General features: G+C 47.1%; 1 protein-coding gene across 2 annotated transcripts; it reads left to right on the forward strand.

The window, feature by feature from the left end:
* Positions 1-33,845: 33,845 nt before the first annotated feature.
* On the forward strand, positions 33,846-96,300 carry LOC142245264 (acyl-coenzyme A amino acid N-acyltransferase 1-like). Of its 2 annotated transcripts, XR_012724755.1 has the most exons (5): positions 33,846-33,888; positions 57,242-57,736; positions 86,110-86,312; positions 92,402-95,881; positions 95,939-96,300. XR_012724755.1 is itself a non-coding variant. In XM_075317850.1 (4 exons), the coding sequence occupies exons 2-4, from the start codon at positions 57,274-57,276 to the stop codon at positions 92,978-92,980; spliced, it is 1,245 nt and encodes a 414-aa protein (XP_075173965.1). In that variant the 5' UTR covers positions 33,846-33,888; positions 57,242-57,273; the 3' UTR covers positions 92,981-96,300. The 2 variants fall into 2 exon arrangements, 1 of the variants encoding a protein (XP_075173965.1); XM_075317850.1 differs by having other exon boundaries at positions 92,402-96,300.
* Positions 96,301-144,179: the final 47,879 nt, after the last annotated feature.

Below are 144,179 nucleotides of genomic sequence, written 5' to 3' on the forward strand. Positions count from 1 at the left end.
AAAGTGCAGGAGGAAGGGATATCTGCCTGATACAGAAAAATATTAAGAACACTGACCAGCAATATAGAATACATTATTACATTTTCACAAATTGCGATATTGCATATATAATAGTTTCAATTGTGAACCAGGACTATGTCAAAAAAGGGGGCATAAATCGTACAATATATTATGAAAACGAAAAAGAGAACAGACGATCAAAGCCCAATAAAGATAAAGATCAAAATTGTACAAATAGTAAGTTTTTATTGTCAAGTGTTGTCACAAGTGATTCAGTGGACACAAATTATGCATCATATATATCATATATATAACATATTTATACAGCGGGATTGTATGGTTGTAACCACCAATTACATAGCCTATTACAAAATACAGCCTCTATTCATACATATAGTCTCCCAAAAAGACACACATTTAGCCATGTATACTCGCCCATAACAGCGCACTATATATACACCTTTATTAAAGGAAGCTATATGTATAAGGTTATGTCTATATTAATGTGGTAGAGGATATATTACTCAATAATATCCAGCATATGTGTCTACAAGAGAAACTTAACAAACAGGTACATCTTATAATGGCTCGTTGCACATAATTAGATGCCGTATATCCTTAACATAAGGAGAGCCAGGGACTCGTATATATTAGGATCCTAAACGAAAAATAGATCCAATCGTATAGATGTAATTTTTACAAATAGACAGCAGAGGTCACTATATTACAGATTTTTCCTAAATTGTATGTTTTGTCATATATATGGTTTATATCTCTAATCAGTGGTGGTACGGTAATATAATTTTCATTTACCTCCTTTGTCGACATCTATGTGCCATAAATTGGATATGGGTATATATATATATATATCCCATATTTTCCTTTTCTCATGAGATGATGTTTTTCACATAACTAGTTTATATGTATAGCACAATTATCATGTTTTTGCACATATATAATTCATCTGATACCTGCACGCACGGCTGTCACTGGCGGCCGGCACTGACCAGCTTGCTGTGTCTATACTGGTTTTTCACTCCCGGGCTATAACATCCTGGGGCTGATGACTGGTGACGCGGTAGCTGGATCAGCGTTGGCAAGGCGTCATGACAACGCGCGCGTCACCTAAGGGGTTGATGGTGATTGGAGACAGGCAGTATTTAAAGTCTGCACTCCCGGGTGATTAGACACGCCCCCTGACGAAGGTTGAGAAACCGAAACACGTGTCGGGAGTTCCAGTATACAGCGGTAAATACACTTTGTATGCTTTGGTAACCACTGTGGCTTGGTGCCTGTAGCATGCCGTAACATGCGGTAGTTTTAGTCAGCCTTGGCCTCAATGTGGTATTGCCGATCAGAGGTCTTATGCTCATAATCTGGATGTCTAGCATATGATGCAGAGGTTTCTTTGGCTACATATTGGCCTTAGGAAAAATCTGTAATATAGTGACCTCTGCTGTCTATTTGTAAAAATTACATCTATACGATTGGATCTATTTTTCGTTTAGGATCCTAATATATACGAGTCCCTGGCTCTCCTTATGTTAAGGATATACGGCATCTAATTATGTGCAATGAGCCATTATAAGATGTACCTGTTTGTTAAGTTTCTCTTGTAGACACATATGCTGGATATTATTGAGTAATATATCCTCTACCACATTAATATAGACATAACCTTATACATATAGCTTCCTTTAATAAAGGTGTATATATAGTGCGCTGTTATGGGCGAGTATACATGGCTAAATGTGTGTCTTTTTGGGAGACTATATGTATGAATAGAGGCTGTATTTTGTAAAAGGCTATGTAATTGGTGGTTACAACCATACAATCCCGCTGTATAAATATGTTATATATATGATATATATGATGCATAATTTGTGTCCACTGAATCACTTGTAACAACACTTGACAATAAAAACTTACTATTTGTACAATTTTGATCTTTATCTTTATTGGGCTTTGATCGTCTGTTCTCTTTTTCGTTTTCATAATATATTGTACGATTTATGCCCCCTTTTTGACATAGTCCTGGTTCACAATTGAAACTATTATATATGCAATATCGCAATTTGTGAAAATGTAATAATGTATTCTATATTGCTGGTCAGTGTTCTTAATATTGTTCTTTCTACTGTGTTTAGCACAGATTTAGCACCAGTGATGGACTATAAAGCCATTGAAAACACATGGCTGAATCAAGTGGAGCAAGTGTTCGGTGGGCTAACAACCGGCACTATTAATGAAGAGGCACATGGCCTGGATGACATGTTTTCGGAAATACAACGGTTAATTATAAGATGCACGCGGTTATGGTGGAATAGGGCACTATTGGAACGATACATAGCTAAGAAGCTTATTCCTAGAGGCCTGCGTATAAGGGTTACTCCCTCCTTTGTGATTGATGAGGAATCCTTTATTGATAAATGGGAAGACACCTGCAATATATGTTCAAGTACACTTATGCAGTTGCTTATTGAACTTGACACCTCTTCTTTGAACAAATTAGATAAAATATTGGATCAAAAGCAAAGTGAATTTAGATCTATATGCCCAGAAGAGAGGCTGAAGGTTTTTGACGACACGCTAACGAAAAAACTTGAGCAGGTGGTTAAAAAGATACATTCCACTCAGGCCTCTAAATTGAAGAGAGACCAAGGCGATTTTCAAAAGAAATTGGTATATGCATGGAGGAGACCCAATGATGGTATCTCGGGACCTAGTAGGACATCGTCACAATCCTCTTTGACAACAACAAGTGACATTTCCGATAATTCTATGTCTGGAGTCACTACACGTTCTGGGGCGAGATTGGACGGAGGAAATCGATCAAACCGCAAATTCTTTAATTATAAAAATGGATCCGGATATCGTAAAGCAGATAATAAGGTAATCAATTTAAGTTCGTACCAACTATCCAGTACTGATTTGCAATTGTTGGAAAAAGGATTATCCTTTTCTCCTGCTGCAAATATTGATTTGTTCTCTGTCATCAAAGACCTGCATATATTCGCAAGGTCAATTATTTTTAAAAAACATTTTTTTGATGACACATTACATTCTTTATTTCCCACAGCAGAGGAACAAACCGCGATAAATATACTTCAGGAACTGGCTGAAGAACATGACACTGAGATTAGCGGTAAGATCCCTTCCTCCATCAAACCTCGTTCCAAAAAATTCCTTCCGTTGGCAACATGTGCCAATGTAGAACTCTTTGTTAAAGTAGTTACTAAGGAATTGGAGAAAATCTCTCCTACAATAAGGAAGGATAATCTATCAAGAGCTGAACGTCTGAGACTCCAGGAACTTAAGGAACTTCCAGGAGTGGTGCTGAAGCCAGCGGACAAGGGCGGCAACATCGTCATCTGGCCCACCAAAATGTATGAGAGAGAGGCATTTAAACAATTGAAAAATGAAATATGCTACAAAAAAATGACTTTCAATCCCCTCTCTTCATTTACATTACAACTTAAAAAAAATCATTGGTGAGGCAGCAGATGGCGGTGTTGTCGACAGGGGGCTGGCGTCGGCGCTACTGGTGGCAGAACCAACAATTGCCACTTTTTACCTACTGCCTAAAGTGCACAAAAATGCCTCCATACCCCCAGGAAGACCTATTATATCGGGGTGTGGCAACTTCCTTGAAAAAGTGAACCGTTAGATTGATTCCATTCTTCAGCCGATGGTTGAAAGTTTACCATCATACATCAAGGATACCGGTGACTTCCTTAGGAAGATTGACGGCTTATATGTAGGTAATGACACGATACTGGTGACAGGAGACGTCGAGTCACTATACACCAGTATCATCCATAAGGATGGCATTGAAGCTACCAAATTCTATTTTGATATGGCTGATATGCCCTTGGATTTTCGTGTGTTGGTGTTGCGTCTCCTCGAATTCTCCCTTACACATAATTTTTTTATTTTTATGGGTTCCTTCTATCTACAGCTCCAGCGCACTGCAATGGGGGTGGCTTTTGCCCCCTCATATGCTAATTTATTCCTGGGGCTGTGGGAGAGGGACCTCCTCCTGTCAGATCGGCAGCCGTTGATGGACCGCGTCCTCTTTTGGGCGCGGTACATCGACGATATCTTCATGATCTGGCAGGGGTCGGTTGAGGAACTTAATTTATTTATGCAGGGAATGGATTCGGGGGGACGCAATATCAACATCACGTTCAAGTGGTCTTTTGAACAGATTGAGTTCCTAGATGTATCGATAAAGAAGGATGATGACGGTTTCCTACAGTCCAATTTATATCGTAAACCAACTTCAACAAATATGCTCCTCCATGTATCTTCTGCTCATCCCCAATTCATAATCAGATCGGTACCGGTCGGGCAGTTTCTCCGGCTTAGTAGGATCTGCTCGACTGATGTGGATTTTGAACAACAGGCTCATAATCTCATGGCAAGATTTAGAGAGCTTGGGTACAGTGGGAGAGTTGTAAAAAAAGCATACCACAGAGCCAAATATTCATCTAGGAATTCACTATTATATTCCCAACCGAAATCTGAATCGAGTGACAAAATTCGCTTTGTGACTAATTATTGTGCACAGATTCCATCTATACGTGATTGCCTGGAGAAGGCATGGCCCATACTCCAAGCTGACCCCACCCTTAACAAAATTATCCCCGGGAAGATATCGATTACCATGCGCAGAAATAAAAACCTTCGGGATCATTTGATCCGTAGCCACTACGTGAGTAATAGGAGAGATCCAACATTTTTGGGAAATTTTAAACCCAATGTGAAATTGGGATGCTTCCCTTGTGGAGGGTGTGTCGCATGCCCCAATATATGCCGTGAGAGTACCTTCACTGACGCTAATAATCTTAAAACCTATCAAATATGGAAATATATAACATGCAACTCTAGGGCAGTTATATATTATGCGACATGTCCTTGTCCTAAGATCTATATTGGACTCACGACGCGTCAGCTGAAGGTACGTACTCGTGAGCATATATTGGGGATTGAAGCTGCGCGTAATGCGACTGACATTGAAGGCCTAAAAACCCTTCCAAGACATTTTTTTAAATTCCATTCTTGCAATAGTGGTCTACTAAGGGTGAAAGGTATCGATCAAATTGACTTGGGGATAAGGGGTGGTGAGATCAGCAGGAGATTGGCCCAACTTGAGGCCAGATGGATATACACACTGGGTACTGTGTGTCCATCTGGCCTCAATGAAAATATCAGTTTTGCGTCATTTTTATAGAGTATCATGCCGTTTTTGGCATGCATGGCCTGTAACGCCTTATATATATATTTTTTGTGCCGTATATGCATCTATTTTTATGGTGTTAATTAATTTTTGTCTAATTAACCCCCTTGTTTTATTATTTCTAGTTAATTGTGAATACCTTCTCATGAATGGTGATATACCTATTGATGGAAGAGAATAAATGGAAAGACTGAGGATTTGACATTTCATACTTTATGTATTAGCAGACACAATGGATATTGCCTAATGACATTGTTCGGTGGATATATGGAAAATGCTAAACAGCAACCATCATGGCTGCTGTAGTGATGGGGGACTATACCCATCCCCTTGCTTTATAATATATGAATAAATGTATAAATATGCTAGCCTATATACGATATTCCATAAATTGTATGTTTTGTCATATATATGGTTTATATCTCTAATCAGTGGTGGTACGGTAATATAATTTTCATTTACCTCCTTTGTCGACATCTATGTGCCATAAATTGGATATGGGTATATATATATATATCCCATATTTTCCTTTTCTCATGAGATGATGTTTTTCACATAACTAGTTTAAATGTATAGCACAATTATCATGTTTTTGCACATATATAATTCATCTGATACCTGCACGCACGGCTGTCACTGGCGGCCGGCACTGACCAGCTTGCTGTGTCTATACTGGTTTTTCACTCCCGGGCTATAACATCCTGGGGCTGATGACTGGTGACGCGGTAGCTGGATCAGCGTCGGCAAGGCGTCATGACAACGCGCGCGTCATCTAAGGGGTTGATGGTGATTGGAGACAGGCAGTATTTAAAGTCTGCACTCCCGGGTGATTAGACACGCCCCCTGACGAAGGTTGAGAAGCCGAAACACGTGTCGGGAGTTCCAGTATACAGCGGTAAATACACTTTGTATGCTTTGGTAACCACTGTGGCTTGGTGCCTGTAGCATGCCGTAACATGCGGTAGTTTTAGTCAGCCTTGGCCTCAATGTGGTATTGCCGATCAGAGGTCTTATGCTCATAATCTGGATGTCTAGCATATGATGCAGAGGTTTCTTTGGCTACATATTGGCCTTAGGAAAAATTTGTAATATAGTGACCTCTGCTGTCTATTTGTAAAAATTACATCTATACGATTGGATCTATTTTTCGTTTAGGATCCTAATATATACGAGTCCCTGGCTCTCCTTATGTTAAGGATATACGGCATCTAATTATGTGCAATGAGCCATTATAAGATGTACCTGTTTGTTAAGTTTCTCTTGTAGACACATATGCTGGATATTATTGAGTAATATATCCTCTACCACATTAATATAGACATAACCTTATACATATAGCTTCCTTTAATAAAGGTGTATATATAGTGCGCTGTTATGGGCGAGTATACATGGCTAAATGTGTGTCTTTTTGGGAGACTATATGTATGAATAGAGGCTGTATTTCGTAATAGGCTATGTAATTTGTGGTTACAACCATACAATCCCGCTGTATAAATATGTTATATATATGATATATATGATGCATAATTTGTGTCCACTGAATCACTTGTGACAACACTTGACAATAAAAACTTACTATTTGTACAATTTTGATCTTTATCTTTATTGGGCTTTGATCGTCTGTTCTCTTTTTCTGATACAGAAAAGACTAATTGGGTTAGGATAAGTGAATTTTTCGCAGATACAACAACTTCTGTCTTCAAGATTCCGAGATTACTGAATGTTCTTTTGCACAATCCGACTAATGAGATATTCTGGAAAACTAGTAACATTTACAGACTATTCAATGATGATCTCCAATTGACTAAATTACAGTATATGAAATCTTGGGAAAGAGATCTGGATTGCTCATTCTTGCTTAAACGATGGCAAAGTTCCTTGAAACACACATTTACGAATTGTGCTTGTGCTAATTTGCAGGAAACACACTATAAATTACTTAGTAGATGGTATTATACAGCTCAGAGATTGAATGTCATCTCATCCTCTAATTCAAGCCTTTGTTGGAGGGGTTGTGGCTGTACTGGCTCTTTTTTCCATATTTTTTGGAGTTGTCCTTTGTTGGGTACCCTATGGAAAGACACAGAATATCTTATATATACGGTGACCTCGGTTAGAATTCATTTGACCTCTGAGCTAGTTCTCCTATCTATTGGTTTGGAGGAGTTGAAAAAGCGGTGTAGACAAATTACTTGCCATATTCTTTTGGTCATTAAATCTTTACTAGCGTCCAAATGGAAGGAAATAGATGTCCCCTCAATACAAGAAGTTATAGATAGGGTTTCCTTACACAACATCAATGAGTACAACATAGCCCTGAAGGAAGGTAACTTTTCTAGATATGCTGAGAGGTGGTATCTGTGGTCTCTTAGATTTAACCCAACCCTTAAGATATACGACCTTTGATGTTATTCTCTTGTTTCTTTTTGTTTTGTTTTTTCTACATATATTAATTGTTTAAATTTTCTTACTGTTTGCAAAATTTGTCTTATATTTGCAGTATGTTTCTTTGGCATAGTAATAGTTGCTAGGAATCCTGGCGTTGTATATTTATTTTTTTTAATTTTTTTTTTTTTAATTTTACCTTTCAAATTATATCTAAAGCCTATTGTTTGTTAAAAAATGTCAAAGGTTGTAAAATAAGTAATTTCAATGCTTGAAGTTGCTACACCTCATTTTGTGTTTCCCCTTTCCCTTTTCCCTGTTATAAATAAAGACAGTATACAAAAGAGGAGGAAACACAAAGTGCAGGAGGAAGGGATATCTATTCATCAATCTGGGTGCGGGACCCGAATGCACCCTCCAAGGGCAGCCGGCCACTGGCAACTTGGTTTACTACTGGTCTTGTGTGACATTATTGAACTATTAGTACACCACTGTCCACCGGTCCGGTCCAGCGCGCCACCTCCAGCAGCCATCACTCCAGTGTTCGACCCTGGGGCCCCGGGACTACACCTCCCCTACCCGTGGAGGGGATCCCATCTTGCTGCCCCCCCTGCTCCATCGGCCCCGGGCACCCCATCAACAGGCAGCGGCGGTGCCAACAGCCCTCACTGCAACCCAAGGGTGGCGTCACAGACAATCTCCCTTGTAAATATCCCCTTTCCGACGGTTGTAAGGATGGGCGGCCGTGGGAGCCCTGGTCCGGTCACCACTTGAGCCGTAGCAGTAACCAGGATCCGAGCAGGCCCACCGAGAGAGAGGGAAGTGGCGGCCCCGCCCGCAACACATGTATATACCAGGAAATTGTTTACAACCAGTGTAAAGTTAAAGTGTTAAGTGCAAACCCAAGGTACTATGTAATGCAACAATGTATACAGAAATATATGTGTATATGAAACAGAATTTCTCCATGTATCTGTAGTGGATTATATCTGCCAGTATATATCTAAAGTGTTCAGTGCCAAAGAAATTATTAAAGTTATGTAACAAAAACCTGTATTATGAGTCCGTTGGTAGCATGTACATGTATTAACCAGGCTTGATTATAGCATGTTTTGTGCAAAGCTGGGGTGCAAAAATCAAGCCAGATGGTCTAACTATGCCCAATCCTGGATAGAAATAGGTAGAAAAAGTAGAACCAGGGCCGGCCCCAGGTTTTCCGTGGGCCTCTGGCGAAAAAGTCTCAGTGGGCCTCATGCACACAGACACGTACATACATAGAGCGTAGACATACAGGAATACATACATACTTAAAGACAAATGCTCAAACACACTTTTTTTTATATATATATATATATATATATATATATATATATACAAACGCACACAGTCATATACATTGACATACATAGGTACACATCATACATGCACACACAGACACATTACAGATATTTCTAAAATGGGGAAGCTGGCAGCTCCACTCCGTCCAGCTCCTCCCGGGCATGTGGCTGTGCAGGCTGTGCTGCATGATGGACGTCAATTTAACAGACATGGCCGAGCACACTGACACTGCTGTATATACATCACAAGAGGGGCTAGAAGCTACAGTAAATACATCACAGGATGGGCTGGGGGTTACAGTATATACATGACAGGAGAGGCTGAGGGCTACAATATATACATCACAAGAGAGAGAGGCTGGGAGCTACTATATATACACATGACAGGAGGGGCTGGGGGCTACAGTATATACATCACAGTGGAGGCTGGGGACTACAGTATATACATCACAGGGGAGGCTGAAGGCTATAGTATATGCATCACAGAAGGGGCTGGGGCACAGACATTACTGGGGGGCATACACGTTGCTGAGGGGCATAAACATTACTGGGGGCATACACATTACTGGGAGGCATACACATTACTGGGGGGATTGGGAGGCTTAGATGTTACTGGGAGGCATATTGCTCTGGGGGGTGGCTCATACCGGTCTGGGGGCCTATACCGCTCTGGGGGTGGCTCATACAGGTCTGGGGCCAATACTGCTGTAGGGGGTGGCTCATACAGGTTTGGGGCCCATACGTCTCTAGGAGTGGCTCATACAGGTCTGGGGGCCATACTGCTCTGGGGGGTAGCTCATATAGGTCTGGTTGGCCTATACTGCTCTGGGAGTGTGGCTCATACACAGGTATAGTGTGACCCCCTGGCAAAACCAGGTTGTCACAGAGCCTGCACAAATCCACCAAAGTGCAGGCCATTCTCCTCCTTGGCACCAACACAGTCCCCACACAGGTATACTCCAGCCAATCAGGCCCTAGCCCCCCCCCAGGATAGTGGGAAGGACCGAGGAGAAGAGCTCAGGAAGGGACAGGGAAGAGTTTCAGTTAGAGCTGTAGTCAGTGGAGAGCTGACAGGAGGGAGTTGGAGCTCCCTGGAGAGGGCAGTAGATAGGGTTGGAGCCCCAGACCACTGAACTAGCTACGCAGACTAGGTGGCAGTGAGGGCCACAGGCAACGGAGATCCGGTCGCGGGGAACCTGAGGTAGACCGGGGCAGGGTTGTAGCCCGCCGGTACCGAGAGCGTGGATCCGGTCCGGAGGCCGTTTCAAGCGGACTAGTCCAGACAAGAGAGGCAGACAGAAAGTGCAGAAGAAAGGGCCCCTGGCTATATATCTGTGTGGGGGACCCGAATGCAACCGCTGGAGGCTACTGGTCACTGGCAACTTGGTTTAGAGTACAGACTCTGTGTGGTTACTGACCCTCCAAATCATCAGCAGCTCATCCAGCACCACGACAACCAAACTGTGAGTTTCCTGCTCCCTGCAATCCCTCCCCATCCTCTGGGCCCCGGGACTACACCTCCCCTACCTGTGGAGGGGATCCCACCTTGCTGCCCCGCTCCATCAGCCCCAGGCAACCACAAACAAGGCAGCGGCAGTGTCACCATCCCTCACCGCAACCCACAGGTGGCGTAACTGACAAAGACTCTATCCTCTGTAAATAACCCCTTTTCACTCGTGGGCGACGGACGGCTGCGCGAGCCCCGAATCCGGCTGCCACTCGAGCCACCGCCCAGATCCGAGCGCCTCGAGCGGCCCCCCTGTTGTGGTCTGTCCCCTGCCCGCGACAATAGGAGCCCATACTGCTCTGGAAGCAGGCAAATACAGTTCTAGGGGCCTGTGCCGCCCCCGTGCCATCAGCCGGGCTGCTCGGATTCGGATCCGCGGTGGCTCGAGGGGTCTCCGGACCCGGGGGTCGTGTGGCCACTCGGTGAAAGGGGGACCATATACAGGGGGATTGGAAAGTTCGTGACGCCACCCACGGTGCTTGGTAATGTGAGGGACCACCGCTGCCGTTGGGGAGCCCGGTGATGATGGTGTGGCAGCCTGATGTTTAACCCCTCTGTTGGTAGGGGGTTTGTGTCCCGGGGCCCGTTGATGATGGGATGGTATTTGGGTGCCGTTGGGTATAGGAACAAGGGTTTTCAATGTACTCACTCAGTCCTGGAATAACTACACTGACCGCTTGTAAACCAGAATTCTGAGCACCACTGTAGCTTGTAGGGAGCACGCTTGGATCCGTGCCCTTGGTGTTGCTGTTAGCCTGTGGCCCTGTCCTTGGCACCTTCGTCTGCCACCTAGTACAAAGGAGCTCTCCACCGTGGCCTCTCCTCACAAGAGCCACTTCACCTGCTCTCCTTTCACTCTCCACTACTCAACTCCACTGTCTCAGCTCAACTATCGCTTTCCTCACTTTCCCCTCACCAACCTCCCATGTGGGTGGCCCTATTCCCTTCAGGCCCCCCAATGGTGTGTCTGGTAGGTTATAGTGGGAAGTGTTCCTAGGATTTTGATTGGCTAAGCTGTTAGCAATACCAAAGGACCAGGATCCGTAACCAAGGAGGGTGGATACTGTGCAGAAGGGCAGATTGCACAATACCCTGTGACGACCTGATAGGCCAGTGCGTCACAGGCCCATTCTGCTCAGGAGGGTGGCTCATTCAGGTATGGGGACCCATACTGCTCTGGGGGGTGGCTCATACAGGTCTGGAGGCCCATACTGCTCTGGGTACCCATACTGCTCTAGGGGTGACTCATACAGGTCTGGGGTGCTCATACTGCTCTGAGGGTGGCTCATACAGGTCTGAGGCCCATACTGCTTTAGTGGCCCATACTGCTCTGGGGGTGGCTCATACAGGTCTGGGGGATGGTTCATAAATTCTGGGGGCCCATACTCCTCTGGGGGTGGCTCATACAGGTCTGGGGGCTCATACTGCTCTAGGAGTGGCTCATACAGGTTTAAGGCCCATACTGCTCTGGGTGCCCATACTGCTCTGAGGGTGGCTCATTCAGGTCTGGGGTGCTCATACTGTTCTGAGGGTGGCTCATACAGGTCTGAGGCCCATACTGCTCTGGTGGCCCATACTGCTCTGGGGGTGGCTCATACAGGTCTGGGGGATGGTTCATAAATTCTAGGGGCCCATACTGCTCTGGGGGTTGCTCATACAGGTCTGGGGGCCTATACTGCTCTGGGGGGTGGCTCAAACAGGTCTGGGGAGCCCATACTGCTCTGCTCTGGGGGGTGGCTCATGCAGGTCTGGGGCCCATACTGTTCTGGGGGTGGTTCATACAAGCATACAGGTCTGAGGGCCCATACTGCTCTGGTAGGGTGGCTCATACAGGTCTGGGGGGCCCATACTGCTCTGGGAGGGTGGCCAATACAAGTCTGGGGCCCATACTGCTCTGGGGGTGGCTGATACAGGTCTGTGGGCCCAATCTGCTTCGTGGGGTGGCTCATACTAGTGATGTGTCGGTCGCGAACGATCTGACACAAAGATCCGACTCCCCGCTGTGACCGACAGGAGCCGGATCATGAATGAGAGCCACTAAAATATCTAAACGGCTCTTTTCGCCGCTTAAACCCCGCCCACCCGCGGCTTAACTCCGACTACTCAACAATCTGATTGGTCACTTGTAAGTGGGTGGGGTTTAGCCGTCGGGTTTTGGCGGCGTTACTATAATCTTAAATATGTGTTCCCCTGAGGTGAACACATATTTAATAAGGAGCCGAGAACGATCTGAAAGATCTGGCTCTTTTTAGTGAGCGGAGCCATGGGAACCGGATAATCCAAAAGACCCGGACTGCCCATCACTAGCTCATACAGATCTGGGGACCCATTCAGCTAGGGGGAAGCAGGGGGAGAGTGCGGTTGCACATACAGCTCTTGGCCTGCTTCCTGGTGATGCTGCACTGCGGTTCCTCTCTCTCTTCATCTGTGGGACAGGAGTGAACGGCATCAGCATGCTGGCTCCACCCACAGATGAACGTCTATGTGTACCGCCCCGCGGGCTCGGCTGCGACCACCGAGCCACTCGGATCCGTGCTCGTACTGCGGGTGGTGTCTTGAGCCTCTCACGGATCCGGGGGTCACGTCGCTCTGCAAGGGAGTTGGCGCTACACGCGGGGACTTGGGTGAGGAGCTCCACGGCCGGGGCCGCGGTTGTTTGGTTTGGATTGTAAGTTTGTGACGCCACCCACGGGTTGTGGTGATTGTAGACACCACCGCTGCGGTGAAGGTATGGGGGCTCCCGTGAGTGGTGTGATGGCGCAGCTAGGTGTTGACCCCTCCGTGGGTAGGGGATGTTGGTCCCGGGGCCCGGTTGGCGAGGGCCGCGGTGCAGGGTGAAGTGTTGCGGTGCGGTGTGGTGCGGTGCGGTGCCTGATGGCACTGGTGTACTCACTCTGACACAACACACTGGAGTCTCTGGTAAACCAAACGGAGCGATGAACGGGGCCCGCAGCTGACTGCAGCTTCTCCCAGATTAGGTTGGTGGTTTACACCTTTCTCCTGCACCTCTGTGTGTAAATTTTTGACTCCTATACCTAGACACCGGTAGTCTGCTCCCCGACTTGTATATGCCATAGGAACCCGTTTGCCCGCAGACGCTGGCCCCTTGGGTCTCTATGCCTTGGCGGTGGCTCTACCCTGTATGGTTGGACTGTTGTCTTCTAACAGGACTTGTGTGGGATAAGTCCAGTCCGCAATCAGTTGATTTGACTCGGCCCTGTCGGTTCAGGGCTTTGTACTGGGTCTGAGTACCCCTCCTGGTGCTCCGGTTTCCAATCGGTTCCCCGGTTCAGTACCGGCGGGCCACTGCCCGACCCCGGTCCCTACGGTTCCACCGGCTGTAATCCCAGCTCCTGCAGGCGGCCACTACCGTCTGCCTCCTTGCCAATGGTGACTGGACTCCGACCCAGCCACCAGGTAGTCTCTTGGCAGACCTGGACACAGGACTGCCCGTGAATTTGACTGCTTTCTACCTCCTCTAGACTACACTCCACTTGAACTAGACTCGTTCTCTGTGTTTTCCCGCCTCCAGGCCTGTGAACTCCTCGGTGGGCGGAGCCAACCGCCTGGCTTCGCCCCCTGGTGTGGACATCAAACCTGGAAGGTGGTGACAAGGTTTTTAGTTTGACTGATGTCACCTACTCGGGAGGGGGTGTGGTGTTGTGTGTGACTACCTGGGACGACCTGACTAGTCCAGGGCGTCACATTCCCCCTTGGTTTAATGCAGACCATCCGCGGGCTGCCCGTCCATCACCGGTTTATTTTTGTTTCTGGAAAATAGAAAACGGGAACATAATACAATTATACTAACATTGGTACAACTTTCAACACTTTTTGGTTTTTGGATCTTCCCTTACGGGAGGCACAAACTTAAACATTACGAACGTCAAACACTTTTATTAACACGGGAACCGGGTCCTCCAGTCACCCACCCAAACAATCTAGCCTTGATGCTGCCCCTAAGAAGTGGGCATCACCCCTTTTCTGAATTAGTTAGAAAAACCACAAAGAACTATATCAAAAAAAACACCAAAAAGGAGCCAAGACAAATGATATGTGCACACACAGAATGTGGTGAGCCTTCCTCATAAAGATGGCTGCAGCCGAGGTGCAAGATGCTGATGTCACAGCCACTCAACCTCCACACTAGGGGGGAGGGGCGGCTGCTTAGCATAAGACATGCACACTAATAAGGCTTGCACTGGGAGCCCATCATATAATGAGTGAAATGCACAGTGTCTGAACTGTGACCTATAAATGACGCCAGAAACCCAGGTCAGGCGGGCAAAACAGCACTATATAGGTGCATCTCGCACGGATACACGAGACGCACAGTGTCTGAATAATGGCCTATAAATGACGCACAACACCAGGTCCAGGCGGGTCAGTTAGCACTATGAGTACATAACACATGACAGGCTCACCATTTAACCACCTGAATTCAAAAGGTCCACACACATCCTGCAAAAATGGATAAAATGTGCCATACCTCAAATAGTGAGATATTAGTTTATATTTTGGCCCAAAATATGTAAGCTCGCAATCCGTTCGTCAAGGATTCTCACACTTGCGAGTCCCTACACTGAATTAGTTAGAAAAACCACAAAGAACTATATCAAGCTTACATATTTTGGGCCAAAATATAAACTAATATCTCACTGGGTTTCTGGCGTCATTTATAGGTCACAGTTCAGACACTGTGCATTTCACTCATTATATGATGGGCTCCCAGTGCAAGCCTTATTAGTGTGCATGTCTTAGTCTTATGCTAAGCAGCCGCCCCTCCCCCCTAGTGTGGAGGTTGAGTGGCTGTGACATCAGCATCTTGCACCTCGGCTGCAGCCATCTTTATGAGGAAGGCTCACCACATTCTGTGTGTGCACATATCATTTGTCTTGGCTCCTTTTTGGTGTTTTTTTGATATAGTTCTTTGTGGTTTTTCTAACTAATTCAGTGTAGGGACTCGCAAGTGTGAGAATCCTTGACGAACGGATTGCGAGCTTACATATTTTGGGCCAAAATATAAACTAATATCTCACTATTTGAGGTATGGCACATTTTATCCATTTTTGCAGGATGTGTGTGGACCTTTTGAATTCAGGTGGTTAAATGGTGAGCCTGTCATGTGTTATGTACTCATAGTGCTAACTGACCCGCCTGGACCTGGTGTTGTGCGTCATTTATAGGCCATTATTCAGACACTGTGCGTCTCGTGTATCCGTGCGAGATGCACCTATATAGTGCTGTTTTGCCCGCCTGACCTGGGTTTCTGGCGTCATTTATAGGTCACAGTTCAGACACTGTGCATTTCACTCATTATATGATGGGCTCCCAGTGCAAGCCTTATTAGTGTGCATGTCTTAGTCTTATGCTAAGCAGCCGCCCCTCCCCCCTAGTGTGGAGGTTGAGTGGCTGTGACATCAGCATCTTGCACCTCGGCTGCAGCCATCTTTATGAGGAAGGCTCACCACATTCTGTGTGTGCACATATCATTTGTCTTGGCTCCTTTTTGGTGTTTTTTTGATATAGTTCTTTGTGGTTTTTCTAACTAATTCAGTGTAGGGACTCGCAAGTGTGAGAATCCTTGACGAACGGATTGCGAGCTTACATATTTTGGGCCAAAATATAAACTAATATCTCACTATTTGAGGTATGGCACATTTTATCCATTTTTGCAGGATGTGTGTGGACCTTTTGAATTCAGGTGGTTAAATGGTGAGCCTGTCATGTGTTATGTACTCATAGTGCTAACTGACCCGCCTGGACCTGGTGTTGTGCGTCATTTATAGGCCATTATTCAGACACTGTGCGTCTCGTGTATCCGTGCGAGATGCACCTATATAGTGCTGTTTTGCCCGCCTGACCTGGGTTTCTGGCGTCATTTATAGGTCACAGTTCAGACACTGTGCATTTCACTCATTATATGATGGGCTCCCAGTGCAAGCCTTATTAGTGTGCATGTCTTATGCTAAGCAGCCGCCCCTCCCCCCTAGTGTGGAGGTTGAGTGGCTGTGACATCAGCATCTTGCACCTCGGCTGCAGCCATCTTTATGAGGAAGGCTCACCACATTCTGTGTGTGCACATATCATTTGTCTTGGCTCCTTTTTGGTGTTTTTTTCATCACCCCTTTTCCCCAGTCCAGGAACAGGCCCAGGTATGTTTTAACGGGACGGGTGCAGGTTTCACAGTCCTTTCAGAGGCCCCACGTCCAGGGGACCCCTGACTCGGAGGATGGCCACCGGTTGTAGTGGTGGCGGGCCTCGGCCAACAACTTCCCACAGGCCCATCCTTCAGTCTGCCTCTCCGGAGGCGGTGAAACCGGATGGCTGGTTAAGGGAGATATTATTTACAAGCCCAAAAGTTTTTGGGTGGCCTGCCAGTTCTCGGCCTTGTCTTTTGTAAAAACGGGGGCAACCAAAAGTCCCAACGGGGACGGGCAGCAAGGGTCCCAATGGGGACTGTGTCACTTTGGCAGCCGAGTTCCGCTGCCATTAACTTTTATGTAAATCAGGTGAAAGCCTCGGGTCATTAGTGCTCATTCATTCAGCTATCTACACAATCAACATATGGCACCCCTAAATGGCAGTCTCCCTGTACCTAAGTGGGGGCCTACCTAGGTTAGGGCGTGTGGACCTTCTGGGCCCAATGTTGTCAGTGAGAGGCCCTGGGACAGAGGGGACAACCAGTCCCTCTTCCCGTGTGTCAGGTGTGGCAGGTAGAGACCCTCGGGGGCTCAGTATATGTGCATCCCTGGACGCTTGGTCAGGTGGCTCGCTGGCGGGCGTTTGTCTCTCTCTCTTCCATGGGTTGTGGGAACATTATCACGGGAACAATTACCGCGCAATTCTACATAGGCCAGTCCGCTGGCAAGTCGCCCGTTACGGTATGAATCACCTCTTTCTTCTTTTCCCCGCTCGGCACGGGGACCGGAGCCTCATCCATCAGCCTCAAGGGATCTGGGCATCTCTTCAGGTGGTCCCTGGAAATGGTAGCTGTGGTTTTTCCCTGGTCGCGACTGATCAGATAGGTCTTCTCGTTCTCCCATCCAGTGGGCTGTATGACATACGGGGTCCTTTCCCATTTATCGTCGAGCTTATGCGTCCTTCTCTTGCGCTTCAGTACCACATCCCCGGGTTCAAAGGGGGTAGCCGGAGCCCGCTTGTTGAAGCGCTGTTCCTGCTTTTCTCGGCTCTGGCGCAGATTCCTCTCCACATACTCCTGGATCTGTCGGTACTGCATCTGCCGCTTGGTTTCCCAGTTGTTAGTGAAGGGAAGGGCTTCGGGTGCCTCTATATCCATTTCTAGATCCACGGGCAGCCGCCCCAGTCGGGCTCTCATCAAATATGCGGGCGCGCACTTGGTGGAACTGCAGGGGATGTTATTGTACATGTCCACAAGGTCAGGCAACTTCTCCGGCCACAAGTTCCGTTCCTCCAACAGTAGTGTCTTGAGGAGGTTCAGGACCAGGTGATTCATTTTCTCACACATCCCGTTAGTCTGGGCATGATATGGCGTAGTCCGGATCTTCTTACACCTGTACAATTGATAGAATTCTTGGAACACCTCCGCTTCAAAGGCTGAGCCCTGGTCTGTGAGCACCCTCTCCAGGTAGCCGTGCGGTCAGCAGAAGTAGGCCTGGAAGGCTCTAGCTGCAGTATGGCCCGTCAAATCTTTAACAGGGACAACCACCATGAACCTGGAGTAGTGGTCTACGATGGTCAGGGCATAGGTATACTTGCTTCAGCTGGGCATGAGCTTGACGTGGTCCAGGGCAACCAACTCCAATGGCTGGTGAGTGACGATCGGCTGTAGAGGGGCCTTCTGGCTGGCTTCGTCCCGTCTTCTCAGCGTGCAGGGACCACATTCTCGACACCAGGCCTCCACAGACTCCCACATCCCACTCCAATAGAACCTCTCTCTCAGTTTTTCCAACCGAAATGCCCGGTGCCATCATGGTAGGCCTGCAGGACCCTGGGCACACTGGCTTGGGGGATCACCACCTGGCAGACCTTCTCATGGGTCTTCGGATTGATCATTTCCCGATACAGCTTCCCCTGATGTAAGTACAGCCGGTTTCTCTCTTTCCATAGCCTTTGAACTTCTGAGGGGGCTGTGGGATCCATCCTGGAGGAGCCCTGCGCGATTATGGCTTTAACCAGCTGGACCGCAGGTTCCTGGTCCTGAGCTTCTAGCCACCCCTGGCCAGGCAGCGGGTCAAGGTTCACCTGCTGTTGGCTAACGCAGGGCTTCTCGTCTCGTGGCTGATGGAATGTGGGTATCTCGATTTCTTCAATGTCATCTTCTTCTGCCCCTTCATCGGGCAGGTGCGGCATTCGGGACAGCACATCCACATTGGTGTTCTTGCGGTCGGCCCTGTACTTGATAGTGAAATCGTAATTGGACAGTCGAGCCATCCACCGCTGCTTCAGGGCGCCCAACTTGGCCGTATCTAGGTGTGTCAACGGATTGTTGTCCGTGTAGGCAGTAAACTTCGCTGCTGCGAGGTAATGTTTGAACCTCTCGGTTATTGCCCACACGAGGGCTAAGAACTCAAGCTTGAAGGAGCTGTAATTCTCGGGGTTCCTTTCCGTCGGCCGGAGTTTCCTGCTAGCGTAGGCGATCACCTTTTCCTTCCCATCCTGTACCTGGGACAGGACCGCTCCCAAGCCCACATTGCTGGCATCAGTATAGAGGACGAACAGGAGGCCGTAATCCGGGTAAACTAGGATTTCTTCTCCCATCAGGGCTGACTTTAACTGGTGGAAAGACTCCTCATGTTTGTCGCTCCAGACAAATGGGGGGCCGGGGGCTCTCCCATTCTTGGTCTGTCCCACGAGGAGGTCTTGCATGGGCGCGGCCATCTTCGTGTACCCCTTGATGAAACGGCGGTAGTAGCCCACCAGGCCCAGGAACTGCCTCACTTCTCTCACCGTGGTTGGTCGTGGCCAGCTCTGGATGTCAGCAACCTTCTCCAGATCCGGGGCTACACCTTCGCGCTCACCACATGTCCAAGATATTGCACCTTGGGTTTCAGCAGATGGCACTTTGAGGGCTTCAGCTTCATCCCATATTTGGAAAGGGCTGCGAACACCTCTGCCAGGTGCTCCAGGTGGGCCTCATACATCTTGGAGTACACAATCACATCATCCAGATACAATAAAACAGTCTCGAAGTTGAGATGCCCCAAGCAGCACTCCATGAGCCGTTGGAAGGTCCCCGGGGCATTGCACAGCCCGAGCGGCATACTGTTAAACTCGCAGAGTCCCATGGGGATAGCAAATGCGGTCTTCTGGTGCAACCGCCACCTGCCAGTATCCACTGGTAAGGTCAAGGGTAGAGAAATAGTTAGCAGTTTTTAGTGCAGCCAGCGACTCTTCAATGCGGGGGAGAGGGTAAGCATCTTTGTGTGTTATCTGATTGATCTTCCGGTAATCCACACACATTCTCATGGTACCGTCTTTCTTCTTTACCAGCACCAATGGAGCTGCCCAGGGACTACAACTATCCCGGATGACCCCTGCCTCCTTCATGTTCCTCAACATGTTTTTGGCACATTGATAGTGTGCTGGTGGTATCGGCCTATACCTCTCCTTGATGGGTGGATGTGTGCCTGTGGGGATACGATGTTGAACCCCTTTAATCCTCCCGAAATCTAACGGGTGCTTGCTGAAAACCTGCCCATACTCCCGTACTACCCTGTATACCCGTCTTTGTGGTGTACCAGGGTAGATTCAGTGCCGACATGTAACTCCCGGCACCAGTCCTCTAGTGGTGTAGATGGGGTGTCACTGCTCATGTTGGGTGTACGGGTAGTGGGGGTGGTCTCATGGATGGCGTGGGGGTTGAAAGTAAACAGCTTAGCTATGGTGGCGTAGCGGTGGAGCCTAACCTCTTCCTCCCTGCAATTCAGCACTCTCACAGGCGCTCTCCCCTTTTTGACGTAAATCACCCCCTGGCTACCATCACTGTGGGCCAGTGCTCCGAAGGCGAAGGTTCCACCAACGCTGGGTAATCCCGTCCCTGGGGGCCCACTGCTGCCCTACACCAAATCATCATTTTGCTCCTTGGCGGGACCACCAAAGGGGCTGCATCCATCACCCGCACTCCACCAATCTCTCCACCCATCAGGTTCACTTGTTGCTGGTGCAGGAGGACCCGGATTTCACGCTATAGGGCCCTCTGCTGACCTCCTCCTGCAGTGGCAGACAGTTGCTGCAGCAAGCTCAACACCTCTCCCATACAGTGCTCAATCACATTGGTCCATAGGACCACTTTTGGGTTACGGTCACTGGACTCATTCAGCACCACAATCATCCCTTGGCATTCAGCTGGGTCCATCCCACGGTCAGGGTCACCTCCCTGAGTCCCACTTGGGTCATAGGGAGCCCATTGGCCGCAATAACGGTCCTGCTATCATCGGGAGCGGCAAGTTCCCTATCGGCCCAATATTGCTGGTACAATGAGTAAGGCATAGCGGTTACCTGCGATCCAGTGTCCAACAGGGCCATGCTCGGGACGCCGTCTACTGCCAGAGAGATGATGGAGCGGCCTCCTACAAACCGGTCTCTCCAAACAGCCGGGCCATGGGAGTCTACTCCTGAGGATTGGCCCTTGGCCTCAGGGGTTGCTCGTTTAACGGACATTGCCTAGAGTAATGGCCAGGCTTGTTGCACCTGTAGCACACAGGTGGCCCATAACGCGGGTCGGTGTTCTTCCTCCGCTGCATCAAAGGGACATCCTCCGGACTGTCGGCAAGCTGGATCATTGCCGGAGGCTTGACTCTTGGCGGGAGCTTGAGTGCGGCGATCACCCGGGCGAGGTCTCGCTTATGTGCTGTACTTTTTCGGCCAGCTCGTCTCTCGCCCCGGCGGGTTTTGCAGGGGCCAGCAGGGCCAGGAGCAGGGGCTCCACCGAGATGAGAGCCGATTCGGCCGGCCAAGGGGCCGCGTCAGGGGCACCAACGTCAAGGGGTTGCAGGACCTTTATGGCCCGTTCTTTCAGTACTGCAAAGTCCAACTCAGGGTGCTCCAGGGCCCACAACCGCAGCTGCTTGCGATCTTCAGCGGACCCCAGTCTCCGCAGAAACTGTTCCACTAACATCTTATTGCTGTCGGTCTCGTTGATGGTATCCACCCGCTTCAGGGTTTGGAGGGCCGTCTTCAGGCGCAGGGCATAGTCTCTGATACTGTCTGCGGGTCGCTGCCGACAGTGGTAGAACTGCATCCGTAGTTTGGCTTCGGTGCGGGTCTCAAAGACGGTCTGGAGCTTTTCAAAGATGGTGGTCACCGAGGCCTGGTCCGCGTCGGTCCAGGTCTCCGTCTCCTGCTCGGCCGCACCGGTCAGCTGCCCCAGCACTACCACTGCACGCTGTCTGACGGTCATGGCATACAGATCGAGAACCGAGCATATCTTTTTTTGGAACGCCTGTAACGTGTCAGGCTTCCCACCGTACCCGCGGCCTCCTCCGCTTGTGCGACCGGAGTGGGGGCTATCGCATTTCCGTCTTCGGGCGCCGCCACTCCTGCGGCTGATGCCCCTTCGCCATCTCCGGTAGGCACGGACATTTTCTTTCCGTCCCCCCCTTGGTATTTTCCAAGCACTTTACTTGCTTTTCTGCTCCGCTCCTCTCTCGGGGGTCGGGGCTTCACTTTCGCACCCTTTCTGTTCAGGGAAGACGGCTCGGGCGGGAACTATTCGCGCCCAAGATGGCAGGTTCTGCAATTTTTCAGTGGGACGCCACTGACTGGGACTTCAAGGCGCACTTCCACTGGTAAGTGGACGGTTCTATCCTGTTCGTGATGCCAGAAGAGTCGATGTGTACCGCCCCCCGGGCTCGGCTGCGACCACCGAGCCGCTCGGATCCGTGCTTGTACTGCAGGTGGTGGCTCGAGCCTCTCATGGACCCGGGGGTCACGTCGCTCTGCAAGAGAGTTGGAGCTACACGCGGGGACTTGGGTGAGGAGTTCCACGGCCAGTGCCGCGGTTGTTTGGTTTGGATTGTAAGTTCGTGACGCCACCCACGGGTTGTGGTGATTGTAGACACCACTGCTGCGGTGAAGGTATGGGGGCTCCCGGGAGCGGTGTGATGGCGCAGCTAGGTGTTGACCACTCCGTGGGTAGGGGATGTTGGTCCCGGGGTGCAGGGTGAAGTGTTGCGGTGCGATGTGGTGCGGTGCCTTATGGCACTGGTGTACTCACTCTGACACAACACACTGGAGTCTCTGGTAAACCAAACGGAGCGATGAACGGGGCCCGCAGCCGGCTGCAGCTTTTCCCAGAATAGGTTGGTGGTTTCCACCTTGCCGTGCTCAGTACCGGTCAGTCTTTTCACTTGCTGAGCCTGATCACCGACTCCACTGGCCCTGGGTCACCGCTTGCAACCCAACTCTGTCTGGCTCCCCGGGAGCTACAACTCCCACCCTCCTCTCACTTTGGGAGCTCTCTCTACACTGACTATAAGCTCTGGTCTCCACTTCCACCCTCCCACCAGTTTGCCTGACTCCTAGAAAGGTGGCCCTTTCCCACTAGACCATCCCACTGGTGTGCCTTACAGTCCTAGTGTGAGGTGCATGTTGGGATTTGTAGTGCAGATGGAATGACACCTGTTTCTAGTTCCTGGAACCATGGGAGAGTGGGCCCTGCACCCTTGTTAGGGAGGATGCAGTTCCCTGCAGCACCCTGATGTAGTCCGGGGCGCTACATTCCCCCTTGGTTAAACGTAGCTCGCTCACGAGCTACAGCACCCACAGAGTCTTTATTAAACTGTAAAGATAAAAGTAACACGTTAGGTATTCTTCCCACGCAGGGGAGGCACATTTCTTAAAACGTTGCAAACTTTAGAGTTCATCTTTTACCATGGAACGCTACCGGTTATGTTAGTAGCGGAGGCTCAACCTGCTCCGTTGCAGCCTCTTCCCGCGACAGTCCAGTCCCAACGTTCTGGCCTGACCCGCTGCATTCCTACTTGTGGGTCCATGACCAGGTTAAGGTCTCGAGTGTTGAAAAGCGACTCTGGTAAGCACAGGAGGTGCAACTATTTACATTGAGCACAAGCCGGTGCTGGCCGAACCAGTCCCGCAGCCATGGTCCATTTTTAATAATAAAGTGCAACTTGTAAATCAGGTGAGGTATTTGATCAATTGGTAGGCATATAATTCAGCATGAATCAGCATTGGCATATAAACATTAACATTAGCAGCATTATCAGCAGTGTAAACTTTAATTTTGTACATTAGAGTAGCCGGGTTCCGCTACCATCACTCTCTGAATCTCAGTGGGGGCTGACCAAAGTTTATACGGGCCGATCTCCTCAATTCTGGACCTTCTTCTAGCCCCTGTGGTGTGGCAATGTCTGCAACAGGTTCCTCACTACTGGTGACAGGTGTTGCTGGTGGGACCCTACATGTTCGTGGCAAGGGTATGGGTGCTACTCTAAGTGCGGGAATGGGTGCAGTGTCAATATGCCTTTCCTGTTCTGGTTCCTCCACCGGTTGTGCGAATGTTAAGACAAGGACAATCATTGCTCCATTGTGCATATGCCAATCTTCTGGAAAATCACCTAGGATAGTATGGATAATCTTCTTTCCTTTCTCAATGACTTGAGGTTGAGGTGGAACTTCATTTTGGACTCTTAAGGGTTCTGGGCACTTTTTCAAGTGATCTCTTGAAATGGCAGATGTAGTCCTTCCCTGATCCTTGCTGATAAGACAAGTTTTCTGATTGTCAAAGTTGGAGGGTTGCACTACATAGGGTTCCTTTTCCCATTGGTCATCCAACTTGTGTAGCTTTCTCCTTCTTTTTAGTACTACTTCACCTGGCGAGAAAGGAGTAGCCTTCGGTAGTCTGATGAAGTTCTTTTCTTGTTTTTCTCTACTCTGGTGCAAATTCTCTTCAACATACTCTTGAATCTGTTTGTACTGAATTTGGCATTTGGCATCCAAATCTGCATCTGGTGGGTAAGCTTCAGGTACTTCAACATCCATTTCCAAGTCCACTGGGAGTCTCCCAGGTCTGGCTCTCATCAGGTAAGCGGGTGCACACTTGGTGGAGCTCATGGGAATATTATTGTACATGTCAACAAGATCTGGCAATTTTTCGGGCCACTGGTTCCGCTCCTCAAGTGGTAGAGTCTTCAACAGGTTGATGACTAGATGGTTCATCTTCTCACACATCCAATTTGTTTGGGCATGGTAGGGGGTAGTGCGTATCTTCCTACATCTGTACAGGCTACAGAATTCCTTGAACATTTCAGCTTCAAACACGGGACCTTGGTTTGTGAGGACTTGGTCTGGGTACCCATGTGGCCTACAGAAGTGTGCTTGGAAGGCATTTGCCGCTGTGATCTTTGACAGGTACCACTACCAGGAATCTTGAATAGTGATCCACCATCGTGAGTACATAGGTGTAACCACTCCTACTTGGTGTGAGCTTGACATGGTCTAAGGCTACAATTTCCAGAGGCTGTTTGGTGACTATTGGTTGTAGTGGGGCTCACTGACTGGTGCTATATTTCCTCCTCAAGGCACAAGGACCGTTGTTTGTGCACCAGGCCTCTATGATGTCTCTTATCCCAATTGAATGGAAGTGACTTCTCAGCAGCATCTCTAACTTCTTCCAGCTGAAGTGTCCGGCTTTGTCATGATACGCTTCCAAGACCACCGGAACATGCGCTTTAGGTATCACTATCTGGCATACTCTCTCATGCGTTTTGGAATTAATGAGACTTCTGCACAACTTGCCTCGATGGAGATACAGTCGACTTCTGTTCTTCCACAACTTCTTAGCTTCCTCTGGAGCATCTGGTTCAAGGTGGGAATCAGCTTGGGATATCAATGTCTTGATTAATTTGATTGCAGGATCATTATCTTACGCTTCCTGCCAACCATGATGGGGCAATGGATTGAAGGTTGTTTCCTGTCGATTACTGTGAGATCGAGGCTGTGCCATATTAGCAGGGGGATGGAAAGCGGGCAATTCAATCTCCTCTAAGTCATCTTCATCCCTCACATCAACAGGTAAATGGGGCATTCTGGACAACTCATCTGCGTTGGCGTTCTTACGACCCGCTCTATACTTTATGATAAAATCATAGTTCACCAACCGTGCTACCCACAGCTGCTCCAGTGCTCCCAGCTTCGCCGTGTCCAGGTGGGGCAAAGGGTTGTTATCCATGGACACGGTGAATTTTGTAGAGGCCAAGTAGTGCTTGAATCTCTCTGTCACGGCCCAGACAAGTGCCAGGAACTCCAACTTGAAAGAACTGTAGTTCTCAGGATTCCTTTCTGTTGGACGGAGTTTCCTGCTGGCATATGCAATCACCTTCTCGTTGCCATTCTGCACCTGGGATAGGACAGCTCCCAATCCCACGTTGCTGGCATCAGTGTATAAAATGAAAGGAAGGTTGTAGTCGAGATATGCCAGGATCTCATCTCCTGTCAAGGCTGACTTCATCTGCCTGAAGGAATTTTCCTGTTCTTCACCCCATGTGAACGGTGGACCAGCAGTCTTGCCATGCAGGGTTTGGCCGACTAGGAGATCTTGCAAGGAGGCTGCCATCTTGGTGTAGCCTTTCACAAACCTTCTACAGTAGTTCATCAGGCCCAGAAACTGGCATACCTTCTTCACATTCTTAGGCCTTGGCCAGTGCTGGATAGCCGTGATCTTTTCAGGATCCAGAGCCACTCCCTCAGCGCTGACTACATGTCCCAGGTACTGGACCTTGGGTTTCAGTAGGTGACACTTAGATGGTTTGAGTTTCATCCCGTATCTGGAGATGGCTTCGAAGACTTCTGCCAGATGTTCCAGATGCGCTTCGTATGTTTTGGAATAGACAATCACATCATCTAGGTAAAGCAGGACAGTTTCGAAGGTACAGTGGCCCATCAGCATTCCATAAGCCTTTGAAAGGTTCCCAGTGCATTGCACAGCCCAAATGACATGCTGTTGAATTCACATAATCCCATCGGAGTGGCAATGGCAGTCTTCTCACGGTCTTCTTCAGCATCAGCCACCTGCCAGTATCCACTAGTAAGATCAAGGGTAGAGAAGTAATCGCAGATTTCAATGACTCTTCAATTCGGGGCAGTGGGTAGGCATCCTTATGTGTGATCTTATTGATTTGCTTGTAATCCACGCACATCCTCATAGTGCCGTCCTTCTTCCGAACCAGGACTAGTGGGGCTGCCCAGTGGCTGCAACTATCACGGATGACCCCAGCCTCCTTTATGTTTTTCAGCATATCCTTGGCGCATTGATAGTGGGCAGGTGGTATGGGCCTGTACCTTTCCTTTATGGGTGGATGAGCACCTGTGGGTATGTGGTGTTCTACCCCTTTCACCCTCCCAAAGTTTAATGGGTGTTTGCAAAAGAGTTGTCCGTACTCCTGTACTACCCTGTAGACCACTTTTTTCTGATGTAGTGGTGTGGAGTCAGTTCCTACATGTAACTCCTGACACCATTTCTCTGGCTGACCCTGGGAACTGTCACTGGCTGACTGGTCTGGTGTGGTTGAGCATTCTACTGCCTGGATGGAAGCTCCATTTACAGTGTACAATTTGGCAATAGTGGCGTACCTGGGCAATTTAACCTCCTCCTCCCGGCAATTCAATACTCGCACGGGCACCCTCTCCTTACGGACATCAACTACCCCTCTGGCCGTCAATACCGTGGGTCAGTGCTCTGAGGGCAGGGCCTCTACCACTGCCTGGTAATCTTGTCCACGGGAGCCTACAGCTGCCCTGCACCATATCATCATCTCACTTCATGGGGGCACTACAAGAGGAGCTGCATCCATCACCCGAACACCGACAATTTCCACCCCAGACAAATTTACCTGCTGCCGTTGCAGGAGGGCCCGGATTTCTCATTGCAGGACCCTCTGCCGTCCTGCTCCTGCAGTCTCAGAGAGCTGTTGGAGTAAAAACAACACTTCCCCCATACAGTTCTCAATAAAACTGGTTCCCAAAATCATTTTAGGGTTCCGGTCACTAGGGTCATTTTTCACTACTATGAGTCCTTGACGCTCTAACTCTACCCAGTCCACCTTAATGGTCACCTCCTTGGACCCGATTTGAGTCACTGGTAACCCATTGATGGCGTAGATGGTGATGCCGTTATCTGGTGGGGTGAGTTTATCATCTGACCAATACTTGTTATACAGTGCATGAGGTATAGTTGTTACCTGGGAGCCGGTATCAAGAAGTGCAGAGGTCGAGATCCCATCCAGAGTGATGGAAATAATGGGCCTTCCCCCCACGTACCATACTCGCCAGTCCACTGGGCCTTGTTGGTTTATTCCTGGGGATTGGCCCTTGGCCCCAGGGGTTGCCCGTTTAAAGGACAGTGACGGGCATAATGGCCAGTCTTGTTACAGGCTGTCTATACCGGTCTGTGTTCCTTCCTCTGTAAGTCGAGGTCCTCTCTCTCATCCAGGGGACATCTTCCAGGCAGTCGGCGAGCTGGATCTTCTCTGCCGGCTTGGTTTTTGGCTGGAGTTGCAGCGCCTCTGGGATCCTTGCGACGTCGCTGCTCAGCTGCTGCACCTGTGAAGACAAATCACTGGTACCGCCCTCAGGCATTGCCATGGTTTTTGGCTCTGGCAATGCTAGGGCAGGAGATGGCACATGTAGAGGGGAAGTGACAGCTTAGCTTTTCAGGACTGTGGCAGAGAGTCAGTAGCCTTTGGGGATTGCAGAGCTTTAATGGCCTGGTCCTTCAAAACGGCAAACTCCAGTGTAGGATGCTCCAGGGCCCACAGCCGTAGATGCTTGCGGTCCTCCACTGACCCCAGGCCTTGCAAAAACTGCTCGATAAGCATCTTATTCCCCTCCACGTCACTGATGGGATTAACCAGTTTTAGATTCCGCAGCGCTGATTGCAATATCAGGGCATAGTCTCTGATGCTGTCCTGGGAGCACTGTTTGCAATTATAGAATTTCATCCTGAGCTCTGCCTCGGAGCGGTTTTCAAAAGCAGCCCTCAGTTTTTCAAAGATGGCAGGTACCGAGGCCCGATCCTGGTCAGTCCAAGCCTCCACCTCCAGCTCGGCTGCGCCTGTCAACTGGCCGAATACCACAGACGCGCGCTGCCGGCCAGTCATCGCTTACATATCCAGGACTGTGCAGATCTTCCTCTTGAATCCCTGCAAGGCATCAGGTCGGCCATCGTACTGAGGCAGCCAGGTGGCACCCGGCACATAAGGTAAGGTGATCGGCATTATTGGTGAGGCCACCGCTACCTCTGGCACCATCGCTCCTGCGACCGGAGCGGCTCCTGCTTCGTCCGCGTCACCCTGATCTCGCAGGAGAAGCGCTACTGTGACGCCCTGGCTTATCAGGTCGTCACAGGGTATTGTGCAATCTGCCCTTCTGCACAGTATCCACCCTCTTTGGTTACGGATCCTGGTCCTTTGATGTTGCTAACAGCTTAGCCAATCAACATCCTAAGAACACTTCCCACTTTAACCTACCAGACACACCATTGGGGGGCCTGAAGGGAATAGGGCTGCCCACATGGGGGGTTGGTGACGGGAAAGGGAGGAAAAGGGACAGTTGAGCTTGAGGAGTTGAGCCATGGAGAGTGAAAGGAGAGGAGGTGAAGTGACTCTCTGAGAGGGAGAGGTCACGGAAAAGAGCTCCTGTGTACTAGGTGGCAGACGTTGGTCTGGGACTGGTAGGAGCTGGAACCCCGGTCGCAGGGGACAGTGTCAAGGGGCACGGACTGCCGAGGAGGGGCACGACGGGGTACGTGGACCCCAGGCCGGAAAGTAGCTTCACGCGTTCCGGTAATTTACCCGACGAGGGTGAAGACTTCAAGTGTCATCCCCAACTCGCTCCAAAATCGGGGTACTAGCGCACCGATGGGATAGGATTTTCCCACTACAGTCCAAAGAAATCCTACGCGTGAACCCTGAGAGCAAGCTCACTCCGATAGCCATACAGGTGAGCGGGACCCGAAGAGTTTTATGCCCATGGGTCCAAGAAATACAAAGGTGCCAAGGACAGGGCCACAGGCTAACAGCAACACCAAGGGCACAGACCCAAGCGTGCTCCCTACAAGCTGCAGTGGTGCTCAGAATTCTGGTTTACAAGCTGTCGGTGTTCTTATTCCGGGACTGAGTGAGTACATTGAAAACCCCTGTTCCTATCCCCAACGGCACACAAACACCATCCATCATCAACGGGCCCCGGTAAACAAATGCCCTACCCACGGAGGAGTCAAACATCAGGCTGCCACACCATCGTCCCCGGGCTCTCCAACGGCAGCGGTGGTCCCTCACATTACCACGCACCGTGGGTGGCGTCACGAAGTTTAAAAAAAAAACCCTGTACATATTCCCCCTTAATCGAGTGGCCGCGCGACCCCCGGGTCCGGAGACCCCTCGAGCCACCGCGGATCCGGATCCGAGCAGTAGCCCGGCTGCTGGCCCGGGGGTGGCACACTACTATGCTCCCATCATCCGGCGCCAACATCTTCCTGCTCCCCCTTAGTTTTCGTCACCAATCACTCTGAAGCAGGGGATCTCTGGGAACTTCCGGGTTCGGCTACTACCGTTTTCCGACCGCACTCTGAGGACGGGGCGGAGCTTCACTTTCGTGCTCTTTCAGCGGGGAAGATGGCGTCTTGTTCTTTTTAGGCGCCAAAGATAGCGGAAACTGGCGGCAATAAAGTTTTTAACACCACAGTCCAGTTTTACAAGGCGCACGTCACCCAGGTTAATGGGCCCAGTCCGATCCTGTTCATGACGCAAGAAATCGAGGTGTGCCACCCTGCAGCAGTCGGACTGTTCGGATCCAAGGGTTTTGCTGTGGCTCGAGGGTCCCCAGACCCAGGGCTCAGCGGCCACTTCGATGTAAAGGGGAATATTTACAAGGAGAGTTTGTGACGCCACCTGCTGGTTGCGGTAAAGGGGAGTACTGCCGCTGCTGGATGGAGAACCGGAGCAGATGGTGTGGAGCAGCTGGATGGCAAGTCCCTCCACAGGTAGGGAGGCCCCGGTGCTCGGGTGGAGTGGATGGGATGATAGGCTGGGTGCAGGGGCAGGTTTACTCACTGCGGTGTCCGTTGCACAATACGATATGGCGGAGTGAAGGAAACACATAAGTTGCTTACCCAAGTCTCTGTGAGTGTCTGCAACAGCGGGGAGCACGTCCAGGTTCTGTGTTCCAGGTGTCATTGGTGATCCAAAGCCTGCCTCCGTGCACAGTGTTGTCCGTTGGTGTCCCTGGAGTGTGAAACTGTCAGAACTGGCCTTCAGCCTTTGTTTTAATGAAGTCTTTGCTCTTGAGAGCAGGCACTTGGGACCTCCGTGGGTTGTGTATTTGGGAAACCCTGTCCCCCTCGGTATGCTAATGCTCCCAATCTCTGAGCGCATGGGAAGGTCCCTGGAGGCCCCCTTCCACCGCAGGTCAATTATTAGGTCACTTAAAGCTTCTCCCCAATCTAGGGTCCTGGCAACCTGCCATGCTCGGTACCGGTCAGTCTGGTCACTTGCTGAGCCCGGTCACAAACTCCTCTGGCCCTGGGTCACGGCTTGCAACCAACTCTGTCTGGCTCCCCGGGAGCTACAACTCCCACCCTCCTCTCACTTTGGGAGCTCTCTCTACACTGACTCTAAGCTCTGCTCTCCCCTTCCTCCCTCCCACCAGTCTGCCTGACTCCTAGGTGGGTGGCCCTTTTCCACTAGACCATCCCACTGGTGTGCCTGACAGTCCTAGTGTGAGGTGCATGTTGGGATTTGTAGTTCAGATGGAATGACACCTGTTTCTAGTTCCTGGAACCATGGGGGAATGGGCCCTGCACCCTTGTTAGGGAGGATGCAGTTCCCTGCAGCACCCTGATGTAGTCAGGGGCGCTACACATGTACCCCGACGTGCCTTCGGTCGCAGCTCGGCTATTGAACTGCGGCTGCTGGCTATCCTCCAAGACTAGCCAGGCACCCAGTCCCAATCTCCCGCGACCGGGTCTCCGACTCCTCTGGGTCCAGACCACCGTCTGCGACCCAGTCTGCTTTTCCCCTGGGAGCTGCAACTCCCAGCTCCCTCCGAGCTCCTCACAGCTCGAGGGCTACTTTTGTTCTGCCTGTCAGCTCTGCTCTGTTCTCCACTTCCTCACTCGCTGATTTCCCCCTTCGCACCAATCTGTCTGACCCCTATGTGGACTGCCCTATTCCAGCTTAAGCAGCCCACTGGTGTGCCTGACAGGGTGTGGTGCGAGGTGTAACTAGGATTTGTGGATGCTGGTGGAGGCAGTACCGCAGGATGGGGACCCAGAACCATGGGGGATTGAGTCCTGAACGGAGAGAGAAAGATTGGGCAGTACCCTGTGACGACCTGACTAGTCCAGGGGCGTCACACACACATCTCGCACAGCAGTATGCACCCTGAAGCGGCTGTTCAAGGTTCGTATACATGCAACAAGATGTACACTGGATTGCATTGCCAATAATGGAGCACATTATCCTAATGCGGATTACACAAGACAGAAATATCAATAAGTAAATAATCAAGTAATTACAAACAGCAATTCCGTACTAATTACTCCCTTCTAAGCTTCCTAAATCCAAAGTCACTCAACCACAAGTTACACACTTATGCCAAATCACACTTAGAAACAAATTATTCTCCCGCTCTTTCACACTTCCTATAGATGATTACTTAAATACAGTTTCTTTTCTATTAGCTGCAATGCAATCTGAAACTCACTGCAATCTCTCAACAAGAATTCCTTAAAGTGAACCTGTCAGGTGCAATATGCATCCAGAACCACGAGCAGTTCTGTGTACATTGCTAATCCCTGGTTAACTATCCCTGTATACACTAGCATAGATAAAGGGATCTTTAGAAAAAGGATTTCTAAAGATCTTTTAGCATATTGTCATGATTCATGCACGGCTCTACCGTTCCTGAGGCGGTGCATGTATCCTGCCTCTGGGAAGGGCCTGTTTGCTCTGGCCTCGTAGGTCACGCCGCCATATCTTGGTACTGCTGCCTCCGGGACGCCACCAGTGATATTTCCAGCTTGGCTACGTGCTCTTCTCCTGTGAGAAGTACTCTGTTTCGTGTCCTGCTACCAAGTACCGTTCATCCTGACCTCTGACCCTTCTACCCTGTCTGACTTCTATCACTCTCATCCTGCCTGACCTCTGTCCCTCCTGCCTGTTCTGACCAACCTTCCCTCTGTACCTCTGTGTACTCAGGATTCCGGTACTGCTCTGTGTTCTCCACCTGCTTCCAAATGTTCCCTTGTTCTCCTAGCATCTGACCTCAGCTTTGTTTCTTAACTTTGGCTTGTTTCCTCCCTGGTACAGATGTTACATCCTGGCATTGACCATTTCAGTTTGACTATCCCTACGCTGTGCTTGTGACCTCTAGTAGGCTTCTGAATTATTGGACTCAGGAGTAGTTTCAGACCTGAATCCCAGCGCCACCTAGTGGTAGCCTGACACATATGCTGATGAGAGCAGGGACTAGTCATGAGGGCGTTACTTCCCCGACTAGCTGCCCTCTTATTGTGTTAGGGATGTGCTAACATGCTATTCAATGCGGCGTCACCAGCGGTGATGCGCGTATCTGTGTCCCTGGTGAATGCGGAGATGAATGCCCTGCACTTCTGGTCATACGGACTAGACCTGTTTGAAGCCAGGACGTGTACACCTGGCTTCATAACCGGAAGTGCAAGGCATTCAGCTCAGCATTCACCATGGACACAGGTACACACAGCACTGCCGGTGATGCAGCATTGAATAGCATGTTAGCATGCCCCTCAGGGTGAATTTACATGATAAGAGGTCGGACTAGTCGGGGGAAGTAACGTCCTTACGACTAGTCCCTGTGCTCATTAGGATGTCATAGAGCATCTTTAGAATTACTTTTTCTAAAGATCTCTTAATCTATGCTAGTCTATACAAGGACAGTTAGGCAGGGATTAGCAAAATGCACCTAGCACTGCTCGTGGTTCTGGGAACATATTGCACCTGACAGGTTCCCTTTAACTTGATTTAATTTCCCCAACATTAATTGTATTATTCAATGTGGGACATTACAATCAGATGGCACGTTCTATATTACATATGTTTATTGCAGCTGTTTTTATAAAAAGATCTTAGTATTTCATCTTGTTTAGATAACATTTCATTTTGATAGATGCATGTCTTCCATCCACATAATTGAATATAATTGAAACAAGCATGAATCTGTTTTGAACAGAGGTTAATGTGTGATGTATCTATTTAAAAATTAACTTAGGCACTCATTTGCAACAAAAGCCAATGGTCCAACCTTTGTTCTGACCCTCCATAGACGTACATTATAAAAGTCACTTCCAGGTCACGTGGAGTGCAGCGTGACCTAGAGAGTCTGCAGAGCGGTGATGTCACTGACAGAAGAAGAAGAAGCTGCGCTGGACACCGGAGAGATCAGTGGTAGGTGAGTGTCAGGGCCGGACGGGACTAAAAGCCCTGGCATTTGGGGGTACACACAGGTCCACTTTTCGCATAGTGAATGTGTAATATCTTTCTGCACTTGTATATGTGAGTACTGTATGGCATTATGTGAGCACTGTATGGCACTATGTGACACTGTATGGCACTATGTGACACTGTATCACTCTATGTCACACTGTATGGTGCTATGTGACACTGTATGGCACTATGTGAGTATTGTATGGCACTATATGACACTGTATGGCACTATTTGACACTGTATCATTCTGTCACACTGTATGGCGCTATGTGACACTGCATGGCACTATGTGAGTACTGTATGGCATTATGTGAGTACTGTATGGCACTATGTGAGTACAGTATGGCACTATGTGACACTGTATGGCACTATGTGACACTGATTCACTCTGTCACACTGTATGGCGCTGTGTGACACTGTATGGCACTATGTGAGCACTGTATGGCATTATGTGACACTGTATGGTACTATGTGAGTACTGTATGGCATTATGTAAGTACTGTATGGCACTATGAGTACTGTATGGCATTATGTGACACTGTATGGCACTATGTGAGTACTGTATGGCACTATGTGAGTACTGTATGGCACTATGTGACACATTTTTCCAGTGTGTTGCAGACCTTGATGTATTTTCTGCTCTTTGCTTCCCTGATTTGTGGATTGTTCCGCCACATACCTGTGTCCTAATCACTCTACAAGTGCTGCAGTCACTACAGGGGATTGTGCCTGTGTGGACAGGTCCAGGACTAATATCACTGATATCACACTAATTAGGCCTCAATTAATGACTCCGCGACTCCTCTCCACACACACACAATACAATGCACCCCATTACCGATCCATACACACATATAATACAATGCACCCCTATTACCCCACACACACACACACACACACACAATATAATGCACCCACATTACCCTCACACACACACACACACACACACACACAATACAATGTACCCCCATTACCCCTCCCCCCACACACAATAGAATACACCCCCCATCACCCACTACACACCCACTACACACACACAATACAGTGCACCCCCCATTACCCCTACCCCCACACACAATACAATGCACCCTCCATTACCCCATCCCCAGACATAATATAATGCACCCCCTACACACACAAATTGCACTACCATCACTACACACTCCTGCTTCCCCACTCCCTCGGAATACAGTACTACCCCTCTGCCTGTCACAAAGCTGTGTTCCTTCACAAATGTTCCCTGTTATGTGTCCTCAGCCCCTCCCCACTCATCCGCATTAATTAAACCTCTCTTCGGCTCCTCCATGACGCGCTTACTGCTTCCTGATGTCTCCTGTGTGGCGCCCGCAGCACTGTGATGATGTCAGCAACTTGCTAATATCATCACGTTGCTGCACGTTGGGGGTGAGGCCCAGTCCCAGCGCACTGTTCAAATGTATTTACGTCTGAAAGACGCAAATACATTTGCATAGGAAGGAGGAAGCTGCGGTCCCCGGTACCGGCACCGCCGTGTTCCTCAGCAGTGTGTGCATGCCGGACTCAGCACAGCGCCGCCTCCTGATCCTTTTGCAGCTAGTGTGCCCGGCATGCACACACTGCAGAGGAGTGTGGCGGTGACTGCAGATACAGCGGCCCACTACAGGGACTGGCCCACCACAGGGACTGGCCCATCTGGCATTTGCCAGAATTGCCCTATGGTTAGTCCAGGCCTGGTGAGTGTAATACAATACATTACGTCCACATACACAATTAAGTCAATAAAAAAGTTAGACGGAGTGCTTCTTTCATGCTGATGACCTACCCCAAAAATAAGCCCTAGTAGTTTTTTTGGGGCTTTTTTGAGTATGCTTAAAATTTAAGCCCTACTCCAAAAATAAGCCCTAGTTGCGGTTCAATAAGGAGGTCTCCAAGCAGCAAAAAAAAGTTAAGGAATAGAGCAGGAATCTTAATAAAATAAATCAGATATCCCCAAAAAAAAGAAGACCCCCCCCCAAAAAAAAAATCCTACTCACCAGACCCCAAACAATTACAGTTGGTAAGTGCCAATGGTGGATGGGCTCACACAGAGATCTGCATCATTGTCAGGTCCCACACTGCTTCAGCTGCATTGCACTGCAGCTCTGACAAACAGATCGGGTACCAGAATCACTCCGCTTCTAGTCAGCAGGGGGAGCCAACCGCTGTGGAGTGCAGGGGGACCTGACAGCAACACAGATTTGTATGTGAGAGCTCATTCACTTGGCAACTCTAATTGTTTGGGGTCTACTAAGTGTGATTCTATTAGGGGGTGTCTGCTATCTTTTGTGGGTAAACTTAGCAGTACATCGCGAATAATACATTTAAGCAGGTAATTTCAACATTTGTAAATATGGTATGCACCCACCATTATAGGACGAGTTCTGCACTATGAGAATATTAGATCAGATAAGAAAATGTGCATCTGAGCCAGTAATAGGAGTAACACAAAATGTTGATGTTCCAGAATGTGATGGCATGGTTATATTTGAATAAATGTTGTTTTTTTTTTTTATTCAAGAATTGATGTGGATTATTGTTCATGGGAAAATATAAGACATTCCATGAAAATAGGCCCTAGCGCATCTTTCAGAACAAAAAATAATAAAAGATCCTGTCTTATTTTCGAGAAAACATGGTATGTGGGTTAATAGATATGCATCTGATATAGAAATAAGGAAATGGTATCTAAAAAAGGTTTTCCAAGTGGGCACCAAGAGAGGACGAGAATAAAATATGTCAGTCATATTCCTTTTAACTAAATTACTGAATAACTAACATAATGAAGATGTTTAGGTTCAGAATTAAATTTCATACCTAGTAATTTTATGTTGAATATGTGTATCTTGCTGGCGTACTAGCCTCGCCTACCAACACGTCACACACTGACGTGCTGGTTTGGGGCACCTTTTTTTTGTTTTAATTTTTAAAATGGTTGATTACACAAGAAGGAATCACTGTAATATACAATTGTTCTGACAAAGGGGTCAGTGCTGCCCTGAAACACAGGCATTTCAATTGATTTTTCTCCATCTACTGGAGTAGAATTAGCACAGCAACGGTCACCCTGATTTCCTCATATTGATTCATTAGCTAGAATTTAACATCCCTCAAAATCTGATAGACAAGAAGAAAATTGGTCTGTCGGGCAGCCAAAAGCTCTACAGCAACATTAAAGGCGCTGCATAAATTTCTTTAAGTATTGATTGAGCACTGTATGTGAGCAAACTCATGTAGTTTTCGTATATCTGGCCTATGAAGTGGGGTTGCAAGATGGAAGCATTTCCTACAAGAAAAACATCCAAGCCTGGCTATCAAGTCTGCTAAAAGCATGTGAGAATACGGCTTATAGTCTGATGAAACCAAAGTTGAAATTTTTACCATAATTTCAAAAGGTATTAAACATGTCATAGGCAACTGTGCGCATCAATAAAAGAATACCATATCCACAGTGAAACATGGTAGAGGCAGCATTATGCTTTGGGACTGTTTTTCAGCAGATGAAACTGGGGCTTTAGTCAAGGTAGTGGGAATTATGAACAAATCCAAATATCAGTCAAATTTGCAACAAAACCTTTCAGGCCTCTCCTAAAAAGCTAAAGATGAAGATGATTTTCACGTTTTAGTACAATAATGAACCTAAGTACAGTATATCACCAAATAAACAAAACAATGGCTTCGCCAGAAGATCAAAGTTTTAAAATGGCCCAACCAGAACCCGGACCTGAGTCCCATTGAAGCCAGTCTATGGCGGGCTTTGCACACTACGACATCGCAGCCCGATGCTGCGATGCCGAGTGCGATAGTGCCCGCCCCCGTCGCAGCAGCGATATGTGGTGATAGCTGGCGTAGCGAAAGTTATCGCTACGCCAGCTTCACACACACACTCACCTGCCGTGCGACGTCCCTGTGGCCGGCGACCCGCCTCCTTGTTAAGGGGGCGGGTCGTGCGGCGTCACTGCGACGTCACACGGCAGGCGGCCAATCAGAGCGGAGGGGCGGAGATGAGCAGGATGTAAACATCCTGCCCACCTCCTTCCTTCCGCATATCCTACGGAAGCCGCAGTGAGGCCGGTAGGAGACGTTCCTCGCTCCTGCGACTTCACACACAGCGATGTGTGCTGCCGCAGGAGCGAGGAACAACATCGGACCGTCGCGTCAGCGTAATTATGGATTACGCCGACGCTGCACCGATGATACGATTACGACGCTTTTGCGCTCGTTAATCGTATCATCCAGCCTTTACACACTGCGATGTCGCATGCGATGCCGGAAGTGCGTCATTTTCAATTTGACCCCCACCGACATCGCACCTGCGATGTCGCAGTGTGCAAAGTGCCCCTATGAGTAGACCAGCAGATGTCTTAGCAATCTGATAGATTTGGAGCACAACTAAAAGAAGAATGGGCAAAGATTGGAATTTCTAGATGTGCCATGCTGATAGACTGCTACCCAAAAGACTGAATGGTGTAATTAATTTAAAGGATACTTTAAGAAAGTATTAGTTCATGGAATGCATATTTATGTAACCATATTATTTAGATTTTATTTTTACTTATCCACTCGAAAAGATTTCAGTCTATTTTTCAATAGAATGGTACAAATTATGGATGACATTAAAGGTGGAAAATGTTCTGAAATGATTCTTCTTGGTATGTTTTATTTTACCTGCCAGAAACAGGGCATTTTAACAGAGGTGTGTCGACATTTTATATGTATTCCATGTATATAATATGTACAGGTCTGTGTAAAAATTTAAGGCTGATGTGAAATGCATACTGCACAGTAGGGGCTTATACAGACATCCGTATCAATTGGTTCAACCACAGTCTACTAAAGTACAGACTGGCCACGGCTCTCCCAACCTAAGCGAGCATGACTACTTTATATATTTCTAAAAGACCATGAAGAAAAAACGATCAAGCGCCTATATTTTTTAATAAATTGCAACATTTTTATTGTAATACAATGCACATGAAAAACGTGGAGCAAAATTAGTGCAGGAACTTTAAAAGCCCCAAAGAAAGGTCACAGATCCCTCATATTATAATACCTGCAATTGGTAGATTAACATTCACCCAGGTATATTCATAATAGATCCACTAGGTGTCACTCTACAACCAATGATATGACCATATATGCAACTAAAGATATTCATTGGTCAAAATACATCATGGGGAAAAAAAAGATCCATTATATATATTACCTATATAGATGCCAACAGGTCAATCAGTGGATGCCAGGAGAGGAGGGAGGGATTCTGTAACCCACCCGACGGCCGTTTCAGTATCTCAGGGTTACCTTCGTCAGGGGGTGTGTTTGTATGGGTCAGGAAGTCAGGTTTATAACAAACTATGTGTCCAATCACTGGGCGCGCCACCATGCCGCATGCAGCCATACAGCGAAACTCTGCCCCAGGCCGGCAACCGCGTCACCAACCACGCGACCACGGGTGTAAACACACGTGACCGCCTGCTCAGATCAGACACAGCTGATGGCCAGGCTGCACAGCGCACCCTTACCAGCGCACACAGAGACTGGAAGGACAGGAGAGCAGGTCTGTGGGTAAGTCATATGAGTGATTTAGCTCAGTGGTCATATCGCAATCAATCACCCACAAGGAGACCATGCTCACAGGATCGCGTCCCATTTGCACATGACAAATACAGCATACATATCTCCATCCATATTAATACATAGCATTTAGCTCATAAATATATCACTAGGCTATATAAAAACATGTATACAGATACATAAGCATACAGTGCTGGCCAAAAGTATTGGCACCCCTGCAATTCTGTCAGATAATACTCAGTTTCTTCTTGAAAATGATTACAATCACAAATTCTTTGGTATTATTATCTTCATTTAATTTGTCTTCAATGAAAAAAAAAAAATGTCATAAAGCCAAATTGGATATAATTCCACACCAAACATAAAAAAGGGGGTGGACAAAAGTATTGGCACTGTTTGAAAACTCATGTGATGCTTCTCTAATTTGTGTAATTAACAGCACCTGTAACTTACCTGTGGCACCTAACAGGTGTTGGCAATAACTAAATCACACTTGCAGCCAGTTGACATGGAATAAAGTTGACTCAACCTCTGTCCTGTGTCCTTGTGTGTACCACATTGAGCATGGAGAAAAGAAAGAAGACCAAAGAACTGTCTGAGGACTTGAGAATCCAAATTGTGAGGAAGCATGAGCAATCTCAAGGCTACAAGTCCATCTCCAAAGACCTGAAATTTCCTGTGTCTACGGTGCGCGGTGTCATCAAGAAGTTTAAAGCCCATGGCACTGTGGCTAACCTCCCTAGATGTGGAAGGAAAAGAAAAATTGACTAGAGATTTCAACGCAAGATTGTGCGGATGGTGGCTAAAGAACCTCGACTAACATCTAAACAAGTTCAAGCTGCCCTGCAGTCCGAGTGTACAACAGTGTCAACCCGTACTATCCGTCGGCATCTGAATGAAAAGGGACTGTATGGTAGGATACCCAGGAAGACCCCACTTCTTACTCCGAGACATAAAAAAGCCAGGCTGGAGTTTGCCAAACCTTACCTGAGAAAGCCTAAAACGGTTTGGAAGAATGTTCTCTGGTCAGATGAGACAAAAGTAGAGCTTTTTAGGAAAAGCCATCAACATAGAGTTTACAGGGAAAAAAAAGAGGCATTCAAAGAAAAGAACACGGTCCCTATGGTCAAACATGGCGGAGGTTCCCTGATGTTTTGGGGTTGCTTTGCTGCCTCTGGCACTGGACTGCTTGACCGTGTGCATGGCATTAGGAAGTCTGAAGACTACCAACAAATTTTGCAGCATAATGTAGGGCCCAGTGTGAGAAAGCTGGGTCTTCCTCTGAGGTCATGGGTCTTCCAGCAGGACAATGACCCAAAACACACTTCAAAAAGCACTAGAAAATGGTTTGATAGAAAGCACTGGAGACTACTAAAGTGGCCAGCAATGAGTCCAGACCTGAATCCCATAGAACACCTGTGGAGAGATCTCAAAATGGCAGTTTGGAGAAGGCACCCTTCAAATCTCAGGGACGTGGAGCAGTTTGCCAAAGAAGAATGGTCTAAAATTCCAGCAGAGCATTGTAAGAAACTAATTGATTGTTACCAGAAGCGGTTGTTCGCAGTTATTTTGGCTAAAGGTTGTGCAACCAAGTATTAGGTTACGGGTGCCAATACTTTTGTCTGGCCCATTTTTAGAGTTTTGTGTGAAATGATCAATGATTTGATTTTTGTTTCATTCTCTTTTGTGTTTTTTCATTGCAAGCAAAATAAATGAAGATAATAATACCAAAGAATGATGTTGAGATCAGGGCTCTGTGCGGCCATATCATCACTTCCACGATTCTTTGTTCTTTACACTGGAAAGGGTTCTTATTGTCATTGGTTGTATGTTTGAATTCGTTGTCCTGCTGCAAAATAAATTTGGAGCAAATCAGATGCTTCTCTGGTGGTATTGCATGATGGATCTGTATTTCTCATTATTGAGGACACTTTTCTGAAAGAAGCCGTCTTCTCAGTTCATTCCAGACATGATGAGGGGGTGTACTGGATTTAGATGCGCTACACAAGAAATTTCACTTCAGTCAGGGCATGAATTAGACATGCTGTGGTGCTCATGATACCCCATCACAGCTTTACCATTTTTTCAAATCTGGGAAAAATTGATGTTAAAAAGCTAAAAGTCTTAAAATTTAAGAACAACTCTGAGTTATGCCCAAATTTAGTAACTTTTCAAAGTTTGTACACCAGAGTTCTGGCATCAGAGCTTCTATAAATCAGGCCCTAAGTCTGCTTTTATCAGTTTCTACTGTCACTGGTTACATATCTCCTGGTGATCCCTTTTACCTGCCAAGCTGCTGACCCTATATTGACAACCCTCCGCTCACTTGATGATTAAACCTCCTGCTTCTGACCTTGGCAATTCATAACTACATCTTTGACTTCTGATTTCATCCATTAATTCATTCCTCTGTTATTCGCCCAGCTCGTCGACTACCTTTGACAATTTGATTCGTCAGCAACTACTCCGTGGAAGAAACCCAGGGAACCCTGTTGTATGTCTATATCCCTGTGTAGCAGTATATACAGAGCGAGAAACCTTTAAATCAACTGGAGCAAAGCAGAGAGAAGTCTATTGGGGCTCTGCCAGACTCTTCAGGTCTTTCCTTATAGAGTTCGGCCGGCTTTTCAAATTTTGCTTTCTCTGAAACACTGCTGCAGTTCAGAGTAAAACATACGTGGCTGATATCCCGCAGCCAGGTCCTGCTTCATGCTGCCTATTTTTCCACCAAAGAAGTAAAGGTGAAATACATGTTGGGGTGGGTAAACACAATTTGTGTGGTCAGGTATACATGTTTGGCATAATTGCAGGACTGTAAAGCATTTGGGAGAAGATCCTTCAGACATACATTGTACTGTTTATTGTTTGACATATGCTTCCTGTACCTGAACCATAATAACATTTATGTCGCGGGCGGAGGAGGGGACTGTTGTGAATGTTAGTTATGTTTTGGCTGCTGGGAGGCTCCCTCTGGTGGCCAGGAATGGCTTGGACAGAGACCAGGTGTGTTGTGCAGTGGGTGTTTCCTTTTCTAACTCTCTGCTTATTTAAGTCCTGGTCTGATTGCAGGCTGTTTCCGGATGTCAGTTGTTCTTTGTATTTTCAGCCTGCTTAATCCTGCTCTACACCACATCTACTCCAGATAAGTGCTTGCTTTTTATTTATTGTCTGGTTCTTTTGCTTATCTGGGTTTGTCATTTGTTGTGGTTGGTTTCAGTTTATTTCCTTCCAGGGATTTTCCCCCTCAGTGGATTGTTGAGGAACTCCCTGCAGTTCTGTGTGGAGTATAGCTCCTTTGGGTCCATGTGTTTGTGGCTTGTTGAATTTGTAATGATTCATGTTTTCTGTTCATTGGTATGACAAGGGCACCTGGTATAGGACGGAGTTCAGATCGAGCGATCTGAGGGCCTTTTTGTACTATCAGGAAGTTGGTATTTTGCAGGGTTTTTCTCTGGCCACCATCAGTCCCTTTCCTGTCCTTTCCTATTTTAGTCAGTGGGGGCCTCACCTTTTGCTAATCCTGTCATCTACCTGTGTATTGTGTTTTTCCTATATCACCACAGTCTTTGAATGTGGGGGGGCTTGCTATTTTTGTCTATTTTTTGAGGCAGAGAGTTATTCATCTTTCCTACCTTTAGGATAGTTAGTTCTCCGGCTGGGTTCGCGGTGCACAGGATGTTAGTTCACCCCTCGGCTACTTCTAGTTGTGATGGTTAGTAAGGGGATGGCGGCCAGATTAGTTGCCAATGCTCTTGTCACCTTTTTCCAATGATTTGTGGTGGTCTTCCATGGTTCCGGATCATAACAGGGGACGCTGCGCTCACCCACTGCTCGGGTCCGGCTGCTGCTGCTGCTGCTCGGTGGTGGCTCAAGCGGTGGGCCGGATCCCGGGGACTCGAGCGGCGCTCCTCGCCCGTGAGTGAAAGGGGGTGGTTTAGTTTAGGGATATTGTCCGTGGCGCCACCCACGGTTGTGGTGAGATTGGTGACACCACCGCTGCTCTGGACGGGGATCCCGGGAGCGGTGACAAGGAGCAGCTTGGATGTTGTTTTCTCCCTTCCGTGGGTAGGGGGGTTGGTTGTCACGGGGCCCCGGTGAGGGTTAGGGATGGATGGCAGGCGGGTTACGGGGCCTGGTAAGGTGCAGGGTCGCGGGGGCAGCGCTGTGCCGCACGGCACGGTGGTACTCACTCAGCCAATGATGAATGCAAAGTCTCCGGTAAAACAAACGGCTGGATGGACGGGTCCCACAGGTAGGTTGATGGTGGCTGCCTTTCCCTGCACCTGTGTTGTGTTTACGGTTCCAATGGCTTCCCACCGGTAACCCGCTCCCCAGCTTGGATGGATGCTGAAGGAGCCCCTTTTGCCCGCAGGCTCTGGCCCTGGGAACTGTAGCCTTGGCGGTGACTGTATTTCCCTGTACGGTGTGAGCTGTTGCCTTCAATCGGGTCTTGACTGCTGGGAAACCCCAGGAGGTTCCCTTCGCTAACGGATTTGACCAGTTTTACGGCGACTCTTAGCCTGGTCGGGGTCTGTAAGCCCTGCCGGATTGTGCTGGCTTCTCTTTGCTCTCCGATCCGGTACCGTCGGGCCACCGCCCGTCCATGGTCCTTACGGATCGCTCCAATCAGCCTCTCCTGCAGACGGTCACCACCGTCTGCCAACCTTGCTGTTTCGTCCAGGCCACACACCCGGACGCCTTCAGTCTCCTCTCCTACCACTTCACTCCTCAAACTTCAAAACTGAACTCCCACCTTTTCCCGCCTCAAGGACTGTGAACTCCTCGGTGGGTGGGACCAACCGCCTGGCCCACCCCCTGGTGTGGATATCAGCCCCTGGAGGAAGGCAACAAGGATTTGTGTTTGACTTCGGTGTGCCTAGCCAGGGTGTGGGGTGTGTTGGTGTAGTACCTGTGACGACCTGGCTTGTCCAGGGCGCCACATTTACATCGTATATGGAGATAACCTTTCCCATATCATTGTGTGCACATTCCATTTTTATGTTTATCTATTTTATTTTATTATTGTTTGTATTGTATATGAATAATGTAAATCCTGCAGGTAATTCCGCTGCTTCACATAAACATAACAGCTGTTCCTCTTCCAGCCTGCTTTGTCAATCGGGCATGACTGCTGCCATCATACTGATTGACAGCTGGCTCCTACCAGTTAGACAGTGTGGCGCCCCTGACCCAGTAAGGCACTACTGAGTACTGCACCCATGCTGGGTCAGTACAAACAGGTAATCCCAAAGGCTGACTAGGGTGTGTACGCACAGACACGAAGTACCCAGCACACACACACAGCTTAGAGCGGACTCCTGGGCAGACCCAGGAAGGGGGCGTAGCCCTCGCATCCCAGCTAGTGGTGGAGTAGTGGGACTGGAGACAGGAGTGTGCAGTGGTAGTCAAAGGAGTAGGAGTGGAACAGCCGAGTCTGAGGTGCAGACGCAAGTGAGCGGACACTAGTCAGACCCTGGCACCTGTAGTGGCTGCTGACGGGGGAGTTCAGTCACCAGAAGCTGGAAGGAAAGACGCTGGGGAAATCAGCTAGTCTGTAGGACACTGAGGGAACCATCTGGTCGTGTACGGAGGCATCTGGAGGGCTAGGCACGCAGGGGAAACAGGTTCCCGAAGTAGCCTCAAGTTTAACTACCTACTAAACCTGCCAGTGGGGTGGACAATAAGTCCCACACCAACCATCACAAAACCCGCAGCATCAACAGCAACGAGCGGGCCCATAAGGAGGATCGAGCCTGGAGCCATTTTATCCTTAGTCCACGCTGTCAACAAATGGGTCAGAAAGGGGAGGAAGGCAGCCGCGACTTCCCTGGATGAATCCCACGGTACTCTAACTCAGGGGTTGTCCGAAACAAGAAGTGCTAGGAAGGCGAGTCAGCAGTCACCCCTACGTCGGCCTGAAGGATACCTGGTTCCACCTGGTTCATCATAGCATCGCCCGGGTTGCCTTACTCTACCATCAGAAAGTGAGTAAAAACCCTGAAAGACATTACTGCCTGTGTGTGAGTTCTTCTGCAACCTGGAGTACTACACACTTACGCCTGAGCCTCTAGGGCCAGCCTCACTCTAGGGAGGCCATAACATCAGACTGCATTTACCATCAGTCCCAGACGCTCTCTAAACTGCAGTGGCGGTCACCCCCTGACCGCAATTACCGAGAGTGGCGTCACGATTCCTATTAAAGTTAACCTGACATACCTGTTGTCAGAAGATTTCCCAGCACGTGAAGACCCTGAGGCAACCTGCAGGTGAGGGGCTTCACAACAGCGAGGAGCCGGCTGTCACGCCTCATGACATTGACAGTCACGCTCCATCAATAGAGAAGAGCGGTCTGTGATCTCTCTGTGTTGACAGAGATATGTGTCGGGCAGAACAGGCAGTGGGGTAGAAACTACCTGCCTGTTAGTTCTTAGTCCCATAGTAAAATATATATAAACTAACATAGTCCTGAACAAGCCCTTTAAGCAGGAAAATTAAAACATTTTACATTGGTTAAACTGACCTATTAAATTTGGGCCATGCAGTAAAAAAAGCAAAATACATTGTCATAGCACATTTATGTATCAAAATCGCTTCATGACTGTGCCATTCAACCCTACAGTAAATATAGGAGAAAAGAATTTAATTTAAATCCAAAATATAGATCTATCAATCTTGCGCGCATGACAGCTGCATTCACAGATTGAGACTATATTTGCTATAATAACAACAGAACTGCAACATTTTTGGAAAATTACTATTGTAGATTGCGGCAAACAAAAAAAAAAGTGTGAACACAGCCTTAAGAATTGTTTCAGATTTATAAAGGTTTATTTGGAGGCCTAAGATCCTTGTAAAAGGGGATTATTGTACTATTTCTATATGTTCCTTTACATAGTTTCTTCATTTTTTGTGACTCGCCCACCCCAGGGCTATGGGACACCCGGTGCCGGGCCGGACTAGTCCGGGGGACGTCAGTGGTGGCGGGGCCCGACTCCGTGGCCCTGGTGGGTGTCAGTTTAATATGGCTGGTGACTTGGGAGCAATTAAAGTATTTGTTTCGTGACGCCACCTGTGGTCTGCGGCTATTAAGCCGCCGCTGCTGTGTGAGGCCTCCGGGGTGATGATACGGCAGCAATGGTGGTACTGCTCCCCACAGGTGGAGCGGAGCCCCGGGGACACTGTTAGTGCTCGTGAAAGTCTATGGTGTTGTGTGGCTAACACGGTGCAGGGCCGACAGGCAATGAAAGAACCAGGCACAAACAACAGTCTCTTTACCTTCTCCTCTATTACTTTAGGAACAGTCCAATCCTGGGAGACCGTCAGAGGTGGTGAAGGGGATCCGGTCGGCCTGGAAGTACTTGGGGTGATCTTTCTGGCCAGCTGAGTATGAGGCCTACTCCTGTTCCTTTCTTTACTACGATAGGACCCTGCTTCTCTGGATCCAGCAATGGCCCTCTTTGCTGCTGGGACCGGTGGTACGTCCCTTTCCCTCTGTGGTAGGCTGCGCAGGCCCTCTCTGGTGCTTCTCTGCTGGAGTCCACACCGGGCCATGATGCTGCAGCTGTACCTTCGGGCTGTTTATGGGCCAGGTGCTTGCAGCTCTCCTGCCCTTCGGATTCGGCTACCAGGGAGTATTTTAAGCCCTGGTGGCCACAGACTCCGATGTCCGAGTCTCTTCTCTGCCTCTCTGCTACTCCTGCTTCCCTGGGCCAAGCTGTTCCAGCTCTAGGCCCCAGATCCACAGGACAGCACACTCTGCGTCTGCTTCCTTTCACTTCTCTCTACAGACTGAACACTACTTCCTCCCTCAGGTCAGACTTAAGGAATGCTCCCTGGAATTCCAGGTTCAGAGCTCCCCCTGCTGGCCGGAGGGAGAACTGCGTTGGATGTTAAACTTGCTGGCCAATGGACCTCCCAATTACCTCCAGGCTCAGCATTAACCCTTTGGGAGGGCAATGCTGTTGTGGCGACCAGGTCCTGGGGCGCCACACTCCCCCTTAGTTAAATTCAGTACTCCCGGACTGTAGAAAACAAAACAAGACATACATGTTACAACCTTAAACAACTATAAGAGTCCAGTGTGGCTCCCTGCCGGGTGTCCATTACACTGCTCCATGGGGGACCCGCCGCGATAACACCCACAACGTAGGCTCTGGGCGTGCGTCAGAGCATTGCTGACTCCACTCTATGCACGCCGGACTGGTTTTTCTTCAGGGGTTTTGAGCACACTGGTGCTAACTATGTACAATTAGAGTGTTGGCCACTCATAGTCCAGTGACCCAATTGTCCATTTTCTCAATAAAAAAAACATTTTATACACAACATTACAGACATTTCACATAACTATTTACATTCTAATAAGTACTCTTTCTTTTTACTCTCTATACCTTGGAGGGGGCTGTCCCCGAGTGCTGCGTTGGGACCTGCGTAGCTCTGGTGTCTGCCCCTGACTACTTGGTGTGTCTTCTACCTCAGCACTACAGGTAGGCCTAACCCTGATAGGTATGCGTGATGAGCGCCTACGTGGTCTGAGAGTCGCCAAGGGTATGACAGGTTCACCACTGACAGGGGGTTGATTCTCCTGTTCCACTGCTGGCGTGTCATCTCGTGTTGGAGCGGACGGTTCTTTAGGTGGATCTGGAACCTCTTCTGTTTCTGGCTCGACCAACTGCGGGAACGTCAACACTGGTACCACTATGGCATTGTTTATTCGGGTCCAAGTTTTGGGGAATTTTCCAAGGATTGTTTGGATCATCTCTTCCTCTTTTTCTGGACTTTGGGGACTTTCTTGTACTTCTTCTACTTCTTTTTGGGTTCTGCACCGTTCGGGGCACGCTTTCAGGCGGTCTCGAGAAACTGCTTGATAGGTCTTGCCTTCATCTTTGCTTATGAGGCATACCTTACTATTGTCAAAGTTGGAGGGGATAATGGTGTAGGGTCCATTCTCCCACTGATCATCTAATTTATGCGCCCTCCGCTTTTTCTAGATGACCTGTTCTCCAGGTGCAAAGGAGTTGCTGGAGCTGTTTGATTGTAATGCTGCTCTTGTCTCGTTCTTGCTTGGGACAGGCTCCTTTCTACGCATTCCTGGACCTTGCGGTACTGCTGTTGTCGCTCTGTATCCCAATCTTCTATCTCCTGAACCGCTTCAGGTGACACAGTCCCCATCTCAAAGTCTACAGGTAACTTGCCAGGTCTTGCTCGCATCAGGTAAGCAGGGCTGCAGTTGGTCGAATTTACTGGGATATGGTTGTACAGGTCTACCAGATCTGGTAACTTCTCTGGCCATTGGTTTCTTTCTTCCAGAGGTAGAGTCTTGAGCATATCAATAACCACATGGTTCATCTTCTCGCACAATCCATTGGTTTGGGGGTGGTACGGTGTGGTTCTGATTTTCTTACAACCGTACATGTTACAGAACTCTTGGAACACTTCTGCCTCGAATGCAGGACCTTGATCAGTCAGTACTCTTTCAGGGTAACCGTGAGGTCGACAAAAGTATGCCTGAAATGCTCTAGCTGCTGTTCTGGCTGTCTGGTCCTTCACAGGCATTACTACCAGGAAACGAGAGTAATGGTCCACAATGGTGAGGGCGTACACATAGCTTGACCGGCTTGGTGTTAACTTCACGTGGTCCAGGGCCACCAACTCCAGGGGCTGCTTCGTGACAATTGGCTGTAGGGGAGACCTCTGGCTGGCATCATCTTTCCGCCTCAGGTTACATGGACCACAGTCTCGGCACCACTTCTCGACTGTCTTTCTCATGTGCACCCAGTAGAACCGATCACGGAGTAGGGTCTCCAACTTCTTCCACCCAAAGTGTCCTGCGTTATCATGGTAAGCTGCTAGGACCATTGGAGCATCCCTCTGTGGGACCACTATCTGCCAGACGAGTTCATTCGTTCGCCAGTTGACATATCTCTTGCAGAGCTTGCCTTGGTATGTGAACAGTCGTCCCCTCTCCTTCCACAGCTGCTGGGCTTCTTCTGGAGCATCTGGGCCAAGATGGGTCTCAGCTTGTGCTAGCTTTTCTTTGACAAATCGCACGGCCGGGTCACCGTTCTGTGTCTCTTCCCAATTATGGTGGAGTAATGGGTTGACCGAGACCTCGTGCTGGCTCGAGCGCTTCACTCCTACAGCATGCTCACACTGGGAAACACCTTGGTGATGGAAAGCCAGTAACTCTATCTCTTCGAGTTCATCCAGGTCTTCTCCAGACTCGGGTAAGTGAGGCATTCTGGACAGCGCATCAGCATTGTTATTCTTCTTGCCAGCTCGGTACTTGATGGTAAAGTCAAAGTTAGACAGCCGGGCCATCCATCGCTGTTCCAACGCACCTAACTTGGCTGTTGCCAGATGTGTCAACGGATTGTTGTCCGTGAAGATGGTGAACTTGGCCGATGCCAGATAGTGCTTGAAGCGTTCAGTCACTGCCCAAACAATAGCGAGGAACTCTAGCTTGAAGGAACTGTAGTTTTCTGGGTTCCTTTCTGTGGGCCGAAGCTTCCTACTGGCGTAAGCTATCACCTTCTCTCTGCCTCCCTGCACCTGGGACAGAACTGCTCCCAGGCCCATGTTGCTGGCGTCTGTGTACAGTACAAACGGCTGGCTGTAGTCAGGGTAGGCCAGAATTTCTTCTCCCGTGAGAGCCCCTTTCAGCCGGACAAAGGATGTTTCTATTTGGCTGCTCCATTCAAATGGAGGGCTCTGCTTCTTAGCCTGCTTTGGCTGGCCCACCAGGAGATCTTGAAGAGGCGCTGCTATCTTGGTGAAACCATCAATGAACCTTCGGTAGTAGCCCACCAGCCCAAGGAACTGCCGCACCTCCTTTACCGTGGAGGGTCTTGGCCAGTCCTTGATTACGGTGACTTTCTCCGGATCAGGTGCCACACCTTCTGCGCTGACCACATGACCCAGGTACTGTACCTTTGGCTTCAAGAGGTGACATTTGGACGGCTTTATCTTCAGGCCATATTCCGACAAGGACTCAAACACTTCTGCTAAGTGCCTCAGGTGGTCTTCATAAGTCTTGGAGTAGACTATGACGTCATCCAGGTACAACAGCACGGTTTCAAAGTTGTGGTGGCCCAAGCAGCACTCCATCAACCTTTGGAATGTCCCTGGGGCGTTGCAGAGCCCGAATGGCATACAGTTGAACTCGCAGAGGCCCATTGGCGTCGTGAATGCAGTCTTCTCCTTGTCCGCCTCTGCCACGGGAACCTGCCAATACCCACTGGTGAGATCCAAGGTGGAGAAATAGTTAGATGACTTTAAGGCTGTTAGTGACTCCTCTATTCTGGGTAGTGGATAAGCATCTTTATTAGTGATGAGCGAGCATGCTTGTTACTACTCGGTACTCGCACGAGTATCACTGTACTCGGGCTACTCGGCGGGTACCGAGTAATTTTGCAATACTCGTGCTTTACTCGTGGTCTTCATTTCTGCATGTTGGCGCTCTTTTGAGAGCCAGCCCTCATGCAGGGATTGGCTGGCAGACCACTGCAATGCCACAGCCCTGTTAGTTGTGGAATTGCAGTGATTGGCCGGCCTGCACAGCGTGACCGAGCCTTTATACCGGCCGGCGCGCTGTGCTCTGTACACAGCCATCTCATATTCCCTGCTTTCCACGCCCACAGGCGCCTATGATTGGTTGCAGTGAGACACGCCCCCACGCTGAGTGACAGGTGTCACACTGCACCCAATCACAGCAGCCGGTGGGCGGGTCTATACTGTGCAGTAAAATAAATAAATAAATAATTAAAAAAAACGGCGTGCGGTCCCCCCCAATTTTAATACCAGCCAGATAAAGCCATACAGCTGAAGGCTGGTATTCTCAGGATGGGGAGCTCCACGTTATGGGGAGCCCCCCACCCTAACAATATCAGTCAGCAGCTGCCCAGAATTGCCGCATACATTATATGCGACAGTTCTGGGGCTGTACCCGGCTCTTCCCGATTTACCCTAGTGCGTTGGCAAATCGGGGTAATAAGGAGTTAATGGCAGCCCATAGCTGCCACTAAATCCTAGATTAATCATGTCAGGCGTCTCCCCGAGATTCCTTCCATGATTAATCTGTAAATTACAGTTAAAAAACACACACACCCGAAAAATCCTTTATTAGAAATAAAAAACATTAACAAAGTCCCTCATTACCAATTTATTAACCCCGACAAACCCTCCATGTCCGGCGTACTCCATGGACTCCAGCGTCGCGTCCAGCTCTGCTGCATGGAAGTGACAGGAGCTGCAGAAGACACCGCCGCTCCGGTCACCTCCACGCAGCTAATGAAGGGAATAGCGCGATCAGCTGCTGTCAGTCAGGTAACTCCCGGCCACCGCTGGATCCAGCGGTGGCCGCGATTAACCTCAGTGACAGCAGCTGATCGCTATACTCACCTCAGTTGGTGCATGGAGCTGACTGGAGCGGCGGTGAGTAGCGCGATCAGCTGAGCTGTCACTGAGGTTACCCGCGGCCACCGCTGCATCCACCGCTGGATCCAGGTAACCTCAGTGACAGCTCAGCTGATCGCTATACTCATCTCATTAGCTGCGTGGAGGTGACCGGAGCGGCGGTGTATTCTGCAGCTCCTGTCACTTCCATGCAGCAGAGCTGGACGCGACGCTGGAGGACTGTGGAGTACGCCGGACATGGAGGGTTTGTCGGGGTTAATAAATTGGTAATGAGGGACTTTGTTAGTGTTTTTTATTTCTAATAAAGGATTTTTCGGGTGTGTGTGTTTTTTAACTGTAATTTACAGATTAATCATGGAGGGTGTCTCATAGACGCCTGACATGATTAATCTAGGATTTAGTGGCAGCTACGGGCTGCCATTAACTCCTTATTACCCCGATTTGCCAAAGCACCAGGGTAAATCGGGAAGAGCCGGGTACAGCCCCAGAACTGTCGCATCTAATGTATGCGGCAATTCTGGGCGGCTGCTGACTGATATTGTTAGGGTGGGGGGCTCCCCATAACGTGGAGCTCCCCATCCTGAGAATACCAGCCTTCAGCCGTATGGCTTTATCTGGCTGGTATTAAAATTGGGGGGACCGCACGCCGTTTTTTTTAATTATTTAATTATTTATTTCACTGCACAGTATACACACACCGGCTGCTGTGATTGGGTGCAGTGAGACAGCTGTCACTCAGTGTGGGAGCGTGTCTCACTGCAACCAATCATAGGCGCCGAAAAGCAGGACAGCAGGGAATAGGAGATTGATTAATGAGCGGCCGGCTTTTTCAAAAGAGGAAAAGCCACCGGAGTTTGAACAGCTGTGCAGCGCCGCGGCAGTGATCGGGGAACGGTAAGTAAGAGAGAGGGGGGGGAACTGACCGACAGACTGTGAGAGGGGGACAGACAAGACAGAGAGAGACAGACTGACGGACTGAGGGAGATAGAATAAAAAAAAAAAAATGACCGACATCGCTAGTAAAAAGCACAAAACGTGCGTTTTGGACATCGGAGTGCCACACAAGGTTTTCATGTAAAATCTTTCATGTAATAATCTCAAAAAGTAACATACACCAGCTCTATCTCACTATTGGGTATGTGCCCTTAACATTTCCGCCATGAAAATTCATTTTGGTGTCATTTTGGAAGGTTTTCTGGTGAGTCCGTAAAAATGGCGTAAAACTTGGACAAAATTGTTCACAGCTGTGACTTTTGAGTGATAAATGCTTCAAGGGGTCTTCCCCATGCTGATGCCATGTCATTTGAGCACTCTTCTGAGACTTTTGTGACATTTTTAGGGTTTCTACATGCTGCCGGGGGGTCATTTCACAAAAATACTCGGGTCTCCCATAGGATAACATTGGGCTCGGTGCTCGGGCCGAGTACACGAGTATCTTGGGAGGCTCGGCCCGAGCTTCGAGCACCCGAGCTTTTTAGTACTCGCTCATCACTAATCTTTATGTGTAATGCGGTTAATTTGTCTGTAATCTACGCACATTCTCATTGTACCATCTTTTTTCTTTACGAGCACTAGTGGAGCTGCCCAGGGGCTACAACTATCTCTGATAACCCCAGCCTCCTTCATTTCCCGTAACATTTCTTTGGCACGCTGATACTGTGCTGGGGGTACAGGGCGGTATCTCTCTTTAATGGGATGATGATCACCCGTGGGGATTTGATGTTTAACCCCTTTTACCTGCCCAAAATCTAGGGGGTGTTTGCTGAAGACCCGCTCGTACTCCTGTACCACCCGGTAAACCCCATGCTTTTGGTGTGAGGGGGTGGAGTCGGTGCCCACATGTAATTTTTGGCACCAGTCTTCCAGCTGCCCCTTGGAGCCATTGTCTTCCGCCTGGTCGGACGGGATCAAGGGTTCCACTGCTTTGATGGTATTGTTACTGACAGTGTACAGTTTTGCTACAGTGGCGTACCGGGGCAATTTGGCTTCCTCCTCCCCACAATTCAGGACACGGACGGGCACTCTCCCCTTGCGGACGTCTGCTACCCCTCTGGCTATCAGGACTCCAGGCCTACTGTCTGAGTACACCGGTTCTACCAAGGCATGGTAATCCTGACCCTTGAGGCCTATTGCTGCCCGACACCATATCAACATTTCACTTCTTGGGGGTATTGCAATGGGGAGGGGGTCACTTACCCTCACACTGCCAATTTCTCCTCCGGCCAGCTCTACCTGCTGCCTCCTCATCAGGGCTCTGATCTCCCTCTGTAGGGCACGCTGCTGCCCGGAGCTGGCAGTTTCAGACGCCTGTTGCAACAAAATTATCACTTCGGCAATACAATTTTCTATCACATTTGTACCAATGGTTAGCAGTGGGTCAGATTCTTTGCGATCAATATCTACAATTATCATCCCCTGACATGGCAATTCTACCCGCCCCACTTTAATGGTACTTCTTTATACCCAATTTGAGGTAAGGGCTGACCATTACTGGCCACAATTGTTAAATCATCATCTGGGCCATGGTCAATGTCTGAATCAGCCCAATATCTTTTGTACAGTTTATAAGGGATGGTTGTTACCTGGGACCCCGTATCCAGGAGAGCATTCAAAGGGATCCCATCCAGCACAATAGGAAGGACCGGGCGTCCTCCCACATACTTGCTGCGACTGGGGGTTGAGCCGGGCTTCCTTACACCTGGGGGTTGGCTCCTGGCCCCAGGCTCGGCCCATTTAAAGGACAGTGTCTTGCAATATGGCCCGCCTGACTGCAGCGGCGGCAGATCGGTTGTCCCGTTGAATCATACCGGTCTGTATCTTTTCCTCGGGTCGGCGGAATCCTCCTCTGTCGCATCCATGGGACGTCATCTGGGCTGGAGGCCAACTCGATTCTTGCAGGCGATGGGGTCACTTGTAGAGACTGCACGGTCTTGGCAAGGGCAGCTACAGTCTTGGTCAGCTCCTGGACCTGCTCTCTGAGCTCTGCAGTGGGATCCTTATCCAGGGACTGCGCCTCAGCCCCTGCAGCGGCTCGTGTTGCATGCACCACCCCTGGGTACGTGATAGCAAGAGGCCGGAGGGGTACTGTGTCATTCGGTGTAGATTCTCTCAGTACCCGGATGGCCTGGTCCTTAAACTTTGCAAAGTCCAGAGCAGGGTTCTGCAGGACCATGATACGCAGCTGGGTCCTGTGGGCATCTGACAGGAGCCCCTCTATGAACTGCTCAGTTAGGAGTTTGTCTTCTTCACGTACACTCTCTGGGTCCACCTGTTTAACTGCTTTCAGGGCCTCCTGCAAGTTTAAGGCATAGTCCCTTATGCTGTCTGTGGCCCGTTGTTTGCACCCAAAGAATCTCATCTTAATTTCTGCTGCGGTGCGGGTGTCAAAAGTACTCTTTAGCTTGGCCAGTATCTGGGTTGCTGTCCCTTTATCTGTATCAGGCCAGGACTTCACTTCACGCTGGGCCGCGCCGGCTAGCTGCCCCATTAATATGCCCACCTTCTGGCTCTCAGTCAGCGGATACACCCGGAACAAGCTGTGCAGCCTTTCTCTGAAGTCGCTCAAGGTATGGGACTCCCCGGAGTACTGCGGCAGCCATTCTGCTCCCAGGATGTACGGCATTGTGATCGGCATTACCGGCGCTACAGCGGGGGCTGGGGCGACGGCGACTGGGATTGCTTCGGCTGGTGCTGCGGCGTTTCGGGCTATGGCAGCCACCTGCCCTCCCTCCGAGTCGGACATCTTCCTCCCCCTTAGTGAACCTTACCAGGCTCCGTTCACTTTTCAAATTCCCTTCTGGGTCACGCGGGGTTAACGGCGCTCTGCTCTGATGGCGCGCTCCCTTTGCACTCTTTGTCAGGCACGCCCCCCTTCTTCCTGCACTCGGCGAGGCTAATGGCGGCGGCAGTTTGAAAACAGTAACACAGTCTTTTAAGCACAGTTTCTGCAGGCGCACAGTACCCGGTGGGACCGGGCACGAAATCCTGTTTGTGACGCCAAAAGTTGACTCGCCCACCCCAGGGCTATGGGACACACGGTGCCGGGCCGGACTAGTCCGGGGGACGTCAGTGGTGGCGGGGCCCGACTCCGTGGCCCTGGTGGGTGTCAGTTTAATATGGCTGGTGACTTGGGAGCAATTAAAGTATTTGTTTCGTGACGCCACCTGTGGTCTGCGGCTATTAAGCCGCCGCTGCTGTGTGAGGCCTTCGGGGTGATGATACGGCAGCAATGGTGGTACTGCTCCCCACAGGTGGAGCGGAGCCCCGGGGACACTGTTAGTGCTCGTGAAAGTCTATGGTGTTGTGTGGCTAACACGGTGCAGAGCCGACAGGCAATGAAAGAACCAGGCACAAACAACAGTCTCTTTACCTTCTCCTCTTTTACTTTAGGAACAGTCCAATCCTGGGAGACCGTCACAGGTGGTGAAGGGGATCCGGTCGGCCTGGAAGTACTTGGGGTGATCTTTCTGGCCAGCTGAGTATGAGGCCTACTCCTGTTCCTTTCTTTACTACGATAGGACCCTGCTTCTCTGGATCCAGCAATGGCCCTCTTTGCTGCTGGGACCGGTGGTACGTCCCTTTCCCTCTGTGGTAGGCTGCGCAGGCCCTCTCTGGTGCTTCTCTGTTGGAGTCCACACCGGGCCCTGATGCTGCAGCTGTACCTTCGGGCTGTTTATGGGCCAGGTGCTTGCAGCTCTCCTGCCCTTCGGATTCGGCTACCAGGGAGTATTTTAAGCCCTGGTGGCCACAGACTCCGATGTCCGAGTCTCTTCTCTGCCTCTCTGCTACTCCTGCTTCCCTGGGCCAAGCTGTTCCAGCTCTAGGCCCCAGATCCACAGGACAGCACACTCTGCGTCTGCTTCCTTTCACTTCTCTCTACAGACTGAACACTACTTCCTCCCTCAGGTCAGACTTAAGGAATGCTCCCTGGAATTCCAGGTTCAGAGCTCCCCCTGCTGGCCGGAGGGAGAACTGCGTTGGATGTTAAACTTGCTGGCCAATGGACCTCCCAATTACCTCCAGGCTCAGCATTAACCCTTTGGGAGGGCAATGCTGTTGTGGCGACCAGGTCCTGGGGCGCCACATTTGGAATTCTGATAAGGGTTCTTTCAGTAATAAACTTATCGAAAAGAGTCCCAATGTCTGTCCATCTACTGCAGGACTGGTCCTCCAGAATTAGAGATTATCTGTTTAACTTTTCTGCCAAAGAAATGATGATCCTCATCAGAAGATCCTTCTCTATTACCGTAAATCATTCTTTTATTGGCAGAAGTATTTTGGAAATATTTAACTTTTTGTGTCTTTCTCTTTAAGGTTTTATCCAGAATATTTTTTATCTTCCAAAAATGGTCAACCTTATTGTTCTTCCTGAGAAAGGTTTGACTGATGAGCCTATGCTAATTAAGGTGACTGGACTCCAACCTTCCCAAAAAGTGACAATTCGATTAACACTCAAGGATGACAAGGGTGAACTCTTCCAGTCACGGGCATTCTTTGAAGCTGACAATCTAGGAGAAGTCAGCTTAGATAGAACGGCTGCACTTGGAGGCACTTACCAAGGCATACATCTCATGGGTCTAGTGTGGTCCTTGAAACCTTTAAAACCATTTCAAAGTCCTATGAAAAAAGATGTGGAAAATTGCCCATTCCAATACACCGTGGATCTAATTGAAAATTTGGCATTAGGAATTGATGCTGATCCGCAGCCTACTCTATCCAAGACATGTACAAGATGGCATGTGGCTCCAGGAATACAAAGAACCGTTATCCAAGAAGGGAAGATTAGAGGCGCTTTATTTTACCCTACAGGTAATGAAATATACAGTAATTACAGTCCTTTCCAAGTTTCTTCCCATCACTTATATATCATGCTTAATAGCTTATGTTCTATGGTATAATACATAATGACCTATAAAATGCATGTGCTAAAGTTAATCTATTGGAAGGTTTTTCCTACCTCACCTGAATCCAGCATGATGTAGGCAGAGAGACTCGGAATACAATGATGTATCACTTAGTTTACTGGGTGCAGCAGTTGCAACACAATCAGGGTACGTGCACATAATAAGGCTTAATAGGCGTTCTGGACACAGTGATTTTTTGCTGCGTCCACTGCGTTTTCCTGCGCAAAAAACTTAAGCTTCTCCACAAGAGAAATTGACATGCTGCAGATAGGAAGCCCGCACCACAGGCCAGCTTACGCAGCATTAAAAGGCAGTAATGTGGGCAGGGATTTCTATAAATCCTTTCCACTGTGCTTGTACTGTACAAAGCAGCATTTTGGACACAGTGAAAACACTCTGCATTCAAAACGCTGCTAACATTAATCGTGGGCACAGAGTTTTTAGATTTAGCATGCATCAGAGATGAAAAAGCTAACCTAACAGAGAGCACACCAGGCTCTCTGCATACAATAAAGAAACAACAAAGAGCCAGCACCAATGTGCACTAAGGCATCAAATATTCCAAACTGCATTATAAAAATTTTTTTTTGAGATTTTTGGCAAAAAATTGCAATTTCTTGAGCTGCTTCGCCACGTCACGGCAAATCTCATTTGAAGCAGTCCTACACTAAAATATTTTTATAAAATGTGCCATGCGGCCTCACATATAAATAGCAGAACTGCTCTCAGCAGCACTCACCTGGTCTATTGCAGTCCCGTACCCATGACTGAGTCATGGCTGTGGGCGGGACAGGTCCAAGCAAATGCTGCATGAAGTATATATATAGCCTGTGGACAAAGCCTGATGACCCAATGTGAACAGTCACCAAACGCCAAAATCTATACAGATGGAATACATCCCAAATTGGGGTGCATAGCAAGGTGGAGGTCAACCACCGACCAATTCAACAAAGAAACAACAAAGAGCCAGCACCAATGTGCACTAAGGCATCAAATATTCCAAACTGCATTATAAAATTTTTTTTTGAGATTTTTGGCAAAAAATTGCAATTTGTTGAGCTGCTTCGCCACGTCACGGCAAATCTCATTTGAAGCAGTCCTACACTAAAATATTTTTATAAAATGTGCCATGCGGCCTCACATATAAATAGCAGAACTGCTCTCAGCAGCACTCACCTGGTCTATTGCAGTCCCGTACCCATGACTGAGTCATGGCTGTGGGCGGGACAGGTCCAAGCAAATGCTGCATGAAGTATATATATAGCCTGTGGACAAAGCCTGATGACCCAATGTGAACAGTCACCAAACGCCAAAATCTATACAGATGGAATACATCCCAAATTGGAGTGCATACCAAGGTGGAGGTCAACCACCGACCAATTCAACAAAGAAACAACAAAGAGCCAGCACCAATGTGCACTAAGGCATCAAATATTCCAAACTGCATTATAAAAATTTTTTTTGAGATTTTTGGCAAAAAATTGCAATTTGTTGAGCTGCTTCGCCACGTCACGGCAAATCTCATTTGAAGCAGTCCTACACTAAAATATTTTTATAAAATGTGCCATGCGGCCTCACATATAAATAGCAGAACTGCTCTCAGCAGCACTCACCTGGTCTATTGCAGTCCCGTACCCATGACTGAGTCATGGCTGTGGGCGGGACAGGTCCAAGCAAATGCTGCATGAAGTATATATATAGCCTGTGGACAAAGCCTGATGACCCAATGTGAACAGTCACCAAACGCCAAAATCTATACAGATGGAATACATCCCAAATTGGGGTGCATAGCAAGGTGGAGGTCAACCACCGACCAATTCAACAAAGAAACAACAAAGAGCCAGCACCAATGTGCACTAAGGCATCAAATATTCCAAACTGCATTATAAAAATTTTTTTTGAGATTTTTGGCAAAAAATTGCAATTTCTTGAGCTGCTTCGCCACGTCACGGCAAATCTCATTTGAAGCAGTCCTACACTAAAATATTTTTATAAAATGTGCCATGCGGCCTCACATATAAATAGCAGAACTGCTCTCAGCAGCACTCACCTGGTCTATTGCAGTCCCGTACCCATGACTGAGTCATGGCTGTGGGCGGGACAGGTCCAAGCAAATGCTGCATGAAGTATATATATAGCCTGTGGACAAAGCCTGATGACCCAATGTGAACAGTCACCAAACGCCAAAATCTATACAGATGGAATACATCCCAAATTGGGGTGCATAGCAAGGTGGAGGTCAACCACCGACCAATTCAACAAAGAAACAACAAAGAGCCAGCACCAATGTGCACTAAGGCATCAAATATTCCAAACTGCATTATAAAAATTTTTTTTGAGATTTTTGGCAAAAAATTGCAATTTCTTGAGCTGCTTCGCCACGTCACGGCAAATCTCATTTGAAGCAGTCCTACACTAAAATATTTTTATAAAATGTGCCATGCGGCCTCACATATAAATAGCAGAACTGCTCTCAGCAGCACTCACCTGGTCTATTGCAGTCCCGTACCCATGACTGAGTCATGGCTGTGGGCGGGACAGGTCCAAGCAAATGCTGCATGAAGTATATATATAGCCTGTGGACAAAGCCTGATGACCCAATGTGAACAGTCACCAAACGCCAAAATCTATACAGATGGAATACATCCCAAATTGGGGTGCATAGCAAGGTGGAGGTCAACCACCGACCAATTCAACAAAGAAACAACAAAGAGCCAGCACCAATGTGCACTAAGGCATCAAATATTCCAAACTGCATTATAAAAATTTTTTTTGAGATTTTTGGCAAAAAATTGCAATTTCTTGAGCTGCTTCGCCACGTCACGGCAAATCTCATTTGAAGCAGTCCTACACTAAAATATTTTTATAAAATGTGCCATGCGGCCTCACATATAAATAGCAGAACTGCTCTCAGCAGCACTCACCTGGTCTATTGCAGTCCCGTACCCATGACTGAGTCATGGCTGTGGGCGGGACAGGTCCAAGCAAATGCTGCATGAAGTATATATATAGCCTGTGGACAAAGCCTGATGACCCAATGTGAACAGTCACCAAACGCCAAAATCTATACAGATGGAATACATCCCAAATTGGGGTGCATAGCAAGGTGGAGGTCAACCACCGACCAATTCAACAAAGAAACAACAAAGAGCCAGCACCAATGTGCACTAAGGCATCAAATATTCCAAACTGCATTATAAAAATTTTTTTTGAGATTTTTGGCAAAAAATTGCAATTTCTTGAGCTGCTTCGCCACGTCACGGCAAATCTCATTTGAAGCAGTCCTACACTAAAATATTTTTATAAAATGTGCCATGCGGCCTCACATATAAATAGCAGAACTGCTCTCAGCAGCACTCACCTGGTCTATTGCAGTCCCGTACCCATGACTGAGTCATGGCTGTGGGCGGGACAGGTCCAAGCAAATGCTGCATGAAGTATATATATAGCCTGTGGACAAAGCCTGATAACCCAATGTGAACAGTCACCAAACGCCAAAATCTATACAGATGGAATACATCCCAAATTGGGGTGCATAGCAAGGTGGAGGTCAACCACCGACCAATTCAACAAAGAAACAACAAAGAGCCAGCACCAATGTGCACTAAGGCATCAAATATTCCAAACTGCATTATAAAAATTTTTTTTGAGATTTTTGGCAAAAAATTGCAATTTCTTGAGCTGCTTCGCCACGTCACGGCAAATCTCATTTGAAGCAGTCCTACACTAAAATATTTTTATAAAATGTGCCATGCGGCCTCACATATAAATAGCAGAACTGCTCTCAGCAGCACTCACCTGGTCTATTGCAGTCCCGTACCCATGACTGAGTCATGGCTGTGGGCGGGACAGGTCCAAGCAAATGCTGCATGAAGTATATATATAGCCTGTGGACAAAGCCTGATGACCCAATGTGAACAGTCACCAAACGCCAAAATCTATACAGATGGAATACATCCCAAATTGGGGTGCATAGCAAGGTGGAGGTCAACCACCGACCAATTCAACAAAGAAACAACAAAGAGCCAGCACCAATGTGCACTAAGGCATCAAATATTCCAAACTGCATTATAAAAATTTTTTTTGAGATTTTTGGCAAAAAATTGCAATTTCTTGAGCTGCTTCGCCACGTCACGGCAAATCTCATTTGAAGCAGTCCTACACTAAAATATTTTTATAAAATGTGCCATGCGGCCTCACATATAAATAGCAGAACTGCTCTCAGCAGCACTCACCTGGTCTATTGCAGTCCCGTACCCATGACTGAGTCATGGCTGTGGGCGGGACAGGTCCAAGCAAATGCTGCATGAAGTATATATATAGCCTGTGGACAAAGCCTGATGACCCAATGTGAACAGTCACCAAACGCCAAAATCTATACAGATGGAATACATCCCAAATTGGGGTGCATAGCAAGGTGGAGGTCAACCACCGACCAATTCAACAAAGAAACAACAAAGAGCCAGCACCAATGTGCACTAAGGCATCAAATATTCCAAACTGCATTATAAAAATTTTTTTTGAGATTTTTGGCAAAAAATTGCAATTTCTTGAGCTGCTTCGCCACGTCACGGCAAATCTCATTTGAAGCAGTCCTACACTAAAATATTTTTATAAAATGTGCCATGCGGCCTCACATATAAATAGCAGAACTGCTCTCAGCAGCACTCACCTGGTCTATTGCAGTCCCGTACCCATGACTGAGTCATGGCTGTGGGCGGGACAGGTCCAAGCAAATGCTGCATGAAGTATATATATAGCCTGTGGACAAAGCCTGATGACCCAATGTGAACAGTCACCAAACGCCAAAATCTATACAGATGGAATACATCCCAAATTGGGGTGCATAGCAAGGTGGAGGTCAACCACCGACCAATTCAACAAAGAAACAACAAAGAGCCAGCACCAATGTGCACTAAGGCATCAAATATTCCAAACTGCATTATAAAAATTTTTTTTGAGATTTTTGGCAAAAAATTGCAATTTCTTGAGCTGCTTCGCCACGTCACGGCAAATCTCATTTGAAGCAGTCCTACACTAAAATATTTTTATAAAATGTGCCATGCGGCCTCACATATAAATAGCAGAACTGCTCTCAGCAGCACTCACCTGGTCTATTGCAGTCCCGTACCCATGACTGAGTCATGGCTGTGGGCGGGACAGGTCCAAGCAAATGCTGCATGAAGTATATATATAGCCTGTGGACAAAGCCTGATGACCCAATGTGAACAGTCACCAAACGCCAAAATCTATACAGATGGAATACATCCCAAATTGGGGTGCATAGCAAGGTGGAGGTCAACCACCGACCAATTCAACAAAGAAACAACAAAGAGCCAGCACCAATGTGCACTAAGGCATCAAATATTCCAAACTGCATTATAAAAAATTTTTTTGAGATTTTTGGCAAAAAATTGCAATTTCTTGAGCTGCTTCGCCACGTCACGGCAAATCTCATTTGAAGCAGTCCTACACTAAAATATTTTTATAAAATGTGCCATGCGGCCTCACATATAAATAGCAGAACTGCTCTCAGCAGCACTCACCTGGTCTATTGCAGTCCCGTACCCATGACTGAGTCATGGCTGTGGGCGGGACAGGTCCAAGCAAATGCTGCATGAAGTATATATATAGCCTGTGGACAAAGCCTGATGACCCAATGTGAACAGTCACCAAACGCCAAAATCTATACAGATGGAATACATCCCAAATTGGGGTGCATAGCAAGGTGGAGGTCAACCACCGACCAATTCAACAAAGAAACAACAAAGAGCCAGCACCAATGTGCACTAAGGCATCAAATATTCCAAACTGCATTATAAAAATTTTTTTTGAGATTTTTGGCAAAAAATTGCAATTTCTTGAGCTGCTTCGCCACGTCACGGCAAATCTCATTTGAAGCAGTCCTACACTAAAATATTTTTATAAAATGTGCCATGCGGCCTCACATATAAATAGCAGAACTGCTCTCAGCAGCACTCACCTGGTCTATTGCAGTCCCGTACCCATGACTGAGTCATGGCTGTGGGCGGGACAGGTCCAAGCAAATGCTGCATGAAGTATATATATAGCCTGTGGACAAAGCCTGATGACCCAATGTGAACAGTCACCAAACGCCAAAATCTATACAGATGGAATACATCCCAAATTGGGGTGCATAGCAAGGTGGAGGTCAACCACCGACCAATTCAACAAAGAAACAACAAAGAGCCAGCACCAATGTGCACTAAGGCATCAAATATTCCAAACTGCATTATAAAAATTTTTTTTGAGATTTTTGGCAAAAAATTGCAATTTCTTGAGCTGCTTCGCCACGTCACGGCAAATCTCATTTGAAGCAGTCCTACACTAAAATATTTTTATAAAATGTGCCATGCGGCCTCACATATAAATAGCAGAACTGCTCTCAGCAGCACTCACCTGGTCTATTGCAGTCCCGTACCCATGACTGAGTCATGGCTGTGGGCGGGACAGGTCCATGCAAATGCTGCATGAAGTATATATATAGCCTGTGGACAAAGCCTGATGACCCAATGTGAACAGTCACCAAACGCCAAAATCTATACAGATGGAATACATCCCAAATTGGGGTGCATAGCAAGGTGGAGGTCAACCACCGACCAATTCAACAAAGAAACAACAAAGAGCCAGCACCAATGTGCACTAAGGCATCAAATATTCCAAACTGCATTATAAAAAATTTTTTTGAGATTTTTGGCAAAAAATTGCAATTTCTTGAGCTGCTTCGCCACGTCACGGCAAATCTCATTTGAAGCAGTCCTACACTAAAATATTTTTATAAAATGTGCCATGCGGCCTCACATATAAATAGCAGAACTGCTCTCAGCAGCACTCACCTGGTCTATTGCAGTCCCGTACCCATGACTGAGTCATGGCTGTGGGCGGGACAGGTCCAAGCAAATGCTGCATGAAGTATATATATAGCCTGTGGACAAAGCCTGATGACCCAATGTGAACAGTCACCAAACGCCAAAATCTATACAGATGGAATACATCCCAAATTGGGGTGCATAGCAAGGTGGAGGTCAACCACCGACCAATTCAACAAAGAAACAACAAAGAGCCAGCACCAATGTGCACTAAGGCATCAAATATTCCAAACTGCATTATAAAAATTTTTTTTGAGATTTTTGGCAAAAAATTGCAATTTCTTGAGCTGCTTTGCCACGTCACGGCAAATCTCATTTGAAGCAGTCCTACACTAAAATATTTTTATAAAATGTGCCATGCGGCCTCACATATAAATAGCAGAACTGCTCTCAGCAGCACTCACCTGGTCTATTGCAGTCCCGTACCCATGACTGAGTCATGGCTGTGGGCGGGACAGGTCCAAGCAAATGCTGCATGAAGTATATATATAGCCTGTGGACAAAGCCTGATGACCCAATGTGAACAGTCACCAAACGCCAAAATCTATACAGATGGAATACATCCCAAATTGGGGTGCATAGCAAGGTGGAGGTCAACCACCGACCAATTCAACAAAGAAACAACAAAGAGCCAGCACCAATGTGCACTAAGGCATCAAATATTCCAAACTGCATTATAAAAATTTTTTTTGAGATTTTTGGCAAAAAATTGCAATTTCTTGAGCTGCTTCGCCACGTCACGGCAAATCTCATTTGAAGCAGTCCTACACTTAAATTTTTTTTATAAAATGTGCCATGCGGCCTCACATATAAATAGCAGAACTGCTCTCAGCAGCACTCACCTGGTCTATTGCAGTCCCGTACCCATGACTGAGTCATGGCTGTGGGCGGGACAGGTCCAAGCAAATGCTGCATGAAGTATATATATAGCCTGTGGACAAAGCCTGATGACCCAATGTGAACAGTCACCAAACGCCAAAATCTATACAGATGGAATACATCCCAAATTGGGGTGCATAGCAAGGTGGAGGTCAACCACCGACCAATTCAACAAAGAAACAACAAAGAGCCAGCACCAATGTGCACTAAGGCATCAAATATTCCAAACTGCATTATAAAAATTTTTTTTGAGATTTTTGGCAAAAAATTGCAATTTCTTGAGCTGCTTCGCCACGTCACGGCAAATCTCATTTGAAGCAGTCCTACACTAAAATATTTTTATAAAATGTGCCATGCGGCCTCACATATAAATAGCAGAACTGCTCTCAGCAGCACTCACCTGGTCTATTGCAGTCCCGTACCCATGACTGAGTCATGGCTGTGGGCGGGACAGGTCCAAGCAAATGCTGCATGAAGTATATATATAGCCTGTGGACAAAGCCTGATGACCCAATGTGAACAGTCACCAAACGCCAAAATCTATACAGATGGAATACATCCCAAATTGGGGTGCATAGCAAGGTGGAGGTCAACCACCGACCAATTCAACAAAGAAACAACAAAGAGCCAGCACCAATGTGCACTAAGGCATCAAATATTCCAAACTGCATTATAAAAATTTTTTTTGAGATTTTTGGCAAAAAATTGCAATTTCTTGAGCTGCTTCGCCACGTCACGGCAAATCTCATTTGAAGCAGTCCTACACTAAAATATTTTTATAAAATGTGCCATGCGGCCTCACATATAAATAGCAGAACTGCTCTCAGCAGCACTCACCTGGTCTATTGCAGTCCCGTACCCATGACTGAGTCATGGCTGTGGGCGGGACAGGTCCAAGCAAATGCTGCATGAAGTATATATATAGCCTGTGGACAAAGCCTGATGACCCAATGTGAACAGTCACCAAACGCCAAAATCTATACAGATGGAATACATCCCAAATTGGGGTGCATAGCAAGGTGGAGGTCAACCACCGACCAATTCAACAAAGAAACAACAAAGAGCCAGCACCAATGTGCACTAAGGCATCAAATATTCCAAACTGCATTATAAAAATTTTTTTTGAGATTTTTGGCAAAAAATTGCAATTTCTTGAGCTGCTTCGCCACGTCACGGCAAATCTCATTTGAAGCAGTCCTACACTAAAATATTTTTATAAAATGTGCCATGCGGCCTCACATATAAATAGCAGAACTGCTCTCAGCAGCACTCACCTGGTCTATTGCAGTCCCGTACCCATGACTGAGTCATGGCTGTGGGCGGGACAGGTCCAAGCAAATGCTGCATGAAGTATATATATAGCCTGTGGACAAAGCCTGATGACCCAATGTGAACAGTCACCAAACGCCAAAATCTATACAGATGGAATACATCCCAAATTGGGGTGCATAGCAAGGTGGAGGTCAACCACCGACCAATTCAACAAAGAAACAACAAAGAGCCAGCACCAATGTGCACTAAGGCATCAAATATTCCAAACTGCATTATAAAAAATTTTTTTGAGATTTTTGGCAAAAAATTGCAATTTCTTGAGCTGCTTCGCCACGTCACGGCAAATCTCATTTGAAGCAGTCCTACACTAAAATATTTTTATAAAATGTGCCATGCGGCCTCACATATAAATAGCAGAACTGCTCTCAGCAGCACTCACCTGGTCTATTGCAGTCCCGTACCCATGACTGAGTCATGGCTGTGGGCGGGACAGGTCCATGCAAATGCTGCATGAAGTATATATATAGCCTGTGGACAAAGCCTGATGACCCAATGTGAACAGTCACCAAACGCCAAAATCTATACAGATGGAATACATCCCAAATTGGGGTGCATAGCAAGGTGGAGGTCAACCACCGACCAATTCAACAAAGAATATTTGATGCCTTAGTGCACATTGGTGCTGGCTCTTTGTTGTTTCTTTGTTGAATTGGTCGGTGGTTGACCTCCACCTTGCTATGCACCCCAATTTGGGATGTATTCCATCTGTATAGATTTTGGCGTTTGGTGACTGTTCACATTGGGTCATCAGGCTTTGTCCACAGGCTATATATATACTTCATGCAGCATTTGCTTGGACCTGTCCCGCCCACAGCCATGACTCAGTCATGGGTACGGGACTGCAATAGACCAGGTGAGTGCTGCTGAGAGCAGTTCTGCTATTTATATGTGAGGCCGCATGGCACATTTTATAAAAATATTTTAGTGTAGGACTGCTTCAAATGAGATTTGCCGTGACGTGGCGAAGCAGCTCAAGAAATTGCAATTTTTTGCCAAAAATCTCAAAAAAAATTTTATAATGCAGTTTGGAATATTTGATGCCTTAGTGCACATTGGTGCTGGCTCTTTGTTGTTTCTTTGTTGAATTGGTCGGTGGTTGACCTCCACCTTGCTATGCACCCCAATTTGGGATGTATTCCATCTGTATAGATTTTGGCGTTTGGTGACTGTTCACATTGGGTCATCAGGCTTTGTCCACAGGCTATATATATACTTCATGCAGCATTTGCTTGGACCTGTCCCGCCCACAGCCATGACTCAGTCATGGGTACGGGACTGCAATAGACCAGGTGAGTGCTGCTGAGAGCAGTTCTGCTATTTATATGTGAGGCCGCATGGCACATTTTATAAAAATATTTTAGTGTAGGACTGCTTCAAATGAGATTTGCCGTGACGTGGCGAAGCAGCTCAAGAAATTGCAATTTTTTGCCAAAAATCTCAAAAAAAATTTTATAATGCAGTTTGGAATATTTGATGCCTTAGTGCACATTGGTGCTGGCTCTTTGTTGTTTCTTTGTTGAATTGGTCGGTGGTTGACCTCCACCTTGCTATGCACCCCAATTTGGGATGTATTCCATCTGTATAGATTTTGGCGTTTGGTGACTGTTCACATTGGGTCATCAGGCTTTGTCCACAGGCTATATATATACTTCATGCAGCATTTGCTTGGACCTGTCCCGCCCACAGCCATGACTCAGTCATGGGTACGGGACTGCAATAGACCAGGTGAGTGCTGCTGAGAGCAGTTCTGCTATTTATATGTGAGGCCGCATGGCACATTTTATAAAAATATTTTAGTGTAGGACTGCTTCAAATGAGATTTGCCGTGACGTGGCGAAGCAGCTCAAGAAATTGCAATTTTTTGCCAAAAATCTCAAAAAAATTTTTATAATGCAGTTTGGAATATTTGATGCCTTAGTGCACATTGGTGCTGGCTCTTTGTTGTTTCTTTGTTGAATTGGTCGGTGGTTGACCTCCACCTTGCTATGCACCCCAATTTGGGATGTATTCCATCTGTATAGATTTTGGCGTTTGGTGACTGTTCACATTGGGTCATCAGGCTTTGTCCACAGGCTATATATATACTTCATGCAGCATTTGCTTGGACCTGTCCCGCCCACAGCCATGACTCAGTCATGGGTACGGGACTGCAATAGACCAGGTGAGTGCTGCTGAGAGCAGTTCTGCTATTTATATGTGAGGCCGCATGGCACATTTTATAAAAATATTTTAGTGTAGGACTGCTTCAAATGAGATTTGCCGTGACGTGGCGAAGCAGCTCAAGAAATTGCAATTTTTTGCCAAAAATCTCAAAAAAATGTTTATAATGCAGTTTGGAATATTTGATGCCTTAGTGCACATTGGTGCTGGCTCTTTGTTGTTTCTTTGTTGAATTGGTCGGTGGTTGACCTCCACCTTGCTATGCACCCCAATTTGGGATGTATTCCATCTGTATAGATTTTGGCGTTTGGTGACTGTTCACATTGGGTCATCAGGCTTTGTCCACAGGCTATATATATACTTCATGCAGCATTTGCTTGGACCTGTCCCGCCCACAGCCATGACTCAGTCATGGGTACGGGACTGCAATAGACCAGGTGAGTGCTGCTGAGAGCAGTTCTGCTATTTATATGTGAGGCCGCATGGCACATTTTATAAAAATATTTTAGTGTAGGACTGCTTCAAATGAGATTTGCCGTGACGTGGCGAAGCAGCTCAAGAAATTGCAATTTTTTGCCAAAAATCTCAAAAAAATTTTTATAATGCAGTTTGGAATATTTGATGCCTTAGTGCACATTGGTGCTGGCTCTTTGTTGTTTCTTTGTTGAATTGGTCGGTGGTTGACCTCCACCTTGCTATGCACCCCAATTTGGGATGTATTCCATCTGTATAGATTTTGGCGTTTGGTGACTGTTCACATTGGGTCATCAGGCTTTGTCCACAGGCTATATATATACTTCATGCAGCATTTGCTTGGACCTGTCCCGCCCACAGCCATGACTCAGTCATGGGTACGGGACTGCAATAGACCAGGTGAGTGCTGCTGAGAGCAGTTCTGCTATTTATATGTGAGGCCGCATGGCACATTTTATAAAAATATTTTAGTGTAGGACTGCTTCAAATGAGATTTGCCGTGACGTGGCGAAGCAGCTCAAGAAATTGCAATTTTTTGCCAAAAATCTCAAAAAAAATTTTATAATGCAGTTTGGAATATTTGATGCCTTAGTGCACATTGGTGCTGGCTCTTTGTTGTTTCTTTGTTGAATTGGTCGGTGGTTGACCTCCACCTTGCTATGCACCCCAATTTGGGATGTATTCCATCTGTATAGATTTTGGCGTTTGGTGACTGTTCACATTGGGTCATCAGGCTTTGTCCACAGGCTATATATATACTTCATGCAGCATTTGCTTGGACCTGTCCCGCCCACAGCCATGACTCAGTCATGGGTACGGGACTGCAATAGACCAGGTGAGTGCTGCTGAGAGCAGTTCTGCTATTTATATGTGAGGCCGCATGGCACATTTTATAAAAATATTTTAGTGTAGGACTGCTTCAAATGAGATTTGCCGTGACGTGGCGAAGCAGCTCAAGAAATTGCAATTTTTTGCCAAAAATCTCAAAAAAATTTTTATAATGCAGTTTGGAATATTTGATGCCTTAGTGCACATTGGTGCTGGCTCTTTGTTGTTTCTTTGTTGAATTGGTCGGTGGTTGACCTCCACCTTGCTATGCACCCCAATTTGGGATGTATTCCATCTGTATAGATTTTGGCGTTTGGTGACTGTTCACATTGGGTCATCAGGCTTTGTCCACAGGCTATATATATACTTCATGCAGCATTTGCTTGGACCTGTCCCGCCCACAGCCATGACTCAGTCATGGGTACGGGACTGCAATAGACCAGGTGAGTGCTGCTGAGAGCAGTTCTGCTATTTATATGTGAGGCCGCATGGCACATTTTATAAAAATATTTTAGTGTAGGACTGCTTCAAATGAGATTTGCCGTGACGTGGCGAAGCAGCTCAAGAAATTGCAATTTTTTGCCAAAAATCTCAAAAAAATTTTTATAATGCAGTTTGGAATATTTGATGCCTTAGTGCACATTGGTGCTGGCTCTTTGTTGTTTCTTTGTTGAATTGGTCGGTGGTTGACCTCCACCTTGCTATGCACCCCAATTTGGGATGTATTCCATCTGTATAGATTTTGGCGTTTGGTGACTGTTCACATTGGGTCATCAGGCTTTGTCCACAGGCTATATATATACTTCATGCAGCATTTGCTTGGACCTGTCCCGCCCACAGCCATGACTCAGTCATGGGTACGGGACTGCAATAGACCAGGTGAGTGCTGCTGAGAGCAGTTCTGCTATTTATATGTGAGGCCGCATGGCACATTTTATAAAAATATTTTAGTGTAGGACTGCTTCAAATGAGATTTGCCGTGACGTGGCGAAGCAGCTCAAGAAATTGCAATTTTTTGCCAAAAATCTCAAAAAAATTTTTATAATGCAGTTTGGAATATTTGATGCCTTAGTGCACATTGGTGCTGGCTCTTTGTTGTTTCTTTGTTGAATTGGTCGGTGGTTGACCTCCACCTTGCTATGCACCCCAATTTGGGATGTATTCCATCTGTATAGATTTTGGCGTTTGGTGACTGTTCACATTGGGTCATCAGGCTTTGTCCACAGGCTATATATATACTTCATGCAGCATTTGCTTGGACCTGTCCCGCCCACAGCCATGACTCAGTCATGGGTACGGGACTGCAATAGACCAGGTGAGTGCTGCTGAGAGCAGTTCTGCTATTTATATGTGAGGCCGCATGGCACATTTTATAAAAATATTTTAGTGTAGGACTGCTTCAAATGAGATTTGCCGTGACGTGGCGAAGCAGCTCAAGAAATTGCAATTTTTTGCCAAAAATCTCAAAAAAAATTTTATAATGCAGTTTGGAATATTTGATGCCTTAGTGCACATTGGTGCTGGCTCTTTGTTGTTTCTTTGTTGAATTGGTCGGTGGTTGACCTCCACCTTGCTATGCACCCCAATTTGGGATGTATTCCATCTGTATAGATTTTGGCGTTTGGTGACTGTTCACATTGGGTCATCAGGCTTTGTCCACAGGCTATATATATACTTCATGCAGCATTTGCTTGGACCTGTCCCGCCCACAGCCATGACTCAGTCATGGGTACGGGACTGCAATAGACCAGGTGAGTGCTGCTGAGAGCAGTTCTGCTATTTATATGTGAGGCCGCATGGCACATTTTATAAAAATATTTTAGTGTAGGACTGCTTCAAATGAGATTTGCCGTGACGTGGCGAAGCAGCTCAAGAAATTGCAATTTTTTGCCAAAAATCTCAAAAAAATTTTTATAATGCAGTTTGGAATATTTGATGCCTTAGTGCACATTGGTGCTGGCTCTTTGTTGTTTCTTTGTTGAATTGGTCGGTGGTTGACCTCCACCTTGCTATGCACCCCAATTTGGGATGTATTCCATCTGTATAGATTTTGGCGTTTGGTGACTGTTCACATTGGGTCATCAGGCTTTGTCCACAGGCTATATATATACTTCATGCAGCATTTGCTTGGACCTGTCCCGCCCACAGCCATGACTCAGTCATGGGTACGGGACTGCAATAGACCAGGTGAGTGCTGCTGAGAGCAGTTCTGCTATTTATATGTGAGGCCGCATGGCACATTTTATAAAAATATTTTAGTGTAGGACTGCTTCAAATGAGATTTGCCGTGACGTGGCGAAGCAGCTCAAGAAATTGCAATTTTTTGCCAAAAATCTCAAAAAAATTTTTATAATGCAGTTTGGAATATTTGATGCCTTAGTGCACATTGGTGCTGGCTCTTTGTTGTTTCTTTGTTGAATTGGTCGGTGGTTGACCTCCACCTTGCTATGCACCCCAATTTGGGATGTATTCCATCTGTATAGATTTTGGCGTTTGGTGACTGTTCACATTGGGTCATCAGGCTTTGTCCACAGGCTATATATATACTTCATGCAGCATTTGCTTGGACCTGTCCCGCCCACAGCCATGACTCAGTCATGGGTACGGGACTGCAATAGACCAGGTGAGTGCTGCTGAGAGCAGTTCTGCTATTTATATGTGAGGCCGCATGGCACATTTTATAAAAATATTTTAGTGTAGGACTGCTTCAAATGAGATTTGCCGTGACGTGGCGAAGCAGCTCAAGAAATTGCAATTTTTTGCCAAAAATCTCAAAAAAATTTTTATAATGCAGTTTGGAATATTTGATGCCTTAGTGCACATTGGTGCTGGCTCTTTGTTGTTTCTTTGTTGAATTGGTCGGTGGTTGACCTCCACCTTGCTATGCACCCCAATTTGGGATGTATTCCATCTGTATAGATTTTGGCGTTTGGTGACTGTTCACATTGGGTCATCAGGCTTTGTCCACAGGCTATATATATACTTCATGCAGCATTTGCTTGGACCTGTCCCGCCCACAGCCATGACTCAGTCATGGGTACGGGACTGCAATAGACCAGGTGAGTGCTGCTGAGAGCAGTTCTGCTATTTATATGTGAGGCCGCATGGCACATTTTATAAAAATATTTTAGTGTAGGACTGCTTCAAATGAGATTTGCCGTGACGTGGCGAAGCAGCTCAAGAAATTGCAATTTTTTGCCAAAAATCTCAAAAAAATTTTTATAATGCAGTTTGGAATATTTGATGCCTTAGTGCACATTGGTGCTGGCTCTTTGTTGTTTCTTTGTTGAATTGGTCGGTGGTTGACCTCCACCTTGCTATGCACCCCAATTTGGGATGTATTCCATCTGTATAGATTTTGGCGTTTGGTGACTGTTCACATTGGGTCATCAGGCTTTGTCCACAGGCTATATATATACTTCATGCAGCATTTGCTTGGACCTGTCCCGCCCACAGCCATGACTCAGTCATGGGTACGGGACTGCAATAGACCAGGTGAGTGCTGCTGAGAGCAGTTCTGCTATTTATATGTGAGGCCGCATGGCACATTTTATAAAAATATTTTAGTGTAGGACTGCTTCAAATGAGATTTGCCGTGACGTGGCGAAGCAGCTCAAGAAATTGCAATTTTTTGCCAAAAATCTCAAAAAAAATTTTATAATGCAGTTTGGAATATTTGATGCCTTAGTGCACATTGGTGCTGGCTCTTTGTTGTTTCTTTGTTGAATTGGTCGGTGGTTGACCTCCACCTTGCTATGCACCCCAATTTGGGATGTATTCCATCTGTATAGATTTTGGCGTTTGGTGACTGTTCACATTGGGTCATCAGGCTTTGTCCACAGGCTATATATATACTTCATGCAGCATTTGCTTGGACCTGTCCCGCCCACAGCCATGACTCAGTCATGGGTACGGGACTGCAATAGACCAGGTGAGTGCTGCTGAGAGCAGTTCTGCTATTTATATGTGAGGCCGCATGGCACATTTTATAAAAATATTTTAGTGTAGGACTGCTTCAAATGAGATTTGCCGTGACGTGGCGAAGCAGCTCAAGAAATTGCAATTTTTTGCCAAAAATCTCAAAAAAATTTTTATAATGCAGTTTGGAATATTTGATGCCTTAGTGCACATTGGTGCTGGCTCTTTGTTGTTTCTTTGTTGAATTGGTCGGTGGTTGACCTCCACCTTGCTATGCACCCCAATTTGGGATGTATTCCATCTGTATAGATTTTGGCGTTTGGTGACTGTTCACATTGGGTCATCAGGCTTTGTCCACAGGCTATATATATACTTCATGCAGCATTTGCTTGGACCTGTCCCGCCCACAGCCATGACTCAGTCATGGGTACGGGACTGCAATAGACCAGGTGAGTGCTGCTGAGAGCAGTTCTGCTATTTATATGTGAGGCCGCATGGCACATTTTATAAAAATATTTTAGTGTAGGACTGCTTCAAATGAGATTTGCCGTGACGTGGCGAAGCAGCTCAAGAAATTGCAATTTTTTGCCAAAAATCTCAAAAAAATTTTTATAATGCAGTTTGGAATATTTGATGCCTTAGTGCACATTGGTGCTGGCTCTTTGTTGTTTCTTTGTTGAATTGGTCGGTGGTTGACCTCCACCTTGCTATGCACCCCAATTTGGGATGTATTCCATCTGTATAGATTTTGGCGTTTGGTGACTGTTCACATTGGGTCATCAGGCTTTGTCCACAGGCTATATATATACTTCATGCAGCATTTGCTTGGACCTGTCCCGCCCACAGCCATGACTCAGTCATGGGTACGGGACTGCAATAGACCAGGTGAGTGCTGCTGAGAGCAGTTCTGCTATTTATATGTGAGGCCGCATGGCACATTTTATAAAAATATTTTAGTGTAGGACTGCTTCAAATGAGATTTGCCGTGACGTGGCGAAGCAGCTCAAGAAATTGCAATTTTTTGCCAAAAATCTCAAAAAAATTTTTATAATGCAGTTTGGAATATTTGATGCCTTAGTGCACATTGGTGCTGGCTCTTTGTTGTTTCTTTGTTGAATTGGTCGGTGGTTGACCTCCACCTTGCTATGCACCCCAATTTGGGATGTATTCCATCTGTATAGATTTTGGCGTTTGGTGACTGTTCACATTGGGTCATCAGGCTTTGTCCACAGGATATATATATACTTCATGCAGCATTTGCTTGGACCTGTCCCGCCCACAGCCATGACTCAGTCATGGGTACGGGACTGCAATAGACCAGGTGAGTGCTGCTGAGAGCAGTTCTGCTATTTATATGTGAGGCCGCATGGCACATTTTATAAAAATATTTTAGTGTAGGACTGCTTCAAATGAGATTTGCCGTGACGTGGCGAAGCAGCTCAAGAAATTGCAATTTTTTGCCAAAAATCTCAAAAAAATTTTTATAATGCAGTTTGGAATATTTGATGCCTTAGTGCACATTGGTGCTGGCTCTTTGTTGTTTCTTTGTTGAATTGGTCGGTGGTTGACCTCCACCTTGCTATGCACCCCAATTTGGGATGTATTCCATCTGTATAGATTTTGGCGTTTGGTGACTGTTCACATTGGGTCATCAGGCTTTGTCCACAGGCTATATATATACTTCATGCAGCATTTGCTTGGACCTGTCCCGCCCACAGCCATGACTCAGTCATGGGTACGGGACTGCAATAGACCAGGTGAGTGCTGCTGAGAGCAGTTCTGCTATTTATATGTGAGGCCGCATGGCACATTTTATAAAAATATTTTAGTGTAGGACTGCTTCAAATGAGATTTGCCGTGACGTGGCGAAGCAGCTCAAGAAATTGCAATTTTTTGCCAAAAATCTCAAAAAAATTTTTATAATGCAGTTTGGAATATTTGATGCCTTAGTGCACATTGGTGCTGGCTCTTTGTTGTTTCTCTGCATACAATGTCTACAGACAGTGAGCTGCTAACCTCCTGGCAGTAAAACAATCATTGCAAATAAACAGCAGCACTTACCTTGATAAGCGACGCATCACTGAAATATATGTTTTAACCCCCAGGGTTGGAGACCCTTTTTTCTGTCATCTGCAAATTTCTACTAACCTTCTTAGGCTGCACAAAGTTATCAACTTCAAAATTACCCTACTATATATGGTCAAACAATTAAATTAGCTCACCCCTACTGTGGTGGCTAGAGCTGCTTCTTTTTCGTGCAGCTGTGATGTTAGGTGATATTGATCATGTTGCTTCTCATTGCTGCTTTTCCAGGTTTGTCTCGGTCTGAAGCACAGTCAACGCTTTGTGAAAATAAGTTTTGTAAATTATATACATCACATAGGAGACACTGGGACTGCTGTATATACATCACAGGAGACTCTGGGAGCACATAAATTACGGGAGGGGCTGGGGGCTTACAGTGGGTACGGAAAGTATTCATACCCCTTTAAATTTTTCACTCTTTGTTTCATTGCAGCCATTTGGTAAATTCAAAAATGTTCATTTTTTTTCTCATTAATTTACACTCTGCAAGCCATCTTGACAGAAAAAAAACAGAAATGTAGAAATTTTTGCAAATTTCTTAAACAACAAAAGCTGAAATATAACATGGGTATAAGTATTCAGACCCTTTGCACAGACACTAATATTAAAGACACATGCTGTCCATTTCACAGCTCACATGTCAGACAAAAAGAGAATCACGAGGTCAAAGGAACTTTCCAAGGAGCTCAAGGACAGAATTGTGGCAAGGCACAGATCTGGCCAAGGTTACAAAAGATATTTCTGCAGTACTCAAGGTTTCTAAGAGCACAGTGGCGTCCATAATCCTTAAATGGAAGACGTTTGGGACCACGAGAACTCTTCCTAGACCTGGTCATCCAGCCAAACTGAGCAATCATGAGAGAAGAGCCTTGGTGAGACAGGTAAAGAAGAACCCTAAGATCACTGTGACTGAGCTCCAGAGATGCAGCAGGGAAATGGGAGAAAGTTCCACAAAGTCAACTATCACTGTAGCCCTCCACCAGTCAGGCCTTTATGGCAGAGTGGCACGACGGAAGCCTCTCCTCAGTGCAAGACATATGAAAGCCCGCAGAGAGTGTGCAAAAAAGACTATGAGAAATAAGATTCTCTCGTCTGATGAGACGAAGATAGAACTTTTTGTTGATAATTCTAAGGGATATGTGTGGAGAAAACCAGGTACTGCCCAATACAATCCCAACAGTGAAACATGGTGGTGGCAGCATGATGCTCTGGGGATGTTTTTAAGCTGCAGGGACAGGATGACTGATTGCAATTGAAGGAAAGATGAATGAGGCCAAGTACAGAGAAATCCTAGAAGAAAACCTCTTACAGAGTGCTCTGGACTCAGACTTGGCCGAAGGTTCACCTTCCAACAAGACAATGACCCTAAGCACACAGCTAAAATAACAAAGGGGTGGCTTCAGAACAACTCTGCGACCATTCTTGACTGTCTCAGCCAGAGCCCTGACCTAAACCTAATTAAGCATCTTTGGAGAGACCTGAAAATGGCTGTCCACCAACGTTCACGATCCAACCTGAAGGAACTGGAGAGGATCTGCAAGGAAGAATGGCAGAGGATCCCCAAATCCAGGTGTGAAAAACTTGTTGCATCATTCCCAAGAAGACTCATGGGCGTATTAGCTCAAAAGGGTGCTTCTACTCAATACTCAGAAAAGGGTCTGAATACTTATGACCATGTGATATTTTAGTTTTTCTTGTAAATTTGTAACATTTTCTATATTTCTGTTTTTGTTCTGTCAAGATGGGGTGCAAAGTGTACATTAATGAGAGAAAAAAAGAACTTTTTTGAACTTACCAAATGGCTGCAGTGAAACCAAGAGGGAAATATTTAAAGGAGTCTGAATATTTTCCATACTGACTGTATACATCACAGGATACGCTGGGGGCATATATACATCACATGAGCCGCTGAGAGGAACTGAGAGAATATAAACATCACAGGAGAGGTTGGGGGCATATACAAATCACAGAGATTTTGGGGCATTTACACATCACAGGAAATGCTGGGGGTATATATACATAACAGGAGATGCTGGGGGCATTTACACATCATAAGCGATGCTGGGGGCAAATACATATCACAGGAGATGCTGGGCATCTATACACAATTGGAGGGACTGAGGACATATACATCACATTGCAGGATGGGCTGGGGCTTATACATCACAGGAGACTCTGGGGCATATAAACATCACAGGAGGAGTTGGAGGCATGTATACATCACAGGAGATGCTGGGGGTATATACATGACATCACAAGAGGAGCTGGAGACATATACATCACAGGAGATGCTGGGACATCTATACAAAACAGGAGGGGCTGGGGCATATACATCACATCACAGGAGGGGCTGAGGTTTATGCATCACATCACATGGGGCATATATTCATCACAGGAGGGGTTGGAAGCATATATACATCACAGGATATGCTGGGGGCATATACACATTACAGGAGGGGTTGGGGACATATACATCACAGGAGATGCTGGGGCATCTATACATCACAGGAGGGGCAGGGGGCATATACATCACAGGAGGGGTTGGGGGCATAGATACATCACAGAAGGGGTTGGAGGCATATATACATCTCAGGAGATTCTGGATTATATACACATCACAGGAGACACTGGGATATATATATGGGACGCCCCTGGACTATCAGGTCATCACAGGGTACTGCACAACCTATCCTCCCGTTCAGTATTCCACCTCCCTCTTGGTTCTGGATCCCTATCTTAATAGTGTTGCCTCCAACAGCAAATCAAATCCTAGATACACCCTGCACCACAACCAGCAGGCACACTAGTGGATGGCTTGAATGGAATAGAGTCAACCCACCTTGGGGGTCAGGGAGGGGAGGTCAGGAGTGTAGTCAGTGAGTGAGTTGTGAGTCAGGGAGAGGAGAGAAGTGAAGTGACCCTCGAGCTGTGAGGAGCTCAGAGGAGGTTGGGAGTGTTAGCTCCCAAGACAAGCTGTCTAGGTTGCAGACGGTGGTCTGGACCTAGAGGAGTCGGACCCCTGGTCGCAGGAGATTGTGGCAAGGTGCCTAGACCTGTTGAGGAGGACAGCCAGCAGCCTAGCACTATCACCGGTCTGGGACCAAAGGCACGGCAGGGTACACGGACCCTAGGTCGGGGAGAAGCTTCAGGCAACCCGGCAATTCACATGAGGAGAACGGAGCCTTTATGATCTGTTCCCACCCGCTCCAGAATCGGGGCATTAGCGCAAAGAGGGGGATAGGACTTTCCAACCCAAAACTAGTTGAGTCCTTGTTAGTGATGGGCGAACCCGCAGATACCCGCAATCCAAACAGATTTTTAAAAAAACACGGTTCGAGCCCGGAATTAATCCTGGATATCTACCCAGACACTGATCCCCATATAAGTCTATCGGGATCATGCGCTTTACAATGGTGGTAAAAAAGGCTAGAGGGATTAGCGTTATTCTTACCAGTCTCCTCACGAATGCAACTACTTCTGTGGCTCTCTCATGCATATGCACTGCTTTCCCCACCCACAGCATCTATGATTGGTTGCAGAAAAAGACTGATGGCATAGCCTATCTTTCCAATGTGAACAGGTGCAAACTGAACATAAAACATAGTAACAAAAAGGAGACAGTTGCACTCTGTGGTGCTAAAATATGAGGAACAATGAATATGGGAATATAGACATGCATTACTGCTGTGAAAAACATGTAGTTAGCACACAAAAATGGCAGCCAGTTTTATGTGAGTTCAACAGCCAACGGCAAGGTGACGTCTTTTGTAAGTCCCTATCAAAGTAATGCCTCTCTTTGGTTTAAAAAAACCTAAAATTTATGGGCAGATAGGAAGCTGCAAATGGAGAATTAAAATTACCTGAAGCTGAAGAGCAGGAGTGTTCAATCAGAAGGTATGACCCTGTAATCTAAAAAGAAGAAAAAGACTGTTGGCCCATCCTAGCTTTCTAATGTGAACAGGTGCAAACTGAACATGAAACACAGTAAAAAAGGTTGCCTTGCCATTGGCTGTTGGGCCTGCAGCTGCCCAAAATTGTTGCATCATTTAGATGCAACAATTCCATCATTTTACCCTGCTCGTCCTGATTGCCCTGGTGCGGTGGCATATCTGGGTAATATTATGGGTTAATGACAGCTCACAGCTGCTACTAAGCACTAAATTAGTAATGGGAGGCGTCTTTGAGACTCCTCCATTACTAATCTGTAAGTGATAAGAAATAAACACAAACACCAACAAAATCTTTTATTTGAAATAAAATACAAAAGAAAACCATTTCCCCACTTTATTAACCCAAAACGCAGAGTTTTGACCTTAATTCACACAAGGTCCCACAACGATACTGAGTCTGCTTGCTACATACATACTAAAGTCACAGCAAGCGGCTATAGAACATGTCTGCACGTTGTGGCTCCAGGCAGAGACTGACTGAGCCGCAGCGATGAGCTGTGCAGTCACAGCTGGAGGTTCCCACAGTGCCCCACCTGTGACCAAAGGTAAGGCCCGTTTCACACATCCGGCATTTTGCCAGATGCCGGATCCGGCACGCATGCAGTACAGTACATTCATTTACAGTGGAAGCGCGACACCATGTGGACAAATGAGGTTGTGCATGAAGCACATAACTGCATGGTGTCACGCTTCCACTGTAATAATCACAAGAAAAGCGCTTGACCAAAGGCACTCACTCCAAATTTAAAGTAATATAATACGATTCTTTATTTATGTATCAAAAAGTTTAAAACCACACATACAAAATACAATACAGTGCAGACATATTAAAAAACACCAAGGACAATGGTAATGAGACCCAATCCAAAAAATCTTCTCCAAGAAATATATATTGTACCAGAATCACCATAGATAGTTCAAAATGCAAGACAATACAGATAAAGAGTCAGAAAAATAACCATCTTATAAATAGGTATATACTGAGACAGACATTCTATCTTTCAAGCAGCATTATGACCAAATGGTCAAAACAGCAGCTGCAATGCCTCATGGGTAAAGAGTTCCTATCATGGTGATTCCCTATCTAAAATGGAAGTGGAGAACCTGGCCCAACGCGTGTCGCTATGTTAGCTTCATCAGGGGCAGTGGGTATCACAGGAAATGATCACACATAAACAGACATTTATACACGTGCTAATAAACTATTAAAACCATATTGCCTACCAGTGTGGTGCATGATCCCTCATGGCATTGCATTCAGGGAGTGCTCAGTGGAGCAGGAAATCATTTCTAACAGCTCATGCAGCACCTGCGTTAGTTTACGCAAAATACGTACTTAAGATGTTTCGTGAATACCAAAAATAGAGCAACTTATGTAAATAGCGTTTAGCTGTAAATTTCCAGAAACAGTCTTGGAGCAGCATTAAACAGAGGAAAAATACATAGGGCTTGCACAAAATATATGTTAGGAGGGTTCTATAAATAGAATGATGCAGCGCAACCTACATTAGAGACATTGGAATACAGGAGGAGGAGCGGCATGGTTACAAATCGACTAGGCTGTTTTTTAGATGTACAGAATTTTATGAAGCGCTTAAACTGACAACATAGAGCACATATTTTGAGGCTTTTTTTTTTTCTTCCCTTCTTCTCAGACAGAGAGGTATAGCACATCCCATATTTGTAAAGAGTATAGCCATAAATATTTATGAACCACACTTTTACACAGCATATGCATTAATTTACACAGAATACATATTTAAAGGTTCTTGAAAAAGAGTTGAGCCAAGATCCTATATGGAAGACACTACTACCCATGCCCTATATAGATAATCAAAAACAGGAGGACAAGAGTGGCTAGTATGCAAAAGTATAACAAATATTTATTTAGTAGTAGACACATCAAATAAAAAGAATATCATGGAGAAGAGAAAAAAGACATGACATGAAGAAATTGGCACAACAGATGGTAAACAGTTAATACAAAGGTCTGCACCGGAGGCTAAAATGATGCAATACTGTGCAGTTACAATGAAAGTACAAAATCAATCACAGAAACATACCCAGTGCAGCCGGATTAACAAGTAATAAAGTGCCAGTAGTGCAAACGACAGAGGTCTGGATACCCCCCTAGGAAGGGGGGGTATCCAGACCTCTGTCGTTTGCACTACTGGCACTTTATTACTTGTTAATCCGGCTGCACTGGGTATGTTTCTGTGATTGATTTTGTACTTTCATTGTAACTGCACAGTATTGCATCATTTTAGCCTCCGGTGCAGACCTTTGTATTAACTGTTTACCATCTGTTGTGCCAATTTCTTCATGTCATGTCTTTTTTCTCTTCTCCATGATATTCTTTTTATTTGATGTGTCTACTACTAAATAAATATTTGTTATACTTTTGCATACTAGCCACTCTTGTCCTCCTGTTTTTGATTGCTGCCTGTGGTGTGCATCATGTCCACGGTTTAAACCCTCTTGCTTTTTTCCGTGGTTCCTTTTTCATTGTGAACATGTATATTGCCTAATGGATCTTTATGGTATCCTATATAGATAATCCAAGATATATAATATAAAGTTTATGCTAATCTATGCAAGGGGTGGATTAAATTGGGAATTCCCTTTAGTATATATATGATTTGGATCCCATACGCCACAATAGACAGAGTCTCATATACAGATCAAAGCCCACAAGTATTTCCAGGAGGTACTAAATCAGGATATAGAGTGTAAATCCTGAATAGATCACAAAATGGGAACCTTACTTCATCAGAAGACGGTTCTATAATCCAAGAATAGAAGGTTTGTCAGTATAACAGATGATTGGCACACCAGATCATGCCCTACCTGTACGGGAGTATCATTTCCTCCAGATATATATAAGCAGATTGTATAGAATATTTACGGCGCATATTACCCCAACTCTCATTATCCATAATGATAGATAAAGGTATCTACATACCACACACATTCGTGCGGATTTATCTCTGATGCAAGTTTCCATGCAGCCCTAAATATTTATCCGGGTTCAGGGGTGGATTATAATTGGGTTCCAAACTATAAATCGACTAACATCCAAGAGGATGTATTCCAATGTCTCTAATGTAGGTTGCGCTGCATCATTCTATTTATAGAACCCTCCTAACATATATTTTGTGCAAGCCCTATGTATTTTTCCTCTGTTTAATGCTGCTCCAAGACTGTTTCTGGAAATTTACAGCTTTTATTTGCGTAAGTTGCTCTATTTTTGGTATTCACGAAACATCTTAAGTACGTATTTTGCGTAAACTAACGCAGATGCTGCATGAGCTGTTAGAAATGATTTCCTGCTCCACTGAGCACTCCCTGAATGCAATGCCATGAGGGATCATGCACCACACTGGTAGGCAATATGGTTTTAATAGTTTATTAGCACGTGTATAAATGTCTGTTTATGTGTGATCATTTTCTGTGATACCCACTGCCCCTGATGAAGCTAACATAGCGACACGCGTTGGGCCAGGTTCTCCACTTCCATTTTAGATAGGGAATCACCATGATAGGAACTCTTTACCCATGAGGCATTGCAGCTGCTGTTTTGACCATTTGGTCATAATGCTGCTTGAAAGATAGAATGTCTGTCTCAGTACATACCTATTTATAAGATGGTTATTTTTCTGACTCTTTATCTGTATTTTCTTGCATTTTGAACTATCTATGGTGATTCTGGTACAATATATATTTCTTGGAAAAGATTTTTTGGATTGGGTTTCATTACCATTGTCCTTGGTGTTTTTTAATATGTCTGCACTGTGTTGTTTTTTGTATGTGTGGTTTTAAACTTTTTGATACATAAATAATTGTATTATATTACTTTAAATTTGGAGTGAGTGCCTTTGGTCAAGCGCTTTTCTTGTGATTACTATGGTTGGTTTTGCTTGACAGGTGCACCCCCTTATTCCTGATAAATTTACCATATAAATTATGGCTGTGCACTTCTAATTGTTTTTTCTTGTACGCTTCCACTGTAAATGAATGTACTGTACTGCATGCGTGCCGGATTCGGCATCCGGTGAAATGCCGGATGTGTGAAACGGGCCTAAACTGACCTTAGGTGACCACATTGAACTCGGTGAACTAACCTCAAATGCGGTTTTTAACTACAATGTGAACATACTCCTATATGCTGCCTGTATAACAACTTATGCTCATTCCTTTGTTTTTAATTCTACCATCCTAGCAAAATAAAATGACATTTTAAAATGATTTAGATGTAAAGTAGACATATGGGAAATGTTATTTATTCATTATTTTGTTCAACAGGACAAACTGGTTAAGGCTATGTCCGCACGTTGCTTTTTACCTGCTTTTTATGTGCTTTTTTCCTGCTTTTTCAACTGCAGCGTTTAATGCCAAAATGGTTGTGTTCTGCTTTCAATTTGGGTTTCTTGTCCGCACTTTGCAGTTCAAACTGCAGCCTTTTTGTTGCAGAACTTTGGTCAAAAACTCAGCTTTGCAGTGCAAAACCAAAATGGCAAAAACAATTGACATGTCAATTGTTTTTGCCATTTGGGTTTTGCACTGCAAAGCTGAGTTTTTGACCAAAGTTCTGCAACAAAAAGGCTGCAGTTTGAACTGCAAAGTGCGGACAAGAAACCCAAATTCAAAGCAGAACACAACCATTTTGGCATTAAACGCTGCAGTTGAAAAAGCAGCAAAAAAGCAGGCAAAAAGCAGGTAAAAAGCAACGTGCGGACATAGCCTTAGGCCTCTTTCACATGTACGTGCCTCCGGTACGTGTTTGGCAGTTTTCTCACGTACCGGAGACACGTACACACGTAGACCTATGTATTCCTAATGTTTTGGACACACGTAAGTATTTTCGAACGGAACATGTGTCCATTCCATACTTACGTGTGTCCGTGTGTTTTTCATGCTGACATGTCCGTTTTTCTCCGGCATCACGGGTGTCACATGGAACGCAAACTTGTCACACGTAATACAAACGTACCACATGGATGTGTTCCGTGTGAAACGCACCGGTGAAAAGCCATGTGTCTGTGAGAAAAAAAAAATCTTTACTCACCTTCTCCTGCCCTGCTGTCTCTGCTGCTGCTGTCACTTGCTGCCGACCGCCGCTCATTATGCTAATTGAATATTCACTTCACTGCGGCCGGAAGCAGCAGCAGCGGGAAGTTGTCAGGACCGGAGACCGCAGATCAGCACAACGGACAGCGACGCCAGGGACAGGTGAGTAGAAAGTTCCCGTTCTCCGTGTGTTATCACGGATAACACACGGACAACACACGTGTGCCATACACACGGCACACCGAGGGCAAAACGCACCTCTGACACGCCCGTGAAAAACGTGCATGTTTTTCAGGGACGTGTGAAAGAGGCCTAAAGGATATAAAAATTGAAAGGGTAAAATTTGGAAATTTTTCAAAATTTTCACCAAAATTATGATATTTTTACACATAAACGCAAAATATATAGACCTAAATTTACCAATATCATAAAATACAATGTGTCACAAAAAACATTCTCAGAATCACTGGGATATGTTGAAGCGTTTCAGAGTTAATACCACATTACAAAAGGACATTGGTCAAAATTCAAAAATTTAGCTTGATCATTAATGTCAAAATTGGCTTGGTCACTAAGGGCATCAAGTGATTTTATTTTCATCCATTAATGATGATACATTGTTTCTACTCAATTGAAAAAAAAAATAATTATATAAAAAACACTAAATGATATTCTGGTATTTGATACTATAACAGGAAAAGGAACATTCCCTGGTATCATTGACCTGTTTGGTGGAGCCGGAGGCCTTGCAGAATACAGAGCTAGTCTCCTTGCCAGCCATGGTTTTGTGGTTCTCGCTCTGGCATATTATGGATATTCTGATCTACCGCGATCATTTGAAAAAATACAACTGGAATATTTTGAAGAGGCTGCAGACCTGCTTCTTAAACATCCCAAGGTAAAGTGTGACTTTTAGCCAAATATATTCATGAAGGGTCAATCATGGCAGGCTGAGTAAAGAAAAATTAATGGTTTGTGTAACGTAGACTTTGTGACATTATTGAATTATTTAGGGCTTTCCTTTATGTCCCTTACAGCAGCACAAATGGTGGGGATATTCTCCGCCCTGTGAGTTGATAGAACAAGTAGTGGTTAAAAAAAATTTGATTTGTGCGGCCATTTTCTGAAACCCAAAGCTGATTTTTTATTTATTTCTATCAAAGGATCAGTGGAAAAACTTTTTTTTCCATAGCTGTTGTTATTTTTAGTGATAACACCTTACAACACATACAATATTTTAATCACTTTTAATGGTATTTTTTGTAGGAAGTGTGGGGACCAAAAACTCAAATCTGGTGTTTACATTTTTTTTTCTTTATAGTGTATACTATATTACAAAAATATACTTTTATATTTACTGATTAAACATTTCTAGGCATGACCGGTTCATTTTTTTTAATTGTCTTTATTTTGGAACTGGAAAAATCTATATTTTTATAAATATTATTGGATTTATTTTTACTTTATTTTTTAGTTCCAGTGGCGGACTTGAATAGCTTGTACTATATATATTGCAATATCGCAGTTTTGAAGTATATTCTAAAATTACTTTTCTACTACAAAGGGTAACCAAAGACTAGTTCATTCTAGAAGCACAAAGATGCCAGTAACTGGGGCCATCAGTAGGCTTCAGGCTGCCTCGGCAACCCATCGGCTCTGTGCAATCACATCGTGAGAATGTTGATGGATGAGGGCAGAGCCAGACCAGAGGGACTAGACAGACTGGTGGGAGGGGACAGAGACAGTCTGAGTAGTAGTGAAAGTGGAAAGACGTGCCTAGAGCTGGGTCGTGTAACGGTGACCCGAGGGCACAGGAGACTGTTCGCCAGGGCCGGTACACCTGAGTACCGCTGGGACCAGAGCACGCACGGGGCACAGGGCCCTAGATCAGGCTACAGTTTCAGATGGCCTGGCAAATACCTGCACAGTGAGAGGACCTTCACGGACCTCACTGACCTACAAATCCGGGGGTACCAGCAGTAAAGCAAGGATCAGGGTTCGGGACACAGACCAGGCCTACAGGGTCCAGACTGCCCGCCGTACGGAGAAGGAGACTGCCACCGCAAAGGGACAGTCGAGCCCCTAACTGCTCCACACTACGGGGACCCAACCACACTGAGGGTGCCAGGGACAGAGCAACTGAGTCATCAACTGGAATTGGAAATACAGGGACCTAAACCATCCATCCAAGGGTCCAGAGTGAGTAGAGACTGTTAACTATTATCCACGGTGTGGCCTCACTTATTACTCCATCATACATCTCCCAGGCTCAGCCCTACCTGCGGAGGGCCTACCACCACAGCTGCCACTACCATCAGCCCTGGGGGATAATCAATTCAGCAGTGGCGGTTCCAAAATCTTAACCGCAACCCGCAGGTGGTGTCACACAAATGACTTGAGTACCCCAGTTCCTGGGCGACACACAATCATGTCATTAAACTTACCATTGTAAAAGATCAATAGCAACATGTAAATGGTTAAACACAATGGTTAATTAGAGCTAGCTTTATTCATTGCGTTGGGTAGCAAGCAGGCTCAGGACCGGACCCTGTGTTCCATACACCAAGACCATGCACGTCACAATTTATAGGCACCGTGAAATTTGCAACATATCCCTATATTTCTGAATACAAGCGTGTGTGTGTGTGTGTGTGTGTGTGTGTGTGTGTGTGTAGATAGGTAGCACATAAATTTGTTCTGTATAATAATGACTTTTTAGGGAGAATAAAAACTGCCTTTTTCTTAGGGTACCTTCACACTTAGCGATGCAGCAGCGATCCGACCAGCGATCTGACCTGGTCAGGATCGCTGCTGCATCGCTACATGGTCGCTGGTGAGCTGTCAAACAGGCAGATCTCACCAGCGACCAGTGAACAGCCCCCAGCCAGCAGCGACGTGCAAGCGACGCTGCGCTTGCACGGAGCCGCCGTCTGGAAGCTGCGGAGACTGGTAACTAAGGTAAACATCGGGTATGGTTACCCGATGTTTACATTAGTTACCAGTGTGAGCAGGGAGCCGCGCACACTGAGCGCTGGCTCCTTGCTCTCCTAGCTACAGTACACATCGGGTTAATTAACCCGATGTGTAATGCAGCTACATGTGCAGAGAGCAGGGAGCCGCGCACACTGCTTAGCGCTGGCTCCTTGCTCTCCTAGCTGCTGTACACATCGTGTTAATTAACCCGATGTGTACAGCAGCTACATGTGCAGAGAGCCGGAGCCGGCAGCACAGGCAGCGTGAGAGCTGCAGAGGCTGGTAACTAAGGTAAATATCGGGTAACCACCTTGGTTACCCGATGTTTATCTTGGATACAGCTTACCTCAGCTGTCAGACGCCGGCTCCTGCTCCCTGCTTGCTTCATTTGTCGCTCTCTTGCTGTCACACACAGCGATCTGTGTGTCACAGCAGGAGAGCGGCTTTGAAGAAAACGAACCAGGGCTGTGTGTAACGAGCAGCGATCTCGCAGCAGGGGCCAGATCGCTGCTCAGTGTCACACACAGCGAGATCGCTAATGAGGTCACTGCTGCGTCACAAAAAGCGTGACTCAGCAGCGATCTCGGCAGCGAGCTCGCTGTGTGTGAAGCACCCCTTAGTCGGAGAGTCATTTTCATTTAAAAGAGTTGTCCACTTAAAAAAAATCTAAATCTTTACACGTGCTGTTATACAACAATGCAATCACCATTGTATTTGTATTTACAGGGATACTACCACCTTTAGATATCAACAGTAGCCTGAGGTTCCAGCAGCTCCACTGCTGCCCTGTGTTTGACACAGTACAACATTACTTATGTGAGCACATGTCTCCTTATTTTAAAAGCTAAGAGCCTAGAAGGGAGCTGGCTTAGCAGCCAGCCCCTTCACATACCGCACTGATGACATGCACACACAGAAAAGTCTCTCCTTTCTTGAGTAGACCCGGAAAGTGAACCTGTCTGTACTTAGGACTTCTTAGAATTATATATGCTCAACCCCTTTAACAAGATATATGCAAACTTTACACAATAAAGCTGAAATGTTAGGTACAATACAAAGGTAGAATTAGGTACAATATAAAGAGTAATTCCTAACTTCATAGATTATTGTCCATTAGTACTTGTAAAAACAAGCACTTTTGCAATTTACTGCTTGTTAAATTTTCAGTTGTTCTACAGATAATAACACTTTTGCTTAGAGGCTATTGTCTAGGAGACTGACCACCATTGCTGTCTAGCTTGTAAGCACTGCGCATGTTCGGCTGTTTAGTAGTAATGGTCGTCCTTCAAGGCAACGAGATGCAAACAAAAGAAAAGTGGAAATATCTTAAGAATAGCTGAAAATTGAAACAAGCAGCAAATTGCGAAATAACTCATATTTACAAGCACTCTCTGACAAAATCCAGTTATGAAACTGGGAATAAACCTTTAAAGGGAACCAGTCAAGTGCAAAATGCACCCAGAAGCACGAGCAGTTCTGTGTGTATATTGCTAATCCCTGCCTAACCGTCCCTGCATAGACTAGCATAGATAAAGAGATCTTTAGAAAAAGGATTTCTAAAGATCTTTTATCGTATGTTAATGAACGAGGGGACTGGTCCCCTGGGCGTTAGTTCCCCTGGCTAATTGGCCCCATTAGCATGTTAGTTCGCGCCCTGTGGGTGTGCTAACATGCTAATAAATTTGCAGCGTCAGAGGATGATCTCACTCACCTCTCCGCTGCCATTTCGTCCGACGCTGGATTTCACCTCAGCGCGCATGAGTTTCGGTCATGCGCATTATAAAGCCGGGTGTACGCGTCCCTGCTTCAAACTGCAGTAGTCCGTATGACCGAAACTCCAGGGTCATATACACTGAGCAAAGATCCCCCGTCGGACGCAATGGCAGCGGAGAGGTGAGTGAGATCATCCACGGACGCTGCACATTCATTAGCATTTTAGCACCTCTACAGGGACGTACTAACATGCTAATGGAGCCGACTAGCCGGGGAAGCTGACGCCCAGGGGACTAGTCCCCTCTCTCATTAGCATACAGTAAAAGATCTTTAGAAATACTTTTTCTAAAGATCCCTTTATCTATGCTAGTCTATACAGGGACGGTTAGGCAGGGATTAGCAATATACACACAGAACTGCTCGCGGTCCTGGGTGCATACAGTTAGGTCCAGAAATATTTGGACAGTGACACAATTTTCGCGAGTTGGGCTCTGCATGCCACCACATTGGATTTGAAATGAAATCTCTACAACAGAATTCAAGTGCAGATTGTAACGTTTAATTTGAAGGTTTGAACAAAAATATCTTATAGAAATTGTAGGAATTGTACACATTTCTTTACAAACACTCCACATTTTAGGAGGTCAAAAGTAATTGGACAAATAAACCAAACCCAAACAAAAAAATTTAGTTTCAATATTTTGTTGCGAATCCTTTGGAGGCAATCACTGCTTTAAGTCTGGAACCCATGGACATCACCAAACGCTGGGTTTCCTCCTTCTTAATGCTTTGCCAGGCCTTTACAGCCGCAGCCTTCAGGTCTTGCTTGTTTGTGGGTCTTTCCGTCTTAAGTCTGGATTTGAGCAAGTGAAATGCATGCTCAATTGGGTTAAGATCTGGTGATTGACTTGGCCATTGCAGAATGTTCCACTTTTTTGCACTCATGAACTCCTGGGTAGCTTTGGCTGTATGCTTGGGGTCATTGTCCATCTGTACTATGAAGCGCCGTCCGATCAACTTTGCGGCATTTGGCTGAATCTGGACTGAAAGTATATCCCGCTACACTTCAGAATTCATCCGGCTACTCTTGTCTGCTGTTATGTCATCAATAAACACAAGTGACCCAGTGCCATTGAAAGCCATGCATGCCCATGCCATCACGTTGCCTCCACCATGTTTTACAGAGGATGTAGTGTGCCTTGGATCATGTGCCGTTCCCTTTCTTCTCCAAACTTTTTTCTTCCCATCATTCTGGTACAGGTTGATCTTTGTCTCATCTGTCCATAGAATACTTTTCCAGAACTGAGCTGGCTTCATGAGGTGTTTTTCAGCAAATTTAACTCTGGCCTGTCTATTTTTGGAATTGATGAATGGTTTGCATCTAGATGTGAACCCTTTGTATTTACTTTCATGGAGTCTTCTCTTTACTGTTGACTTAGAGACAGATACACCTACTTCACTGAGAGTGTTCTGGACTTCAGTTGATGTTGTGAACGGGTTCTTCTTCACCAAAGAAAGTATGCGGCGATCATCCACCACTGTTGTCATCCGTGGACGCCCAGGCCTTTTTGAGTTCCCAAGCTCACCAGTCAATTCCTTTTTTCTCAGAATGTACCCGACTGTTGATTTTGCTACTCCAAGCATGTCTGCTATCTCTCTGATGGATTTTTTCTTTTTTTTCAGCCTCAGGATGTTCTGCTTCACCTCAATTGAGAGTTCCTTAGACCGCATGTTGTCTGGTCACAGCAACAGCTTCCAAATGCAAAACCACACACCTGTAATCAACCCCAGACCTTTTAACTACTTCATTGATTACAGGTTAACGAGGGAGACGTCTTCAGAGTTAATTGCAGCCCTTAGAGTCCCTTGTCCAATTACTTTTGGTCCCTTGAAAAAGAGGAGGCTATGCATTACAGAGCTATGATTCCTAAACCCTTTCTCCGAATTGGATGTGAAAACTCTCATATTGCAGCTGGGAGTGTGCACTTTCAGCCCATATTATATATATAATTGTATTTCTGAACATGTTTTTGTAAACAGCTAAAATAACAAAACTTGTGTCACTGTCCAAATATTTCTGGACCTAACTGTATGTCACCTGACAGGTTCTGAAGTATAGTAGCCAGAGCTGCATGCAGAATTCTGCCGTTTATTGGAAACAGTCAGCAGCACTCACAATCCTCAGTGTATTTGCTACCATGTAATGGAAGTTTTATTTTGTTCAAGATGCTGGAAGATTTTAACATTGAAGTTAAAGCTTATATAAATATAACTTCATGTCTCTGATCTTATTTATTTTAGGTTTCTAACCCAAAAGTTGGAATTTTAAGCGTCTCAAAAGGTGCAGAGATTGCTCTTGTCGTGGCTTCGTACTTACCGCAAATAGGGGCTACAGTCAGCATTAATGGTTCTTGCAATGTATACGGTAGCACAATTTATCACAACGGTAAAGTTCTCGTTAAAGGGGCACCATACACGCAGGAGAAGATGATGATTACTTCTGAGGGCCTCCTGAAACTCGCTGGGTTTTATCAGGAGACTCCTACTTCATACATTCCGGTAGAGAACGCTCAAGGACAAATCCTTTTTGTCGCTGAGGAAGCTGATCAATATTACAACAGTAAACATTTTGCTGAAGTGTCTTTATCTAGAATGAGGAAACATGGACGGTACAATGGAAGAATCATCTCCTATCCTGGGGCCGGCCACCTAATAGAACCACCAGGATTCCCTTTTTGCTGGGCCTCACATTTACGTGGCCGTAAGTTGCCAATCGTATGGGGTGGAGACGTGATCCCTCATTGTGAAGCTGAGCATTCAATCTGGAAAGAAATTCAGTCGTTCTTTCGGCAGCATCTAAATCTGTCTAGCAATCTCTAAAGATTGAATTCAAGCAAATATCTGTTAAAGAGGTTGTGCAAAATATTATAATCTGCCCCTTCCCTCCTTACAGCTGCAGATAAGCATATTTGTCTGTCTTTTATTACATTATATGCTTCTCTGCCAATATCTGCCCTTCTATACAATATCCACCTCCTCCTCGGTTGTGGGTCCCCAACTGTATGGTGTTGCCAACATCAGCCAATTAAAGTCCTAGGTAGACTCTGCACCACACCCACCAGACACACCAGTGAACAGCCTGAGTGGAATAGGGTCGCTCACTTGGGGGGGTTGGTAAGGGGAGGTCAGGAGTGTCAGGAGCAGTTCAGTGAAGTGTAGGAAGTGAAGGAGAGAGGAGATCAGGAGCCGGGCTACTTGGAAGCAACTAGGTGGCAGATGCTGGTCTGGGCCTAGTAGGAGCTGGACCCCTGGTCGCAGGGGATCGTAACAAGGGGCATGGAACTGTCGAAGAGGACAGCCGGCGGCCTTGTGCCATCACCGGGGTGGGACCATGGCACGACGGGGTACGTGGACCCTAGGTCAGGGAGTAGCTTAAGGCAACCTAACAATTTACCCGACGAGAACGGAGCCTTCAATATCCGCTCTCTACCCGCTCCAGAATCGGGGTACTAGCGCAACGAGGGGGATAGGACTTTCCACTAAAACGGTCCAAGAAATCCCAAGCATGAACCCTAAGAGCAAGCTCCCACAGTTAACCACACTGGGGAGAGGGACCCGACTAATTTTATGCTACTGGGACCAACAAAGAAGTGAACAAGGTGCCAGGAGGAAGGTCACAGATCATCAGGCAGCACCATCGGGGACAGGACCCGAACTAGCTCCCCTCAGCGGCAGCGGTGTCCAGAACTTTGGTTAATCCAGTTGTCGGTGTCAGCTTTATGGACTGAGTGAGTATGAAAGTGACCCGTGTAGGAATCCAGCTCACCCATGTCTGACCTCACCGTGCCTCAGACTCGGATTCTCGCCGCACAGCAATGATAAATGAAGAAGATGATCCAGCTGGGTGCTCAGGTGATTTATTCCGTGCAGTTCAGACAATGTACAGAGACGTTAACGCGTTTCTGGCTTGACACACTTACCAATTATGATTAAGGGCGTCAAGCCAGAAATGCGTTAATGTCTCTGTACATTGTCTGAACTGCACGGAATAAATCATTATGAAAGTGACCCCCTTCACTTCCCACGGCACCCCCTGGTTGCAATCACCGAGTCCCGGGGCATCACCCCTACCCGTGGATGGTTCTAACATCCGGCTGCCCTACTCCATCGCCCCCGGGTACTCTCCACAGCAGCGGTGCTACCCCACATTACCACACACCACGCGTGGCGTCACAAACTCTAAATACAATCACCTGTAAATATTCCTCCCCTTCATTTGAGTGGCCGCACGCCCCGGGTCCGGACGCCCCTCGAGCCACCGCGGGTTCGGATCCAAGCAGCCCGGCTGCTGACACGGGGGTGGCACACATGCATCCTGAGTCCTCAGCACAATCTATGAAGATTGTGCAAATTCCATCAGCATGTTGCGTTTTAGAACGCAGTGTTCTAAAAAGCAATGTCACTTTTTTGTGCGTTCTGGATGCTTTTCCCACTCTGTCTATGGCTGAGCAAGCATCCAGAACGCATGAATTCAGCAAGAATTCAGCATGGCACAATGCTTTCAAAACGCAGCTTTTTGGCTGCGTTTTGAAACGCACATGCACTGACTTAAACGCTGTGGAATAGAACACAACCTGCGCACATACACAAACGTTAATATGTTTTTACAATGTTTTCTTCCAGTAACTTTCAATTCAATCCTCTTTTCTTCCAAGGTTCATTGTATCGTCACCGACCCTTCATACACTCTTCTCCTGATGACATGTAGTGATGATCCTTCTGAATCCAGAGCGTAGAAAAGCGGCAGAATGGATGGACTGTCACCGGAAATAAGGTTGCAAAAACAAGAGAACAAGGAGTATAGCATGCAAATATTTTTATTAGAATAAAAATTAATCTAATTTTGGTCAAGTCACAAGGACTATATCAGAACTATACATGTTCACTGTCCTTTTGTCTTATTTGTGTCTGATTTTTTTATATAGTCCTTGTCACTTGACCGAAATTAGATACATTTTTATTCTAATAAACATATTTGCATGCTATACTCCCTGTTCTCTTGTTTTTGCTGCTTAGTATGGAGCTTGTGCATATATCCTTTTGGCTCATATAGATATGGGCCCTTTTGGATTATATAAAATGGTATTATTGGGATTCTGGTTGATAACGGAAATAAAGGTTGTAGAGACAAGTTGACATGTGACTCGCAGCAAGATGGCAGCTTAGATACATGTAGTGTAATAAAGGACAATAATAAATATATTTGTGTGCAGCTGTTGGAACAGACTAGCAGGCAACCTACGATTAATTTTTTAAATATTTTTGTCCTTTTAATTGCCAGCAGATTGATGGGAGTCTGGGACTTGAGACCTCCACCAATCACCAAAAAAAAGCCCCATGATGTGCGTAGCTCAGCAGACAGGAGCACACAGAGCAGAGTACAGATATAATAGAAAACATAGAGTTAAGGCTACTTTACACACTGCGATATCGGTCCCGATATCGCTAGTGTGGGTACCCGCCCCCATCTGTTGCGCGACACGGGCATATCGCTGCCCGTGCCGCACAACATCGCCCACAGCCGTCACACATACTTACCTGTCCGGCGACATCGCTGTGACCGGCGAACCGCCTCCTTTCTAAGGGGGCGGTCCGTGCGGCGTCACAGCGACGTCACTGAAACGTCACTGAACCGCCGCCCAATAGCAGCGGAGGGGAGGAGATGAGCGGGACGTAACATCCCGCCCACCTCCTTCCTTCCGCATAGCGGCCGGGAGGCAGGTAAGGGGAGCTTCCTCGTTCCTGCGGCGTCACACGCAGCGATGTGTGCTGCCGCAGGAACGAGGAACAACCTCGTTACTGCTGTAGTAACGAGATTTGAGAATGGACCCCCGTGTCGCCGATTAGCGATTTTGCACGTTTTTGCAACGATGCAAAATCGCTTATCGATGTCACACGCAACGGCATCGCTAATGCGGCCGGATGTGCATCACCAACTCCGTGACCTCAACGACTCCGCATTAGCGATGTCGTAGCGTGTAAAGCCCGCTTTACTTGAGCAATCGGTGGGTTCTCAGGACCCAGACCCCTAACGATCTGCCTCCAATTAAGAACAAAAATAAATAAATATAAAAACATGGTATCAAAAGATGTAATTTCTTGGAATCTACTGATAATTTTCAATCACATTAAAATGTTCTTGGCACAATATTATTTGAGCTGTCATTTATCTCCATTGTTCATAGATATACTTAAAGGAGTATTCCCATCTCCAAGATCCTAGTAGGTGTAATAATAATAATAGCAAATATCTCCAATTAGAAATGTAATATAGTTTTCTTGATTTAGTCACGTCTCTTACCTCATGTGCAGTGTATTGCAGCTTAGGTATCCATGGTTACGACCACAATTCCCTGCATATGAGCCTTGGCTGACACATTGCAGCAGGTGAAAAAAAACAACAATCTTGCCCTGGAGTACTGTTCCAGTCTTCTGCATTATTATATAAGGAATCATTTAACCAGATTCTGTTGAAACTCACATCAATTGCTACCGTCATCTTCTAGTTCTGTTACATCTCCTTACTAGAGATGAGCGAACCGGTCCCGGTTCGGCTCGAGGTCGGTTCTCCGAACGGAGGTCCCGTTCGAGTTCGGCTCGTCGAACGTTTGACGAACCGAACTCGAACTGCATAGGAAACAATGGCAGGCAATCACAAACACATAAAAACACCTAGAAAACACCCTCAAAGGTGTCCAAAAGGTCACAAACAACTCACAACACAACACAAATGTGGCGCCCCAGGACCTGGTCGCCACAACAGCATTGCCCTCCCAAAGGGTTAATGCTGAGCCTGGAGGTAATTGGGAGATCTATTGGCCAGTAAGTTAACACCCAACACAGTTCTCCCTCCGGCCAGCAGAGGGAGCTCTGAACCTGGAACTTCAGGGAGCATTCCTTAAGTCTGGCTGAAGGGAGGAAGTAGTAGTTAGTCTGTAGGGAGAAGTGGAAGGAAGCAGACGCAGAGTGAGCTGTCCTGTAGAACTGGGGCCTGGAGCTGGAGTAGCTTGGCCCAGTGAAGCAGGAGTAGCTGAGAGGCAGCGGAGAGACTCGGACATCGGAGTCTGTGGTTGCCAGGGTATAAAATCCGTCCCTGGTAGCCGAATCCGGAGGGCAGGAGAGCTGCAAGCCCCTGGCCCAGAAGCAACCTGAAGGAACAGCTGCAATCCAAGGGCCAGGTGTGGACTCCAGCAGAGAAGCCCCAGAGAGGGTCTGCGCAGTCTACCCCACAGAAAAAGGGGCGAACCACCGGTCCCAGCAGCAAGAGGGCAATTGCTAACCCAAAGTGCAGTGTCCTAAACAGCAAAGAAAGATTAAGGAGTAGGCCTCATACTCAACTGGCCAAAGATCACCCCAGGCACTTCCAGGCCGGCCGGATCACCTTTACCATCTGTGACGGTCTCCCTGGACTAAACTTCTGCCGAGTAAAAGAGGAGAAGGTAAAGAGACTACTGTTTGTGCCTGTTTCTTTCATTGCTTGTCGGCCCTGCACCGTGCTAGTCACACAACACCATAGACTTCCACAAGCACCAACTGTGTCCCGGGGCACCGCTCCACCTGTGGGGAGCAGTACCACCATCGCTGCCACTTCATCACCCCGGAGGCCTTACACAGCAGCGGCGGCTTAAGAGCCGCATACCACAGGTGGCGTCACGAACACAAACTTAAAGTCATCAGCCACATATTCTACTGACACCCACCAGGGCCACGGAGCCGGGCCCAGCCACCACTGACTACCACCGGACTAGTCCGGCCCGGCACCGGGTGTCCCATAGCCCTGGGGTGGGCGAGTCAATTTTGGCGTCACGAACAGGATTTCGTGCCCGGTCCCACCGGGTACTGTGCGCCTGCAGGAATTGTGCTTAAAAGACTGTGTACTGGTTGTAAATTGCCGCCGCCATTAGCCGCGCCGAGCGAAGGAAGAAGGGGGGCGTGCCTGACAAAGAGCGCGAAGGGAGCGCGCCATCAGAGCAGAGCGCTGTTAACCCCGCGCGACCCAGAAGAAAATTTGAAAAGTGAACGGAGCCTGGTAAGGTTCACTAAGGGGGAGGAAGATGTCCGACTCAGAGGGAGAGCAGGTGGCTGCCATCGCCCAAGGCGCCGCAGCACCGGCCGAAGCAGTCCCAGTCGCCGTCGCCCCAGCCCCCACTGTAGCGCCGGTAATGCCGATCACCATGCCGTACATACCGGCAGCAGAATGGCTGCCGCAGTACTCCGGGGAGTCCCATACCTTGAGTGACTTCAGAGAAAGCCTGCACAGCTTATTCCGGGTGTATCCGCTGACTGAGAGCCAGAAGGTGGGCATAGTAATGGGACAGCTAGCCGGCGCAGCCCAGCGTGAAGCGAAGTCCTGGCCTGATACAGATAAGGGGACAGCAGCCCAGATACTGGCCAAGCTAAAGAGTACTTTTGACACCCGCACCGCAGCAGAGATAAAGATGAGATTCTTTGGGTGCAAGCAGCGGGCCACAGACAGCATAACGGACTATGCCTTAAACCTGCAAGAGGCCCTGAAAGCAGTTAAACAGGTGGACCCAGAGAGTGTACGTGAAGAAGACAAACTCCTAACTGAGCAGTTCATAGAGGGGCTCCTGTCAGATGCCCACAGGACCCAGCTGCGTATCCTGGTCCTGCAGAACCCTGCTCTGGACTTTGCAAAGTTTAAGGACCAGGCCATCCGGGTACTGAGAGAATCTACACCGAATGACCCAGTATCCCTCCGGCCTCTTGCTATCACGTACCCCGGGGTGGTGCCTGCAACACGAGCCACTGCAGGGGCTGAGGCGCAGTCCCTGGATAAGGATCTCACTGCAGAGCTCAGACAGCAGTTCCAGGAGCTGACCAAGACTGTGGCTGCCCTTGCCAAGACCGTGCAGTCTCTACAAATGACCCCCTCGCCTGCAAGAATCGAGTTGGCCTCCAGCCCAGATGACGTCCCATGGATGCGACAGAGGAGGATTCCGCCGACCCGAGGCAGAGACACAGACCGGTATGATTCAACAGGACAACCGATCTGCCGCCGCTGCAGCCAGGCGGGCCACATTGCACGACGCTGTCCTTTAAATGGGCTGAGCCTGGGGCCAGGAGCCAACCCCCAGGTGTAAGGAAGCCCGGCTCAAACCCCAGCCGCAGCAAGTATGTGGGAGGACGACCGGTCCTTCCCATTGTGCTGGATGGGATCCCTTTGAATGCCCTCCTGGATACGGGGTCCCAGGTAACAACCATCCCCCACAAACTGTACAAAAGATATTGGGCTGATTCAGACATTGACCATGGCCCAGATGATGATTTAACAATTGTGGCCAGTAATGGTCAGCCCTTACCTCAAATTGGGTACAAAGAAGTAACCATTAAAGTGGGGCGGGTGGAATTGCCATGTCAGGGGATGATAATTGTAGATATTGATCGCAAAGAATCTGACCCACTGGTAACCATTGGTACAAATGTGATAGAAAATTGTATTGCCGAAGTGATAATTTTGTTGCAACAGGCGTCTGAAACTGCCAGCTCCGGGCAGCAGCGTGCCCTACAGAGGGAGATCAGAGCCCTGATGAGGAGGCAGCAGGTAGAGCTGGCCGGAGGAGAAATTGGCAGTGTGAGGGTAAGTGACCCCCTACCCATTGCAATACCCCCAAGAAGTGAAATGTTGATATGGTGTCGGGCAGCAATAGGCCTCAAGGGTCAGGATTACCATGCCTTGGTAGAACCGGTGTATTCAGACAGTAGGCCTGGAGTCCTGATAGCCAGAGGGGTAGCGGACGTCCGCAAGGGGAGAGTGCCCGTCCGTGTCTTGAATTGTGGGGAGGAGGAGGCCAAATTGCCCCGGTACGCCACTGTAGCAAAACTGTACACTGTCAGCAACAATACCATTAAAGCAGTGGAACCCTTGATCCCGTCCGACCAGGCGGAAGACAATGGCTCCAAGGGGCAGCTGGAAGACTGGTGCCAAAAATTACATGTAGGCACCGACTTCACCCCCTCGCACCAAAAGCATGGGGTTTACCGGGTGGTACAGGAGTACGAGCGGGTCTTCAGCAAACACCCCCTAGATTTTGGGCAGGTGAAAGGGGTTAAACATCAAATCCCCACGGGTGATCATCATCCCATTAAAGAGAGATACCGCCCTGTACCCCCCGCACAGTATCAGTGTGCCAAGGAAATGTTACGAGAAATGAAGGAGGCTGGGGTTATCAGAGATAGTTGTAGCCCCTGGGCAGCTCCACTAGTGCTCGTAAAGAAAAAAGATGGTACAATGAGAATGTGTGTAGATTACAGGCGAATTAACCGCATTACACATAAAGATGCCTATCCACTGCCCAGAATAGAGGAGTCACTAACAGCCTTAAAGTCAGCTAACTATTTCTCCACCTTGGATCTCACCAGTGGGTATTGGCAGGTTCCCGTGGCAGAGGCGGACAAGGAGAAGACTGCATTCACGACACCAATGGGCCTCTGTGAGTTCAATTGTATGCCATTCGGGCTCTGCAACGCCCCAGGGACATTCCAAAGGTTGATGGAGTGCTGCTTGGGCCACCACAACTTTGAAACCGTGCTGTTGTACCTGGATGACGTCATAGTCTACTCCAAGACTTATGAGGACCACCTGAAGCACTTAGCAGAAGTGTTTGAGTCCTTGTCGAAATATGGCCTGAAGATCAAGCCGTCCAAATGTCACCTCTTGAAGCCAAAGGTACAGTACCTGGGTCATGTGGTCAGCGCAGAAGGTGTGGCACCTGATCCGGAGAAAGTCACTGTAATCAAGGACTGGCCAAGACCCACCACAGTGAAGGAGGTGCGGCAGTTCCTTGGACTGGTGGGCTACTACCGAAGGTTCATTGATGGTTTCACCAAGATAGCAGCGCCCCTTCAAGATCTCCTGGTGGGCCAGCCAAAGCAGGCTAAGAAGCAGAGCCCTCCATTTGAATGGAGCAGCCAACTAGAAACATCCTTTGTCCGGCTGAAAGGGGCTCTCACGGGAGAAGAAATTCTGGCCTACCCTGACTACAGCCAACCGTTTGTACTGTATACAGACGCCAGCAACGTGGGACTGGGAGCAGTTCTGTCCCAGGTACAGGGAGGCAGAGAGAGGGTGATAGCGTACGCCAGTAGGAAGCTTCGGCCCACAGAAAGGAATCCAGAAAACTACAGTTCCTTCAAGCTGGAGTTCCTCGCTATTGTTTGGGCAGTGACTGAACGCTTCAAGCACTATCTGGCATCGGCCAAGTTCACCATCTTCACGGACAACAATCCGTTGACACACCTGGCAACAGCCAAGTTAGGTGCGATGGAACAGCGATGGATGGCCCGGCTGTCTAACTTTGACTTTACCATCAAGTATCGGGCTGGCAAGAAGAATAACAATGCTGATGCGCTGTCCAGAATGCCTCACTTACCCGAATCTGGAGAAGACCTGGATGAACTCGAAGAGATAGAGTTACCGGCTTTCCATCATCAGGGTGTTTCCCAGTGTGAGCATGCTGTGGGAGTGAAGCGCTCGAGCCAACACGAGGTCTCGGTTAACCCATTACTCCACCATAATTGGGAAGAGACACAGAACGGTGACTCGGCTGTGCGATTGGTCAAAGAAAAGCTAGCACAAGCTGAGACTCATCTTGGCCCAGATGCTCCAGAAGAAGCCCAGCAGTTGTGGAAAGAGAGGGGACGACTGTTCACCTACCAAGGCAAGCTCTGCAAGAGATATGTCAACTGGCGAACAAATGAACTTGTCTGGCAGATAGTGGTTCCGCAGAGGGATGCTCCCATGGTCCTAGCAGCGTATCATGATAACGCAGGACACTTCGGGTGGAAGAAGTTGGAGGCCCTACTCCGTGATCGGTTCTATTGGGTGCACATGAGAAAGATGATCGAGAAGTGGTGCCGCGACTGTGGCCCGTGTAACCTGAGGCGGAAGGATGATGCCAGCCAAAGGTCTCCCCTACAGCCAATTGTCACGAAGCAGCCCCTGGAGTTGGTGGCCCTGGACCACGTGAAGTTAACACCAAGCCGGTCAGGCTATGTGTACGCCCTCACCATTGTGGACCATTACTCTCGTTTCCTGGTAGTAGTGCCTGTGAAGGACCAGACAGCCAGAACAGCAGCTAGAGCGTTCCAGGCATCCTTTTGTTGACCTCACGGTTATCCGGAAAGGGTACTGACTGATCAAGGTCCTGCATTCGAGGCCGAAGTGTTCCAAGAGTTCTGTAACATGTACGGCTGTAAGAAAATCCGAACCACACCGTACCACCCCCAAACCAATGGACTGTGCGAGAAAATGAACCATGTGGTTATTGATATGCTGAAGACCCTACCGCTGGAAGAAAGGAACCAATGGCCAGAGAAGTTGCCAGATCTGGTAGACCTGTACAACCATATCCCAGTAAATTCGACCAACTGCAGCCCCGCTTACCTGATGCGAGCCAGACCTGGCAAGTTGCCTGTAGACTTTGAGATGGGGACTGTGTCGCCTGAGGCGGTTCAAGAAATAGAGGATTGGGATACAGAACGGCAGCAGCGGTACCGTAAGGTCCAGGAGTGCGTAGAGAGGAGCCTGTCTCAAGCAAGAACGAGACAAGAGCAGCATTACAATCAAACAGCCCCAGCAACTCCCTTAGCACCTGGAGAACAAGTCCTCAAGAAGAAGCGGAGGACGCATAAATTGGATGATCAGTGGGAAAACGAGCCCTACACCATTATCCCCTCCAACTTTGACAATAGTAAGGTATGCCTCATAAGCAAGGATGAAGGCAAGACCTATCAAGCAATTTCTCGAGACCGCCTGAAAGCGTGCCCTGAACGGTGCAGAATCCAAATAGAAATGGAAGAAGTACAAGGAAGTCCCCAAAGTCAAGAGAAAGAAGGGGAGATGATTCAAACCATCCTTGGAAAATTCCCCAAAACTTGGACCCGAATAAACAATGCCATAGTGGTACCAGTTTTGACGTTTCCGCAGTTGGTCGAGCCAGAAACAGAAAAGGTTCCGGATCCACCTAAAGAGCCGTCCGCTCCAACACGAGATGACACGCCAGCAGTGGAACAGGAGGATCAACCCCCTGTCAGTGGTGAACCTGTCATACCCTTGGCGACTCTTAGACCATATAGGCAACCATCACGCTTACCTATCGGGGTTAGGCCCACCTGTAGTGCTGAGGTAGAAGACACACCACGTAGTCAGGGGCAAACACCAGAGCTACGCAGGTCCCAACGCAGCACTCGGGGACAACCCCCTCCAAGGTATAGAGAGTCAACTGTATAAGGGAAAAAGAAGGAGTATTTATTAGAATGTACATAGTTATGCAAAATGTCTGTAAGGTTGTGTACAAAATGTTTTTCTTTTTCTTTGATTGCGAAAATGGACAATTGGGCCACTGGACTATGGGTGGCCAACACCTAAATTGTTCATAGTTAGCACCAGTGTGCTCAACACCCCTGAAGAAAAACCCGTCCGGTGTGCATAGAGTGGGGTCATCAATGCTCTGACGCACGCCCAGAGCCTACGTTGGGGGTTTGATCGCGGCGGGTCCCCCATGGAGCAGTGTAATGGACACCCGGCAGGGAGCCACACTGGACTCTTATAGTAATGTTTAAGTTTGTAACGTTAAAGTATTTGCGCCTCCCATAATGGGATGAAATGTTCTAACATGTCATGTTTGTTTCCACAGTCCGGGAGTACTGAATTTAACTAAGGGGGAGTGTGGCGCCCCAGGACCTGGTCGCCACAACAGCATTGCCCTCCCAAAGGGTTAATGCTGAGCCTGGAGGTAATTGGGAGATCTATTGGCCAGTAAGTTAACACCCAACACAGTTCTCCCTCCGGCCAGCAGAGGGAGCTCTGAACCTGGAACTTCAGGGAGCATTCCTTAAGTCTGGCTGAAGGGAGGAAGTAGTAGTTAGTCTGTAGGGAGAAGTGGAAGGAAGCAGACGCAGAGTGAGCTGTCCTGTAGAACTGGGGCCTGGAGCTGGAGTAGCTTGGCCCAGTGAAGCAGGAGTAGCTGAGAGGCAGCGGAGAGACTCGGACATCGGAGTCTGTGGTTGCCAGGGTATAAAATCCGTCCCTGGTAGCCGAATCCGGAGGGCAGGAGAGCTGCAAGCCCCTGGCCCAGAAGCAACCTGAAGGAACAGCTGCAATCCAAGGGCCCGGTGTGGACTCCAGCAGAGAAGCCCCAGAGAGGGTCTGCGCAGTCTACCCCACAGAAAAAGGGGCGAACCACCGGTCCCAGCAGCAAGAGGGCAATTGCTAACCCAAAGTGCAGTGTCCTAAACAGCAAAGAAAGATTAAGGAGTAGGCCTCATACTCAACTGGCCAAAGATCACCCCAGGCACTTCCAGGCCGGCCGGATCACCTTTACCATCTGTGACGGTCTCCCTGGACTAAACTTCTGCCGAGTAAAAGAGGAGAAGGTAAAGAGACTACTGTTTGTGCCTGTTTCTTTCATTGCTTGTCGGCCCTGCACCGTGCTAGTCACACAACACCATAGACTTCCACAAGCACCAACTGTGTCCCGGGGCACCGCTCCACCTGTGGGGAGCAGTACCACCATCGCTGCCACTTCATCACCCCGGAGGCCTTACACAGCAGCGGCGGCTTAAGAGCCGCATACCACAGGTGGCGTCACGAACACAAACTTAAAGTCATCAGCCACATATTCTACTGACACCCACCAGGGCCACGGAGCCGGGCCCAGCCACCACTGACTACCACCGGACTAGTCCGGCCCGGCACCGGGTGTCCCATAGCCCTGGGGTGGGCGAGTCACAAACACATGGGAAAGTGACAAGGACATATACTTATGCAAAAACAAAAGAGCTGGACAAGGAAAAAGAGGAGGAGACACAGATATAGGCATGGCACGCCCTTCTAAAGTCATGTAAAACACCGCAAGGTGACTCCAAGCGGAGTCTCCCTTTTTTCCAAAAATTGGGTCACACAGACACCCACCCCATTAGTGGCAGCACTTGGGCCCTAGTTGCAAACAGGATGTTTTGATTTGCATCAAGCACATTCAAAAATACGCCATAATTAACCGTCCCCAGCATGACACCGGGGTAGGTAGATAAACCTTTGCTGAACCATGACTTGTTCATCTTGGCTTCTTTTAAAAACAATGTAAGCAAGGGTTACTCCAAGCGGAGTCTCCCTTTTTTTCCAAAAATTGTGCCCCACACACACCCACCCATTCAGTGGCAGCACTTGTGCCCCAGTTGTACACTTCACAGCTAGATTTGCATCAAGCACATTCAAAAATACGCCGTTCTTATCCGTCCCCAGGATGACACCGGGGTAGGTAGCAAAGTCTTTCCTGATCCCAGCTCTGTTCATCTTGGCTTCTTTTAAAAACACAGCAAGCAAGTGTTACTCCAAGCGGAGTCTCCCTTTTTTTCCAAAAATTGTGCCCCACACACACCCACCCATTCAGTGGCAGCACTTGTGCCCCAGTTGTACACTTCACAGCTAGATTTGCATCAAGCACATTCAAAAATACGCCATAATTAACCGTCCCCAGGATGACACCAGGGTAGGTAGCAAAGTCTTTCCTGATCCCAGCTCTGTTCATCTTGGCTTCTTTTAAAAACACAGCAAGCAAGGGTTACTCCAAGCGGAGTCTCCCTTTTTTCCAAAAATTGGGCCCCACACACACCCACCCATTCAGTGGCAGCACTTGTGCCCCAGTTGTACACTTCACAGCTAGATTTGCATCAAGCACATTAAAAAATACGCCATAATTAACCGTCCCCAGGATGACACCAGGGTAGGTAGCAAAGTCTTTCCTGATCCCAGCTCTGTTCATCTTGGCTTCTTTTAAAAACACAGCAAGCAAGTGTTACTCCAAGCGGAGTCTCCCTTTTTTCCAAAAATTGGGCCACACAGACACCCACCCCATCAGTGGCAGCACTTGTGCCCTAGTTGCAAACAGGATGTTTTGATTTGCATCAAGCACATTCAAAAATACGCCATAATATACCGTCCCCAGCATGACACCGGGGTAGGTAGATAAAGTCTTTGCTGAACCATGACTTGTTCATCTTGGCTTCTTTTAAAAACAATGTAAGCAAGGGTTACTCCAAGCGGAGTCTCCCTTTTTTCCAAAAATTGTGCCCCACACACACCCACCCATTCAGTGGCAGCACTTGTGCCCCAGTTGTACACTTCACAGCTAGATTTGCATCAAGCACATTCAAAAATACGCCGTTCTTATCCGTCCCCAGGATGACACCGGGGTAGGTAGCAAAGTCTTTCCTGATCCCAGCTCTGTTCATCTTGGCTTCTTTTAAAAACACAGCAAGCAAGTGTTACTCCAAGCGGAGTCTCCCTTTTTTTCCAAAAATTGTGCCCCACACACACCCACCCATTCAGTGGCAGCACTTGTGCCCCAGTTGTACACTTCACAGCTAGATTTGCATCAAGCACATTCAAAAATACGAATATAAAAGAATGAGGGCAAGATGTGACCAATAATTAAGGTACCAATAAAGACTACACCCTATTACTTGATATGGAGACAGGAGGACTATGGGAATGGTAGTCACGGGGTCAAAAACTGACCAATTCAAAATAACCACAATTACTGCTTTTTTGCAAAAATATAACAAGTGTTTTATTCATATAATAAATAGCAAAAAAGTGACATAACATGATAAAAACAACATTACACAGTGATCAGGCTACAGCAAGGAGGTGTCACTGACACAATAGAACCAGGAGTCCACCCTTCATTGGGGAAGCAGAATCACCAAAATAATAGGTGGGACATGGCCAGAAGAAACAACAACGGATACTGGGCCCAAATAAACATCAATGATCCGGAATGTGCACACCTATCAAGTGTGCACCAAAGAGGATCAGCATACATAAGGGGTCCAATATCCGAAGAGTCAGACCATTAACCACACCACAATTATAACAGAGACAGGCATTAAAAGATACAACACATTACTATGCACAAAGTCCCTGTGCTGCACTCACCCATAATGAGGAAGGTGGTACCCGAGTAAAACGTGCCCCGACGCGCACGTTTCGATGTCTTCTTCGGGGGGCCGTGGTGTACCCACCCCATCAGTGGCAGCACTTGTGCCCTAGTTGCAAACAGGATGTTTTGATTTGCATCAAGCACATTCAAAAATACGCCATAATATACCGTCCCCAGCATGACACCGGGGTAGGTAGATAAAGTCTTTGCTGAACCATGACTTGTTCATCTTGGCTTCTTTTAAAAACAATGTAAGCAAGGGTTACTCCAAGCGGAGTCTCCCTTTTTTTCCAAAAATTGTGCCCCACACACACCCACCCATTCAGTGGCAGCACTTGTGCCCTAGTTGTACACTTCACAGCTAGATTTGCATCAAGCACATTCCAAATCCACAAGCATTTACTCTCCCCAGGATGACACAGGGGTTGTAAATTCCTTCTGGATCCATGACTTGTTCATTTTGATGAACGTCAGTCTGTCCACATTGTCACTGGACAGACGCGTGCGCTTATCTGTCAGCACACACCCAGCAGCACTGAAGACACGTTCAGAGACAACGCTGGCAGCTGGACACGACAAAATCTCCAAGGCGTAAGTTGAGAGCTCTGGCGATTTTTCTAGGTTTGAAGCCCAAAAGGAGCAAGGCTCCATTTGAAATGTCATGGCATCGATGTTCATTTGGAGATACTCCTGTATCATCCTCTCCAGCCGTTGACTATGTGTCAGACTTGTTGTCTCTGGTGGCCTTGCAAAGGAGGGTCTAAAAAAATTATGAAAAGATTCCATAAAATTGCTGTTACCAGCACCAGATACGGTCCTACTGGTACGTGTAGACTGTTGAAGATGACGAGACCGTCCCATGTTTGTCAAGTTACAACTGGGAGATTCACTCCCTGCACCTGCACGGTTGTTTGGTGGAAAAGCGGATCTAAGATCGAGTAACAGCTTCTGCTGATACTCCTGCATACGTGCGTCCCTTTCTATGGCTGGAATTATGTCACAAAATTTGGACTTGTACCGGGGATCTAATAGTGTGGCAAGCCAGTAGTCATCATCACTTCTAATTTTGACAATACGAGGGTCATGTTGGAGGTAGTGCAACAAGAAGGCACTCATGTGTCTTGCGCAGCCATGCGGACCAAGTCCACGCTGTGTTTGTGGCATAGAGGTGCTAACCGTTCTTTCTTCCTCTGACATCTCCCCCCAACCTCTTTCAACTGAAATTTGACCAAGGTCTCCCTCATCTGCTGAGTCTTCCATGTCCATGGACAGTTCGTCCTCCATTTCTTCATGTCCTCCTGCACCTTCCTCAACATCTCGCCTGCTACCATGCGCCCTTGTTGATCCCTGTCCCCCATGCTCCCATGCCTGGCGCCTTGGTGATGATGAACGTCTGGACCTTGGTGATGTTGTTGTGTCTTGCGCATATGAATCCTCCTGTAGTTCATCCCCTTCCTGTTGTCCCACCCCCTGACTCCGAATAGTGTTTAGCGTGTGTTCCAGCATGTAAATGACTGGAATCGTCATGCTGATAATGGCATTGTCAGCGCTAAACATATTCGTCGCCATGTCGAAACTGTGCAGAAGGGTGCATAGGTCCTTGATCTGAGACCACTCCATCAGGGTGATCTGCCCCACCTCTGCATCTCGTTGGCCCAGGCTATACGTCATGACGTATTGCACCAGGGCACGGCGGTGCTGCCACAGTCGCTGTAACATGTGGAGAGTTGAATTCCAGCGTGTCGCCACATCGCATTTCAGGCGATGAACCGGCAGGCCGAAAGACTTCTGGAGCGATGCAAGTCGCTCAGCTGCGGCGCTTGAACGGCGGAAGTGAGCAGACAGTTTTCGTGCCCTGTTCAGAAGGCCATCTAGGCCGGGATACTGTGTTAAAAATTGCTGCACGACAAGGTTCAACACGTGAGCCATACAAGGTACGTGTGTCACCTTGCCCAGGCGAAGGGCCGCACCCAGGTTTGCAGCATTGTCGCACACGGCCTTACCAGGCTGCAGGTTGAGTGGAGACAACCATTTATTAAACTCGGACCGCAGAGCTGACCACAACTCCTCAGCTGTGTGACTCTTATTCCCAAGACATGTCAAGCTAAAGACCGCCTGATGCCGTTGCGCTCTGCTGCCAGCATAGTAATGAGGGGTGCGTGATTCCTTCTGCGCAGTGAGAACGCTGGTGGCCTGACCAGGCAGGCTTGGGGCGGAGGTGGAGGACCCAGATGAGGTGGAGGATGCAGAAGCAGTGGCGGAACTTGGACAGACAGAGGATTGACACACAAGTCGTGGGGACGGCAAGACTTGTGCAGCAGACCCTTCACCATCTATCACCATAGTTACCCAGTGCCCAGTGAGCGACATGTAACGTCCCTGTCCATGCTTACTGGTCCAAGTATCGGTGGTGAAATGCACCCGTTCACACACAGAGTTTCTCAAGGAAGCGGTGATGTTGTGTGCGACATGCTGGTGTAGCGCGGGCACACCTTTCTTAGAAAAGTAGTGGCGACTAGGCATCTGGTACTGGGGCACAGCGACAGACATAAGGTCTCTAAAATCCTGTGTGTCCACTAGACGGAAAGGCAGCATTTCTGTAGCCAACAGCTTACAGAGGGATAGAGTCAACCTCTTAGCTTTGTCATGGGTGGCAGGAAATGGCCTTTTATTTGTCCACATCTGAGGGACAGAGATCTGGCTGCTGTGTGTAGACGGTGTTGAGTAGGGTGTCCCTGGAAAAATGCAGGTTTGTGAGGAAAGTGCAGGCGGAGACATGATGTTGCCTTCATCCAAAGTTGGTGCTATCGATGTCTGAGAGAGCTGTACACACTCACTTGTTTCCCCTTCCAAAACAACTGACGACCTACCAAGCAAACTGCCTGTTGCGGTTACAGTGGTGGAAGTTGTGGGTGGAAAAACAGGTGTGACAGCTGTCCCCACAGTCCTAGAAGATGACGAGCGCGCGGATGCACTGGAAGGGGCAGGCGGTGGATGGTTCGCTCCGCTAGGCCGCATTGCAGCACGGTGAGCTTCCCACCGGGCCATATGATATTTATTCATGTGACGATTCATGGAAGAAGTTGTCAAACTGCTGAGGTTTTGACCTCTACTAAGAGAACCATGACAAATGTTACAGATCACATAATTTGGGCGATCTTTTTCTATGTCAAAAAAGGACCAGGCTAGGCAAGGCTTAGAGGCCATGCGACCTGTTGATCCACCCCGAATAATGCTCAGAGGCAGAGTGGTGGCTGAGGATGCAGTTGTAGACGTGCTACCAGTACTCCGACTCTGTCCAGGAAGGCGCAAGGTAACTTCGTCATCAGTTGCATCCTCCTCCACCACCTCTGTTGACCTCCTCGAGTGCCTGACTGTGGGTTGACAGTAGGTGGGATCTAGAACTTCATCATCAATTGTTGTGTTTGCACTCCCCTCCCCCTCAGACCGAGCCTCTTCTTGCCCTGACCGAATATTTAAGTTGTGATCCCAATCGGGTATCTGAGTCTCATCTTCATCAGTATGTTCCTCATTGTCTATAACCACAGGTGTTACAGTTTGTGACAAAGGGTCAACATTATGCTCCGAAACTTGGTCCTCACGGCCTGAATCAGAGTCACAAAGGTTCTGGGCATCACTGCAGACCATTTCCTGTTCTGTACTCACTGTAGCTTGGGAGCAGACCTCTGATTCCCAGGCTATAGTGTGACTGAACAGCTCTGCAGACTCAGCCATCTCAGTTCCACCATACTGTGCAGGGCTGATGGAGACTTCAGAGCTGGGAGAAATCAAGTTTGATTGGGATGACAACTCAGAGGACTGGTGTTTTTTGGATGCGGTACTTGAAGTGGCTGAGAGGGCACTTGTTGAACCACTTGAGATCCATTCAAGCATTTTCCTTTTTTGCCCATCATCTACCTTTGTTCCTGTTGTTCGTGTCCGTAAAAAAGGGAGCACATCGGATTGTCCACGGTAAGTAGTAGACATCTTACTTTTGCTGGTAGATGGTCTATCTTCAGCACATGATAATGGAGCTTTGCCACCTTCCCCACGGACAAAACCTTTTTTGCCTTTTCCACCACGCCTCTTCCCCTTTCCACCAGCATCTGTCATTTTGCCACTCATGTTGATTGCGACAAGATTGTGGACTGAAAATGTGGTAGTAAAAATTGAGAGGTGGTGTAGATTGCAGTGGTGGTCTAGCTTTATTAACAGCAGAATAATAAAGAATAAATATCCCTGACAATGCAACTACGGCCCTTAAACTGGCAGCAAAAATTGCTAGTATAATGGCTTAGTTATAATGAGTTGGAGTGTGCAATGCAGGCAGACGTGCTCTGCAAATGTCTTTGCACTAGTGTGACTATAGCAAAGTCTAATAGCCACGTTTAGGATGCCACTAGGTACACTGAGTGTTTGCTAGTATAATGGCTTAGTTATAATGAGTTGGAGTGTGCAATGCAGGCAGACGTGCTCTGCAAATGTCTTTGCACTAGTGTGACTATAGCAAAGTCCAATAGCCACGTTTAGGATGCCACTAGGTACACTGAGTGTTTGCTAGTATAATGGCTTAGTTATAATGAGTTGGAGTGTGCAATGCAGGCAGACGTGCTCTGCAAATGTCTTTGCACTAGTGTGACTATAGCAAAGTCCAATAGCCACGTTTAGGATGCCACTAGGTACACTGAGTGTTTGCTAGTATAATGGCTTAGTTATAATGAGTTGGAGTGTGCAATGCAGGCAGACGTGCTCTGCAAATGTCTTTGCACTAGTGGGACTATAGCAAAGTCCAATAGCCACGTTTAGGATGCCACTAGGTACACTGAGTGTTTGCTAGTATAATGGCTTAGTTATAATGAGTTGGAGTGTGCAATGTAGGCAGACGTGCTCTGCAAATGTCTTTGCACTAGTGTGACTATAGCAAAGTCCAATAGCCACGTTTAGGATGCCACTAGGTACACTGAGTGTTTGCTAGTATAATGGCTTAGTTATAATGAGTTGGAGTGTGCAATGCAGGCAGACGTGCTCTGCAAATGTCTTTGCACTAGTGGGACTATAGCAAAGTCCAATAGCCACGTTTAGGATGCCACTAGGTACACTGAGTGTTTGCTAGTATAATGGCTTAGTTATAATGAGTTGGAGTGTGCAATGCAGGCAGACGTGCTCTGCAACTGTCTTTGCACTAGTGTGACTATAGCAAAGTCCAATAGCCACGTTTAGGATGCCACTAGGTACACTGAGTGTTTGCTAGTATAATGGCTTAGTTATAATGAGTTGGAGTGTGCAATGCAGGCAGACGTGCTCTGCAAATGTCTTTGCACTAGTGGGACTATAGCAAAGTCCAATAGCCACGTTTAGGATGCCACTAGGTACACTGAGTGTTTGCTAGTATAATGGCTTAGTTATAATGAGTTGGAGTGTGCAGAGGACAGGAGGGTACAGTGCCAGGATTGTGGGGTCTGGGTAGAGGAATGGAAGCCTGCCTTTCTATTCCCTCCTAATAGGGAAATGCAGGGAGGAAATCCCTGACCTTGGCTACACAGACGCTGTCGCTGTTTTCAGGACCTGTCACCTTAACTCTGACCCTGCCGGTTTGAGCCCTTAAAAGGACTGCTAGAAAGTGCTCTCCCTATGCTGTCTAACGCTGTGTATGGAGCGCATACAGCTGTATCAGCGATAGGACAAAGGACGGAGCTGCGACAGTGATGTCTGACACCAAAGACGCAGAAGAGATAATGGCGTCCTGGGAGGAAAATGTCCGGTTTTATAATGCAGGGACATGTGACATGGACATCCTATCACACATGCCGTTGCTTCTCTGGCTAAAAGTCCACTTAGCTGTGTGTGTGTCTGGGATTGGCTGACATGCTGGCCCGCCCCACTACACGCGCGCGCTTAGGGAAGGAAGACAAGGAAAAAAAAAAATAAATGGCGATCGCCATTATACAAACAGCAGTGATCTGAAGGCGCTGTTCATGCACACTATACACTGAAATGTCATAATAGTGTGATTCACAGAGTGACTTACACTATTACAGCGGAAACCAAGCTAGGAATTAGCTGTTTTTTTGCTGCTAGAACCATTCTCGAACGTTTCTAGAACTATCGAGCTTTTGCAAAAAGCTCGAGTTCTAGTTCGATCTAGAACAGGGCCCAAAATCACTCGAGCCTAGAACTGGAGAACCTCGAACCACGAACCGCGCTCAACTCTACTCCTTACACTACGTGTTTACTACACTAATGTTAGATAAATGCACGGTTCTTTAAAGGGTTTCGCTATTAAATACAAGTTATTGTCTTTCCACAGAGAAGGTAATAAGTGATAAATTGGTACATGCACAAATTGGCTGAAAGGGGAACTTTTATCCCCGTTAGAATGGAGTGGCACTGCGCATGCCCAACCGCTGTTCCATTCTCTATAGGGCCGCCAGAAAAAGTTATGCATAGTGTACCGCCCCGCGCTCGGCTGCAGCCGAGCCGCTCGGGTCCGGGCTCGTTTGGTGGGTGGCTCGAGCGCCTCCGGACCCGGGGGTCACGTCGCTCTGCAAGGGGTTGCTGGCGATCTCTAGTCCTAGTCCAGGGCGTCACATTCCCCCTTGGTTTAATACAGACCGTCCGCGGGCTGACCGACCACCACCGTTTATTTTAACTGAAAAAAGATAAAAGATAAATACATATACAACTATAATAACATTATTTACACTTTTCAAGTATATGTGAAGTTTCTTCCCTTGCGGGAGGCATTTTGCTTAAACGTGTCAAACATTTTTATTAACCGGGAATGGGACGGGACCAGGTCCTTTCAGTCACCCACCCAAACAAACCTAGACCTTGGTGCCACCGCTAAGCAATAGTGCGCACACCTTTTCCCCAGTCCAGGAAACAGGAACGGGTCCGGGTATTGCCCAAACGGGCCGGGTAAAAAGTTCCTTACTCGGCAGTCTCTCCAGAGGCCCCACGTCCAGAGGACCCCTGACCCGGAGGATTGTCACCGGTTGCATTAGTGACAGAGCCTGGGCCATCACATTCCCACAGGCCCTTCCTCCAACCTGCCTCTACAGAGGCTGTGGGACCGAAAGGGTGGTCCGGGATTATTTACAAACCCAATAGTTTTTGGGTAGCCTGCAAGTTCTCGGCCGTGTTCTTGGGTTAAATGGGGCAAATCATCAAAGTCCCAACGGAGACGGGCAGTATGGTCCCAGCGGGGACTTTAACATGGTAGCCGGAATCCGCTACCTTTCAACACTCGTGCTCTCCATACTCCTCCTCCAGCACCACATCAGGACTGTATGATGGGGGAGAGGACTGGGTGTGCCTCTGGGCACTGCGGCTCACCCTCCTCTTTACACTGAGGGCGAACCAGCCCCTCTCCCCGCAAGGCCGGGTGTAGGTGACGAGCTCGCTGGGCTTCAGGTCACGATCCGGGTGACCCAAGGGGAGGTGAGGGTTAACGTGCCGCCGGGAGACGAAAATTTCGGCCTTCAGGCCCGGTTCAAAGATGAACCCCCATCCACGTCGGGGGTCGAACTGCCGGTCCTGGCCCTCGTAGGTTGGGCCCCGTACCCGGTAGGTGGCACTCCGGAGGTTTTCCTTCTCCCGGATGGTACGGGCCAGCACCTCGGCCTTCTGCTTCTCCCAGGCCGCTATTTCCTGGCCCAGCTGGTTCTGCTGCCGTTCCCAATATGGAGCGTCTGCCTGCTCCCTTTGCGCGGGGGTCGGGCCCAGCCGGAGCTCCCCGTGTTGGCTACGACCGGCACCATCTGGATTGGGGAACCCCACTGTGTCACGGCCTGCTGTGCTGCCTTGCAGCAACAACCCTCCGCCGCCTCAGCCAAGGCCTGGAACCTGGGAGTGGCCAGCGTTACTCCTGGGCCTTCTTCCGATCAGCATCCACCACCTTCCTGGCCAGGCGGACTGCCGGGGCCTGGGCCTCTTGGGGCGCGGTCTCCTTTGGGACCGGCGGGTCCACTCTGGGAACGGGCACCTTCCACGGGAGCAGGAGCAGTACTGGTTATACAAGCGGCCGTCTGTGGGCTGCCTCTACAGGTGGATCCTCACGGGCGTCTGGGACGGGTTCCGTTGTCAGGGGCAGCGGACCGAGCAGAGGAGCAGGGACAGCTGATACGGGTGATGCGGGGGCCAACATGGAGGGCAGGAGCAGACCAGGTCCCTCAGCCGCAGCGGCCGGTCCCTTGTGGACATAGGGGCGTGGGTCGCGTACCCGCTCCTCCAAAATTGCCTCCACCTCATGTGCCCGCACGGCTGCGGCTATCTCCCCCATCTCGGCCATCCACCGCTCCATGAGGAAACACACCTGGGCTTGCAGCCGACAACACATCTGCGAGGTCCGGGCTTCTACCCACGCCGCTGTTCCAGGCGCGGGCTCCGGGATCTCAGGCTTGCTGGACGGGGCGGACATGGTGCGCTCTCGGGGTCCAGGAAGCAAACGGGTGGCAGAGTCCTGGAGTCCCTGTCCCTTATCAGCTTGGTCACATGGCACGGCAGCTTCACCCGCCCCCCCTTGGTCTTTTTGCGGCCTTCCCTTTTTCAGCCGGACAACTTTGCTTCGCGACCGCTCACTTTTTCTACAAGGCCGCGTTCCCTGGGGGCGGAGCTTCCTCTTTCTCGCCCTTTCTGCGGGGAAGAAGACTCTGGCGGGAATCTTCGCGCCAAAAGATGGCGACTTCTCCAAATTTCGCAACGGATCACCGCTGACTTCAACTTCAAGGCGCACTTCACTGGGTAAGTGAATGGATTAAATCCTGATCGTGATGCAAGAAGAGTCGATGTGTACCGCCCCGCACTCAGCTGCAGCCGAGCCGCTCGGGTCCGGGCTCGTTTGGTGGGTGGCTCGAGCGCCTCCGGACCCGGGGGTCACGTCGCTCTGCAAGGGGTTGCTGGCGATCTCGATGGGGGTGGTTAGGTAGGTGTACGGCCGGAGCCGTGTTTGAGTTTGTGAGCCACCCACAGGACGTTATGAAGTTGTAGACACCACCGCTGCAGTTACGGGGGCACCCGGGGGAGATGGTAGTGCAGCAAGATGTTAACCCCTCCGTGGGCAGGGATGGTGGCCCCGGGGCCCGCTTGGGGAGAGTGGTAATTGGGCGGTGCAGGGCGGTGCGCGGCTGGATGGCACTGTTGTACTCACGATTACTGACACATTCTAGTCTCTGATGAGCAAAGTTGATGGTGGTCGGTGCCCGCAGCTGGCTGCGTCTTGTCCCCCACCCGGGTTGGTGGTCTTGGCCTTTATCCTGCACCTCTTTATGTTTGTGTAGACTGCCTGTGCCTTAGCAGCGGGAGTCCGCTCCCCAGCTGTGTATGTACCGGTGGAGTCCGTTTGCCCGCAGGCGCTGGCCCGTGGGATCTCTCTGCCTGTGCGGTGGCTTTCTATCCCCCTAGGTGGGCTGTTGCCTTGTTTCGGATCTTAGGATGGAAAAGGACCTAAGGTCCAGACCTCAATCAGTGAATTCGACGTGGTCCAGTGGCTTCTGGGCCTCGTTCTGGGTCTGAGTACCCCCCTGTGCTCTGGTTTCCAGACGGTTCCCTGGTTCGGTACCGGCGGGCCACTACCCTGTCCTGCTCCCTTACGGTTCCACCAGGCCATCTTCCCGGCTCCTGCAGGCCAGGCCACCGCCTGCCTCCTAGTCAAGGTACCAGGGCTACGACCCCGGCACCTGTCAGTTTCCGCTGCAGACCTGTCACCACAGGCCTGCTGCACTCTACTTCACTCCTCAACTATACAAACTGATCTGCCGTGTGTTTCCTGCCTTAGGCCCTCTGGACTCCTCGGAGGGTCTGGGCAACTGCCTTGCTCCGCCCCCTGGTGTGACCATCAAGCTCTGAGGGAGGTGACTAGATTTTAGTGTGGTCGGCTGCTGTTACTTTTTTAGGGGGACGAGTGTTATGCAAGGGCCTACCTGTGACTACCTGGCTAGTCCAGGGCGTCACACATAGCGTTCAGCAGACCCATAGGGAATGAATGGAGAATTTCTCAAGCATGCGCCCTGCTGTACTATTCTAATGGGGAGAAAAGTGCCCTGTTGTGATGATTAGTGGGGTGCAAACGTATTGACCACCACTTGTCCATAAGTTACTTATCACCAATATCTAGGGTAGGTGAGAACTTGTTTTCACTGGACAACCCTTATAACAAATGTATATAAACTATATGAAGAAAGAGTACTACTGAGCCCAAAAGATGACAAATAAAAAACTTTTTTTCAAAAATAAATAAAAACAATGAATATTAAAAGAAGAGGTCACTCAAACCAGATCCAGAAGGTTCAACATTTTGAATACTATCAAAAAAAGCTTTCACACATGGTTACCAAGCATAACAAAAAATTGCAAATGTATGTATGCAAAAAAATAATCATACAAATTATATATAGGCCCCACACAAGACTTGGAATAAACAGGTAAGATGTGCAATATTGAAAATGTCTACAACATACCTCTCAACCGTCTCGGATTTTGCAGGACTGCCCCGATTTTAGAGGTGTGTCCCGCGACTCTTTTCTCTCTAATTAAATTAAATTCTCACTGCTCTGATTTACCGTCTTCGTGAGCTCATTGTCCGTAGGCAGCAGCTCTACCCATTGAGCCACGCCTCTAATGAAAAACATAGGAAGATTTGGTAATTTTGACCTCAGTATTGCAGTAGAGAAACGAGAAGCAGATTATTCAACTACAAAGATTATAGATAGATAGATAGATAGATAGATAGATACATGGATAGATAGATAATGGATAGATAGGTAGAAAGATAGAGGGATAGATAGATAGAGCTTTTATTTCTGATGTATGTGTTTCCCCCCCAACAGTATTTCTCATACAGCAGTGACCCTGCGGGACCTTGGATCTGAGTTCTCACAGGGTCACTGACGGTTGGTGATGTCACTCTATTACCGCTTGTGAGACCCTGAAGAGAAGAGACTTTATCTTGGCTGATACATGATAGATAAATAGATAGATAGATAATAGATGGATAGATAGATAATAGATGGATAGATAGATAGATAGATAGATAGATAGATAGATAGATAGATACATGATAGATAGATAGATAGATAGAGGGATAGATAGATACATAGATAAATAGATACATGATAGATAGATAGATAGATAGATAGATGATACATGATAGATAGATATATAATAGATAGAGGGAGGGATAGATAGAAAGATGGATAGATACACACATGATAGATATATAATAGATAAATAATAGACAGAGGGATAGATATATAGATAGTTACATGGATAGATAAGGGTGTTTTACACGTTGCGACATCGCTAGCGATATATCGTCGGGGTCACGTCGTTAGTGACGCACATCCGGCGCCGTTAGCGACATCGCAGCGTGTGACACCAAGGAGCGATGATCAACGAGTGCAAAAACGTGAAAAATCGTTGCTCGTTGACACGTCGCTCCTTTTCCAAATATCGTTGCGAATGCAGGTACGATGTTGTTTGTCGTTCCTGTGGCAGCACACATCGCTATGTGTGACACCACAGGAACGACGAACATCTCCTTACCTGCGTCCACCGGATGAGGAAGGAAGGAGGTGGGCGGCATGCTCATCTCCGCCCCTCCCCTGTTATTGGACGGCTGCCGTGTGACGTCGCTGTGACGCCGCACAAACTGCCCCCTTAGAAAGCAGGCGGATCGCCGGCCAGAGTGACGTCGCAGGGAAGGTAAGTCCGTGTGACGGGTGTTAGCGACCAACTGGGGCGGGTACGCTCGCTAGCAATATCGGTACCGATATCGCAGCGTGTAAAGTACCCTTTAGATAGATAGATAGATAGATAGATAAATACTGCATCTCTTTGTAGGTGAAGGAAAGAGTCAGATTCATTTGTACCCATAAAACTACTATAAAGAAATGAGAAAAAAAAAATACAACTATATTTATAAAAAAAAAATTCTTTATCACACCACCTTGGATTCAAACCAGTAACTTTCAAACATGTGTCCAGCAGCCTCCTAGCTGCTCTAGCTGTTGAGCCACTAGGATTGATGTTGTCAGAGGAAGGATTTTACAGAAATGAACCTACAAAGAAGTCTCTGATTACACAGCAGAGTACACAGGACACAGCGCTCCATTGTACAGAGCAGCATCTCTATCTCCTGTATTCTTCAGGGAGAGGAAAAGTTTTTTTTTCTTCTAATAAAATTACTAAAAATAATTAAAAAAATATATATAATTTTATTACACTTTTTTATAAAATTATAAACATCACAAATCCGCAAATAACATGGACTTATTTGGTGTCCCTGTAATCGTAATGACCCGAACAACACAGTGATCAGATTATTTATGGGGATCGGTAAATGGCGTAAAAAAAGTCGCAATTTATAATTTTTGTTTGTCAAAACCCATAAAAAATGTAAGAAAAATGTATTGCTGAGGCCGTGTTCACATGTAGCGCAAATGATGGGGTTTTTCTGCAGGTGTTCGTACCACGAGCGCAATAGTAATCTTCTCTGAATATTGCGTGTTTGCGGTATGTTTTTTTGAATGAACAGTCCAGGGCATCTACTGAATGACCCTTACTGCAAATGGGTGTGGCTAGGGGTGTGACTAGGGGCGTGGTCAAAGTTTGCCACGCACGCGCCGCACACTTTGTCCCTCTTTTCTTCAAAAGTTGGGAGGTATGTCTACAAGATGGCAAAAAGGATGCAAAAAAGTGCAAAGCTCATGAGATGTAAGTATGCAATGCACAGTTTACAATAGAAGACTGATGTGGGGATAAAATATGCCCAAAATGGTAATGTCTGATCAGAAAAAAGTGCAAAGTGCATGGTATAAAAATGGTTTTGACCACAAGACAAATGATGTATCACCATGTTTCAACAAAACACTGTATGGAGGGGGGGCGTGGCTTGCTGATGGCCGAGTGAGCTGCACTTGCTGGGAGCTCTGTCCTGAACTTCCCCCATTAGCCTCTATTAGAGCACATTAACATCTCCCTGCTTATGGGCAGATCCAGGAAAGTCACCGGACACCGAGGTGAGATAAAGGAGACAGTGAGCAGCATGGATCGTTTCCTCAGCCAGAGTACCTCAGCAGCCGTCAGGAACACTAGATCAATGATGGCGTCTGCCTCCCTCATGGAAAACTCACAGCCCCGGGAAAGTCAAACACAGACACAGCAGGACCCGGGGAAATCACAGCAGGACTTCTCCAGCGAGGAGGACAATGAGGGAGATCTGCCTAATCTACATGAGATAAGTAAATCTATCAAGGCTTTGCCTACAAAAAACGATTTGGACAGATTTGCTAGCAGGCTTGAGAATACTTATAAGAAAGAGCTGCAGGCACTGAAATCTGAATTCACATACAGGGTAGAGGAGGTGGAGAAGTCCCAGGAAGCCATCACTGCTGAGTTGTCCCTACAAAGGAAAATATTACTTAGCCACTCAGCAAAGATTGATGAGCTCACTTCAGGGCAAGAGGACTTAGAGAACCGCAATTGGCGAAATAATGTCCGTATCCGTGGCATCCCTGAAAGTATTGGCACGCCTGAACTGGAGGCCATGGCACAGAAGCTCTTTGCTCAAATTCTGGGAGAACAAAGCTCTGGGCCGATTGAGTTAGACCGCATACATAGGGCCCTGGGTCCCAAATCCCCTCCAGATTCACGTCCAAGGGACATAATCTGTAGAGTCCACTTTTATAAGGTAAAGGACTCCATCATGTCCGTGGTGCGGCAGGCAGGATCCATCAACTACCAGGGGTCCCAGGTCCAGATATTACCGGATCTGGCTAGACGCACTCTGCAGCTGCGAAGAGCATTAAAACCCCTGCTCCAACACCTCCAGGACAGAAACATTCCATATAGATGGGGTTTCCCCTTCCAGCTGACAGCGCATAAGGATGGGAAATCAGCAATCTTTCGCAAACTCGGAGATCTGGCTAAGTTCTTGGGGACTTTCGAGCTTCCTATGGTAGCACTGCCGGATTGGCCCAACTCCCTGTGGAACCCCCAGTATGGCAGCCAGTCCGTCGCCATGGGAGACAAAGAGGTCCTGACAAGAGCAATCCGACAGGGTAGCGGTCCTGTGTAGCACCCCTGTTTCCTACTGGGGATAACCTTCATGGGCCCTTCCGGCATGATAGCCAATTATCCCTGGAGCCACAGGGGAGGGCCTATCCATGAAACTGCATCAAAGGCATCGTTGCAAGTTACTGTGATTTGTTGAAAGTCTTTCTCCTGTCACCTAATATTGCTTCTTTCCAGACTAGCATTGTGTTATTTCACAGGTGTTATCAGAGGTTCTGACATTGGGTCAAGTACTACTTAAACCTCATAGGAGGAAGCAGTAAACTGTTTGTGTTATAGATCCACTTGGACCCTCCACCTGGTGGACCTGGTTGGGAGTGTCTTCCCCTAGCCTTTACTGACTGGACCCTGTGGGGCTGGACCGTCTAGAGGCGAAGATCTGGGCCTTTTGAGAAATAAGCCCGGGAGACCCATGTGATTTTCTTGTTTTTTACAATTACTAGAATCTTGTCCCTGATCTGAACACTTTGCTTACCTACCGGGAATGCTGATTGGGGTCAATGCCTAGAATAATAGCCTGTTATGATGTTTACTTTTCTGTAGATGATAAAGTTTTAGCGGGAGCATATAGTTAGTGCGCTTTATAATGATATATCATATTGTATTAGAGGCGGGGGGTAAGGAACGGACTCGCTGCCGTTCTTGGCTTCCTCTAACCCCCCTTAGTGCAAATGGCAATCCATTGCCATGGAAATTTTGCACCACTTAATACTAGGGTTCCTTACCCACCTTTTAGGTCCTTTGACCTAAACGTTGCTCTTTCTTTTCTCTGTCTTTCTTTCTTCTCTATCCTTCCCTCTCACCTGACTGGACCAGCCCCCAGATACCACATCATGCTTCCAGCTGACCTGCATTATGGATAGTGTCAAGTTTTGCTCCTTCAACGTTAAAGGTTTGAATGTCCCTGAAAAAAGAAAACAGATAGCATATTCCTGTCATAAGCAACGGGTGGCCATCTTGATGCTTCAGGAAACTCACTTTAGGTCAGATGCAATTCCTAAGTGTTCCTCGGCTTACTACCCGATTTGGCACCATAGCTCGAATCCTGATGCTAAGTCTAAGGGGGTTTCCGTGGCATTTCATAGGTCCTTCATACCAGAGGTGTTAGACTCCTGTATCGACCCCAAGGGAAGATATATTTTCTTAAAGCTTTCTTGGAAAACCAATATCTTTGTTATTGCTAACATGTACTTTCCTAACCAGGGGCAGGACAGATTCTGTGCAGACGGGAGGAAAATTCTGGAAGATTTTGCGGACTCCTCTCCGGTGATATTAGGAGGCGATTTTAATCTACCAATGAACCCGGCCCTCGATGTGTCCTCGGGTAAGTCGTCCTATCCGGCCTCAGTCATACAAAGGGTCAAAAAGCACATGCATGGTCTGAGATTGGTGGACATATGGAGGATTCTTCATCCGGACACCAAAGATTACAGCTTCTATTCCTCGGTCCATTCTGTCTATAGCAGAATTGACTCCTTCCACATTTCTCATGCCCTCCTAGACATGACAGTAGAAGCGACCATAGGTAATATAATATGGTCAGACCACGCTCCCATTTACTTATCGATTCAGTTAGGGCCTCGTGTCAAATCAAATTTCACCTGGCGACTGAATGAAAACTTATTACAGGATCAGTTATGCAAAGCGGACCTTACCCAGTCAATTCATAACTTTATTAGAGATCATGAATGTGATACCACTTCTCCTGCAATCCAGTGGGAGTCACTGAAATGTGTATTAAGGGGCATTTTGATCTCACATGGTACCCGCCTGAAAAAAGAAAGAGCCATTGAAATAACGCAGTTATCTAACCAGATTGCCTCACTAGAAAGCAAACACAAACGGGACTCATCTCCTACAACCTACGCACAACTCTCTACAACCAGACATAAATTACTAGAGGTATTAGACCAGAAATCCAGGGGCTTAAGAGAACATCTCAAAAGCCGCTTTTATCAACTGGGCAATAGAAGTGGGAAGCTTCTTGCAAGGGCCCTCCATCCCCGCTCCATGAATACTTACATCCCTTTCATAAAAGACACAGGAAGTGATGGTCATTTGCATAGCAACCAGGACATTTTAGCAGGCTTCCGCACATACTACAAGGCGCTTTATGATATTAGGGGACAATCGGGACACATAGCGACATATGGGACTCAAGATGATGTTAAAGCTTACCTGAAATCCCATAATCTCCCTTCCATCTCAAATGATACCTTACTGGAGCTGGAAGAGGACTTCTCCCTGGAGGAGGTCAATGCGGTAGTCTCAGATTTGAAGTCAGGGAAAAGCCCAGGTCCAGACGGGTTCTCAGCGGCTTTCTATAAACAATTTTCAGAACTTCTAAATCCTCTGTTCCTATCGGTCTGTAGATATATATCTGCAGGGGGTGCGTTCCCTCCCCAGGCGTTGATGGCCCACATCACAGTTATACCAAAACCAGGGAAGGACACATCTATTTGCTGCAACTATAGACCGATCTCGCTCATAAATCTAGATATCAAGCTTTATTCTAAAATGATATCAAATAGGTTACGAGACCTTCTTCCCAGACTGGTAAATCCAGACCAGGTGGGTTTCGTGCCCAGAAGAGAAGCCAGGGACAACACCCTGAGGACCATCTCCCTGATTGATGGCGCAAGACGTCACAGGATCCCCATGTGCATCCTGTCGGTAGATGCAGAGAAGGCGTTTGACAGGGTGCACTGGGGTTTCATGTTTCAGGTCCTTAAAAACATAGGGTTGGGAGAGCACATGATGAACAGAGTTACAGCACTCTACTCTTCGCCCACAGCACAAATCAAAATAAATGGCTCCCTCTCAGATTCCTTTACAATATGTAATGGAACAAGACAAGGGTGCCCCCTTTCCCCATTATTATATATTCTGACCATGGAACATCTGGCGGTGGCATTGAGGAGCAATATATCAATTAAAGGGGTTACATTTCACAAACAGGACCATAAATTAGCTTTATTCGCAGATGATCTGCTCCTGTACGTTACCTCTCCACTCATTAGTCTACCCAACATAATGGCTGAATTGCGGAGGTTCGGATCTCTGAGTAATTTTAAAATAAATACTCAGAAATCCGAAATACTGAATATATCTCTTCCTCCAATGCTGGTGACTCAGCTCAAAGCCTCTCTCCCCTTCAAATGGCAGTTGGATTCATTGACATACCTAGGAATTAAACTGACGGCAGATCCCCTTGACCTCTTTAAATCAAATCACCGCCACATTTCCAGGAAGTTAGAATTAGACCTCAATAACTGGAACAAACTCCAGCTTTCATGGTTTGGGAGGATAAATGCGATCAAAATGGACCTGTTACCGAAGCTGCTTTATTACTTCCAAACCATCCCCTTAGTATTGCCGGCCTCTTTTTTCTCACGTCTGAAATCTAGCATAACCAAATTTGTCTGGGCACATAAACGCCCACGTATTTCCCACAAAATATTGAGTAGATCAAGGGATATGGGAGGAACTGGACTCCCTAATCTCCTTTTGTATAGCTACGCCTCTTTAGGGACGTGCGTTCTGGATCTATTTAACTCAGGTGAAACGAAAAGAGGGGTGGAAGCCGAAAGCGCGCAATCTGATGTTGATCCGAAGGTAGTTATTTGGACCAGAGCACCACCCAGCTCCAGCTCTATCACAGTACCCTTTATCACAAAGCAATTGCGGAATTTTATGTCCCGAGGTAATAAATATCTTGACTTGTCCTCCATTCCAGGCCCATTGACACCGGTCCATAGTAATTCAGATTTTCAGGCGGGTTTCCATAGATCAACATTCCTCCATAAAAGGAAGAGTGACCATCCTATTATTCGTGACTTTATCTCAGACACAGGTATTAAACCCCTAGATAATTACTCTTCAGATATCAACAAATCTCAAGATATGTGGTTCTTCTTCGAACAGCTGAAAAGTTTTATAGTGTCTATGGCTAGGAGGGTAGACATCTATAGGGCACTCACACCCTTTGAGGCCCTTTGCCTAGAGAAGGATCCTCCAGGCCATACCATTTCGACTTTGTATGACTTGTTTCTCAGATGCAGAGGTGCGAGGGACGGCTTGCCTGGGTACTTTGGGAAATGGGAGAGAGAGTGGGGGAGGTCATTCTCGGCTGAGGAGCGGACCAAAATCCTTCTCTTTATTGGTAAAACTTCGCTGAATGTGATATCACAGGAGAGGTGCTACAAGATCCTATCTAGGTGGTATAGGTGTCCTGTGAGTATCCATGCTGCCTTTCCATCAGCCTCTGATGTGTGCTGGAGATGCCAAAAGGAGAGGGGAACCCTCACTCATATCTGGTGGTCATGTCCCCCGGTGAGATCATTCTGGGAGAGCATTTTCCAGTTACTCAATAAACTTTCCTTGAGGCAGATCCGGCCCACAAAAGAGTTAGCTCTCCTGTCCCTCGGGAATGTTTCTGCTTCAGGGTTTAGGAAAGGTTTATTAAGACATTTTTTAACAGCTGCCAGAAACCTAATTCCAAGATATTGGAAGCAAACTAGAATCCCATCACGGGATGAATTCATAGCAGAGTGCAACGAGATCTTCAGGATGGAGACCTTGATAGGTCAGACACTCGGCAACAAGGACAAAGTTGATGCTACGTGGGCCCCGTGGATCATGTTCAGGGACTCACCGGATATGGGTCTATGGATTCACGGGGGGGCAGGTATGTAGGTAATTTTCCATTCTCTTATTTCTGTACCTAGAAGGTTAGCCTTGAAAATGTGGTTTTGATGTAGGAGGGCGCGTCCACTCGGGTGGGAACTCTTTGTACCCTTCCCCTTTCATCTTACTTTCCCACGTTTCTGTTGTCTTTACTGTCTCTAAATTCTTCTTCCACCTCCTCTTCTTTATCTCTTTTTTTTCAACTTGTTCTTCCTATTTCAAACACATACGAATTGTACTTGTTATTTTTGGTCGCCAGTGGCACAGGTGTAGTCAAAGAACTGTTGTGTTTTTAGCAGCTAGCTTGGATATATACCCTCTGCCTGCGCGCTGTGCAATTGTTTGATTATCTTCTTCTATTCTAATAAACTTTGATTTGAACAAAACACTGCATGGAAATGCTGGTAACATATAAAGATATACAAAGAGAGTGGTCAGACAGCAAACTCAAGAAGGCACATGCACAAAAGATGTATAACCAAAAGATGATAAAGTATTACTGTATATAAATGTGACACTATGTGAAAAATGAACATAATGGTCAAAGAGGAGAAATAGAAACTCAGAGCAGCATGTGGAAGAAGTCCATAGGACATGTCACAAAGGCCCTAAAGCTAGCCGAGCCAGGTTGTACTGTCATGTGCAGGGATTACCACGGGCTAGTCACCGGAGCCCACCGCAACTGGGAGGACACGACCATGGGCATATATATATATATATATATAAACGGTATATATATATACTGTATATATATGTCCAAGGTCATGAAGGGGTTAAACCTTGCCACACATTTTTTTTATTTCTTTTTTTTTTTAATAGGGAAAACGGTAAGATTTTAATTTTCATAATTTTTTTTCTTATACAGAACTGATGAAATATTTTAGGCAGGTGTGGAAAAAAATGCAAAGTAAGGAGACTATCAATATTAAAAGTGTAAATAATTTATTTTAATCACTTAACAAGATGCAAAGTGCAAGAACAAAGGAGAAATTTAGAGCAAATCAACATTTGGAGACCCCTCTGCCTTCAAAACAGGCTAATTTCTTCTAAAGTCCCCGTCAGACGCAGCGACGTATCTAGCGATATATTCCCGGGGTCATGGATTCTGTTACACACTTCCGGCATCATTAGCGACGTTGTTGCGTGTGAAAGCAAGCAATGACGGTTAACGATGGAAAATATTCACCTTATCATCCATCGTTGACACGTCGTTCCTTTTTAAAAAATCGTTGATTGTTCAAGACGCAGGTTGTTCGTCGTTCCCGAGGCATCACACATCGCTACGTGTCACACCTCGGGAACGACGAACTGCAGCTTACCTTCAGCCGCCGCCAATGCGGAAGGAAGAAGGTGGGCGGGATGTTACGTCCCGCTCATCTCCGCCCCTCCGCTTCTATTGGGCTTAGTGACGCTGCTGTTACGCCGCACAAACCGCCTCCTTAGAAAGGAGGCGGTTCGCCGGCAACGTCGCTAGGCAGGTAAGTCCGTGTGATGGCTCCTAACAATATTGTGCACCATGGGCAGCGATTTGCCCGTGACGCACAAACGATGGGGGCAGGTGCTTTCTCCAGCGATATCGCTAGCGATAACGCTGCGTATAACACCCCCTTTAGTACACTTGCACACAGATTTTGAAAAAAACTGGTCCAAACATGTTAGAGAACTAACCACAGATCTTCTGTTAATGTAGGATTTTGCGCAAACCTTTCTTCTCTTCATGTAATCCCAGACAGGCACAATAATGTTGAGATCAGGGTTCTGTGGGGCGTTTGATCTGAAGGGGGCTTCATGAGAGAAAAAACGTTACCCCAGTCCTCTGCAATCTAATCCCTGTACTTCCTGCAAAGTTATTTTCACTAATGTAAACCCCTTCAGACTGTTTAGGACATCTGGAAGAATGATTGTCCAGAGAAATAAAGTTGAGTCCTGTGTCAAGCCAAAAGTAAAGCATCCACAGTAGAAATGAGTGATCCCAAAGTTCGGTGTTCATTCCAAACACAGACTTTACACAAAAAAAAAAAAAAATAAAGAGTTTGGGTTTGCACTTCGGGTGCTTTCGGGTATGAACACTGTACCACCCCGGGGCTCGGCCAGCTGCCGAGCCGCTCAGATCCATGCTCGTCAGTTGGTGTCACGTCGTGTCACGGGGGTCACGTCGCTCTGAAAGGGGATTGGCGCTACACGTGGGGACTTCGGTGGGGAGGTCCACGGCCAGAGCTGCGGTGGTTTGCCGGGGGATTTAAGTTCGTGACGCCACCCACGGGTTGTGGTGAATGGATGGACACCACCGCTGCCGTTCACTAGGCTCCCAGGGACGGTGTTGCGCAGCTTGGTGTTGCCCCCCTCCGTGGGTAGGGGGATGGTGGTCCCGGTGGCCCGAGGGAGGTGCTGAGGCGAGGGGATGGATGCGTGCTGCGGTGTCGGTGCGGCGCAGTGCGCAGCCCGAAAGCACTGGTGTACTCACTATGATAAAACACGCTGGAGTCTCTGGTAAACCAAACAAGATGATGAACGGTGCCCGCAGCCGGCTGCAGCTTCCCTTACCAGGTTGGTGGTTTCCGCCTTTTTCCTGCACCTTTTTAGTGTAAACATTGTGACTCTTATGCCTAAGCAACGGTAGTCTGCTCCCTGGCTTGCTATATGTCGGGAGAGCCCTGTTTGCCCGCAGACGCTGGCGCCTTGTGTCTCTATGCCTTGGCGGTGGCTTTACCCTAATGGTTGGGCTGTTGTCTTCAGTCGGGTCTTGTGTGGGAAAGGTCCTAAAGTCCAGTCCTCAATCAGTTGATTTTACTTAGCCTAGTTGTTTCTGGGCTTCATATTGGGTCTGAGTACCCCTCCTGGTGCTCCGGTTTCCAATCGGTTCCCCGGTTTGGTACCGGCAGGCCACCGCCCATCCCTGGTCCCTACGGTTCCACCGGCTGTAATCCCAGCTCCTGCAGGCGGTTACCACCGTCTGCCTCTTTGACAAAGGTATATATAATAGAAAATGCCTGGCTCACTGGGAAAAAGAAGTTAAGGTGCTCGGAAAATATAAGTCCAGTAGATGTAGAGAATCCGGCACACTAAATAGAATGAATTCCAAAGATAATATTTCGTTTGAATATAATTTTATTTATTGTTCTTGTGGGGATATCAAAAAAGCCATACGTGAACAAGTCCAACGTTTCGACCAAAACTTATGGTCTGTTTCAAGGACTGTGGGACACAAACAATATAACAAAAAAAGACAATTACATAAAGTAAAATAGAACATACAGTTACAATAAGAACTGTTTTTAACTGTAGAAAGAATCATAAAATAAATTACCCAATAGGGAAAAGGAAAGACTGGGATTACAGTAAGTTTCTCCACAAGAAATCACAATCTTTATGAAATTAAATGCAATATTTCATTTCGAAAGTATTTGTACATCATATTTTCAATGAGAAGAAAAAAGAAGGATGATAACAAAGGAAGTTACTGAATAACACAAACCTCAAAAGGTTATGGTGTGGTGTGTATCGCGTGGAATATTCACTCGCATGGATTTAATACATATCACTCTTATAGCCTATGACCAAAAGAGGGATAAATCAGGAATGGCATGAGTAGAGTAAAATGTACAACTGGAGATAGAATCATGTGAGTCATCAAAAACCGAGGATAATGCCACTATAGGGGATAAGTGTAATTACCTTAATACCCTCACATAAATGATAGGATGACAATCGTCCTCTTATTTGACTTGTTTAGGAAGCTGTGTAACCAATGACATGGATGTTAGACATAGGATATACGTATTTGCAAGGAGCATGGGTGATAAATTGAATGTATTAATGTAAAAAATGCATAATATACGTTCATGGTCGTCTAACCATCCAAGATGGGAGAAAGTAGTGTCCCCCACGTCTTTTTTTATATACAAAAATGGAATTGTGAGCAAAAACAGCAACTAGAATAGATTAAATCCATAGGTTTACACCCCTGTGGCTCATGATCTAGAACACGTATAAAGGAAAGATACAAGGTGAATAGCTGTCACATTACCAAAGGGCATATCAGTATGATGGAAATGTCTGTGTGAATAACAAAGACAACAGGGTTGAAATGGTCACCTGTAAATGGCTTGTCTATATGTGGCACCAAACAAAGCCTGAGGTAGGTACGATAAGGCAGGTACAATAGGGCACCTGAGTATAGATAAGGTAAAATATTATGACACGAACTGGTCAATTTATCATGAACAGAGATGATATAGTGCTTACCCGGAGTGTGAGATTATAGGAGAAAGGTCCTGGGTATGATGATGGGGCCTGTTGTGCAAGGCAATAAGAGGGTTTAGTGTCGAGGATATACGTGAAGCCGGGGAGGCCTAGTCAAGATCATACCTTATGCCTGTTCCTTGTGATCGCCGTGTCTAGGAGTGCCTGGAGGTGGCCGGTGACCTGCCGCGTGTGAGTTATATGGGCTGTGGAATGGATGGAGCCGCCTGTGTATTTCCTGTTAGGAACAGGAATGAGGCTTGGAGCGCATGACGCGCAGGCGCCTCCCGGGGTATCCGGAGGGCGCATGCGCGGAAGGCAGGACCAAGCGCCACAGTGAGGGGAAGCGTTGACCAGTGGAGCGCATATCGCGCATGCGCCGCCCGCGTTGGGCAACGCATGCGCAGCAGGTATTCCACATGGCGTGTGTAATGGGAAAACATGAAAACAGAGCGGTGGATGAGATGCATCGTGCGCAGGCGCAGCCCGACCTCCAGGCAGCGTGTGCGCAGAAGGCAGGACAACCACGGCGTGTATAATGTGAGGTGGAAGTGTGGTGGAGAGATGGATGGAATAAGTCTCATGCATGCGTCGTCAAATAATTGGCGGCGCATGCGCAAAAGTGAACCATCTGAAACTGCATAGAGAAACATTATAGCCAGCATGTATAACCATCTAGTGAGACATCAGAAACAGGGATACCCGGGTGCTTGTGATTCGTAGCGTGGTGAGGTGAGATCAGGTAGGATGGGCCTAAAAGAAGAGGGAAGGAGAAAGCAAAATTAGAAAAAACGTAGATGATATACATGTATTCATGATATGCATTTGACAATACATCAGCTTTACATTACATGAGTAATTCAGGTAATAAAATATTTACTGATCATGAGAAGCATCTGTTTAAGGACGAAGTCATATATCTGTAAAACGGAACAGGTTAAATGAGGACAACAGTAATAATGCGATATATCCTAGATGAAAATCGAAATGAATCTCAATGAAAATAGTGGATTTATGTTTGCTAATGCGGTCCACTATTCGCTATTCGCTGTAAGCAGACCCTACTCCCCATTCCTTACCATTTCATCACGCACCACCATTCTATAGCGCAGCTTCGATATCAAATCATAGAGCATGTATCCCCCTTAAGACGAGGGGGCAATAGGATACAAAGGCTCAAACAAAGGGAAGCATATTGGATACATACCCTACAGACCCTTGAACCCAGGGGTCTTAATAGGGAATACGAGACTTTTCATTGAGATTCATTTCGATTTTCATCTAGGATATATCGCATTATTACTGTTGTCCTCATTTAACCTGTTCCGTTTTACAGATATATGACTTCGTCCTTAAACAGATGCTTCTCATGATCAGTAAATATTTTATTACCTGAATTACTCATGTAATGTAAAGCTGATGTATTGCCAAATGCATATCATGAATACATGTATTTCATCTACGTTTTTTCTAATTTTGCTTTCTCCTTCCCTCTTCTTTTAGGCCCATCCTACCTGATCTCACCTCACCACGCTACGAATCACAAGCACCCGGGTATCCCTGTTTCTGATGTCTCACTAGATGGTTATACATGCTGGCTATAATGTTTCTCTATGCAGTTTCAGATGGTTCACTTTTGCGCATGCGCCGCCAATTATTTGACGACGCATGCATGAGACTTATTCCATCCATCTCTCCACCACACTTCCACCTCACATTATACACGCCGTGGTTGTCCTGCCTTCTGCGCACGCGCTGCCTGGAGGTCGGGCTGCGCCTGCGCACGATGCATCTCATCCACCGCTCTGTTTTCATGTTTTCCCATTACACACGCCATGTGGAATACCTGCTGCGCATGCGTTGCCCAACGCGGGCGGCGCATGCGCGATATGCGCTCCACTGGTCAACACTTCTCCTCACTGTGGCGCTTGGTCCTGCCTTCCGCGCATGCGCCCTCCGGATACCCCGGGAGGCGCCTGCGCGTCATGCGCTCCAAGCCTCATTCCTGTTCCTAACATGAAATACACAGGCGGCTCCATTCCACAGCCCATATAACTCACACGCGGCAGGTCACCGGCCACCTCCAGGCACTCCTAGACACGGCGATCACAAGGAACAGGCATAAGGTATGATCTTGACTAGGCCTCCTCGGCTTCACATATATCCTCGACACTAAACCCTCTTATTGCCTTGCACAACAGGCCCCATCATCATACCCTGGACCTTTCTCCTATAATCTCACACTCCGGGTAAGCACTATATCATCTCTGTTCATGATAAATTGACCAGTTCGTGTCATAATATTTTACCTTATCTATACTCAGGTGCCCTATTGTACCTGCCTTATCGTACCTACCTCAGGCTTTGTTTGGTGCCACATATAGACAAGCCATTTACAGGTGACCATTTCAACCCTGTTGTCTTTGTTATTCACACAGACATTTCCATCATACTGATATGCCCTTTGGTAATGTGACAGCTATTCACCTTGTATCTTTCCTTTATACGTGTTCTAGATCATGAGCCACAGGGGTGTAAACCTATGGATTTAATCTATTCTAGTTGCTGTTTTTGCTCACAATTCCATTTTTGTATATAAAAAAAGACGTGGGGGACACTACTTTCTCCCATCTTGGATGGTTAGACGACCATGTACATATATTATGCATTTTTTACATTAATACATTCAATTTATCACCCATGCTCCTTGCAAATACGTATATCCTATGTCTAACATCCATGTCATTGGTTACACAGCTTCCTAAACAAGTCAAATAAGAGGACGATTGTCATCCTATCATTTATGTGAGGGTATTAAGGTAATTACACTTATCCCCTATAGTGGCATTATCCTCGGTTTTTGATGACTCACATGATTCTATCTCCAGTTGTACATTTTACTCTACTCATGCCATTCCTGATTTATCCCTCTTTTGGTCATAGGCTATAAGAGTGATATGTATTAAATCCATGCGAGTGAATATTCCACGCGATACACACCACACCATAACCTTTTGAGGTTTGTGTTATTCAGTAACTTCCTTTGTTATCATCCTTCTTTTTTCTTCTCATTGAAAATATGATGTACAAATACTTTCGAAATGAAATATTGCATTTAATTTCATAAAGATTGTGATTTCTTGTGGAGAAACTTACTGTAATCCCAGTCTTTCCTTTTCCCTATTGGGTAATTTATTTTATGATTCTTTCTACAGTTAAAAACAGTTCTTATTGTAACTGTATGTTCTATTTTACTTTATGTAATTGTCTTTTTTTGTTATATTGTTTGTGTCCCACAGTCCTTGAAACAGACCATAAGTTTTGGTCGAAACGTTGGACTTGTTCACGTATGGCTTTTTTGATATCCCCACAAGAACAATAAATAAAATTATATTCAAACGAAATATTATCTTTGGAATTCATTCTATTTAGTGTGCCGGATTCTCTACATCTACTGGACTTATATTTTACGAGCACCTTAGCTTCTTTTTCCCAGTGAGCGAGGCATTTTCTATTATATTGGACTATTTTTTTGTCCTGAGCTCCTATACATCATTTTTTGAATCAATGTCATTCTCTACATTCTCGTATAATACGGAGGAAGTTACCAATATCCTATCTAAGGTTAATATACCTAATTCGTTTCTATCGGTACCATCTGAGGAGATAAGATCACGTGATTATGAGAAAGAACTCAGAAAACAAAAAGCATTAAGTTTACACTGCACAACCCTCGCAGATTATCACAGAGTTCAAAGAATTCCCAGAGGACTAAGAGTACAATTGCGACCTACCTTGTTTGCTGACAATCAAGAATATTGCCAGAAATATGAAAGCATTCTCAATAAATGCTCCATGGATGTTATCGTGCTGACTATAGAATATCTACATAAAGAAATAGGATACCAATCTCAAAATTGATTCCATAGAAGAACAACTCACAAATACGCTCCCAAGCACAGAGTGGGACAAGATTAGGACCAAGACAAAAGAAATCATTGAAGAGTTTCAAAAAACTCTCCAAACAAGGAAAAGAATAAAATTTATTAGAGACCAAGAGGATTATAACAATAACCGCGTGTACAGATGGCGCTCCACAGAGAACTCATCCAGATATCGCACCAGATCAAATCGGTATTCCACTTCATCTGGTTCAGACACAGACCAGTACCCAGCACGCTCGGGTCATTTTTTAGGACCCAGACAAGGCCCAAAAGGAAAATGAGGCGCAGTAAGAGGAGGCACCATGGGGACATCAACACCCTATCAAGTTCAGACACGGTCTCAGGTACGATGAGTCTGGTATATAATATATCATCATGTAATCTGTCACCATTAGAAATTAATGTATTACAGAAAGGTTTATCATTTTGCCCAACACCCAGGTTTGACACATTCTCACTAGATCAGGAGCTACAACGTTTTTTCAGGACCTTGAGGCTCAAGGCACATTTTCTGAACAAAGAGAATACTTCATCCTCTCAAACCACCACCATACAGGGTTTCTCTTTACAGGGTCTTAATTTAAGAATTCCAAGCTCTTTCAACCCACCAAAATTCTATCATCCCATCGAGACATATATCTCTCTTGTTTCCAATGATGTTCAAAATACATTGAAATCTGTAGAACAGGGCGATCTTAAGGTTAAAAATAACATGACGATAGAGGAAAATAGGGCCTTACAAAATTTGAAAAATAACTCCAATATCATCATCAAACCGGCTGACAAAGGTGGGGCAGTCGTTGTGATGGACAAAACATACTATATGTCTGAGATCCATAGACAATTGGATGATGTATCCACGTACCAATCCATCCCAAGAGATCCTTCATCCCGCATTATGACCTTAATCAGAGAAAAAGTCGATTTTCATTTAAAACAACAAACAATTGATAGCAAGTTAGCAGAATTCTTGATCAAAACGCACCCCATTATTCCGGTATTTTATATTTTACCAAAAATTCATAAAAATCTAAACACACCTCCTGGCCGCCCAATTGTCGCCTCGACTGATTCGATCCTATCCCCCCTAGCTATCACTGTAGAAAAGATCCTGACTCCCCTCATTCCACAGATCCCAGCCTTCATTAAGGATACATCTGATTTCTTGACCCATTTACGTGAATTAGGCACAGTTCCACCTGACACACTCTTGGCGACAATCGATGTGAATAGTCTATACACAAGTATAGAAAACTATGATGGACTTTTGGCAACCAACTGGTTACTTGACAAATATAGCTCGTATTCCCCAACACAGAAATCCTTATGTATTGATTTACTACAATTAGTGTTAGAAAATAATTTTTTTATGTTCCAAGATCAGTTTTTTCTCCAAAAACGGGGCACAGCTATGGTGTCTAATTTAGCACCACCCTATGCTAATGCATACATGGCTCATTTTGAAGAGTTATACGTATTTTGTCATCCATTATGGGTTGCAAATATCATCACATGGAAAAGATATATAGACGATGTCTTTATTCTTTGGGGAGGGGATCTGGACTCCTTCAATCAATTCTTCAATGATCTTAACACCATCAGACCAGGGTTGACCTTCACAATGCATCACAATAGAGAAAATATCAACTTTCTGGATACAATGGTATTCGTGTCCTCTGACGGCCATATCAGTACGGACTTATACGTTAAGCCCACGGACAGAAATAACCTTCTACATTTTTCAAGTTGCCATCCCCCACATACCAAAAGGTCACTACCTATTTCACAACACACACGAGTACATAGAATTGTATCGGATCCAAAAAAACGCGAAAAAAGACAACATGATATGGGCCAGAAATTTATTGCCAGAGGATACCCAAGCAATATAGCGAATAATTGCACAGCCCGTAACTCAGATAGAAATCGGGATCTTACCCCTAGGGTCACTTGTGTGAACACCTATCACCCATTTTCACCTCTGATTAGAAACACCATCCTTAAACATTGGCCCCTACTGGAAAAAGCCTATCCTTCTATTCAAGAATTCTCCACACCTCCTCTGTTCTGTAACAAAAGGCCAAAAAATTTAAGGGATAACCTAGTACGGGCTGATATGGGATCAGAGAAGATCCTTCCTCGACAAACTTTTCTTGCAACCCCCAAAAAAGGCAACTTCCCTTGCCTCCGATGCCTACAATGTAATAACCTGACACGCGGCGATTCTTTTACCCACCCTCTTTCTGGAAAGATCTTCCCCATCCACGATTTTTTCACATGCGACTCATCCTTCGTTATATATCTGATTAAGTGTCCCTGCGGTCTTGGATATGTTGGAGAAACCACCCAACATATCCGAGACCGCATTAGCAAACATAAATCCACTATTCGCTGTAAGCAGACCCTACTCCCCATTCCTTACCATTTCATCACGCACCACCATTCTATAGCGCAGCTTCGATATCAAATCATAGAGCATGTATCCCCCTTAAGACGAGGGGGCAATAGGATACAAAGGCTCAAACAAAGGGAAGCATATTGGATACATACCCTACAGACCCTTGAACCCAGGGGTCTTAATAGGGAATACGAGACTTTTCATTGAGATTCATTTCGATCTTCATCTAGGATATATCGCATTATTACTGTTGTCCTCATTTAACCTGTTCCGTTTTACAGATATATGACTTCGTCCTTAAACAGATGCTTCTCATGATCAGTAAATATTTTATTACCTGAATTACTCATGTAATGTAAAGCTGATGTATTGCCAAATGCATATCATGAATACATGTATATCATCTACGTTTTTTCTAATTTTGCTTTCTCCTTCCCTCTTCTTTTAGGCCCATCCTACCTGATCTCACCTCACCACGCTTCGAATCACAAGCACCCGGGTATCCCTGTTTCTGATGTCTCACTAGATGGTTATACATGCTGGCTATAATGTTTCTCTATGCAGTTTCAGATGGTTCACTTTTGAGCATGCGCCGCCAATTATTTGACGACGCATGCATGAGACTTATTCCATCCATCTCTCCACCACACTCCACCACGCGATATGCGCTCCACTGGTCAACACTTCTCCTCACTGTGGCGCTTGGTCCTGCCTTCCGCGCATGCGCCCTCCGGATACCCCGGGAGGCGCCTGCGCGTCATGCGCTCCAAGCCTCATTCCTGTTCCTAACAGGAAATACACAGGCAGCTCCATTCCACAGCCCATATAACTCACACGCGGCAGGTCACCGGCCACCTCCAGGCACTCCTAGACACGGCGATCACAAGGAACAGGCATAAGGTATGATCTTGACTAGGCCTCCCCGGCTTCACATATATCCTCGACACCAAACCCTCTTATTGCCTTGCACAACAGGCCCCATCATCATACCCAGGACCTTTCTCCTATAATCTCACACTCCGGGTAAGCACTATATCATCTCTGTTCATGATAAATTGACCAGTTCGTGTCATAATATTTTACCTTATCTATACTCAGGTGGCCTATTGTACCTGCCTTATAGTACCTACCTCAGGCTTTGTTTGGTGCCACATATAGACAAGCCATTTACAGGTGACCATTTCAACCCTGTTGTCTTTGTTATTCACACAGACATTTCCATCATACTGATATGCCCTTTGGTAATGTGACAGCTATTCACCTTGTATCTTTCCTTTATACGTGTTCTAGATCATGAGCCACAGGGGTGTAAACCTATGGATTTAATCTATTCTAGTTGCTGTTTTTGCTCACAATTCCATTTTTGTATATAAAAAAAGACGTGGGGGACACTACTTTCTCCCATCTTGGATGGTTAGACGACCATGTACGTATATTATGCATTTTTTACATTAATACATTCAATTTATCACCCATGCTCCTTGCAAATACGTATATCCTATGTCTAACATCCATGTCATTGGTTACACAGCTTCCTAAACAAGTCAAATAAGAGGACGATTGTCATCCTATCATTTATGTGAGGGTATTAAGGTAATTACACTTATCCCCTATAGTGGCATTATCCTCGGTTTTTGATGACTCACATGATTCTATCTCCAGTTGTACATTTTACTCTACTCATGCCATTCCTGATTTATCCCTCTTTTGGTCATAGGCTATAAGAGTGATATGTATTAAATCCATGCGAGTGAATATTCCACGCGATACACACCACACCATAACCTTTTGAGGTTTGTGTTATTCAGTAACTTCCTTTGTTATCATCCTTCTTTTTTCTTCTCATTGAAAATATGATGTACAAATACTTTCGAAATGAAATATTGCATTTAATTTCATAAAGATTGTGATTTCTTGTGGAGAAACTTACTGTAATCCCAGTCTTTCCTTTTCCCTATTGGGTAATTTATTTTATGATTCTTTCTACAGTTAAAAACAGTTCTTATTGTAACTGTATGTTCTATTTTACTTTATGTAATTGTCTTTTTTTGTTATATTGTTTGTGTCCCACAGTCCTTGAAACAGACCATAAGTTTTGGTCGAAACGTTGGACCTGTTCACGTATGGCTTTTTTGATATCCCCACAAGAACAATAAATAAAATTATATTCAAACGAAATATTATCTTTGGAATTCATTCTATTTAGTGTGCCGGATTCTCTACATCTACTTCTCTTTGACAAAGGTGACTAGGCTCCAACCGAGACACCTAGTGTAGACTTTGTCAGACCTGGGCACAGGCCTGCCCTTGAACTTGACTCTCCTCACTCCACTGTCAAGACTCAACTCCTACTCACTGTTTTCCCGCCTCCGGGCCTGTGAACTCCTCGGTGGGCGGAGCCAACCGCCTTGCTCCGCCCCCTGGTGTGAACATCAAACCCGGAGGGTGGTGACAAAGGTTTTGAAGTTTGGCTGCTGTCACCTTACTAAGAGGAGGGGGTGTGTGTGCATGGGACTACCTGGGACGACCTGACTAGTCCAGGGCGTCACATTCCCCCTTGGTTTAATGCAAACCGTCCGCGGGCTGCCCGTCAATCACCGGTTTATTTTGTTTCTGGAAGATAAAATGGGAAACACAATAGAAGTATACTAACAGTTGTATAAACTTCAAAGATTGGCTTCAATTCTTCCCTTGCTGGAGGCACATACTTAAAAGTTGCAAAGTGTAACATGTTTATTAACACGGGAACGGGACCGGGTCCTTCAGTCACCCACCCACACAAACCTAGCCTTGATGCTGCCCCTAAGAAATGGGCAGCACCCCTTTTCCCCAGTCCAGGAACGGGCCCAGGTGTTGTTTAACGGGACGGGTGCAGGGTTTCACACCTGCTTGTCTTTTCACAGGCCCCACGTCCAGGGGGCCCCTGACCCGGAGGATTGCCACCGGTTGCAATGGTGGCAGGCCTCGGCCATCTTTTTCCCGCAGGCCCATCCTCCAGTCTGCCTCTCCGGAGGTTGTGAAATGGGAAGGCCAGTAAAGGGGCTATTTACAAACCCAAAGGTTTTTGGGTGGCCTGCAAGTTCTCGGCCTTGCCTTTATGAATGGGGCAAAAACAAAGTCCCAACAGGAACAGGCAGTAGGGTCCCAACGGGGACTGTGTTCAACTTGGCAGCCGGGATCCGCTGCCTTTAACTTTCAGCTTCTTCGTATTCAGCCTCAACAGTAACTCCAGGGCTGTATGGTGGGGGAGGGGTCTGGGAGCGCCTCGGGCCTTCTTTGTATGCCCTCTTCTGAACGTCAAGGGCGAACCAGCCCCTCTCCCCACAATGACGGGTATAGCTGACCAGCTCTCCAGGGATCAGGTTACGGTCCGGGTGACCCATGGGCAGGTGGGGGTAGACGTCCCGACGGGACACAAAGACTTCTGCTTCCAAGCCGGGGTCAAACACAAACCCCCACCCTTTGTCGGGGTCAAAACGCCTCACCTGGCCTTCGTACCGTGGGCCCCGCACCTGATAGGTTGCACTCCGGAGGTTCTCCTTTTCCTTTATGGTGCGGGCCAGGATCTCTGCCTTCTTCTTTTCCCAGGCTGCGATCTCAAAGCCCAGCTGGCGCTGCTGCCGCTCCCACTACGGGGCGTCTAGTTGCCCTCCTTGCGTGCAGGTTGGGCCCAGCCGGAGCTCCCCCGTGCCGGCCACAACCTGCACCTCATCTGGGGAACCCCGCTGTGTCGCGGCCTGGAATGCTGCTTTGCAGCGACAACCCTGCGCTGCCTCCGCCGAGGCCTGGGTTCGGGAAGTGGCCAGCTTTCCCTGTTGGGCGGGTCTCCAGTTAGCGATCACCTCCGTCTTGGCCGGGCGGACTGCCGGGGCCGGGGTCTCTCTCGGCGTCGCTCCCTCCGGGACTGGCGGGACTACGTCCGGGGCAGGCACCTTCCAAGGTAGCGGGGTTGGTGCTGGCCGAACGTACGGCTGTCCGCGAGCCGCTTCTGCAGGTGGGTCCTCACGGGCAGTTGGGACGGGCTCCACCGGAGGTGACAGACCGAGCGGGGAAGCAGCCATAACTGATACGGGCCGTGGAGGAGGCGACAGGGGAAGCAGGGGCAGACCGGGTCCCTCAGCCGCAGTGGCTGGTCCCTCAAGGACATAGGGGCATGGGTCGCTCACCCGCTCCTCCATATTCGTCTGCATCTCACGTGCCCGCATAGCCGAAGCTATCTCCCCCATTTCGGCCACCCATTGATCCATAAGGTACCTCACCTGCACCTGTAGGCGGCAAGACATCAGGGTCGTCTGGGCTTCCACCCACGCCGCTGTTCCGGGCGCGGGCTCCGGGAATTCGGGCTTCTCTGACGGGGCAGACATGTTGCGGCTTGTACTTCCAGGAACCAGACGGGTGGCAGAGTCCTGGAGTCCCTGCCCTTTCTCCTCTCTGTCACATGAGGCAAAATCTTCACCCGCCCCCCCTGGTCCTTTCGGGGCACTCCGCTTGCTTTTTGCACCGCTCTGCTCTCAGGGGGCGGGGCTTTACTTTCGTGCCCTTTCTGCTTGGAGAAGACGGTTTGGGCGGGAAACTTCGTGCCACAGGAAGGTGACAAGATAACTTCAAGGCGCACTTCCACAGGTAAGTGGATGGGTTCAATCCAGTTCATGACACCAGAAGAGTCGATGTGTATCGCCCCGGGGTTCAGCCGGCTGCCGAGCCTCTCGGATCCGTGCTCGTCGGGAGCTCTTCCACGGACCCGGGGGTCACGTCGCTCTGAAAGGGGATTGGCACTACACGTAGGGACTTCGGTGGGAAGGTCCACGGCCGGAGCCGCGGTGGTTTGCAGGGGGATTTAAGTTCGTGATTCCACCCACGGGTTGTGGTGAATGGATGGACACCACCGCTGCCGTTGACTAGGCTCCTGGGGACGGTGTTGCGCAGCTTGGTGTTGCCCCCCTCCGTGGGTAGGGGGATGGTGGTCCCGGGGGCCCGAGGGAGGTGCTGAGGTGAGGAGATGGATGCGTGCTGGGGTGTCGGTGCGGTGCGCGGCCCGAAGGCACTGGTGTACTCACTATGATAAAACACGCTGGAGTCTCTGGTAAACCAAAGAAGATGATGAACGGTGCCCGCAGCCGTCTGCAGCTTCCCCTTAACAGGTTGGTTGTTTCCGCCTTTTTCCTGCACCTCTTTAGTGTAAACGTTGTGACTCTTATGCCTAAGCAACGGTAGTCTGCTCCCCGGCTTGCTGTATGTCGGGAGAGCCCTGTTTGCCCGCAGACGCTGGCCCCTTGGGTCTCTATGCCTTGGCAGTGGCTTTACCCTAATGGTTGGGCTGTTGTCTTCAGTCGGGTCTTGTGTGGGAAAGGTCCTAAAGCCCAGTCCTCAATCAGTTGATTTGACTTAGCCTAGTTGTTTCTGGGCCTCGTACTGGGTCTGAGTACTCCTCCTGGTGCTCCGGTTTCCAATCGGTTCCCCGATTCGGTAGTGGCAGGCCACCGCCCGTCCCCGGTCCCCGGCTGTAATCCCAGCTCCTGCAGGCGGCTACCACCATCTGCCTCTTTGCCAAAGGTGACTGGGCTCCAACCCAGACACTTAGTGTAGACTTTGGCAGACCTGAGCACAGGCCTGCCCTTGAACTTGACTCTCCTCACTCCACTGTCAAGACTCAACTCCTACTCACTGTTTTCCCGCCTCCGGGCCTGTGAACTCCTCGGTGGGCGGAGCCAACCGCCTTGCTCCGCCCCCTGGTGTGAACATCAAGCCCGGAGTGTGGTGACAAAGGTTTTGAAGTTTGGCTGCTGTCACCTTACTAAGGGGAGGGTGTGTCTGTGCATGGGACTACCTGGGATGACCTGACTAGTCCAGGGCATCACAACACCACTTGAGCGTGGATCGCTTTGCTCGGGTACACTCGGTGCTCAGTCCAGTGAGAGTCGCATGCAGCGTTAGAACAGCTCACACTGGGGGTAACAACAGTATGATCAATGTAGTGTGCACCCCAAAAAAAAAGGAAAAACCTCGCCTACCCGCCCCCAGAGTGCTCTGTTTATGGCTGGCTGCATGTGGACGGAGACCAGAACTACCATATTAGTGACTTGCAATGAAGTTTACATCAAGTCCGAGTCCCTATGTGAACTTTATCTGAACTCCGGCTGAACTTGCTGAACTGAACTTCCACGGGTCCGCTCATCTCCTCACAGCAATCATGTATGGGGTTGCATTTCATCCAAGGAAGTGGGCTCACTCACAATTTGGCCTAAGAACACTGCCTTGAATAAAAAATGGTATCTAAACATCAAGAGCAGCTTTGATGATGAATAATGCTTTTTGCTGGTAACCTGAGCATAATGCAAATGAGGTCTGTACTGTTGGCTGTACTGTACTGAGCAATGTTCTTCTGCTACATTCTTCAGCACGAGAGCGAGCATCATGCGATCTCACTGCATTCGCTCCTGCACTTAAAGATGGAATGTGTAATCCCCCACACAATTTTCTCAACAACTGAAAAAGAATTAAAAATGTTTTGACATTTTCAACTTTTAAACACTAGGGGGTTCAGCTGCTGAAATTTGCCATGAAATCTTAGGCTGGGGCCACACGGGGATAACTGCGATCCCCTCACATGACACTCAGCTCACGCTGGCAGTAAAGCAGAGCCGAGTGTCATGCTAGTGTCCCTGCGACTGAGGTCCGACTGTTCAAGTGGACCTCAGCCGCGGGGGGTGGGCCGTCATTGAAGAGGGGAGGGCCAGTGCTGAGGAGGGGCGGGCCGGCGCTGCGGAGGGGAGGGAGGGATTTATCTCCCTCTCTCCTCCGTAGCTGGATATTGAGATTCTTGCTCTGCACTCGTGTGTACCGTGAGTGCAGTTCGATTTTTCTCTCGCTCCATACACTTGAATGGGTGCAAAAGAGAAACCTGGATTGCATTACAGTTGCAGCATGCTGCGATTGTTTTATCGGTCCAATTAGGGCTGAGAAAATAATCGCTCATTGGCGCTGACACACAGGCTAATATTGGTCCGAGTGGAATGCGATGTTTTATCGCACTCCACTCGCACCGTTTTTCTCGCTGTGTGTCTTAGGCCTTACTGTACTACTAGCTCACATTACGATTGCAGCAAATGGACAGGGTTTGCTCACGTGTGTGATGTCTCCTTCCCTTCTGGGTGTCTGCAAAAGGATAGGAGAGGATGAAGTTTAGGGTACGCTCACACGAGCGTTGAAATTGGACAGGTGCAATGCGAGAAAATCTCGCATTGCACTTTGACCAATGTTAATCAATGAGGGAGAGCAGTTGGTCAGCTGTTCTCACATCCATATTCTGGATGTGAGAAAAGTAGCAGCATGCTGCGATTTTCTGCGAGAGCCGTATCACTCGCACCCATTCAAGTGAATGGGTGCGAGAGATACAACGGACTGCACTCGGATGTTATCCCACTGCAGTGCGATACACGCACAGGCTGATAATGGAGGAGATGGGGGGATTAACCCCTCTCTCTCCTCTGCAGTGCCCGCCCTCAGCTTCGCAGCTGTGACCTGATTGCAGGATCGGGTCACAGTCGCATGACACTCGGCTCACGCTCACAGTAGAGCCTGAGTCGTGGGTCATTATTATTATTTATTATTATAGCTCCATCAATGACATGGCGCTTTACATGTGAAAGGGGTATACATAATAGGGACAAGTGCAATAATCATAAACAATACAAGGCACAGACTGGTACAGGAGG

This window comes from Anomaloglossus baeobatrachus, chromosome 7 (assembly GCF_048569485.1).
Source record: "Anomaloglossus baeobatrachus isolate aAnoBae1 chromosome 7, aAnoBae1.hap1, whole genome shotgun sequence".
Taxonomy (NCBI): domain Eukaryota; kingdom Metazoa; phylum Chordata; class Amphibia; order Anura; family Aromobatidae; genus Anomaloglossus; species Anomaloglossus baeobatrachus.

What these genes read in the sequence shown, in the direction of transcription:
- LOC142245264 (XM_075317850.1), top strand. Translation starts at nt 57,274, where the DNA reads ATGGTCAACCTTATTGTTCTTCCTGAGAAAGGTTTGACTGATGAGCCT. An exon ending in CGCTTTATTTTACCCTACAG is followed by an intron (nt 57,737 to 86,109) that starts GTAATGAAATAT and finishes ATACTATAACAG; the next exon opens with GAAAAGGAACATTCCCTGGT. An exon ending in TGCTTCTTAAACATCCCAAG is followed by an intron (nt 86,313 to 92,401) that starts GTAAAGTGTGAC and finishes TATTTATTTTAG; the next exon opens with GTTTCTAACCCAAAAGTTGG.